The sequence below is a fragment of the Rhinolophus ferrumequinum genome, chromosome 13 (genome assembly GCF_004115265.2).
Source record: "Rhinolophus ferrumequinum isolate MPI-CBG mRhiFer1 chromosome 13, mRhiFer1_v1.p, whole genome shotgun sequence".
NCBI classification, from domain to species: Eukaryota; Metazoa; Chordata; class Mammalia; order Chiroptera; family Rhinolophidae; genus Rhinolophus; species Rhinolophus ferrumequinum.
Genome location: NC_046296.1, coordinates 7,728,951 through 7,849,374, shown reverse-complemented (window position 1 = coordinate 7,849,374; position 120,424 = coordinate 7,728,951). Strand labels below are relative to the sequence as shown.

The 120,424-nt window shown below is 41.0% G+C and overlaps 2 protein-coding genes and 1 pseudogene across 8 annotated transcripts; 1 reads left to right on the top strand and 2 right to left on the bottom strand.

Annotated features, from left to right (window-relative positions):
• Positions 1 to 5,787: 5,787 nt before the first annotated feature.
• RMND5A (required for meiotic nuclear division 5 homolog A) lies at positions 5,788 to 66,158 on the top strand. Of its 4 annotated transcripts, none has more exons than XM_033124569.1 (10): positions 5,788 to 6,245; positions 28,275 to 28,417; positions 41,050 to 41,184; positions 42,599 to 42,699; positions 53,376 to 53,542; positions 54,273 to 54,438; positions 56,697 to 56,799; positions 58,750 to 58,904; positions 60,054 to 60,141; positions 60,688 to 66,158. In XM_033124569.1, the coding sequence occupies exons 1-9, from the start codon at positions 6,104 to 6,106 to the stop codon at positions 60,115 to 60,117; spliced, it is 1,176 nt and encodes a 391-aa protein (XP_032980460.1). In that variant the 5' UTR covers positions 5,788 to 6,103; the 3' UTR covers positions 60,118 to 60,141; positions 60,688 to 66,158. The 4 variants fall into 4 exon arrangements, with proteins under 4 accessions (XP_032980460.1, XP_032980461.1, XP_032980459.1 ...); XM_033124570.1 differs by having other exon boundaries at positions 60,739 to 66,157; XM_033124568.1 differs by having other exon boundaries at positions 5,789 to 6,245; positions 60,684 to 66,157.
• Positions 17,151 to 22,478, bottom strand: LOC117032884 (transcription factor BTF3-like; annotated as a pseudogene).
• Positions 66,159 to 73,290: 7,132 nt separating the features above from the next.
• On the bottom strand, positions 73,291 to 79,208 carry CD8A (CD8 subunit alpha). Of its 4 annotated transcripts, none has more exons than XM_033124179.1 (6): positions 78,171 to 79,208; positions 77,841 to 78,071; positions 76,990 to 77,100; positions 76,662 to 76,766; positions 75,985 to 76,015; positions 73,291 to 73,849 (listed from the first exon to the last, which is right to left on the bottom strand). In XM_033124179.1, the coding sequence occupies exons 1-6, from the start codon at positions 78,217 to 78,219 to the stop codon at positions 73,798 to 73,800; spliced, it is 579 nt and encodes a 192-aa protein (XP_032980070.1). In that variant the 5' UTR covers positions 78,220 to 79,208; the 3' UTR covers positions 73,291 to 73,797. The 4 variants fall into 4 exon arrangements, with proteins under 4 accessions (XP_032980070.1, XP_032980071.1, XP_032980068.1 ...); XM_033124180.1 differs by having other exon boundaries at positions 76,662 to 76,763; positions 78,171 to 79,206; XM_033124177.1 differs by having other exon boundaries at positions 77,706 to 78,071; positions 78,171 to 79,196.
• Between the last annotated feature and the right edge of the window lie 41,216 nt (positions 79,209 to 120,424).

The following is a 120,424-nucleotide window of genomic DNA, read 5'->3' as shown; positions in this document are numbered from 1 at the left end:
GCACCAGATCACACTGCACTGTCTGTGAGGGAGTTTTTAGCCAGTAAACAAATAACTGTATTGGAACACCCTCCCGACTCACCTGATGTGGCCCTCAATGACTTCTTTCTTTACCTGAAGATGAAAGAAATATTGAAAGGAAGCCATTTTGATGACAGTAAGGACATAAAGGGTAATATGACAACAGCTCTGATGGCCATCCCAGAAAAAGAGTTCCAAAATTGCTTTGAAGGGTGGACTAGGCTCTGGTGTAGGTGCATAGCTTCCCAAGTGCATACTTTGAAGGTGACCATAGTGATATTCAGCAATGAAGTATGGAGCACTTTTTCTAGGATGAGTTCATGAACTTAATTGTCCGACCGCATACAGGGCAATGCCCGCATACTATCCTTAGAGAGGTATATAAGGGGGTAGCTCAACTGGTAGGCAACCAATTAGAAGTGTCGTGGCCTCCAGAAGTGGTGAAGGCTACATTGGGAGGGCTTTGTGGGTGAGAGAGGCTGTCTTCAACAAACATGAGTGGGGCTGAAGGAAGGGGGTAGTGGATATAGAAGAAAAGTCATCATTGCCAACACTGTCTATACAATTCCTAACAGTGGGTCATAATGGTGGGAAAGTGTCATCCCGCCAGCCAGCAAACAGGCATTTAAGCCTCTATGTGCCCAAAACTATACTGGAGATATACTAAAAGTAGAAAATATTCAGATTAATATCTTTTGGTGTTTGTGGTGCTTTAATCCATTTCTTAAACTGGTCTTAACAGCAATTTCCAGAAATGTCTCATGTGGATATTTTTTTTTTTGCTTGAAAATAATGAAAATTAGATTTTTAAAAACTGATGACAAGGAATGATTATTTTCCATAACTCAGTATTTCATAACACATTTTGTCATTTAACCCTTACTTTTTTATATTGGCCATCAGCTGGAATAGTCAGTAAATTAGCAAAATCTTTTCTATGAGATCTTTTTTTACAATTATAATTATAAACATAGTCTTTCTTACCCTTTTCGGAAAGTATATTTTGCATAAAAGTACATTTCTAAAGCAATTTTTAACAGATTGTCAAATCTGAAAGATGAAGTTTTGATGTTCTATCTTGCCTCTAAAAATAAATCAAAGTGAAAAGCATACATGAGATATGTTGAATAAGGATGAGTGCTAAGCTATAGTTATGTGTAATAGCTATTAAACGTTTCAAAAACACGTCAAAAGCAGCCCTATAAACTTTTTTTTTCTTGGTTAGAGAAATGTTTAAGTGGACAACAAAAGCAGTTTACAAACTAGTTATATATAACGACAACTATCTTTTATAAAAATGCACGTATAGATGTACGTGTATGTGTACACACAGAAAAAACTCTGGAAATTCACCCCAAATGTTAAAACTGATTTTTTTCTGGGTCTTGAGATTTCATGGGATTATTTTTGTTTACTTATTTGCATTTTCTAATTTTCTTACAATGAATGTGTATATTGGACAGAAGACAAAGGGTTTCGTTTTTCCTTTTTTAAGTGTTTACTTAAGTGTTACAGAGAATCGAATTTGGAGTGGAAGTTTCTCCAGACTGAACAGAATATGGGGCAGGAGTCCATTTGATACTGGAGTGGTGTTTGTTTGTGTGTGTTAATTCTTTTTTGTTGTGTGAAATACAATCATAGAAAAATAATTTGTAGTTGTTCTGAAAATTGAATTTCCCCCCTCTTGCTTCTAGAGCCCTTCTTCTGAGAAATCAAGGTTTAGGCTTAAAGCAGTTATGCACTGGGTAGGAAAGGCCAATTCAAAGTAAAGAAAGAACATAAAGCTCTCTGCCCATACAAGTACTGTTTTCTCTCCTTGTTTGAATTTGAGGCCTCTTCTCCTCCTGTTTGTTAATTCTCTTTCCTTTAACAAATACCTAGAGCACTTTTTCTATGCTCCTTAAATCATGGGAGAGAAAAAGAAGTCAGCCCTGACCTAAGAGCTAACAATCTGAGCAAATAAGGCAAATATTTAAAAAAGTTAACCAAAAATAGAGGGGCAGTGTATACCTAGGCATTAAGTGATTAGACTTACACAGAGAAGTCCTAGAGAAGTTCAAGGAGTGGCTGGTAATTTACTGTATAGTTATGGTCTAGATTAGCAGTGTTTAATAGAACTTTCTACAGAGATGGAAATATTCCTTTTGTGCTCATTAGCACAGTAGCCACTAGCCACATGTTATTACTGAATACTTGAAATGTAGTTAGTATGATTGAGGAATTGAATTTTTAGTTTTATTTAATTTCAATGGCTATCTATAATTGGTATTACCACATTGAAGAAGATAGGCAAAGCTCTAGAAGGTATCAATAGTTAAAACAGGACTTGGCATGGTACTTGAAGAAAAGGGAGGATTTGAATAGCTAACAATAAAGAAAAGCATTCCAGGAGAATAAAAAGCATGAATAAGTTGTGCTCAACTAACACTGAAAGTATGAAAGTGTTTGAATGGGGAATTATGATCGGTTGCTACACTGGGCAGACTATGTATCTGAGAGTTAGGATTTGAAGCCGTAGGTAATAGGTAGTCATTGTTTTTTGTTTTTTTAATTGAGGTATAATGTCAATTGATATATAACATTGCACTAGTTTCAGGTATATAACATGATTTGATATTTGTATAATTATTTCTCATCAGTGGATAATAGCTCTTGCCATGTGCCAGGCATTATGTTGAGTGTCTTACATGTATCATCTCATTTAATTATTATAACAACCTTTTGAGGGGAAAGAAGATTCATTTGGTGGCTTTGTAAGGGTAAGAGATCAAAGGCAGGTAAGTGAAGCAATTAGAATCTTGGAAACATGTCAAAGATACTCATGAAGGTGAGGAGGCAGAAATTAAAAAGTCTCGCTTAAGACATTAGGAAGTTACACTTAACAGAACTTGATGTCTGACTACATGTAGAGGGTGAATGAAAAAGGGAGCGAGACAATCTTTATCCCTAGGGATACTGAAGAGGACAAAATCCTGGGGAACGCTAATGATTCTGGGGTGAATCAAGGCAGTTGACTTCTCAAAGGAAAGGGATCTTGAGAGGGATGTAAATGGGTGGCAATGGAAATAATTTAGTGGGAGTCGAGGAATCTGATAGAAAAGTTTTTCAAGAATTCTACAGGTAAGTTAAAGACGAGGATGGAGAAGTGACAGAGGAACCTGGGAGAGTTAAGGAAATGTTGACAAAAATTGAGCAAAGGGAGGAAAGTTGGTTTTGGAAGGAAAATATAAGTTCTGGTTTTGGCATGTTGATTAGAGATAAGGAGTCCTCTGGATTATAATGTCTCATTGGTTGGAGGGAACGTGGAACTAGAGTTTCTTAGGCAGATCAGGGCTGGAGAGGGGCAATTGTAATGTGTTTTCCCAGGACAGCAGGTAAAAGGAAAAGAGGTTGAGGATAGAACCTGGGGTGAATGCCCATCCACATAAGAAAGCTAACTGAGAAAGAAGAGCGAGCAAGGGAGAAGGGGTGACTGAACCATACCAGAGCGATACCCTGGTGAAGGTGAGCCAGAATGTTCATGTGTTGCAGTGAGGTCAAGGAACACAAAAGAGTGAGAAAAAGGTGACTGAGTTTATCAAGGAGATCTCTGGAGAAAAGGGAGGAACAAGTGTAGAGGATTTGTCTTCAGCAGAAGAACTGGGAGGAAATTGGGTAAAGCTTGAGGAGGATTAAATGAAGATTCTTCCCCCACCCCACCCTTTAGGTAGCTCAGACCCATTCACCCTGAAAGGAGAAAGTAAGAACCTAGTGCAAAGGAGGGAAGGAAGATCTGGATAGAGGTGAGATGTAGACAGCAGGCCCCAGTGTTGGCAGCTTTGGAAGGGACAAGGGACTCCTGTTCCTTTGGGTTCTTGACAATAGTTCACAAAGTGGATGGCATGGACAGAAAGGAGTGGCAGAGGGTGCTGGAGCTGGATGTTTTTTATCTTCTCAGTGAAGCAGGAATCGGGGCCATTGGCCAAGAGAGAGGAGAGAAAGGAAAGTGGATTAGATGCAGAGGACAAAGGAGATATGTAACAGAACAGCTGGGACTGCCCTTGAGAATTACCAAGAAACGAATGAAAGGATTAGGGACTAGATCAATGTGACTTCATGACTAAATTGTCAATCCAGATACACTTCCGGGAACTGACAACAGTAATAACCTGGACCACCACCATTTATCATGTGACTATCATGTGCTTATTATGGGCATTTACATATATTATCTCATTTAATTTTCCTAAGAATCTAATGAAGTACTATTAATTCCAATTATAAAGAAGGAAATTGGGGCTCAAAAAGGTTTTGCCTTATTATTAAAAAAAAAAAAAAAGTTGCCTACTATGTTCTGTTCTGGGCACAGAACCAGAGGCCAGGGGCCTGCTTTCGTGGAGCTTTTATTGATGATGTACAGACAGAAAAGTACACGAATCAGATTTAATAAGTGGTGAGAAAATAATAAAACTAGTGCTATAATTGATAACATAATAAAGCTAATACAGCAATGGAGGAAGGAGTGCTGGAACGTAGAGGCTACATTAGTGCAGTCAGGGGAGGACCCTCTGATGTGACAAGTGAGCTGAGAACTTAGGATGAGAAAGGTGGAAGAGTTTTCCAGGCCAACGGAAAAGGTAAGTGTAAAGGCCCTCAGGCAACATTGGCTTGGCTACTGAAGCAACACTAAGGTTACTGTAGCTGAATGAAACTTAGTGAGGAAGGGTATACAGGTCAAGGTTGGAGGCGCCAACAGCAAGTCGGGAAGGATTTATGCAAACTCAATCCGAATCAATGGAATAAGGCGCCTAAGAGGCAGGGACCACGCTATCCGGCTCTGCAACGGGTTTCCATTCCGCGAAACTGCCAGCACGTGGCACCTGGGTGAAGCAACCGGTCAAGAAAGGTTCCAGGACCAGGCGCCAAAGTGCAGAGGCCCGCGAGGTGTGATGGGGGTGAGGCGGCGCGGACTGTGACCTGCTACTGGTATTGCAGGCGTCTAGGTAGCACTGACGGCCGCGCCGGGCTCTTCCTGACACGGGCCCAGTTCGACTAGCAAGTAGCTCAACCCGCCTTTAATTCTCGTTAGTGACCCCCGCCCGGCCTGCCTTGGTTTTTCCACCGCGGCGACGAGTCCGTGTTCCAAAACTTAGGAATGACAGTACCCCCGAGTGACAGGGAGATAAGATAATTTATGGCTAGGGCGAAGTCCTATGGAAGGTAGACCTTTTCCTTCCTGTCTCGTTTTTCCGCACGGTTTTCCAGAAATAACTTGCTTCCCAGTTTGCTCTCCAAGTCACCCCCTCCAACAGCGAGACTATTGGTTTGGCCCCTAGACTCGGATTGGCTGAAGGTTTACGCCTAGGCCAGGGATTGGAGGACGTTGGTCCCTTACGTATGCACCGCGCCCATTGGTTCGTTTTCCCGGTTTCTGGGAGGAGTGGTTAGGGACGGTTTCCACCCTCTTGTTTACGGAGCGCGTAGTTGTAGCGCTCTCTGAGACCTGGGGCTGCCTCCAAAGTTCCCTGTTTAGCTCCTCGGACCAATTGGGTCTCTGCTCCACCCTCCACCTCTCCCTTACACGCCTCTCGCGTGGTACGGCCCTCACCTTTAGAGCGGCGGCGCGAACGCACGCCCGCAGCGTTCCTCCGCCCGCGCTTGCTGGGCTGCTTCCCCTTGCGGGTGCGCTTGGTACGGCCCGCGCCGCCTCCTTCCTTCGCTGGGGTGGCTCCTCCCCTCTCGGGTCCGCGGCTCTTGGTGCCGCCCTGGAGAACCAGGTCATCGGCCGGTTCCCGTGAAAACAAAAACAATCGGCCGCGCGGCCGCTGGCTCCCGAACGCGGCAAGCGGGGAACAGGGACGCGGGGCCCGGTGGGGCGAGCAACCCAGAGCGTACGCAACGCGCGGGGCGCCGGGCGCCATGGGGCAGGCGGGCACAGGCTGCACGGGGCTCCGCCGGCGCCGGGGCTAGCTTGCCCGCCGCTTCAGCAGCCCGCGCCGCCCGCCTGGGGGACGAGGAGCAGGACGCGGCCTCGGCCGGGCCCGGGACGAACGGTTGCGGACACCCGGGCGCCGAGGAGCCGAGCGCCGCCGCCGCCTCCGAGATGGATCAGTGCGTGACCGTGGAGCGCGAGCTAGAGAAGGTGCTGCACAAGTTCTCGGGCTACGGGCAGCTGTGCGAGCGCGGCCTGGAGGAGCTCATCGACTACACGGGCGGCCTCAAGCACGAGATCCTGCAGAGCCACGGTAAGGCGGCCGGGTTGGGCGCGCGGGGCCGGGCCCACCCGTCCGCGTCCCTGAAGCCATGGCTGGCCGGGAGGGGTGCCCTCGGAGGGCCGTTTCCCGCCTCCACGAGGCGCGGAGATCCTCAGACCCCCGTGACTTTTCCTTCTCTTCTGGATTTGACTCGAACCTGTCCGACCTGGTTGTTAATTAAGAGTGAGCGCGATCCCACCCGGAAACCTATCCCGGAGCCGCGTGCTCCAGCCATGTTAAACCTGCGTGGGGGGTCGGTCCGCCGCACCTGCAAATCGCCGCCCTCCGGGGTGGGTGCCCCTTGCCCCGACCGACCGGGAGGGTCTAGGTGAAGAGGATAACTGCGGGAGGCCCTTTCCTCCTCCCCTGCTTCAAATCCTTTTTCGGGGGACTGACTTTCCTTTTTTTTTTTTTTTTTTTTTTTTTAAATTAGAAAGTCGAGTGTTATTCTTAGCTGTGGGTTAACAGAACAGTCGCTTCTGCAACTTCAGAATTTGCTGTGTGGAAGCAGCTCTTCAACTCCGCAACAGCGCTGACATGATTGCAAGGGAATTAGCTGAACCAAACTGGTCAGCTCTCCTAGTGTAGCCTATGATGAGACTGAGGAACAATTGGAAATTCTTCCTGAAGCAAATTGTGGCGCAAGTTGTTAGTTACTTGCCTCAATTGGTCAAGTGTTTACTTGTTTTCCTTTTAGAAACCATGTTTCCTTTAGAAGGTATTTTACCTCGGTTATTTCATTCTTGCCCTAGAGCCTGGAGCAGACACTTTGCCAAAGTTAACTTGTGGAAGCTGGTTGGGAAGGTTTTTTGTTTTTTTTAAGTGACATTAAAGGTCTGGTATCCTTACATTAAAATATTCATTGTGATGATTCCTTTTGATCAAGAAGTAGGGGACTTTTTATTTAATAGGTTCATTCAGAAGGTTGATAGAGGGTCTTTTCAAACTTGTAGGCTGAACAGAAATTTATGTAAAGGAAGATTTGGTAGCTGGGGTGAAATGCTGATACTTGTGACAGGTGAGATGAAGGCAGTGGAGCTGAGCTTCGCTCTTCTCTCCATTCTTCCACACCTACCTTTCCCAGATGGCTTTCAGTTGAGAGTAAGTGCTAGTCCATGGTAAAGGAGCCTTATAACATCATCTCATTCTGGACTTCACAGTCATTTTTGAACTCCGGGGAAGAAGCAAACTTGCAACCATAGTGGAGGTAGAAGTTGAAATATTAATATGGAAAAATTAGCAGACCTAGGTGGTTGCCTGTGAAGGGGAATGGAGGTGGAGTGGTCTGGGAATCCTGGGAAGGCTCTGGTGAATTTGGTTTTGGACATGTGAGATAAAGGGAAGGGTCAACGAGGATATAGAGTCAAGTGATTAATGTTTACTGGTGGCCGGAGATGATGCATAGATGGTGTTGGTCTGGGAAAGAAATACCATTTTTTAGCTTAATTTGCCAGAAGTTCAAGGATTGTACTGAGCTCTGATTCTTATCCTTAATCATTTTGATTAAACTTTAGATTCACTTAATTTCCCCAACTTGAGGGAAGAGAAGACACTGCTGTCATTTAGTTGTAACAGGCTTTCAATGAGAGTTTCCCTGTAAGTATGAAAATTGGTCTAATTTAAAATTCAGTATGGTTGATGCTGTTTCATTCCCAGTGTGCCCTTGACCTAATTTGGATAATGCACTGCTGTTTCTCAAACTTCACTCATACATGTGCACTGTTATTTTTCAGATGGATTTATGATTTTACTTAAGTAGATTTGTCCTCATTCTAAACAACGATATTTGTGAAGTCATAGGTTTGGTGTGATAGTATAAGTTACATGTTAAAAATAAATTCATAACCACTAAAGTATTATTTCACATACAGGTAAAATCACCATTCACATCAGTGGTTATGGGAACCACATTTTGGACAACCCTTGATTAAGATAAATAGTATGGATAAATTTTGGTGATTTGACTTGTGATTATATGCCTTTTAGCATGTTTTTTTTTTTTTTCCTACTGGCAAATATATTTATATATTTCCTTTTGTGGTGGAAGGGATAACAGAAAAGAACTATATCGTACTGCTGCTATTCTAAATATCAGCAATATTGGTGAAAGAAGAGTAGAATGAAACAATTGGATAACAGTTTTATGACATGTTTGAAGTGTACTTGGGAAAATTACAATTTTTGTAAGAGTAAAGTGTGTACAGTATTTTTTATTATTTTCTAGAGGAGTTCTAATGTGGTTTGTGAAAGTAATTCTCAAGGAATTTTCTAAATTTAAATTTTATTTATTTTGAGTAGATAATACAGTCAAGTGGTGTGAATTCAAATGATAAAAAGGATAACCAGTAAAAAAAATCTTTCTCCCACTCTTTCTTATTCTTGGACAACTTAACTGCCCACCTCCCAGACAAAGACGCTGATTTCCAGGAAAACTTTAAGGGAATTCAGGAAAACAATAATAATAATTTGTCATTATTCATTTTTACTTTGAAACACTGGACATGTAATTCTACTTGCTGTGATTTAGGCTTAGTATCATCTCAATTTGGAAGTTGGTAAAGACAGCTTCAGTTGTGGGAAGCTTCTAAAACTCCTTTTTTGTGTGTACTCCTGGTAGTTAAACTCATTTAAACCATGATCCTCAACCTTTATTTATCTCTTTGGTGAATCAAAGAGAATTGTTGCAGAACTGTTTTCTTTTTTAAAAATTTGTGAGTGATAGGGACTTCTGGCCAAGATGGTAGAGAAAGTCAAGGCTGTAATTTCCCTCCTCTCACGACCACATCAAAATCACAACTAAACTACGGAACAACCATCATCGATAATTGCTTAAAGTCTAGTTGAACAGAAGTCCTGTATCTAAGGATATACAGAAGCCATTTCGAGACTGGTAGGAGGGGCAGAGATCTAGAACAAGTTGGTCCCACACTGGTGTGTGGTAGTTAAGAATCAAGAGGTGTATCTCAGCTGGAGAGGCGCCCTCCAATCCCCGCAGGAGTGAGGGGTTCCAACCCCACTTCAGGCTTTCCAGCCCAGGGCTCCAGTGCCAGGAAAAGAGGTCTCCATAACTTCTGGCTGTGAAAACTAGCAGACATTGTGGTGACTGGAATCCCAGGTGTTTCTCTTCAGGGGCCCACACACGGACTTACTCTCTGACCTACTCACCGACCGACTCACTTGGTCTGAGCTCCAGCACTGGGGCAGCAGCTCGAAAAGCAGCAGGGACTTACCGGAAGGAACTGAATTGTTTGGCTTCAGGACAAGTGCTGGAGGGGCAGCTTTCTCCCAGACAGAAATACTAGCAGAAGCCATTGTTCCTTTGTTGAGCCCTCCCCCACCCAGCCTGCACGCACAGGTGGCCTCCATATCTGAGTCTCTACCAACCTGACACGGTTCTCCCAGCCCTTGGTGATTCCCACCCGACCTGTGGGCCCGTCCAACTTGTGGGCCCACCCACGCTTCTTCCAGTGGCTTTTTCATACAAACAGCCTGTCTTGACTCATGCTGCCGATTTTGCTAAAATCTCTCAAAGGTTCGCAGGCCCCAAGCCAGCAGCATTTGGCCTTGGCATCCCCGGTACCACTTGCTGAGCAGCCCTGATCCCGGCACTAATGGCAGCTGGCCTAGCTTTGCAGCTTGGGCCCTCCAGGACACCTACTACATAAGGCCACTCTGCTGACACCGGGAGACTTAGCAGCTCTACCTAATACATAGAAACAAACACAAAGAGTCAGCCAAAATAGGGAGACAAACATGTGCCAAATGAAAGAACAGAACAAAGCTCCAGAAAAACAACTAAACTAAAATGGAGACAATCTATCAGACGCAGAGTTTAAAACTCTGGTTATAAGGATGTTCAGTGATCTCAGTGAGAATTTCAATAGAGATAAGAGATACAAAAATGGAGGTAGAAAACAAAAAAGTCAGAAATGAAGAATTCACTAACTGAAATGAAGAATACATTGGAGGAAATCAACAGTAGATTAGATGAAGCAGAGAATCAAATCAGCGATTTGGAAGATAAGGAAGCAGAAAATACCCAATCAGAACAGCAAAAAAAGAAAAGAATGAGGATAGTTTAAGGGGCTCTGGGACAACATCAAGCATACCAACCTTCACATCATTAGGATACCAGAAGGAGAAGAGAGAGAGCAAGGAATAGAAAACCTATTTGAAGAAATAATGATGGAAAACTTCACTAACCTGGTGAAGGAAATAGACATACAAGCCCAGGAAGTGCAGAGTCCCAAACAAGATGAACCCAAAGAGGCCGACACCAAGACACATCACAATTAAAATGCCAAAGGTTAAAGACAGAGAAAATCTGAAAAGCAGCAAGAGAAAAGCAAGGGAGCTCCTATAAGACTGTCAGATGATTTCTCAACAGAAACTGCAGGCCAGAAGGGATTGGCAGGAAATATTCAGAGTCAGGAAAAGCAAGGACCTACAACCAAGAACCTACAACCAAGATTACTCTACTCAGCAAAACTATCATTTAGATCAGACAGATAAAGAGCTTCCCAGACAGCAACAAAAACTAAAGGAGTTTATCACTACCAAACCAGTATTACAAGAAATGTTAAAGGGACTTCCTTAAGAACAAGAAGGAAAAAAAAAAACATGTAAAATATAAATAATAAAATGGCAATAACTACATATCAACATTTAAATGTAAATGGATTAAATGCTACACTCAAAAGACATAGGAGGGCTGAATGGATAAGAAAACAAGACCCATACATATGCTGCCTACAAGAGACTCACTTCAGATCGAAAAGACCACAGACAGAAAGTAAAGGGATGGAAAAAGATATATTATGGAAATGGAAACAAACGAAAAAGCTGAGGTAGCAATACTTACATGAGACAAAATAGACTTTAAAACAAGGGCTATAACAAGAGACAAAGGAGGGCCCAATAATCCCACTTCCGGGTGTTTATTTGAAGAATCCCAAACATTACTTTGAAGGGATACGTGCATCCATATGTTCATTGCAGCATTATTTACAGTAGCCAAGATATGGAGGCAACCTGGGTGTCCACCAATGTATGAATGGATAAAGAAGAGGTGGTATATATATACAATGAATATTACTCGATTATAATAAAGAATGAATTCTTGCCATCTGCAACAACATGGATGGACCTAGAGAGTATTGTGCTGAGTGGAGTAAGTCAGACAGAGAAAGACAAATGTCATGATTTCACTTATATGTGGATTCTAGAGAACAAAGGATAAATGAACAAGCAAAACAGAAACAAGCTCATAGAGCATTTTGATGGTTGCCAGACTGGGGGGTCGGTTTGGGAGGATGGAAGAAGGGAGGAAGGGAATAAGTGGTACAAATTGATAGTTACAAAATAGTCATGGGGATGTAGACTGTAGCATGGGGAATATAGTCAGTAGTATTGTAATAGCTATGCTGTCAGATGGGTACAGGAGTTATTGGGGTGATCACTTTGTAAGTTACATAAATGTCTAGTCACGATGTTGTACATCTGAAGCTAATACAATACTGTGTGTCAGCTATAATTAAAAAAAATATTTAAAAAAATTGGAGGGTGACAAATGAGAAGGTAAGTAGGCAGTTAAGCATGAAAGGAAAAAACAAATTATGGTGGTCACATTTTAAATTTCTGTGATATGGGCTTGTATTATCAGCAGACAGAAAGCAAAGGTCCAGGGTCACATGTTAGGTGTAACTTTTCATTCTAGAATTTGGGTTGTATATATTATACATACGTATTGAAAAGTATGCTTATATATAAATTCTTTGTGCTTTCCAGAGCCTACCAGTGTTGAATGAATGTAAAAGGATCAGGGTTTGGTGGACTAGTGGTTTGTTTACTTACTCAGGTTTATTCTTTGATGTACTTGGGGTAGGGTACATAGTGTGGTCTCCTGTTTGTTAAGGTTTTGCTAAATACTTTTTGCTAAATACTAACAAGACACTGTTGCAAGAATAATGACTAAGTTTTGAATTGAATACAAATTGATATCTACATTTAACGTCTAGTCTGGAAAGTAGCAGATAAATAGGTCAGAAAAGTTTGCATGGGTAACAGAAGCCGTTGTTCAAATACTCCTTTAAGAGGAGAATAGACTAGTAACCAAATTAGAGTTATTTTAGATGGTGAGAATAATAGGCCATTGTTGGTGTTTCCAGTTGGGTTTAGAAGTAGATATAACTTTTCAGCCATTCCTTTCCACACTCATTTAAGTGATATTTCTTTGTTATTTGGCATCTTATTCAGACTAGTATGGTACTTGGGATTCTTGTTGGTTGAAAATGGCAGAATAGTTTTAATTAAAATGGAATTTGTTGACTCATAACTACATAGGCTGAGGTTAGGCCAGGCTGGCTCCAGGGATGTGATGAGGACTGGTCTTCTTCTCTTCTTCTCACCATGGTTGGCTCATTCTCAAAGGAGCTTTCTCCATATGGACGTGAAGATGGCCAGTTGAGTTCATGTCATCCTTACTGTTAGGGATCTCAAAGACAGGAACATGCCTTTCGTCTGCATTTCCAACAAAAGTACCAGGGACTACCCTTATTGTCTTGGTTTGAGTGATGTAAGCCTCTCCCTGAATCAGTAATTGGGGCAAGAGCATGGCGTTCATTGGCCATCTTGGTCTATGCTTACCCTGTGTCAGTAGATGTATGGTCCTGTGATCTACTATTGATCAGATAGAGAAGAGAGTTCTAGAGAAAGGAAAACTTGTACCTAGGATAAAAGTCTACTTTTTATATATATGTATTATATATATATACATATATATATAATACATATATATATAAAATATGTCGTATATATAATTAATATATATAATATATTATAATTGAGATACATTAATAATAGCATTGTTCTTTGAGATGTTTTCTTGACTAGTCTAACCTTTATTTCTCAGTTTTTGTCTTGCCTCCTAATTGTAATGTTTGTATAATTCAAATACTGAATTGTTAGCATGACTTAATCTGTATAATAGAGAAAACGATTTGATTCATGTTACCTTTGAGAACTTGTTTGAAATTGCTTTAATGCTTGACGTAATAAAATCATTGTCCTAAGGTTATTTTATCTTTTAAGTAATTTCTAATTGTAGATAATAGGGAGAAACTTGCCAGCACTTTCGTGATACTATCATACTAGGGCTTAGAGAGAAATGTCCATTGTTTTTGTGTCTTAATCTATTATTAGGATGGTGAAAATGGTATTTAAGTAAACTATTCACTTGGGGTATTAAAACTTTTTATTTAGGGCCCTGCTTCTTCATCTTTGAAAATAACCCCAAAATGCAGTTTAGGGGAGAATTGTGGAAGGTCCTGGCTTGACGTACGTACTTGGAGCCCCATGGTCCTCTGTGTGACCCAGAAGTTGATACGTACTAGGGAAGTGATGATCTCTAACTGAGCATTTCTTTGAAAGCTCCACGAATTTGTTGAAGAGTGATGGAAACTTCTGGCCTTCCTCTTAGATTAGGTGCTAGTCTAAAGCCTTAAAGAACTGGGATTAGAATTTCCAGTAGGACTTGAGTCTTTTAGAATTATACTTTCATCTTATTTGGATTTGGTGATTGTATGGCTGAGCTCAAAATGGTTCTTTGGGAACACCGGGGAGTCCATAATAAGGCTCATATTGCCAAGTCTTTCTCCATTTAAGATTGAGGCCTGAGTAGTAAGTTCTTCTTGTACTGGGGTACAATCTGGTGTGTTATCTTTGATGAGTTTGCTGTGTCTGTGGAATCCATATGGATTTAATATCTTATCATTGGTATATGAAGACATTTGGGACGAGATAGGAGAGACTTCTTTTAAAAGAAATTAGGACCTTAGAGAACTTGGAGGCTAATTGAGGAGATAAGGTGAGTTTGCACTTGTGGAATAAAATACAATTTTGTCCTTGAGCTTAGGAGATCTGGGTTTGAGTCCTTGCTCTGCCGTTTACTGGTTCTACAATCTTGCTTAGTCTGTTTCCTTTTCAGTAAACAGATAACTTAAAACACAGTTATGGGAATTAAGTGGGTAATAGATGGGAACTGGCTTTGAAATCTAAAACAAGTGTATTTGTTATTTTTAAGGTCTGTGCCTTTAATCAGTGTTAAGCATTGTTTTAATTGAAACACTTTGACTCTTCAGGTATACTTATTACTGGAGTATGTTAAATACCATTCTGTGCCCAGGGAATGTACCTGCTTAACATTGTAAGGAATACTCAAAATGTATAAGAAACAGAATCTTCAAGAAACTTTAGTGGGATAATGAGACCAGACTTACATTTGAGAGGGGGAAAAACCCAAGGCCATGGCACAGCATATATAACAGTGCTTTTGTTTGGCATAAATACTAGCAGTTCAGAGAAATGGGAAGAAAAGGAGCCCTTAGGAAGAACTACATGGGGCACCTGGTCAATAGTAGTTAATCACCAGTTATAGGTGAAGTCTTTTGAGAGTTATTAGGTTGGTACAAAAGTAATTGTGGTTATTGCAATTTTTAACCTTTTAAACCGCAGTGATTTTTGCACCAACCTAATAAAAAGGACAAGCAATTTTTCTCATGCTTTAAGAGCTTTCTATCTAGTTAGGGATATGAGACCGGTATGTTTTTAACAAACACAGACAAACAATGCCCTGTAATGCAAGGTCATATACAGATAGTCCCCGACTTACGATGGTTCAGCTTAGGATTTTTTTGACTTTACAATGGTGCGAAAGCGATACACATTCAGTAGCAACCATACTTCAAGTTTTGAGTTTTGAAGTTTGATCTTTCCCTGGGTTGGTGATACGTGTTAAGATACAAGATGCTGGATAGCAGCAGCAAGCCGCAGTCCCCGGTCAGCCATGCGATCACGAGGGTCAACAATTGATACTCTACAGTGTATTCCCTGTGTTAGATAATTTGACCCACCTGTACACTAATATAAGTGTTCTGAGTATGTTTAAGGTAGGCTAGGTGAAGCTATGGTTTTCGGTCGGTTAGGTGTATTACATACATTTTCGACTTACGATATTTTCAACTTACGATGGGGGTTATCTGGAAATAACCCCATCATAAGTTGAGGAGCTTCTGTATATAAGCCCAATGCTCATTGAGTGGTACAGACTAGGCAGGGTAGGAGTTGAGACGGAGAGACTTCCAAACTGTGGGAAGTTTCAATAACAGATTGAATGTGACTAGCAGGAAGATAGGACGGGGTGGCAGGAGAGGAGATTGGTAAGAACAAAGGTGCGGGGGAGTGGGAGTACAAGAGACGTTCAGGGAACAGTGGAAGACCAGGGTGGGGAGAAATGGGGTAAGAGAATTAAAATTAAATTGGAGTCAGGTTTTATATAGTTATGGCTACCAGAGAAAGTTAGGCTGGGAAGATACTGAATGACTGAGGTTGGGGGAGTGCTTTTTGATTAGAGACCAGTTGTCAGCAGCATTTAAGCTGGTTGGAGTTGGGAGTGAGGTTTGGCAAGAAGACTAGTTAAGGTAAGGTTAAGTGTCAGTGTAGATCTGGTAAGATAGGGACCCGTCTTTGGGTAGTCGCGATAGAGCTGTAAAGGGAACCCGAGCATAGACTTCCCGAGGGAGGTAATACCAGGACTTGGTGCCTGGAATGGATGGAGTCTGGCGCAGTGGTAAAGAAAGGCTTGAAAAATCAAAGGTTAATAATCTAATGTTTAACATGAGTAGACAATTATGGAACCAGGAAGGAAATAGGAAGTTTAGGAGAGGGGAAGGTAGAAATTTGAGTTTGATTTTTAAATACGAAATCCACATTTCAGTGCTAAAACTTTATGCAGTTCAGCCATTCATTTCAAAGATAAAGAGATAGATACCTAGAGATAATTCTCTACATTTTGAATTTGAAGGGAGTGAATAGGTTGTCTAAAGTGGACTAACTAGCAGACATTTAAAAACTTTGCACCTACATCTTTTTCTTCTCTCTCTCCAGTTCTTGCCTCATAGCCGGCTTTTTTGAAGCCTTCCAGTGCCAGTAACGTTGGTCTTGCTCTCTGCTCCAGGAGCACTGTTAATCTGTACCTTGTAATTTAGCTCTTAAATACAAACTTTTCTTTCGTGCTTGGGTTTGCAGCACACTAGGCTGTGATTTGGTGCAGTAGATCAGAATACTCATCTCAATCCCCTGTTCTGTTGTCAGGAGTTGACCGACAAATGCTATACTTTGCAGATTTACTAGCTATTGACATACTGAAAAAAGTTTGTTTTCAGTGTGTATTGCCTGTAGAAAAATGAGTATGTTCTATTTGTGCCTTTTCCCTCCTCTGAATAAATCTCAGTTGAGCAGCTGCTGTGTCCTAGGTACTGAGGTAGCTCATAAGAAGCATAAAACTAATAGGCCAGTTTAGTTTGCTACTCACAGTATGAAATAGTCCTTGTATTTTTTTTAAAATGCTAACCTTACCTTTTCAAGTTTCAAGTTTTTCTCTTTTAATATTTTACAAGCATATCCATGTCCAACTACTTCTTTAGAATCAGTCTTAGACCCTTTTATCGTTTTTACTCCTATCCTAAATTGCTTCATCTGTCTAGAATACAATCTGTACCCTGAACACAGGCATTTATGCTCAATTCAGTGTCAATTGAATCTTAAGTGTCATGGTTCTCCTTTCCTTTCTTTTTTTCCCCTTAACTAGGCAAAGAACTTTATTAACCTTTGTTCCAAACTTTATTCCCAAGTTTCTTCACCTCAATTAGCTGCAAAGAATGATTTGTGTATAAGCAAAAACTGAAAAGAGCTGCAGTGTCCAAGGGGCTTGGGCTTAAAAATATTAGAGATCAAGATTTTATCAGATCCATGAACAAAATTTTAAAAAGCAGTCATAATATAAAATAGCAGCTCCCCGTAACTTCTTCAAGTTTTATCTTCTTCAGAAGTTGACTCAGTTCAGTTTGCTTCTTTCTTGGAAGCCTCACCAAAATTCTCCACAAGGTCTGGAACTTCACCATCGTCATCCTCTCCGGGAGCAAGTGGTGCTTTTTCATCCCCAGATGGTTTGGGCAGAGCTTCGGCCAGTCTTAAACTGGTTAGACCGTCTGCACCAAGCTAGTTTAAGATGCTGGGTAGCATTTCTGTCAGGTGCTTGGTCTCAGCGTGGCCTGCGACGGTCAAAGTGTTCGCTGCCAGAGGCTTGAACTTCAGGCTTGTGAAAGTGGATCACTGTTCCTTGGTTTGTGAACATAGTCACATCTTCAATACGAGAGATATTGTTGACCCCCAACTTCTTTAAGGAGAACTGAAGTTTATTTATTGTCTGCTGTAGCTGTTCTGTGAACCAACATCTTTCTGCGAGCAGTTCCTTTCCCACCAATGTGCACTTGTGCCTGCAGTTTGGCAAGTTTCTCCTGGTTCATGATAGTTGCTTTCATCTTGTTGGAAAGGAAACGGGGCCACGCAGGGGACTAGGGTTGGCACTCGGTCCTGAGCAGACCAGCTGAGAATAAAGGCACACATGCAGGGACACAGGATGGCAGCTAGAGCTCTCCCTTCCTTTTTGACTTTAGGTTTTTTTTCCTCCCTGTTTTGTCTCTGTCTTCTATTTTGTTTATTTTAAGGTATTAAGACTTTTTTTTATAGGAGTGGGATAAGGTAGATGTTTTTTTCCCCTTAGTGATGCCTAATCGTTTGGCTTTTTCTATTTTTATTTTTTTTTTTTAAGGGATTAACTAGAATGGACTCTGGATTATAGCTCTATGAGATCTGAGTTTTCTTAGGTACAGTTAGGATTATCTTTACTAAATGGATTTCTTTGTATTTATCTACATCAAAGCTGTGTGCCATTTTGCTTTCCACTTAACTCCAAATTTAAGTTCTCTGTCCATTTTCTCAAAATGGAGTTAACTTTTAATAACTCAAAAGAGCTAAAATGCAATATGTGTAGTATTTATAAACTAGTATATTTATAATTTTCTCTGCCTCCGGAATATTCATAATAATGTTAAGTCAGGTCTCTTTGATTTCTGGAGACTCCTGCTATTTATTTCTACCAAAATTCTCTAGTCTTAGAGAGTGAGGTTTTCAGCCCTTTTGGAAATCGGAGTAATTATCATCATAGCAATATGTTTCTGTATTGTGCCTCACTATTTTCTTATAGAGTGCTCTTAATTATAGTGTGGCTCATCTCTCATGTGTTTGACGCTTAGGCAGCATGTACTTCATGGTGTAATTCACACCTTTAAATTGCCTTTTATAGACAAATTAGAATTTAGGATTATCTGCCAATGAGCAGACGTATCAGAGTTGTAGCTGAACTGTATCAGCTGCCTATCAAACAACTGTTTAGTTTTAGCAGTGTTATCTTTCTTTAACAGTGTGTTCACAATCATTTGAGGGTTCCCTTCCATTGCTTATTTAATCCATAAAAATAAGCATTAAAATTAAAAACGCAAATACTGAGTAAGGACGAGAAAGAGTTTTTAATCTTAGTGATGTCTTTGTCTTACTTGTATTAGATGGCCCAAAATAAAGAGTAAATCTTGTCACATATTTGGACATGTGATTATCTTAAGTCAATGTGATCAGTAATATAGGAAAATAATTGAACAGCTATATGTACAAAATGCTAAACTGTTATTTGAAGGTTATTTATAAAACCAGTGTATAACTAGGAAGTTCATGATTTTTCACATTATGAGAACCAGACACCCCTTTTAACGTGTAAGTTTGTTTTACCTTCCTACCTTCTGGCTTGGGGTACATTTTTACAGGAACACACTGTGTATTAAAGTTGAGATGTATTTCATTTCTTTGACAAACCTTGGGATAATCTTTTACAAACAATGAAACTGGCTCAAAACACAAGCCCGTGAATTTTTATTCCAAATCTTTACCTATGTGTTTAAAGTTGTTCTTTTCTTTTTGCGGGGGGTTGTTATTTGGAAAAGAAAAGGAACTTATAACTGGGGTAGCTTTATTTTGTGAGTATGTTTTATTTGAAAATTGGTGTGTGTGTATGTTGACTTATGTATTTGTTTGCTTTTGGGAAAATTTAGGCTGCAGTGCTGTTGTGTAATGCGCAGTAAACATCCTGTAAGAGTGGAGGCTCAGGGAACTGCTGAGTGTAAAACTGTTGGCAGTTTCAGAGGGTGTTGGTTGAGAGTGCGTCGGTAGTGGCAGTCTCCAGTGCTGGCCTTGAAATTGAAAATGTGTCATACACAATTTATTACTTTTTTATTCATTCAGTTAGTAGTTACCGAAAGCCTAATATGTGCTAGTTACCATGTTAAACACTGGGGATTAAAAATCGTATTTCCTATCTTTAATTAATATGTGGGAGGTGATAGACAAATAAATATTTACAATGAAATGTGAAGCCCTGTTAAGGAAATATTTATAATGAAATGGGAAGCCCTGACAGAGAGGTGTAGGATGCTATGGAAACAGATAATTTTTCTAACTTGTTGTTTCATTGAAACTTATGGATATAAATGCTGAAATGGCTTTGCAGAGAAGCCCAAGGGCAGAGCTTGAAGTCTTAGCTAAACTCTGTAAGAACAGTTTGGGATTTAACTCAGATATGTTTTTTTTTTTCTTATTATTTATTATTTATTTATTTATTTATTTATTTTTTTAATTTTATTTTTTAAATGTATTGGGGTGACAATTGTTAGTAAAATCACATAGATTTCAGGTGTGCAATTCTGTATCACATCATCCATAAATTACACTGTGTGTTCACCACCCAGAGTCAGTTCCCCTTCCATCACCATATATTTGATCCCCCTTACCCTCATCTCCCACCCCCCAACCCCCTTACCCTCTGGTAACCACTAAATTACGTTCCCCAGATTAATTTTCAAACCCGTGGCCATCCTGTGGTCACCGACTGCCCTCCAATCCCCTCACCCTCCCCCCCAACTCCCACCCCTCCCGCCCATCTAGCAAACCTCAGTTTTTCCTCTTTGTCTCCAAAACTGTTTCTGATTAGTTCATTCACTTATTCTTTTCTTTAGATTCCGCAAATAAGTGAGATCATATGGTACTTATCTTTCTCTGTCTGACTTATTTCACTTAACATAATGTTCTCTAGGTCCATCCATGTTGTTGCAAATGGTAAGATTTCTTTCTTCTTTATGGCTGCGTAATACTCCATTGTATAAATGTACCAGTTTCTTAATCCAGTCATCTACCGATGGGCATTTTGGTTGTTTCCATGTCTTAGCTATTGTGTATAGCGCTGCAATAAACATAGGAGTGCATAAAGATTTTTGAATTGAAGTTTTGGATTTCTCCGGATAGATACCTAGGAGTGGAATTACTGGATCATAGGGTAGTTCCATTTTCAGATTTTTGAGATACCTCCATACTGTTTTCCATAGTGGCTGCACCAATCTGCAATCCCACCAACAGTGCACAAGCGTTCCCTTTTCTCCACATCCGCACCAGCACTTGTTGTTTGTTGATTTATTGATGATACCCATTTTGACTGGGGTGAGGTGGTATCTCATTGTGGTTTTTATTTGCATTTCTCTGATGGTTAGTGAGGTTGAGCATTTCTTCATATGTCTGTTTGCCATCTGTATGTCCTTTTTAGAAAAATGTCTCTTCAAGTCCTCTGCCCATTTTTTAATTGGGTCGTTTATTTTTTTGGAGTTGAGTTGAGTGAGTTTTTCATAGATTTGTGATATTAATCCCTTATCAGATATATCATTGGCAAATATCTTTTCCCATTCAGTAGGATCCCTTCTTGTTTTATTGATGGTTTCCTTTGCTGTGAAAAAACTTTTTAGTTTGATATAATCCCACATGTTTATTTTTTCTCTTACTTCCCTCGAGCGAGGGTATAACTCAGATATGTTTAATTCAGTTTGTCAAATGTCTGATTTTGGAGGGAGCCATGACTATTCCAGTATCTGAGAATATCACCCTTAAAACCTGTTTATAAAATAAAAGTTCCTATTCTATTGTTTTGGAAGGAACTTAACTTAGACCAACCATGTGTGTTGGTTTTTTGCTTGGAATTAAAATCTTTTATTGACGTGGTAATTGTTTTACCTGTTGAATCAAGTCATAATAAAAGGAACCTTACTTGTGTGGTACAGCCACTTTGAAAAACAGTTTGGTGGTTTCTTACAGAACTGATCCTCCTCTTAGCATAATATGTAGTGATCAAACTTCTTGGTATTTACCCTAAGGAGTTGAAAGCTTATGTCCACACAGAAAGCTGCACATGGGCATTTGTAACAGCTTTAATCATAATTGCCAAAGCTTGGAAACAACCAAGATGTCCTTTAGTAGGTGACTGTAGTACATCCAGACAATGGAATTCAGCATTATGAAGAAATGAGCTATCAAGGCATGCAAAGACGTGGAGGAAGCTTGAATGCGTATTAGTGAGAGAAACCAATCTGAAAAGGCTGGATGATTCCAGCCATGTGACATTCTGAGAAAGGCAGAACTGTGGAGACAATAAAAAGACCAGTGGTTGCCAGGGGTAGGGTGGAGGAGAGAGAGATGAATAGGCAGAGCACAGAGGGTTTTTAGGGCAGTGAAAATGCTTTGCGTGATATTATACGGATGGATATGTATCATACATTTGTCAAAACCCACAGAATGTGCGACAGCAAGAGTGAACCCTAGTGGAAACTAGGGCTTTGGGTGAGTGTGATGTGGCCATGTAGGTTCGTCCTTAGCAAGAAAATAACACCCCCCCCCAACTTTACAATGGTGTTGAGTGATGTTGATATGGGGGGGGGCTGTGCAGGTGTGGGGGCAAGGGGAATATGGGAAACCTCTGTACCTCCCTCTCCGTTTTGTTCCAAACCTAAAACTGCTCTGAAAAAAATAAAGTACTAAAAAAAAATGTACTTAATGATGACTATAAATGATGAGCATTGCCTCAGAACCGTTTCATTCAGTATTGTGTATAGGGCCCGAGTCCAGGGAGGTTTATTGCATTGAAAGACACAGTGGGCACAGGACTTCACCCTGGGAAAAGTGACCACCACAGTGGCCATCATCCTGGAGTCAGGCATTCACCGTCAGATCGTGTGTCGTTACGGGAAAGATGACTGTCATGGGAATTCCTCCCAGCTTTACTTCTAGCAATTGAATCCAGTTAGATTTCTTTCACAGAAAGTTTCCCCTAGAAGCAGGTTTTGTTTTCAGACAGAGAAGACAAAAGAACATTGGAACTCTCCCTTTAGGACTTAGAAGTTTGGTTTTACTCAGTTTGGTTATTACAATGATTTTCAAACCTGGTTTTACCTTTGGCTGTTTTCCACTGAATCCATTTGAAAATGCATTAGTGGAATCTTTCTCTCTGAACAGGGCTTTCCCAGGGTTCTCTTTCAGGTTATTCCATTATACTTTCCTTGCGCTTCCAAATACTTTGTAAAATTATTTTTCTTTGGGGCATACTGAGAACTCTCAAAGTTAATTAATTGACCTTATACTACTAATATCCATCATTTATAAGCTTGAAAACCAAAAAGTATAGTGACTTGTAGATAGTAAAGGAAGAAGCATCACACTCCAGATATATACGTTGCTAAGATTTGAAAATATCTATGGATTTCAAGGTCAGGACATAGAAGTTCAGTTGGTAAATTCCAAATAACCTCTCTTCTCGAGTTTGGGCTCTGCTTTTTTGTTCTCAAAGCTGTTTGTTGTCTGTTGACTGTAGAAACAAACATGTCTGGATGGATAGGAGTTATGGCTTGCTTTTTAAAGTTTCTTGTTTAAGTTGAGCTATAGTTCACATACCATAGAATTCACCCTTTTAAAGTACACATTAACCAGCTTTTAGTATATTCAGAGTTGTTTAGCTATAACCAGAATATTTTCATTACTCCCCAAAGAAACCTCATCCTGACGGTCACTCCATTTCTCCCATCCCCTCAGCCCCTGGCAACCATGAATCTACTTCTGTCTGTAGATTTGCCTATACTGGACATTTCATATATAGGATCACATAATATGTTGCCTTTTGTGTCTGGCTTACTTCACTTAACATAATGTTTTCAAAGTTCATCCATGTTGTAGCGTGTATCAGTGCTTCATTTCTTTTGAATGGTTGAAATTATATTCCATTGTGTGGATATACCTCGTTTTGTTTATCCATTCATCATTTAGATTGTTTGTACTTTTGGCTAGAATGAATAATGCTTCACATACAAGTTTGTGTGTGGACATGTTTTCAGTTATCTTGGTTATATACCTACCTAGGAGTGGCATTCCTGGGTCATACGGTAACTCTGTTTAACTTTCTGAGGAACTGTCAAAGTGTTTTCTACAGCAGCTGCACCATTTTACATTACACCGGCAGTGTATGAGGGGTCTAAATTCTCCACATCCTTGCCAGCACTTCTTGTTGTCATCCATCTTTTTCATTATAGCTATCCCAGTGGGTCTGAAGTAACTTACGGTAGTTCTTTTTTTTTAATAAAAATTTATTGGGGTGACAATGGTTAGTAAAATTACATAGGTTTCAAGTGTGTAATTCTGTAATACATCATCTGTATATCTCATTGTTATCAGCACCCAGTCAGTTCTCCTTCCATCACCATGTATTTGACCCCATTTTTACCCCCCTTTCTCCCTCTTATTGTAGTTTTGATTTGCATTTCCCAATTGACTAATGATGTGGAACATCTTCCCCGTGCTTATTGTTTACTTGTATAACTTCTTTGGAAAAAAATGTTTATTCAAATCCTTTGTTCATTTGTTGAGTTATTTCTCCTGTTGTTGAGTTGTAAGAGTTACTTATATGTTCTGGATATTAGACCCTTGTCTGGTAAATGATTTGCAAATATTTTCTCCCATTCTGTAGGTTGTCTTTTCACTTTCTTGATAATGTTTGAAGTTCAAAAGTTTTGTTTTGATGAAGTCCAATTTAATTATTTTTTTCTTTGCTTGCTTGTGCTTGTGGTTTCATATCTGTGTAATCCAAAGTCACGAATACACCCATTTTCTTCTAATTTGATTTCAGCTTTTAAATTTGGTTCCTTATTCCATTTTGGGTTAATTTTCATGTATGCTGTGAGTCTTTGTATGTGGATATCTAGTTAGTTATCCCAGCAGTATTTGTTGAATATGGCTTTCTTTTTAACTTTTTTCCCTTTATTCACCATCAGCCCAAATACTTATGGTAACAGTGCTTGCAAATGTGCAAGACATATGATAAGAGTGTGGAGTATACAGTTTCAATAAGAACCTTGTCTTCCCTTCAGGACTTACATCTAGTTGAGGCTGATAATAGGATAGATACGTGAGGGTGTTAAATGGCATACAGTTCAGTGCCAGAAGAGTGGTGGGGAGAGCAGAATTCGTTAGGAATTGAGAAGACTGAGTAAGGCTATGGGCAGAGAGTTTCATAGTGGAGATGAAGCCATTAGGTTAGGTAAGGTGGTAAACCGAAAGACCACAAATGGTCAGAGCAGAGCTACTGGAGCACTTAGATTTTTTTTTTTTTTTTGGCCCAAAGTATCTATGGAATACCTTTTAGACAGATTTTGAGATTTTCCTAAATTATCAAGTCTTCACATAGCCTAAATTATGTTGTTAGAAGTTGGAAGCACCTGATACATAGTTTGTGCAATTATACTTAGAGATAAGGGCAGTTTCTATTTTGGTTGCCCCGTATTGGATTGGTTACCTGCTGGTCCTGTCTTGTGTTTGCTTATTTTGTTACTTTCTGCAGTGTTTGTCTCTGAGCCAGAGTTTCTATATTCTGTCTTCACAGGCCCTGCAACCTTCTAGGATTTCTTTTCTTGAAACCCTAGAAAACCTGTTCTTGACGTGGTCGCTGATAATTCCACCTTGTAAATCCAGTGGTCAGTTCTCAGTCCAACTCTTACTGACATAGCAGCATGTTTAACACAGTTGGTAACTCCCTCCTCCTTGACACATTTTCGTCACTTGCCTTCCACAAACCCTGCTTCCTTGATTTTGCTTTTATGTCACAGTATTTCCGTAGTCTTTGTTAGGCTCCTTTTCCAGTTCTCCTTCCTCTTGGTCTCGTAAACTTGGAGTTCCCAGGACTCTCCTTTCATCACTTTGTGTCTACACTGGCTCTCGAGGTAATTTCATTTAGTCTCATGGCTTCAACTATCACCTGTATGCCGCGGCTCACCAGTTTGTACATCCCGCCCTGCCCTTCCTCTTGAACTCCAGGTTTGTGTACCTAGCTGACTCCTCCACGGATGCACTGGGTGACTGTCACTCAACATCTCACATGTAACAAGCCACACACTGAACTCTTTATCTTTCCGTTCCCCTCATACCTGCTCAGCCTAGAGTCCTTTTCATCTTACTTAAAGACAATGGGATCTTTCTAGCTGACTCAGGCTAAAAACCTTGGAGTCATCGGTGAGTCCTTCTGTTCCCTCACATCCAGTAGGGCTGCCTGCTGGCTTTACTGTCAGAATGTATCCAGAACCCACCACTTCTCCCCACCTTCCCATCTAACACCCTGGGCTGAGCCCCTGTCATCTCATCTGGATTGCTACCACCACCTCCTGACTTTCCTTCCTGCTTCTGTTCTTACACTCCTGTCACCAGCCAGCATGACCATATTAAGTGTTAGATCAGTGTATGTGCCTGCTGTGCTCAGAAGCTGGCAGTGGATAGCCCTTTCACTCAAAGTAAAAGCCAAAGTCTTTACAGTGCCCAAAGGCCCTCCAAGATCAGGACTCCATTGTCTCTTGGGCTTCTGTCCTCCTATTTTCCTTTGCAGGAGATCAACTTGAGCCGCAGTGGCCTCCTCAGTAGTCCATGAATAGTCTGGTGTATTTCTGCAGTAGGGCTTTTGTCCCCTCAGGTTGGAATGCGTTCTCCTGTAGGGGAGGAAAATAGTTTTCCCTCTACCCTTGTGAGTTTTTGGCTGCAACCCCTGTAATAAAAGATAGATTAACGAGAGAAAAACAGATTTATGAACCTGTATACGTCATGTATACAGGGAGATACCTAGGGAAAAATGAGTGACTCAGAGAAGTGGCTTAAAATTGAGGCTTCAATACCATCTTCAGCTAAACACAAAAGAAAGAAAGGGTGTGGGAGTGCAGCTAAGGGTAGGTTACCAGGAAACGCATGGTAAACAAAAGTATGGTTTGTTATACAGATAAGTCGCCTTCTCCATTGATAAAAGTTTCTTGTGATTTAGAGCCATCCTTCTCTTCCTGGTGCAGAGAGGGAGACACCTTACAAATGGAGATTTCTTTTATAGACGTAAATTTCACTTAAAAAGAATAACGTCTTTGTTTTCAGAGTTTTTCCTCTGTCTGCTGTTTCTCAAAGTAAACCTTATGCTAAAGAAGCATATTTTGGGGTGGCATATTCTGCTACCCTTCACCCTTAAGGTGGCCACATGGCTAATTCCCTTCTTTCAAGCCTTTGCTCATGTCATTTTCTCAGTGAAGCCTACCATGTCTACCCATTTTCAGATTGCAATTACTTAAACCCACATATGCTGCCGTCTCTTTTACTCTCCTTCCCCACCCCCAGCATGTGTCATCTTTTGTCGTACTATATAATTGACTTATTTTGTGTGTTGTTCATCTTGTTGGCCAGCAGGTGTTAGGGCATGGATTTTTGGTGGTTTGTTTCAGTGTTACACGTATCATGTAATGAGTGCTCAAGAGATACTTGTTGAATGAATGAACATACTAGGGCTACTGTAGTTCTGGGCTTGTTCAAATTCTTGGGCCCTGTCCTGAAACAGGAGGCCAAACCAGTCGAGGGCTCGTGCTCCCTGTGCCGCTCAGCCAGTAGACCCACACAGGAGTTGGGTCATAGAATAAGCGTTTATGATCAGAGCATCGGTGGTCTGAGAAGGCAGGGGTTAAAATCTCCAAAAACTGCCTTACTATTCTCAGACCAGCCTGGGATATCTAAGGCACACTGGGCGGTGTGATGGTTCCAGGGGTCTGCACGGAGCCTTCCCTCTGGCATTGTGGCTCCAACATGCTCATCACCCCAGGAGCAGTGATGACAGTAACCTGGAAAGAATGCTAGGCCATAGAGATTGTAACAGGGGGCATTGTAACTACCTGTTTCCCTGAAAATAAGACCTAACCAGAAAATAAGCCCCAGCATGATTTTTCAGGATGACATCCCCTGAACATAAGCCCTAATGCGTCTTTTGGAGCAAAAATTAATATAAGACCCGGTTTTATTTTCAGGGAAACACGGTAATAACTTTCAGTTGATTTTATCATGTGAGTCTAGGAGTCCTCTCCCAGTGGAGTCCATAGGACACGTTTAATTCCTTCTGCATCAAATTATAACATGAACGAAGTGTCTTCTACCTGGAAAGCTCATTATAGACATTGAACTCAGGGTGTTTTACTGGGTACTGGGCATATGGGCACCCTCTGCCTAACATGTACCAAGATTCCAGACTCAAAGAAGGAAAGCAGGAGTTCAGCATAAACCGCACTGGGCGAACTGTTTAGGCACAGTGAACCATGCTTTTCAGGTAGGGTGGTGGGAACCCTCCTGAAATCCACGTTCCCAGATAACTAGCCAAAGGGTCAGCCTTGCAAGCAGGCCTTTCTCAAGATGAGCTCAGACCCGTTATGTTACTCATTTTTGTACATCATGATATCCAAAGAAGTTATTTTTTTTTCCTTCTACTTCTTTATATAGGATATAAAATATTTAGACTACATACTCTCTTTAGGAAATTTAGTAATAATCAAAATGTTTTGAGAATGACTTGAACAGTTTATAAGTGGATTGAGTAAGTGAGTTTATTTGCTGAGACATTTTCTGAAAGATGCGTTGGCAGTATTATTCAGTCTATGCTGATTTTAGTAATTACAAAAGTGGGTTTTTTTCTTAGTAAAATTTTCTTATTTCTTCCCCCCCAATAAAAAAATATATTAGGATAACTTTCTTAGTTTTCACTTGAAAAATATTATCACGAATGTGACCATCTGCTTCAAAGCAGATGCTGATTTTTCTTCACTTTTCTTCCATCTTTCATATTCCAAAGAGCCTATTTGAAACTTGCCATCTTTGGGATTGCTTTTGTAAGTAACCAATCTTTTTTTTCCTTTCCTTTTTTTGTAGGCCAAGATACTGAATTATCAGGGACGCTTTCACTTGTTTTGACCCAGTGCTGTAAAAGAATAAAGGACACTGTTCAGAAATTGGCCTCTGACCACAAAGACATCCACAGCAGCGTTTCTCGGGTTGGAAAAGCCATCGACAAGGTATGGTGTCGCAGGAAGTGTTCGGTTATTGTTAAGCAGCGTCCTTCATCTCCTGTCACTGCTTTGATAACATTCGCTTTCTCAACTTATTTTATGCTGTTCCTTTCATTCCTGCTTTTAATAACTTTTGCAGATCTGGTTTTACTGTGTTATTCTTAACGTTTCCTATTGCTATTATTTAAAAAATTAAAAACAAACCAAAACAACTTTTTTACAGCCTTGTTATTTATCCATTTGCTTATATGAGTACAGCTCCCACTGTCATGATGAGTAAATTTCCCAAGAAATTTTAACCTGCCGTGAAGGAGTTGGCTTACAGAAGTAACTTTTCCTGCTTCCTGAGTAATTCCCTGGCTGTGCCTCTGTCTGTTACGGAACAATTAAGAAAACACCCTTGTATCCGTCTGCCCTGTGTTATCCTAGCTCTGTCTTCCCGTCAGCAGGCTAGTAGCTTTTCTCCAGTGCTGTTTTATGTGTGAGGGGGTTAGTTGCTAGTCAGCAAGGCCAGTCAGTTGTGGTGGGTGATTTTTCTTAAAACATCTCTTTAAAGCTTTGACTTGGTGGCTTACATAGAAGAGCTATTGTTTTTAGCGCTGGGCCAGTTTTGCCCTTGGAGTTCATAGCCCTACTGGGGCCTAAGAGAAGTGGCCTAAGGTTACTTCTGACCGCTTCAGCCACTGGGGAGTTTGTGACTGGTTATGGACATTTTTGTTCGCACACTGTAAAATTCTGGGTGTGGCAAAGGCATCCCCTAATCAGTCCTATGAGTTGTCTAGTCTGTACACACAAGAGCGATAACTGTAATGTAGATAGAAACTCATGGAATCTAGAGAGTGGCTCTAACTCATGGATAAAAGCCTGTTAGAGATTATCCTATGGAACAGCAGTATTGAAAGGCTACAGTGGAGGCGGCCTAAGCCAGAACTATCTGCTTCTAAGGAGGTATCATTAACTGGTAGCTGTGGTATGTCAGGTCCGTGAGTGGCCGGGGCTCTGGGGACTGGGTGGCTGTGGCTTACAGAAGTGTAAGTCACCTTTCAGAGAGCTCTGAGCACTCCCGTAGTGCTGAGGGCTTCAACTCAGCAAGAGGCCAGAGAAGCGGTGTTGGCAGCAGCAGCCCCAGTTTTGGATCAGTGATGGCCATTGCCAGCAAAGGCTGGGAAGGCAGTAAATATTCTCTGGAATAGCTTTGAGGTTGTGACACCTGTTTGGTAACACCCAGGGAATGAACACAGCTTTGGAAGAGGCTTTGGCATCAAACCTTTTGCAGCCATAGCATTGGAAGTCTTCATTTGGTAGCTGAAGTGATTGTTGGTGTGGACTAGCTTAAGGACTGAGTGGAATGGTAGGGGGGCACTTGAGAGTTGATCTTAAATTACTGTGAGCGAGAAACCCTCAGTTTCTTTAGGGTGGTGTAACTACTGGTGATGTTTAGGAAGCTTCAGAGTTTGGCGGCAGCTAGTGTCCAAGGCACTAGTGCTTCTGGTGGTTCCAACCCCAGAAGGTTCCTGGAGGCATTTGATTGACTACGAGGCTGCTTGCAGTTATGGCAGAGGGTGGGAAATTAGGACCAGAAGATGCCATGACAATGAGAAGAGCTGAAGCTTCCAAAGCAGCCAATCAGAAAATATCTGAGAAGAAACCCCAGATGGGAATAGGTGGGCACGGCCTCAGCAACCATACCTTAAGTGTGTGGGCTACTGGCCACCAGGATCAGCAGCATTTGGGCAAATACCCCCCCCGCTTTGCACTTATCACTGGTCTCCCCATTTCCTGGTTCATGTATGTTGTCCTGTTGTATTTATCATGAGGACCCTCTTTTACCTCGTCTCTCTAGCTACTGGTAACTTGGTGAGTGTGTCTTCCACCTGATCTAGCAAGTCTTTACAAATATTTGTTGAGGGTTGTCAGTTATCTTGGCTGATCTTTGAGACAAAGCATTTAAATGTATTTGGTGCTAGAAATGGCAATATCCCTGAGAAAGGAAACACGTAGTCGTGAGTAATTAAATTCTGACTCTTTAGGTGGGGACGTGTTTGAGGCGAATGTTCCTAATTACATATTTTAATTTACTCATTTTTCTTTTGAGAACATTTTTTATGTACTTGGAAGTTATAAGGGTTTTTTCAAGTAATTTTTTAAATAGTTTTATATTCTTGTGAAAGTAGTTTAGGTTCCAGGTGCCTTAGATTCTTCTGATCTATCATACGAAATTATGTTACTGAGTTGATACAGCTAAGTATTCGTTGAATTATAGTCCTGGGTCACACACACACACACAAAGCCTGAATCTTTTAGCCCAGTTCTCTAACATCTTTCAGTGCGTTCCCTCCCAATTTTATTTGGCATCTACTTGGCCTCAGCTGTAGAGAAAGCTGCCAACCCCACTACAACTACCTAGACACTGCACAGGCTTCTCACGTGTATGAGGACTTCTGTGTAGGCTGTTGTCACATGAGGCTCCATTGACTTGTAAAGTCCTTTTTTTTTTTTTTAAATAGTTTGGATCTGGTACATTTGTACAAGCTTCCAGGGCCACCTGTTGTATTCGCTTGGTGGACTCATGGATTGGTGGTGAACAAACAGGATGAACCTGAAGCTGCTGTGGCACAAGTCTTTAAGACCACAGCAAATAGACTTGAGTAATAAACTGGAATGCTGTCCCACAGCCTGTGAGCACCATTTTATGGCCACTTGGCCACTTGTTCCCAGCCCTCCCCCCGAGGGCAGGACAGTCAGAGAAGCTGGTGACTCCTTTATGAGTAGGCTGGTTTTGCGTGAGGAACTTCGTACATTTTTGACATGCTAAGTGATCTTTTTCCTTTAGTGTTTTAATGCTTCGTGGGTTTTAAAGTTCTCTAGTCATACTTCTCCGAAAATGTAAGCAGAAAAGTTTGTGGTATTAGCTAAGGTATTTTGTGGCTTTTAATTATTGTAAACATAAAATGTTGTTGAAGATTTCTGCTTTAATGTGTTGACTGTTTTCAGATGTCCATAGTATTATGATCGCTATTTAAAATATATAATACCAAACTTTGGGTTCTGTGGCTTTTTTTTTTTAAAACAAATAATTTGTTAGTCTATTTTTGTGTGTGTGTGTTGGCCTATTTTTAACTTCCCCATTTTAAGAAAATCTAGAATTCTCTCCTGTTTAGGGTGTTTTATTCAGTCTTTTACTTGACTTTTTTTTTTTTCAGTTTACTTCCTAAGTAAGAAAAGTCAATGAAATGATTACTGCTTTAGACTTGTGTATATTTAAATAAATAGTGCTAAGATTTTAAGGTGTTTAAAATTTGCTGTGGGACAGTTGAAAATGAAACACATAGTACATATTCTTTAGAAGATTCTGGTCTAGTTTGGTGGTGATGTAAGAGTGCTTCTTGTAAATATAGAAGAACTGAAAAAAATTCTGAGGCAACATAAAATAAAGTTTGCATGGGATGGACTCTGCTTACTATAAAGTAAAGGAAAAATCATAGTGCTCTTGATTAATCTAAGGTTTGTGGAGTTGGTATCTTAATTTTGACTTGGAAGAATGGGTAAGATTTAGCGTAGAGCAGTGAGGTCTGGTTGTCTGTGGGGCCAGGAAAGGTGCTGAACAACAACTGAGAATATGCTTGACTCCTGTTAAACACTCAGGGACTGACTTGATTGGAGTGGCTGACCCTGTTGGGAAGAGGGCGAGATCGGGTGGGGGACGGCAGATGGAAGGAAGGCTGAAGGATTTGATCCGGGAGCCGGGGGGAAAGGGAGTGAATGATGAAGCAGTTGAGGCTTTGCGGGCCTCTTTAAACAGGGTGGTATTAGACTACGGACAAGTCAGGAGTCGGAAGGTAATAGCTGTCACTTACTGACTGTTGACCATGTTCCAGACACAGCCACACGCTCCGTGTATTTTTTCTGTCATGCTGCCGTGCATTGTTCCATTTTTACACATGAGGAAACCAAGACTCACAGATACTAAGTAACACACTCCAGGTGTACAGCTTGGAAGTGATGGATCAAGATATGGGAAAAAATTTCAACAGCCTGTTTTTAAACACTGTGTTTTAATAGGAAATGAGGCCATTGCAGGGCTGGTAATGTTTTGAGGAGGAGAATAATGGTTACAGACATTTTTTAAACCACATTGCCTGAATTGATCTGCCACTAGATGGCACATCTACATTGGTGAGGCAAATGCTGACTATATTTTAAAAACAATGGAGTAATTAATGCTATAAAAAGTGAAATATAGAATATTTTAAGACAGTTTTGGTGAGCATTCTGGAACTGCCTTTTATGTAGGTATGACTGGGGTATGAGAGGAAAAAAGATGCCAGTGGGAGATAATGTCTTGGGTTTAGCCTAAAAATAGCAGTTTAGATAGAGTACGTGGGTAAATCAGATGTGTGCTAGCTCTAAAGTTCTGTTATGTAATGGATAAATCCTTATGTAGTAGAGAGAAGTTACTGTTAATGAAGAAAAAAATTAAAAAGACAAAGTTCACTCTGCTTAAGAAGAAATAGAGCTGTTGAATTCTGAAATATAGACAGATAATTTGATACATATTTTGGGTGGAATTTTAAGAATTACTAAAAAGGAATAGTTAACAAAGTTATAAAGAGACAACAGTGATGTAAAAAGCCAAGAACATGCTCCCTAAATATAAAATGAAACATATCAAGCTAACTCCTCTCCCCCAAGAATTACTAGCAAGTAATGTAAGAAAATATAGTAGATGACGTGTCTAAATTTTTGCAAAGCATTTTATAAAAATCTCGTATCTTTGTGGTCAAGATGGAAGATGTTCCTTTTTAAATTACGGGGTTTAAATAGGAGCAGTTATATTCTGCACACTCTGTTCACTTTGCGTGGTCTGAGGATGGGCCTGATCTGCCCAGGCTTGGCCGCAGCTGTTTGCTGCAGGGTGGTGGGTACCTCAAGTCCTTCCCTAGGATTTCTTCTCATTAGAGCATACTGAAAGAAGGGCTGGGAATGTGAGCCTAGGACTGATTACAAGTAGCCCCCAAGAGAATCTGAGAGACCCTGGTTACCTGAGCCTTTCTCTAAATGCAGCTTGTTTGGGCAAAAGAGATTTCTGTTCGTGGGAACCAAGACTCCTGACTCCTTCAAGCAGCTGGATGCTCTCTGGGTCTATTCACTTGCAGTGGGCTTCAATTTCTGTGAAACAATACTGGTTTTGCCCTTTTTAGTCTGAAGAGCATTCTCAGAAGATGAATTTTGGTTTCTCTGCCATCTGTTACATTACATTATTAGCTCTAAGCTATGGGCCTATATTGTTCTTACTTCTTCTGCTCTGAGCAGAATGCTAATGGTAATTATTTGTTGAATTGTAGTCCAATCCTCAGAGGAAAGCCTGGACCTTTGCTATCAGATCTTATGTTAGGATGCAGGATCAGAGGACTCCACTAGACATGAAGGTGGTGCAGACCCACTTTTGCCTGAGGCTACAAAATGAAATAACTTGCTTTGGGCTGGCATCAAAAGTCAGGTTGGGTTGAGAGAGGAAAAGGACGTTATACCCTATTAAGCTGTGCCAATTAATCCAGTCTGTAATTGTACTCAGTGATTTTAAATTAATGAATCATTAATGCCTCTGTTAATGTGCTTTCATATTTTTGTTTTATTTGTGTTTTCTCAAATGATTCTTTTAAATGCAGAATGGAAGATTTGGTAGCAAGGCCTGGCTCTCAGATTCAGATACTGTCGCGGGCTTACTGTGGGATAGGTCCTGTAGATATTTTCATGTACATTATTTAATTTAGTCTTTACCAACGCTTTGTAAGGTAGGGATGGTTGTCCACAGATACAGATGTTTTCACATCTAAGACTTTAATTAAGTAACCTGCCTGAGATTACAGAACTAGAAAGCCAATGGAAAAGCTGGGATAAAAACCCCGATTTTAAGAGTTTGAAGACTTTTTCTCAACTGGACTTCCTTGAGGGACTCCATCCCTAGTGCCCTAAGGCTCGCACTGTATGCATGAGTTTCTCCGCTGTGCATCTAGAATGGTAAGTATGTGCCATCTTTGGGAGAATTGGTAAAATACCATGTTTCCCCGAAAGTAAGACCTAGCTGGACAATGAGCTCTACTCTGTCTTTTGGAGCAAAAATTAATATAAGACCCTGTATTATATTTTATTTTATTTTACCCGGTCTTATAGTAAAATAAGACCAGGTCTTATATTAATTTTTGCTCCAAAAGGCACATTAGAGCTGATTGTGCCATTAGGTCTTATTTTCGGGTAAACACGGTAGTCACTCAGATTTCTGTAGTCTTTTCAGATAAGGAGACAGTCAGAAGAGCCTGTTGCCCGGAGCCTAAAGGTATATAAAATAATATGCAAAATACTGTGAGGGGATATGGACGCAAATGTGACTGGAGGATTTTAAGAATCTTTAAAGCCCAGCAGAGTAATTTGGTGTATCTCTGACCGTGCCACATTACTCCCCTTTGTTTATAAAGTAAAAACTTAATCAGTGTGGCTTTCTCTGCCCTCCCTCGCCCCCCTGCCCCCCCATCTGGCACTACCTGATCTGACACCTACCTTTCTCTTGCTTTGAAAACTAGACGTATGAATGTCGTACAATGGAGAGAATGGAATTCTTAAAAGGTAGCGTCTACATCTAAAAATGCATCTGTAAACGCTGATTATGACACACTACGTGATTTATTTTCTGGTCCATAGTTTGCAAAGCATTGCTGTCTGGTATATGCCTAAATATGGATTGTTACATCACAGGGCCTGGCCTGTGCCTCATCAACTTGACTAGGCTTGCTAAATTTTTCCCTAAAGGGTTTATACCAATTTGCAGTCCTACTAATCGTGTATAACAGTTTCTGTTTCTTCCGTTATTGTGTACACTTGGTGTGATCAGCTTTTCTAAAATTTTAAATTAATCACATGGATATGAAATAGTATCTAGTTGTATTAATTTGCATTCCCTTCATCTTTGAGGTTGAGCTTCTTTTCGTATGTTTATTAGAATTTCCCCCTTTTGTGAGTTTCTTTCTTATTTTTGGAACTTTATTTTTCTATTATGTTTGTCTTTATTTTTGATTGGTAGGATTTAAAAAAAACACACACAAAAACTTGTATGCTAATCTTCTGTGGATGCTACATGAAGTAGATATCATTTCCCAGACTGAGTGGAACTAGAATCCAGGTCTTATTATTGTATGTTAAGTACCTTTGCAGTATACCTCTCACTCCTAAACCAGATTAACTGGATGCTTAGAAGGGAAATTGATTCCTGGTAGGTGCAACAGTAGCCCATTGTTACACTTACACAACAATTTTTCTTCAAAAGTAGATGGGGAAGGTTAAAAAAAATTAACAGTATTAAAGAATCGCCACTTAGGAATTAAAATAAATACTGGGTTTTATCATGTACTGTTACCACTGGCTCAATAATTATAATTTCAAAAATGGATTGGAAAATGTATTTCAGAAATGGATTGGTTTTGGATGGTGAACAGTGAAAGCCAGTCCTAAGGTCTAACCAGTTTGTAAGCATGTTCTTGTGGTAAAAGTGATAGGGTGATCTGTTTAGAGTTCATAGTTTCATAAATTTACTCTTCCTCTGCCTCAGCTTCCAGATTTTAAAACTTACAGTAATTAAAAAGGTGGATAACATTAAAAGTACAGAGATGGCGTGTGAATTAGTGTGTCCTGGATTTCTTTCCAAACCATAACATCTCCTCCAGGCAGAGAGACCCTTGAATGCGTGTTTTGCTTTTGATTCTTCTCTGTAAAAGAATCCTGCTTTTACATTTAAGAACACTTTTCCTTTTTTTAAAAGGAAAAGGTATAGTCAAAGAAGTACTAATAATAGGTATTTCTCTTCATTAGCCAATTCTTGGCTGGTTTGCAGTGCTGCTGATTTCCTGGGTAGCAATGCAAACGAGTTTGGTCGCCTAGCAACAGCTGGAACTGATCCTAGCTCTCTCTGATGCAATAGTAAGAATGGGCAGTTACAACAAAAGGAGTTCTGACACTATATTACATTTTCTCAACCTCTTTTTATAATTTTTGCTTTAATTTTTATACAAGTGAGCAGAAAATAAGCTATGAAAGAAGTTTACTTATCTACCTCAGTGGTTTAAACGGGAAAATCAGAATGGTAGAACGGAGCGCAGAAATTTTCGTCGAATGCATTACTTATTCATATTTAGTTGTACGAATATTTTCCAAGGCTAGCAAGTAAGTTATATTATTTGAATGTAGTAGAGATATCCTGAGTGTTAAGGGTACCCGAGTTTTCTTACCTGTTATAGTAGTGGCCATGGTATGTACACCTTATGGAAATAAAGGTACATGAAAAGCATCATTGTAAATGGTTTAAATTTGTTGAAATATTAAACTCTTATATTTTAAAGTTTCCTAGATGGTCAAAATTTCCTTTTGGTATGTATGTTAAGGCAATCTTTGAAAGAATTTTTCTGTTCGATATGAGCAGTTTCTCTCTGGTTGTGTAGCCATTACAATTCTGAGTATGTACACTTAATACCTACTGCCAAATAAAATTGTCTGTTTTAACGTGGTCTGTGCTTTGAGCTGAGCAGTGTGTCTTACAAAGTTGTTTTATTTCTTTCCTGCAGCACAGATACCTGATCAATTTGTTCGGGATTGATGGGGTTGAAGAATAATCATTAAATGAACAAGTAGAAACCTGAAGGTTGTATTTGGATTGAATATGGTTGATAGGTCGATGAGGAATCTTTCTTAGTCTCAGTGATTCTTGCTTATGGGGTGCACTTAGTTAGACATTAGGGTTGGCAGATTCCTGAGTTTGTATTAAATTCTGTCATCTTCACATGCCCATTCTTTTATTCCCTGGAGTGATCATTTGTCTCTGGGGGAGTAAATATGAGAACATCTGTGAAGAGGAAAATAGTAGCCACATCTCCATTTCGTGTTCTAGTTGTCATAGATAGCATAAAGATAAAATAATTTGCTTAAAAGCACTAATGAACCATTATGAAATCATCTCTCAGCAGGCAGAATCTGGTGGGCAGAGGCTAACTTAGAGAACCGTACCCAGGCAATTGCGTCTCTTATTTTCAGGGCTGGGGATGGCCTGTTCAGTATGTGCATGGAAGCGGTGGCTTTAGCATCTAGGTACTGTGGATTATTTCTTATTTCCATTCTTTAAGTATGTACTAGACCAAGGAAGATGTCTATAAAAAGAAAATGAATAAAAATTAAGACCCCGACAGTAATTTTGCTTTTTGGGTTTTTTGTCTGAGTATTTCCAAATCTTAATGTACATGTTTAGTTTTAGGCTACTGACTTGATATCTAAGAACAGGGTGCATCCTCTTTAAAGAAAAATGTGCTTAAGTTTGGAGAAGAGAACTCTCCTGTATTGTGGTGATGTAAATGGTGTGTGGTTTGCAGTTTCTACTGCAGGTTACCTTCTACCAGTTCTTGTAAGTACTATAAAACATTCCTGTGTTACTTGGACTGTATTTAAGCAGTGATTGATTGACTAGGACTGTAATTTCAGCAAATCTGAAAAAAAAAAAATGCAAGAGGTTTATTAGGCGGTAATGCCTATGAAAGATAAAGGGGCCGAAAGTAAAATTGGACAGGAAAAGCTTTCAGACTACAAAGAAGACTCGTTCTTCCTTCACTCTTGATATTTCAGGTTGCCCTCTGGTATCATTTCACTTCTATCTGAAGAACATACTTTAACAGTTCTTTTAGAGCAGATCTTCTGGCAGCAAATTCATCTTCCCTTCATCTGAGAATGTCTTTATTTCATCTTCATTCCCAGATGATATTTTCACTTATAAAATTCTGGGATGACAGTTCTTTTAGTACCTGAAAAATGTTATGCCACTTCTTATGGTCTCCATGGTTTCTGTTAGAAATCTGCGTCATATTTCCCCTATAAGAATGCATCCCTTTTCTCTAGCTTTTTTGAAGATAATTTTCTTTGTCTTTAGTTATCAGCAGTTGCATGTTTTTGAGTTGATCCTTTTAGGAGCCTGCTGAACTTCTTGAATCTGTAGGTTTATGTCTTTTACCAAGGTTGGGAAATATTTTTCAAGTATTTTTTCCTATACTACAATCCTCTCTGTTTCTGGTACTCCTATGATATGAATATTAGATCTTTTGTTATTGTCCCACAGGTCCCTGAAGCTCTGTTCATGTTTTTCAAACTTTTTTCTGTTATTCAAATTAGATAATTTCTGTTGATCTTCACTGACTTTCTGCATTGTCACCTGCATCTGCTGTTATATTAAGTCCATCCAATGAGTTTTTACTTTGAACACTGTTATCTTCTGTTTCTTTTCTAAGACTTTGTTTTTGTCTTTCAAGATGTTTGCCCTTTGTTCTTGGAGCATTTTATAACTACTTTAAAGTCTAATGATTCCAACGTTTCTGTCATCTTGGCATTAGTGTCTGCTGAACATCTTTTCCAACGCAAGTTTAGGTTTTCCTGGCTCTTTGTATGCTGAATACAACTTTGTGGGACCTGGAGCAGAGAAATCACCTGAGCCTATTGACTTCTGAGCTATAGAGACCTGAGATAATAAAATTGTGTTGTTGTAAGTGGCAGTAGAAAACTTATATACTTACAGAATGCCTTATCCTAGAGGTGCAAGAAAATGGAGGGGGGAAAGAGATTTTTTTCCTAATCTCTGAGTAGTGGGAGAACCCATTCCTGTTCTTCGTGGCAGAATTAAAGAGCTTCTTCTGGAGCTCTCTTCATATCCTCAGTGCCTGTTCTGGGTTTTGGCTGCATTGCATCCAGGCTGACAGATACTAGAGAAAGAAAAATAGTAAACATACCAATTCTGTGACCTTCTTCCTCAATCCACTTACTACTTTTTGCTTTTTAGTGTCCCCAAGTAGCTGCTCCATTTATCCTGTCCTGATTTTATAACTGCATTCAGTGGGGGCGTGTGCTTACTTGATCTTACCCAGAACTGGGTAAGTTTATTAGTTTATTACAAAAGTCATTTGTATGGAACATGCTAATCTCCAGTGATAACTTCTGCTAATACTTTAGTGTACATTCTTTCAGATTTTTTTCTCCTAAGCATTTGTAGGCATTCTTTTTTAAAAACCACAACCAAAAAATGGGGTCATAATTTTATAGAAGTTTTTTTACCTAAGGTGTTTACCTAAGGTGTTATTTTTTTTACCTAAGGTGTTAGGGACATTTTTCCATGGTAGTAGATTCAGAGTAATGAACCTCACTTTCTACTTGTGAGAAGTAATAATACTGGAATAATAGCAACTACCATTTTATTGAACCAATTAGGGAGTGTATTAATTTGCTAGGGCTGCTATAACAAAGTACCACAGACTACGAGGCATTAACAGACATTTATTTTCACACGATTCTGGAGACTGGAAGTTCGAGATCCAGGTGTTGGTAGAGATGCTTTCTTCTGAGGCCTCTCCTTGGCTGGTAGATCACCGTCTTCTCCCTGTGTCTTCATGTGGTATCTGAGCTTCGGCTACCATTACAAAATATCATAAAGTGGTTGGCTTAAACAACAAAATTTGTTCTTACAGTTCTGGAGACTGGGAAGCCCAAGACCAAGGTCCTGGCCAATTCATTTCCTGTAGAGGGTGGACATCCTCTTTCCTGGCATCTTGATGACTGCCTTCTCACTGTGTCCTCACATGGCGGAAACAGAGGGAGAGCTCTGGTGTTTCTCTTTTATCTTACAAGAGCACCAGCCCTACTGGATTAGGGCCCCGCCCTTATGACTTTATTTAATTTCTATCACCTCCTTACAGACTTTATTTTCAAACATAGTCATATTGGTGGTTAGGCCTTCAATGTAGGAATTGGGGAGGGGGGACACAGGCATTCAGTCCATTACACGTGTCTCCCCTCTCTACCTGTTTGTGTCCTAATTTCCTCTTTTTATAAGGATACCAGTCCTATTGGATTAGGACCCACCCTAAACACCTTATTTTAACTTAATAAGATGTACTGGGAGTTAGGACTTCAGAATAGGAATTTTGAGAGCTTTCAATTCAGCCCATAATAGGAAGGTACTGTTACTTTCTCTTCTTCAGATAAGGAAGCTGAAGCTCAAAGATCTTAAGTAATTTGGCCAAAATCACCCAGCTAGTAAGAGATAGAACCAGGACTCAAACCTAGGTGGATTGGCCCCAGAGCTGCTCTCTTAAGCACCTGGCCATTCTCCCACCCTGCCTTGGCACTGCAGTTGTTGGGATGTGCCATGATAATTGAACTAATCCTATGTGGAACATAGGGGTTTCGCTCTTTTTTTCCTATTGGATAGTGCTGCATTGAACACGCTTTTACTGGTATCACTGCACACCTCTGAAAATAATTGTTGTTGTATAATGCCTAGAAATCAATTTATTCACAGAAATCATTATTAAATTTACATATTTTTACAAAATGCCCTTGAAAAAAACTACCTATTTACTCTTCCAACAATAATCAGTGAGAGTGATATGTTTTGGAAAGGAGCAATGGAAAAACTACTTCCTGTCATAAACTACCAATAAGTTTGAATTGGGTCTTACTGGGGGTATCTCAGTGAAATGAAGGCCTTTCTTTCTGTTACATGGAGTAAAAATCATATAAAGTCACGTACCTTAATTCATGAGTTCCTTTTTTTTTTCCAGAATTTTGATTCTGACATTAGCAGCGTGGGAATAGATGGCTGCTGGCAGGCAGACAGCCAGAGGCTTCTGAATGAGGTGATGGTGGAACACTTCTTTCGACAAGGAATGCTGGATGTGGCTGAGGAGCTCTGCCAGGTAACAGTGTCAATGGCGAGACGATGAAAAAGAAACAAAGGAACTCCTTAGAGGTTTTGAGTCTTTTTTTAGCCATAGATAGATTTTTAATATTTAAGTGATCAGAGCTGACCTCATTTTACTAGAAAGTCTTTTTTTTGGTGAAAATTATAATCCTAGAACTTTTTATTTGAATTATTTCCTTATTCCTATCCCATAACGTTGGTTTCAGGTCCTCAACCACGGTGTCAGAAGTGATACCACTTTGTCCATTTCTTCTTTTGATAGAGAAGGTTAGTATAGTAGAGAAGGACTAAGAGGTTTATGTTTGTTCTTCTGTTCTGGCCCAATTTTAGAATTGTGTTTGTCAAATGAATTTCAAGCTAAAATTTACTTCAGGTGAGCATCATTTGTCTTTTATGTCTGTTAGATGTAAGCGTAGGGATCTCAGAACAGTTGACCAAATACCACCTACATAAGTATTTATCCCAGCCAAGCCCTGCCGTTATTCCTCACTGCAATCCTGGGATGTGGAAATTACCACTCTCATTCTACAAATGAGGAATCTGAGGTCTGGGGCAGTAACTTGCTCAAGGCCATACAGATTCTTAATAAAGGAACTAGGATTCAGGCCCAAAGTCTTGCGTCTTCAAATTCAGCTACCATGTACCATGCTATCATATTGCATTTTCTGTTTAAGGACTATAGGGATTAAATGATTTAAAGTTAGTCTACGAACAAAACCTCTAAGCCTTTTCTATTTTAAACAGATATAACTCAGGTCTTTATCTGTACCACATGGTAATTGTATAGGTGTCCATATAAATTTCCTAAAGTAAATTGTGTCATTTAGGGTTAAGTTTGTTTACAAGTATCAAAGACCCAAAATATCAGTGGCTTAAACAAAAATGAAGTTTATTTCTCTTGCGCAGAAATAGGAGGTAGTAAGTCATCCACAGCATGTGTAGTAGCTGTGCTTCATGGAGCTCTTAGGGACCTAGGCACCTTGTAGCTCTGCTATTTCTAAGGTGTCCCCTGTTCCCATGGTCTAGGATACCAGGGAGAACTCTTAACTATACCTTCTGGTATTCCAGGAAGGGACAAAGAGTAGATGCTTATATTTCACTGGCCAGAACTTAACACTGCAGTCATACCCAGCTTTATTCTATATGGTTATAGACCCAGCAAAAATTGAGGGGTTCTACTACTATGGAAGAGGAGAAAGAATGAGGAGGATGCAGCTCACAGTGGCCCACGTGGGGATCGAACGAACAACCTTGGTGCTGTTAGCACCATGATCTAACCAGCTGAGCTAACCGGCCACCCCAAGAAGAAATTATTTTTAATGGACTGTCCCATATTTAATTTTGAATATGCTTTTACTATATCTCTTTACCCTGATTACTGCTAATTGAAGTTCTTTCTATTTTTTCAGGAATCTGGTCTTTCTGTAGACCCCAGTCAGAAAGAACCATTTGTGGAGTTGAATCGAATATTAGAAGCATTAAAAGTCAGAGTTCTGAGACCTGCTCTGGAGTAAGTTACTGAGTTTATTTTCTTTTGAATACTTTGAGAGAATTCTCTGTAAGGAAATTTAATTAGAAAACACATTAGAGATTTTGATATATATATATATCTCACCAGGGGTAGACTTCAGAGAAATTAAAGAATTATTATTTTATTTTTTTAGCTAAGTGAATATGGGGGGTGTGTAACATGGGAAATGGATAGAGCTTGCTTCACTTATCGTAATAATTGGTCTGAATTCCCATGAGAGAAAGGGTTTCCTGTATTGAGGCTGTACCATCACTTTAAACTAGCATTATAACTGAAGTTCTGTTGTTTAGGAAGGCAGAGTTTGGTATTTGGAGTTTCCTAATGTGCCGGGTTCTGTGCTAGTCAAAAAACAACAACAATTTAATTGATCGTTGGAACTAAGTGGTATGTATGAGGAGATCAAATATTGTTATGGTGGAGTTTTATTCTAATTACCACTGTAAAATTTAATGATTCATTGTGAACTTGTCATTGATACTATGAATTATCTGAAATTACTGAGTAAGCTATGATAAAGATCATCCTAGAGCAGAGTCAGCAAAGTATTTGTAAAGGGCCAGATTGTAAATATTTTAGGCATTGCAAGCCACAAGGTCTTCATTGCATATTCTTCTTTGCTTTATTTTACAACAGATGGTGAAAAAACCATCTTGGCCATCTGGCATACAAAACAGGCAGCAAGCCATATATTTTGCCCTTGGCCATAGTTTGCTGACCCCTATCCTAGTATTTTTTAATGTGGAGATTACTGGGTTATTTGAGAGAGAGAAAGAGAAGGAGAAGAAGGAGAAGCTCATAAAATAAAGGGGAAAATTTGTGTGATAGAAACAGGGATATTGTTGTGAACCTTAGAATCTTGGTCTTTTAAAACTGGCAGAATTTGAGATCATTGTTATCAGAAAAAAATATTTTTGGGAAGATCCTTGTTGATTTTTATAAAATGCCCATTGTTTTCTTCCACTAACCTATTTAATTCTTATAGCTTAGTTTTCTGTTTCTGATCATTTCTCAGTTCTAAGAGAATTTCGTAGAGTTCTAAAAAAACAGCCCATGTGAACAGGTAGAGGTAGATTCCTGTGTAAATTTATAAATTATAAATTCCTGTAGAAATTATGAGGTAGGGAGGTACTATATTTTTAAGGATAGATGTCACTTAAACAGTACCATTGTATGTGATGCATAGTACCTTTATAATTTTCTTTTCAATTTTTATTTATTTATTTTAGCAGATTTTAGATTGTGACATACCTGGAAGATTAAATTCAATGCAATATCTCTAACACCTCTTAAACAAAGCATGGCAACCACTCTTCTATTTTTATATTCCATAAAGATTAAACATTTATAAAACAGAGTGCGGTAGCCTAAGTAAAAATGTAATGGGTTTCCCAGTTGAGTTATAATGCTTTGGAAATAATATTTGAGTTATTCAAGGTAGTATCCATTAATTTCTCAGGTTTTTCATCAAACTTCTACTTCCTGAGTGCTTACTGTGTGCCAGAGACTGGGTTGAGTTTTTGGACTGCCTCAGCACTTGAAGTATTCAAGGCTTTTTCCTTTTGGAATGAAGGAAATTCCTAACACCCTTATAACTTAGTTCTTTTTCTTTAAGATGTATATTTCTTAATGGTAACTATATCATACATATCAATTATTTCTGTAAATGTTTTCTGTTATTTGTAGCCTCAAGCACTGCCCTTCAGGCAAAGGGAGGACGTGATCCATGCACTAGGTAGTAACAGTGGAAATTACGTACACAGTAAAAAATTTTCTCTTCACTTTTCTGGGAATATTGCCATATTAAATATCAGCATAGGAGAATGTAGTGGTAATTATATTTTGAGTATTTATTGTTCTAGCATTGTTCTAAGCATTTTGCATGTATTAACATATTTTAACATAATTTTAACACGTATTTTACGTGTATTTTATAATGCTTATAATAATCTTATGAAGTAAGTATTCATTTTGCAGAGGAGGAATTGAGGTCTGGAAGATGCTCCGTGGAAAAAAAAAGGATATGGAGTCAAAAGGTTATATGAGAAACACTTCACATATTTCTTTAATACTCTCTTCCACGAGATTTACCTTAGCATGTTAGATGGACCATCAGCAATCCTACAATAAAGAAACTCATTTACCTTTGTAAAGCCTAGTGTTTCCCATGCACATTTGATCAAAGAATCCTTGTTCACCCTCTAACTCCCCATAACACCTATTAAAACCCACAAAACTGGAGTTCTATAGAGATGTTTGGGAAGTGATAATTTAATAGATATTTCTATTACAACGACTCATACTTTTCCAGTTCTTGCCTATTACTGGTGGATGCAAGCACATATTTACTCAGTATCTTTTATGGGCAAGGTACAGAAAATTCACTACTCAACTTACAGCAAAAGTTGAAAACTGTAGGACATCAGTTTGGGGATTTGGGTTCAGATACAAGGGGGAAAATATCTTTCAGTTGTGTGGCGTCTTCTGTTTGTAAATGCTGTGAGGAAGCATGGAACCACCCAGGAGGGGAAAGAGAAAGGTGAGGGGCTACACCAGTGTCTCCAGGCAGCCTAGGCAGTTGAGACAGAGGCTAACCAAAAAAATTAATATGGACAGAAGCAATGGAGGGACTAGATGAGAAGGAAGTCTGGAGAGTGTTAGCTAGTAATTGCAAATAATAGACAATGGAAAGAAGGCAGAAAAGAATGGTGCCAGGGCAGAGAGAAGTGGCAGAAGAATAGCTAATTACAAATACAGATCTAGTCAGGACCCTGCCTACTCTTTGTTCCTTCCTGCCCTTATATTTTTGAGTTTCTGTACACGTTTTTCTCTTCATCCAGATTATCTGTTTTTTTAAATTCCTTTTGGCACCTAGCATAGTGCTTATTTCATAGTAGGCATTCAGTAAATGATGGAATAGTTTGAAGGAGAACTTGGAACAAACAGGACCTCCTCCTTCATATGGCAGATAGAAGCAAAGCCAAAAATAGCTGCGGATGCTCCTCACCTTTAATGGGGTTATATCCCAATAAACCCATCATAAGTTGAAAATATCGTTAAGTTGAAAATGCCTTTAATACACCTAACCTATGGAACATCATAGCTTAGCCCTAGCCTACCTTAAACGTGCTCAGAACACTTACGTTAGCCTACAGTTGGGCCAAATCATCTCGTCGCTGCTGCTCAGCTTCATGAGAGAGTATGAAACTGCGTGAGGGCGACAGTGATTAAGCAATTTCTGTTGTCTTCTTGTCTAGTTCTTAGTTTTGGTTTCCTGTAGGTGGACAGTCTTGCTGACTCAGACATTTTTTAATAGCTGCATAGAATCACAGAAGACAGACGGCTCTGAGAGATGTACCATTGGATAAAAGGAATCAAGGTTTGAATAAGTTGGATTTTGTCCCCGAGTTTGAGTTTTTGTTTGTTGTTGTTTTATTAGGGTTCTTTATTCTGAAAAGGCGGAAGAAATGAGACGAGGGATACATTTTTTAACTCTTAGCCCCTGCACTAAGTCTGGTATAGAAAGAGCTTCTCTATTAAAGAGAAACTTTAATTGAAAATGAAAAAAGGTATCCAATGGAATGGATACAGAGGAGAAGATAACAGAATGGAATATATTAAAGGACAAAAGGGAAAAACTATTTGGGGTGATAATATCATTTTCTGTTGTCTGTTTCATGTTTGTTGCTGGTAAAGTTTATATGAAGTTCCAAGACAGTAGGTATTCCTCAGGAAGAATAGATATGGCAATCTCTTATCTGGATACATCCTCAGCAAAGAATTGAGTGGGCAAAACATAACTGTAGGTAAATTGAGAATCTTCATAAACTATCCATGAGATTATGTTCAACAGGAGGAACTAGATTGGAGGAGGGGAGGAACTAAGAGGAAAGATTCTGGAGTTTGTGCTAGTAAAATGCTGATCTTTTATTAATTTAGGTTTATAAAATTCTTGGGTTTGTGGTAGGAAACTAGCAGTAAATAAGTCAATGGCATATTTAAGGACTCTATTAAAAATCACCACTCCGTAGAATTGTGCTGCCCACCGTGGTGGCCACTGCCACACATAGCTATTGAGCACTCTTACCAGACTGCATTACCGAGAACCTCATGGAAAGCTGGAAATGTGTGTGTTGTGTTTTTAAGTAGATTCAGATGTGTAACACTACAGTTTGTATGATTTCTTAAATACCATGCTCAGAAGGACAAAGATGCATACCAGTTCTGAGATGAGTAAAATGTTAGTAGTTCCATTGATAGACTCAACCCATATCTGAGAAATTGACAATATCTCAAATGAAACGTTGGCTGTCCTTTCCAGTCTCTAAAGCAAAGGTACAGGGTTCTTAATTAACTTTTTTGGCTGAACTTTGATTTTTGTTATTTTTGCCATTCTTTGAATTTTTTAAGTACTTGATTCGGTCACCAATAACGCTCAGCCAAGTCCACACCTGTGGAGTAAATAAAAGTCACTCACGTCCCTGATCTTCAGTTTTTACCCTCAAGAATATAGATCAGCCCTAAAGGAGACTAGAAAAAGATATTTGTAAGCCTTTAAAAATATGAAAGGTTGTAGTGGATGGAGTGTGCTGTGGGCATTGGCAAGAGGCATTTTTATTTCAGTATTATCAGAAATAGACAGGCACTAATGCAGATTGGCACGATTTTGAGAGGAGAGAGAGAGACTTATTTAGTCAGGTTCCTGGGGGAGAACAGCTAACTATGAAGGTGGAATCTTGTTTGAATTATTTTTGGAATAATATGGATATTCTAAATATGGAACTAACAATGTACCAAGTCTTTTCAGAGGCCTGACAATTAGGATAATTAATGGTTAATGTTTCTGTGGGATAATTGTGTAGATGTGGGCTGTTTCTGAGTAAGTAGTATTGTTTTGTAGGGCTAGAAGAGGCAGTGGCAGTGAACAGAGATAATTGTGACACTGGTGACTTTACTGTGTTATTTTGTTTGTGTGGGTGTACAGTGTTTCTGGAAACAAGGAATGGTTCCAAAGCTGACAGTGTTCTCATAGCCTACACTGGAGATTTGGGAGCAGAATTTCTTCTAAAAAAATCACAGTAAAGTTATAATTTAACTGAATGTTTAGTTAGCTTGCTAGTTGTATAGCAGTGGTTGGTTTTTTTAAAAATTAAAAATTAAAAGTTTTCTGCTAGAAATGTCATTATCCAGAATACAGCATCTAATACCCTAGTATCTCTGACTAGTTTTTCTTTTTCTGGTCACGTGTCTTCTAGTGCTTTGGAGTCAGTGGATTAAGGTTTTGGTGCTGATTCTAGTTTTGTGCTTTTGTAGTTTCATGTGCTTTGTATGTTTTGGGTTTGGTTGTTATCAGGTTAATTAAGGCTGTGACTATCTTCGTACTCCTATCCCTGCTCCGAATCAAATACCCAAATATTCAGTGTGAACTTCTAGCTAAGAAAACTTAAAATTTTTTTGAAGAGGATTAATCGATATAGGCATGCTGTCATATTCTCACCCAGTTGCTTCTGTAAAAATAAGTGGCACTGAGTATTACATGGAAGTGACCAAGTAAGTCTTCTTTTAAGTATAATTTTCTTATTGAAAATATGACTTTGAAGAGCAGTCACAGTTCATCCATTCAGTAAACACATCTTAAGTAGCTTATTATTGAATGTCTGTGCCAGTCTCTGTGTGCAGTACTTTAACTAGTAATATCCACAACCTTTGAGGTGCCCCCATTTTACAGTAAGGAGACAGATTTTTAGTGAATTAAGTAACAGACTGCCCAAATTCGCACTGCAGAGCTGGATTTAAGTCCATGCATAGTTAACGCTGCTAACCGGTACTTATCTGTATATCCCAAAGTAGGGGGCATGCCAAGATGAGCAAGACACAGCCCCCACCTTAGGAGACCAGAAACTATCTTACCAGATAGATTGTGCGGTTGGCCTTGTGAGAGGTTCAAATAAAGAACATCTAAAGTACAGTGGATGGAGAGGTTATTAGGAAAATTGTAGACAGTAGTAGCCCAGTTGAGCCTGAGCCTTGAATTTTTCAGCTCTCTTCTCACGTACTCAATTTGTGTTTGTACTTTTGCAAAAGTTAACTATTAATAGCACCTACTTTGGGAGAAAGGCTTTTAATTTCATGGAGGGAACAAGTCTTCTGTCTGGACTAGCTTTAGTTAACCTGGACCCATCACTGTTGATAGTAATGTGAGTTGCCAGATCAGATTATCTGAATATGTTTGCATGATTTTCTTGGCCTGTACCTTTTTCTACCTCCACTCTATTCTCAGTGAGCCTGTTTTCCTCCTTTAATTCCTTATACCACATGACAAATGCCTTTCATTTAACCTATTGGCCAGCTACTGCTTTCTTCACCCAGTGGTTGTATAACTTCCCCTCCTGGCATAAATCCCTTGATTTTCCAGCCCAGCCTTCCCTCATCTTAAAAAAGAAGAGTAGAAGGGCAGAGGTTTTGGTGAAAAATAGAAAGCTAAAATTATTTTCTTTCTAATTCTTTAAGATTTGTGTTAATAGATTATAGACACACTGACTTGCTCAGTTCCTCAAATTTACATTCTTTCTTTGTTGTACTACTGTGAGCCTTCCATGTCTTTATAAAGTAACCTCCTGCCTCTAAGAGCCCTGTGTTCTTTTTCTCCTATTCAGTTTTTATTGAACCTGTTGGCAGTCTTCTGCACAATTCTAACATGCCCAAATTTCATTTACCTCAGTTTAAATAATACCCCAACAACATGGTTCAAATTTCACCTACCACAATATATTAACTGTGAATAATTGCATAAAATACAAAATTCTCTGCCAGTTCTTCAATCCACAAATCACTACATTAATAACAGGTGTGCATCGTGATCATAACCAATCACATCATTTCTTTCCAAGCCTGACAGTGATTGGTCATTGTGCGTCTGTTACTTGGGCAGCAAGTGTGTGGTTGTGTTGGCCCCTCATCTCCCAGTGATAAACACACGTGACATATGACAGAAATGGATAATTGAAAGAGAGGGACTTGGTCAACAAAGATGAATTGCTAGAAATGGAATTGAATGTGATTTAAGAAGATTTGAAAATGATGACAGCAAAGTGAAACTAGGATGAGACCTAGACCTACTAAAGCTATGATACAAAGCATACTGAAAAAGTTTTATGAATATGAAAACCAAGGTAAAGCTGCTTCAACATCTTTTAATTTAAATTGCACTGGGAATAGAAAGCTCCTTATGGTTTAAGTGATGGAACATTTACTTCTACTTTGGATTGAAGACTGTTAAAAAAAAAAGAAAGACTCCATTAGTTTGGCTAACATTCAGGCCAAAGTATTGATGAAGTTAGTTGCCTCATTGATAGAAAACAGTATTTACAAGGAGATGGAAGAACTTTAATGCCAATCGATAAAAGATGGTTTCACCATTTCAGAAGTCATCATGAATTGACTGGTTGGAGGTTGTTAGTGTGGGTAAGAATTATCTGTTGGAGGTTGTTAGTGTGGGTAAGAATTCTGCTGTGAAATTTATACCCAGATTCCAAAGATTAGTTAAGGTTGATGTTAGGATAATTGTCAAGGAAGGCAACCCCATCAAGAACTTACACAACAGAAGATGTAGGATCAGGAAATGGTCATAAGAGAGATAAAGAGATAAATGAACTTTCTTATTAGGAGGCAACAGAGTGACTTTAAAACCTGTGCTTATCTGGGCAGTTAATGGTGACCAAGGAATTGAGGTCAAGAAAATATAAATGTGGTTGTCTGGGTACAATCCTGGGGGATATAATGGAGAAGTCCTATCAGGCAAGGGTTTCACCTTAATGCTTAAATGTGCTTACATGTTTGGGGGTTAAAAATGGGATATATCCTTAGTTTAGAAAATGAAATTTTGCCAGAGAGGGAGAAGCTTAGAAATAGTTACTCTAATCCCTTGCCTTGTGAGATTTATTTAGGCTTGCTATAATTCTCAGAAGTTAAATGAATATGTAGTACATTGTTTCAGAATAGAATGGTAAGAAATACAACTTTAAGAAACATGTGAAAACTTGTATTCTATGAATTTGGGTTTTGCGTTCTCCCTCGACTCCCTCAGATCCTTTTTGTAGTGGGGATCCACTTTTCCAAAAATTTCTTGGTGTTGCGGGGGGGGCGTGGGAATTAGAAATGCTAACTTTGAGGTTGCTTTTTTTTCTGATTCTTTTGTAGCCTTGTTTGTAACAGAATTTGAAAATGTGTAAAAATAAATTCAAATAGTAAATTAAGGAATTGTCTAAATAAACGCCTCTCCAAGTTAAAAAAAAAATGGGGCACACATATTTATAGTTGAAAAGCTTGAATTCACAATTCATAGCTTGAATTACTTTTAGGAAATGTAATTTGCAATTACTCTGTTAGCTTTTTGATGAAAAGGGGAAGACATTTTGCTTACTTTTGCATGAGCTTAAAAATTTATTACCTTTTTAAGTTATAAAAGTAATATGTGTTTATTATTAGAAAACTTGGGAAACATAGGACACATACTGCTATAAAAATCACCGTCATCTGGACCGCTGTTAGCTGCTGTTCATTGGTGTGTCCCCTGGTGCTGGTCTAACAATTGTTCTGTTCTGAGTAGTCATAGCCCATGCTGTTGTGGCTGATGCATAATGCGTGAAATCCAACTTTCTGGGAGTCATTACTATTAAAAATGCTGGTGATTGGAAGTTACTTTTTCCTGTATGCCACACCCTTTTTAACATTATACCATGAACATTTGCCTATGAAAATAAAATGGATTGTTTTCTTTTGTGATTTCCCACTGTGGACTTTGCCCTTTCTCTGTTGGCTTTCATCATTTATTAAAATTAGGAGTTACTTTCTATTAACTCTTTTCTTTGACCCTAGAAGCTTTTGCATATCTACCTCATATCAGAAACAAAAAAACGAACAAGCTTCCTGTCTTTTACTTGGTAGTAGGAAAACATACTCATGCTTTTATGAGAGAGAGGAGGAGGCAGGATAAGCTTTAAGTAAGTGACCTGATTGAAATGCATGCCTTTGACCGGGAAGTCAAGAAGGTGCCTGAAAGAGTAGAGACTGCGGAAAGCACAGTACTTTTGATGTTGATGATCCCTGTCGGGCAGTCACAACAGATAGCTACTGTGTTTCCCCAAAAATAAGACCTTCCCCGAAAATAAGACCTACCCCAAAAATAAGCCCCAGTTAAGCTCTTCAGCCACATGGATGCATTTAGTAGGTTATGACGATGTTCCAGAAGATGACATGACTGTATTTGAATAAATGTAGATTGTTGTACATGAAAAAATAAGACATCCCCTGAAAATACGCCCTAATGGAGCAAAAATTAATGTAAGACCCAGTATTATTTTCTGGGAAACACGGTAGCTGCTGGAAGTACCTTCTTGGTGTCAGCGGATTTATCAGAGTTGGTGTTGCAACTCAGCTGCATTCATCTGAGTGCCAGGCAAGGATCCAAGGCTTACTTAAATTTAAGTAAATATTTCTAAGACCCAGGAAATTAATATTTTTAAAAATCACTTTGATTTTGAGGTCAGAGAAGCTTCATGATTTGACCCAAAGATGTGGGTGCATCAACAAGCTGACGAATATTCATATGCACATGCACCCTTTTTGGGAAGGAGAGGATCCAGTGAAATGGAGTAAAGTCTGATCTCTGACAGCTCATTCACTATGAATAACTTGAAGCGTTTTACTCTTGTGGTTGTAGAGTGACTCAGTTTGTACCCATACCCAGTTCAGATTCCAGTGGTCCTTGGTGAATTGGGTTGGGGGGGAATAGTTGTCCCACTAAAGGTCAGATTAAAGAAGAATATGATACTAACAGCTTCTATATGGTAATATGTTTAGAGAAATAAAGTAATGCTTCTTACCACTTGGTTGCAAAATTGAACTTAACAGCTGGCCGGTATTTTCTGCTTTAGTGCTCACCTGAACTGGGGGTCCCAGCTCAAGAGTGGGTATTCCAAATGTATTGGAGAGGCCTGAGTCACTGTGGTCCGGGTCATTCAGAACTGAGTATTGTTCTTTCTTTCATGAACACTATGTTTGTACAGATCTTTTTGGCCCAGTGTGATGTTTATGTAGCTTTATTTGCCTGATTAGACCGAACACACCTTGAGGGTAAAGACCATTGTTTACTGTTTTTAATTCCAAAGTGAGTAGCGCAAAATCTTGCACCTAATAAAAGTTTAAAGATAGATAATTCCTCTTCAGAATGTTGTGCTGCAGAATCTTGTGGTTCATTTATAAACATGCCAGTTTAACAGAAGAGTAGTGGCTCTAGGCATTGAGTAGTGAATATCATGGCTGACGCCCGCTTCAAAGTAGTGCCTTGCGCAATTCCAAATCTATCGTGCGCTCATCGGTCAGTCTTGCCTTAGTGTAAAACCTTACTAAATATGTAATTGTCATCTAACAGAGTTTTTTTCTTCTTCTCACTGGCTGGAAAGTCTCTTTAGGTGTAGTGGTTTTTAGATTTACTTTCTTTACAAGTCTCTGGGCCTAGGGAGTGATGTTACTACTGGCTTCCACAAGATGGCAGAGCAAAGCTTTTTTTCCCCCATATTATGAAGTTTCAAACAATTTTTAACACACCTTGCCTATGCTCTTAATTATTGTTAAAATCTTTTTTGCTTTTTCTTTAGATGGGCGGTATCAAACCGAGAAATGCTTATAGCCCAAAACAGCTCCTTGGAATTTAAGCTACACAGACTGTACTTTATTAGCTTGTTAATGGGTGGAACTACAAATCAGCGAGAAGCATTGCAATATGCTAAAAATTTTCAACCATTTGCCCTAAATCATCAAAAAGGTGAGTCCAGAGTCAGATATTTTTAATGTTTGGAATAGGCCTATAGCCACCCCTGGAATTTAAGTTTATCTTAACTAGATCTAATACATATTTGCTAATAAACTAAAACAATTATAGATGATAATCACCTAACAGAAAAGGCTTTGACTGGACCAAGAACAAAAATAAAATATTAAAGACACATAAGTGAAAAGTCAGAGATATTGCATTTTGGGGGATTCCATATTAAACTAAGAGGAGACATGAGAAAGAGTGGAGTATGCCCTTGCTTACCCGAGTCCCCCACCCTGCCCCATGCTGCTGTTATTGCCACAGCAAAGTGTTTCAGGGTGCACCAGGGTGGTAGCAGTTAGCCCCAAGTATCAGTGTGGGAGTAGTGGTTAGTTCTACAGCCAAAGATATGTGATGGCCCCATTTATAACATAATCATTACTCCTCAAGATACTGGTAATTATACTGTGCTGTGCATAAGAAGAAAATAACTGCAAGTTCAATATTTAGCGCTTTCCTTTTCTTCTCCCTTTTCTCTATGCTGTTTCTTTAATTTAGGGTGAAAGGAGAAACCAAACTTGAGGACCAGAATTTTAAAAGAATTGTTAATTATTTTAGGCTGTGTCAGTTGGTGGGGGTGGGGGGGGCGATTCTTGCTTTTCTCAGCCTGTTGTCTGCAAGCCAGCTCTGTTTCAGGTATAGTCATTCACACCTCCAAGTTGCTGCTGCTTTTGTTTAGACATTCAAGTTTTGATGGGAAGCCTCGTATACCTGAGACAAGGGATTGAGAACTCACCATATGTTCACCTGCTTGATGCAAACCAGTGGGCTGACATCTGTGACATCTTTACACGGGATGCCTGTGCCCTCCTGGGGCTCTCTGTGGAGTCCCCTCTCAGTGTCAGGTATGGAAATTGGTCCTGTATATTACTGAAATATGCCCCACATTGGTGGGTTCTTCTTAATTTATCTAGTTCTTGATGTTTAAAGCCCAGAGAAGGTTTACCTTTCTGAAGAAGAACGCAGTTGGTATTTCAAAAGATTGTCACAATTGACAGTGACACCATTTTAGAGCAGTGGTTCTCAAAGTGTAGTCTGTGGTCTCCGAGAGCCTTTTCCACTAGGGTGACATTTGCACAGATGGTGCAGAAACAATGGTGGGTTAAACTGCTTGAGCCTTAGCACAAATCAGGGCAGTGGTCTCAAAATCCACTGTATTCCTGACCACCACACTTGTAGTTTAAGGCATGCTAAGTTTTAGTCAAGAATGTTCTTGACAAAACATTAAAAATGAGTAGTTTTATTAAATTTTGACCTTGCAGTACACATCTTTTTAACATTCTATGGCACAGAATAGGAAGTTCCTATAAAACACTTCAGCTTCATGCCAAAGTATTATGATTGTCTCAAGAAAAAGCTAATAAGCTGGTTGATGTTTTTCATGGAACATAGTTTATACTTGAAAGAATCACTAAAAGACAAACTACAGTTATTCATACTCAGGTCTTTGGCAAACATTTTTTCAAATGAACAGAGTGAGCCTATCATATCTAGAAAGCAACTGACATTATCTTTTGCTATAATGTTAAAATTCAAGATTTTAAGCTAAAATAGAAATTTTGGAAAACTTGTATGGCCACTGTGAGCTTGACAGCTTCCTAAAACTTAAGACTTTTCTGATGGGATTTGTGGTTATAATTAATGAATTTGATATTTTTGGTATTGTATAATGAGTTGTGTTAACACTTTGAAGATCCTAATTCAATATGATTTTTAAAAATCATGCATAAGTAAAAGGTTCATTCAAAGTACTAGACAGATCATTGGGTTTTAATGTATCGGTACAAAAAATTCAATGGTGAAGATTCAGATTTCACTGTGCAACTAACCTTAAAGAAACCCTACTTGTTGAGTTTTGATGTGGCATTAAATATCCACAGTTATCTGAAAAGTCAATTAAATTACTATGCATCTTTGTGAGGTTAGAGCATTCACTTCAACCAAAAGAATACATTGCAACAGGTTGAATGCAAAGGAATATTTAAGAATTCAGCTGTCTTCTGTTAAGTCAGGGATTAAAGAGATTTGTAAAAATGTAAAGCGTTGCCACTCTTCTCACATAATTACGTTTGGTGGAAAATAAGGGGTTTTTGGTAAGAATGTTATTTATGGTAATGTAATATTTTCTTATTTTTAAATGAATCAATGTATTAAAATTTTTATGATTTTAATATCTAATACAATAAATGATGATAAACATAACCCACAAAAACAAATGCTCTTTGATATCCTTTATATTTAAACATGTTAAAGGGGTCCTGAAACCAACAAGTTTAGGAAAATAACTTTTTTAGCTCTTTTCATTTAATTCCTTAAGTGTTTCAGAATCCCTGCTGTGTGCCAGGCAACATGTGGGATCCAAAGATAAATGAAGTACAATCTGCATTCCATTCGAGCTTAGGACTCATGCAGTTAACTAGAATGCATGGCCAGGCTGCAGATCAGGTTCCCTGGGGAACAGACTCTGAAATGGATGGAGATTGACAGGAAGACATTTATTGGAATGAGTCCCTGTGGTGGGATGAAAGCAGCAGGATTAGGCTGAGGGCAAAACTAGAATGTGATGCAGTCTCGCCAAAGGCCTCAGCCCATCCCCTAGGAGCTCTGGAGCTACGGGTATGATGGGGAGTATGATGGGCGTGTGGAGTTGTCCCCACCTGGGACCTCAGGGCTGGGCTTCTGTATCCATGTGGAGCATCAGTCAGATGTGACCCTGGTCAGGTGGCATTCTGCAGCTGAGAGTTCACTGCCAGCACTTCTAGATCTGAGTATTTGTGCCCTGGATGGGTGAATCCAGGTCTAGCAGGAACCGTGCAAGAAAATGCTACCGAATACATTAATGTTAGTGTCATTAATGACTGATATGCAGAGCCCATGAAATCTGGTGGTTTTATCAAATTTAAGACCTATTTGTTTGTGTGTATGTGTGTGTGTGTGTGTGTGTGTGTGCGTGCGCGCGCGCGTGTGTGTGTGCGTGCACGTGCTGATGTAGCAGAGCAGAGGGCTCTGCGCCCTGCCCAGTGTCCAGGGCCCTCTGCACACGGAGTCTGGAGGAATGGATATTTCTAGGACCATGCTGACATTTCCTCTTCTGTTCTCCCAGTTTCTCAGCAGGTTGTGTGGCGTTGCCAGCTTTAATTAACATTAAAGCTGTGATTGAACAGAGGCAGTGCACTGGAGTTTGGAACCAGAAAGATGAATTACCCGTGAGTTCCGTTTTCTATGGGTTATTTACCTTTCCTGCCATTAGCAGAACACGGATGTTAAGGGTTTACAGTGTCAGTCTTGCCTTTTAACTGGGAAGCATTATCATAGCTGTTTGACAGGGCTTCTTTTATGTATATGGTGACGTGGTTAAGTAATAGAAGTGGGGAGCGAGTACATTTTGAAGGCACTGCAGGAGTTTTCTGAAAATTTTGACTTAGCGTGGCAGCGAAAGCTAATGAAGGAAAACAGAAGTGGGGAAGGAGTGTACTGCAGCATGCAGTGGGTTCTCAGTGCAGTCAACAGACCACTCACACTGAGTTGTTGAAGGTGTAAAAGCAGTGAGTTAGGATGATTGGATCGGGTTTTATCTTAAGCATTGATATTTGTGAGATCATGCGTTTCCACTGGTTACAATTGTCTAACACCAATTAAAATAAGTGCATAGCTATTAGAGGTCACCCTTGTGACGCCTACAGTCATCAGTGGCCCTCCAGGGCCGTGTGTCTCTTGCTGTTGTGGAATTGGCCATGTGTTTAAACATCAGCTCCAGTCACTTGCCAGTCGCTTGTCATCTCTAAAATGGAGGACATCTTTCTCTTTTGGGACTATTAAAGGCTGGAAATAACATAGGAATGCTTGAATAATATGGGACACATAGTAGGTACTCAAGTTTCGCTGTCATGTTAGTGACAGTCCTTGTAGGTGTGTTTGTTTCCACCAGGCCTCTGACAACAGGCACTACAGCTTTGACTGGAATTACTCCTGCACTATTTTATCACAGACCGTAAAGACCCAGGGGCTTTCTGCTTTTGACTTTTGGCTTTTGGCTTCTTTTCTGCAACCCCTGTGCACAAGTTTATCTGTAGTTACATTGTTCTTCCAGCTGGTAACTGTCTGTTGGTAGCCCCCAGCTTCTCCTCAGAGATCTGGTTTGACTCAAAGTGCAGGTGCATCCCCAGTCAGAGTGTGGTCAGCACACAGGCATGTGGCCCCCCTGCTTGGCGGCTGCTTATTTGAGCAAGTGAAGAGAACTGGAGCCTTCACGGGCTTTGCTGGGGCAGGTGCCTGCAAGAGTCTGGCAGCTCCCGGTTGTGTTGTAAGCATCTCTGACACTTGTGCACTAGAGCAGAGCACACGGAAATCTGAATTCACCTAAAGCTTGTATGTCAGGGTAATAAAGCAATTGGAAGTGACGATCTGGCCATTACTTCTCAGAATTATTCTGTTACACTTTGCCAACGTTCTTGAAAGAATCTGGGTAAGAGACTTTTATATTGATAGTCATTTTAGATTTAGAAGGAAAGAAAACAGAATTGGCATTTGTGGAGCCTCTTGTCATGTGCCAACTGCTGTGCTAGGTGATTTCATAGCTTTTGCTTGTTTCGTTCCCTGCAGAGAGAAATAATTGATTTAAGTGCCATGAGCTCTGATGTACAACTTGTGAAAGCTCCTGCTGAACTTGAGCTTAAAACCCTTGTTTTAGGTGGTTTCTCTGGACCATTACACACGAAACATGGGAAACTCAGATCTGAAGCTCACACGGAAGCAAACCATGTATGGCTTGCTTTAAAGGGATTAATAATTACAGTGAATTTTATCACCTAGCTAAGTGCTACAGAACAGTCAGCATTTCTGATGGGTTTTGCTGTTGGTATATCCTGATGAATTTTCAAGAGTGTTTGACTTTTAGAGTGTTGCTTTTGCCTTTGACTCTTAACTCTCAGACATCAGAATTTGGTTTGAAAGGAGCATTATAAATAATTTTGAAGGTTGATTTAGAATTATGAAGTAATACTTGAATCCCTAAGATTGTCCCTTTTGAGCCAGAAGAATACTGTAAAAAGGTATGTTCAGATGAGCAGATTTAATAAATGTCCTTTGCTGCATGATGCACACGAACGTGATGGTGTTCCGAGATAGAACTTGAGCCTTTTTACTTTTTTTAACAGATTGAAGTGGACCTTGGTAAAAAGTGCTGGTATCACTCTATATTTGCCTGTCCCATTCTTCGTCAGCAAACAACAGATAACAATCCACCCATGAAATTGGTCTGTGGTCATATTATATCAAGAGATGCCCTGAATAAAATGTTTAATGGTAGCAAGTAAGTGTCTGATTTTTTAAATGTTAGTAAAAATTTTCTTTTGTAACTTAGTGGGAGGATAAGAAGTAATGAGGATAAGTAAATATTGCTAGAATTTAGAAATAGATTTCATAACTATTCATCTGGCATGGTGGTTTCTGATTATTTGTCAGCCTTTTTAATTTGTTCGTGGATTTGGTGATTAGGTTTATAAGCATGATTTTTAACTGTCGGGTAGGCGATACGATGTCACCCCCCTGCCTTTTTTATACAAGTGGTAGCGTGTAGCATGCTATATACTGTTCTGTCAGTGATATGTCTTAGAGGTCTTAATATATGCTACAGAAAGAGCCCTCATTCTCTTTTTAAAGCTGCAGAGAATTCTACTATATGGAAATAATGATCATTTAGCCAGTTTCTTATTGATGAGCATTTCACTTTTGTTATTATAAAAGTGAATTACTTTATATGTGATATATAAGCTCATAGACTTGAAATCACTAATTCAAAGGGTATGTACATTTATAATTTTTACACATTATGAGTCTAACTTAAAAAAAACAAAAGTCCCAAAAGCCTATTTCTAGCTTGGGTAGCTAGCTAGACAGCTTTTCGCTGGAGTTCCTTTCAGACCTAATGGTAAAGGCTTTTGTTTAAGAGGAGGCCTTGGCACGTAACGAAGATATTTGTACCAGTCAGGCTGGTTTCGTGTGCCCACTAGAGGGCATATCGGCTGCTCTTGGTAAGTTGTGTGTCTCGTAGGCTCAGCAGCTGGTATCTGATTTGCTGTTCATGAGTGAATTTTGTGACCCATTGATTTGAAACTCATTTGGAGACAGGTGCAGCTTAAACCTTGGAGAAGAAAAACTGAATTTACTTCCGAAACCCCCAAAAGCAGTTTTCAGAACAGTTGTCTTTGTTTTGTTTACAAAACAATTTTTACTGATTTCCACTGCAGAGGGGCCTTTCCGTTTGGGGGCTGGCTTACGTGGCATTTATTTGGGACCCTTCAGAGCTTGCCTGTTATGTTGAGGGAAAGCACAGCTAACCCTCAAAATTACAGGCATAAGTGTTTGTGTATAAGTCTGTGTGTGTATAATTGTTAGGTGAAGTCGAATACTCAAGTACTGATCCTGTTCCTTGATTCATTTGTTTTTTCCTCGTCTTTAGATTAAAATGTCCATATTGTCCAATGGAACAAAGTCCTGGAGATGCCAAACAGATATTTTTCTGAAGAAATGATTTTAGTTTGCAGTTTGTAAGTGAAACTGAATTGTGGGTGCATTTCAGAAGAGAACGTTCCATTTAATGCAGCTAATCAAGGACTCCCGTGTTTATATAAGCTAACGCTCCAGAACCTTGGCGAACATTTTAGTGCACACACACCGAGGGAGTGCTCCAGATGAATATTATCATAGGGCTTTATTATATTCTTGGTCTGCATTTCTGATCAAGTAAATAAAATACACCAGCAGTTGTCATTCAATGCAGGTTTTTGTACTTAATTCTATGGTGATTTTTTTTTTTTAACTTTTTAAGAGCAGAAACGGAAAATGACCTGTCTGCCATGTGTTTAGTATTTCTTCTGCTTTTACTGTTGTCATTTACTTGATAATTGTAAGCTTTGAGAATGTTTGTGAAAAAGTTTTATTTCCTGTTATATATATATATATACATACATATATATATATATATATATATATATATATATACATAATTTACTGAAAATTCTTCAGAAAAAGTTTGAAAAACTGAATTGTGGTTATAAAACTAATTTGCATTTTTTTTTTTTTGCTTAAGGAAGAAAGCTGTGATAGATTCCAAATTTGCTTTTTGATGTTTTTCTCTGCTCCAGCTCTCACTGAGAAGTCAGCAGACCTGCATTTGAGCTCTGCTGGTAGCCTGGCTGCCTCTTTAAAATTCCACCATGAACTTAGCAGGTTGGTGTGAGAAGTCTTCCGCCAGAACAGAGTAGAAGGAGTACTAGTGTTTCTTTGCTTTTATTGCCAAGAGGTGCTTGTTTTAACAGTGTGTTCAATAAAATGAAATTCTGAAGTTAGAAGTGTTCATAAGTTGATATTTGCTCTCTTGGTCTTGGGAGCCCTATTCTCTGAAATTTGCCTTCAGGAGTTGGCTGTCTATTGCATTTGTAATCATTGCAGACACGGTGTTTTGTGTGTGTGTGTGTGTGGGTGTGTGGGTGTGTGTGTGTGGGTGTGTACGTGTGTACACCAGCATCAGACATTGTGCATTTGGAAGGGAAGAAGCATGTTCTAGTCCTAAAATGCAGTTACCAGATTCATTGTTTTAAATCCTTACGGTTAGGACCCTAGCAAATTTTCTGTAGTGCAGAATATGTTTATTGCTGTTTTTGTATTTGAATAGTAGCCTGTTCCATGCCTCTCCTGCAGTGCGTGTCATCTCATTGACTGTGAATCTGCATATTATTCTAATGGATACACATAATGAGTGATCTTTTCTCTTGTGAGGTATCTTCGTTTAATGCACTATCCAGAAATAGCCATGTGTAAGAGTCTTTCTCTGTATGATGAACTACATGGAAAAGACTTCTGTGGACGTTATTCTGACTTAATTCCATTAAGTTACCTTCATTATGAGAAGAATGTTACGGAAAGCACCAAATATTTTGCAACTTTATTTCATCTGACTTGGAACTGAACATCACTATCCTGAGAAAATGAAAAAAGAAGAAAACGCAGAATCAAAGAGAACCATGACACTTCACATTTTAAACTACAGAGTGACTTATTATGGGGGGCAGGGAGAGGACAGGTTTGGTGCTAATTGGAAAGTGGCAGCCTTTGCAGTAGTGGGCCTGCCTGGATGGCTTATCCTGAAATGCTCACCTGGGAGAGCTGGGTTTGTTCCTAAGTAGAGCAGGACTGCAGAGAGCCCTGCTTGACTCTTGTGATCGGGCGTATGTTGAGGGCCGCTGTGTGCTGTGGGGATTCACCAGGGATCAGGATTAGCCTGCTCAGAGGGCTCGCTTTGTCCGACCTCAGGCAGCCTCGCAGCTACCTTTGCCCTGTTTCTGCTTTCCTGTTGGAACCCTCTCTAAGGTTCCCCTTCTCTCCACTAAAGCAGTGAAGGAAGAAAGCAGAGAGGAGCTCCTTGGACGCCAAAAGAGAAGGTAGAGAATTCAAGACAGTACTCTCTCTGGTCTAGGATGTAAAACTGGTTTATTACGTATTTTTCCTTTGAATTAAAACCTAGAGTGTTGTTTTTCTTTTTAATCTTTTTTCTCACTAGGCCAGATTTAGCTTTATTTACAACTTATTCTCACCTTTTCACGTCAGACACCTACACGGCATTTAGGCTCCACACAAGGTTTGAACAACATAGACATTGCTCTAGAGGCTGATAGAAAATATTTTTGGTGGCCAGCAGCTCACATAGTTTTGTCTCAGGCCACATTCAAGGATAAAAGCCAGAGCTCTGCTCTGTCCCTGCCCCAGTGTTGGGAATCCTGTTGACAGTTTTCTGTGCAGCTCATCAAACTTTAAAAGGAACATACTTTAACTGAAGCATTTGATTTTACAGTTTCCTGTACAAGGTCCTTGTAGTACTGCTGGGCAGGGTTAGGGCCACAAATGTGAAACTTGATCGGACAATTTAACATGAAAATTATGTGTTATGACCTTTACCTAAATGCATGGACCTAAAATTCATTGGTGACTAAATGTGAAGGAGAGGTAGGTTTGAAGAGGCCAGACCTTAACCAAAGATGCTGAAATATAACAGTGCTCGAGAAACACCTTCACTGATCATGTCAGGACCACATTGTCACTGCGGCTGTGGATGGCAGCAGTGCGGGGGCGTGTTCGTCATCGTCCTCTGCCCAGAGCCAGGGTTTTTGCCGTCAGACTAATTATAATAATGTACGTTGAAAGCAATTTCAGAGTGGCCTCTTAAACTTGTTTAGGACATTTCCATTGATCGGTCTTGGGCTCTGCTGAACCAGTAAAACCTTACTTGACCCTTTGGTCCTGATTTAGTGACAGAATCTGTACTGGTAAGTACCATGTGAAATACAGTGGCTAAGGTTTGTCTTTTCAACTTTTCCTCCTTTGTGTGATGATCAGAGATGCCATTTCTGTTGTTTTAGTGGTGATTATATGAGACTTCTAATGCATAAATGAACGGGTATTGGTGCCTCTTGATTTTAAAGTTTTTGAAAAAAAGAGCCATCTCACATTCATAGGGTGTGTTGGTATTTTGTGAGTGCACAAGCATTTAATTGAAAATAAGAAAGTTAAATCTTCTGTTTTCGATTTTTCTGTAGCAGCTGATGTATACAGCGACACTGAAACCCGCGCCACATTATGTGGGGAATGAGGATACTTTCTTTCTCTCCAGGTAGTGCCACAGGTTATACAGTTTACGTTCAGTCTCCTTTATGCTGTGAGTAATTTCCACCTCAGTGATTTCAGCCTTTGGGATAGTAGATACTGTAAAAACCACGAACTCTCGGTTATCCGCACAAGACGAGCTGCTGGTAGACATTAGCCCTCTGGTTTCCAGCTCAACCTCTGATTAAGTGGACTGCCAGTCAGGCTGGTCAGTGTGCTTAGTCAGAAGACTCAGGTTATTTTCAGGGAAGGAATGGAGGCTTGGTTGGTTAGTTTCATCACTAGGATGTGTAAGGTGAAGACAAACCAAATACCTTTCATAACTACGTACATCATCTTTGGTAACACTAGAATTCTGTGCTCTTAAGGGTATGTTAGCAAGAAACACACACCCGTGGTACTTCAGAAGCCCATCCAGCTGTGCTGGGTTTTCTGTGGTACAATAGTGTTTACCATACGCAGGTACAAACTTCATGGACTGTTTATTAAACTATAATTGAATAGATAAACCAAAAATCAAATGACAAGTGTATTTTAGTAGCAGATGAGGCAACTAGTTGTAGGGCAAGTTTGCCACTGTTGATTTTACTTCAAGACATAGGGAGAGAAAACAAAGTTTTGTTTTCAAGACATTTCCCTCTACAGTTTTAAACTGTAGTAAGCATATGCTTCATTTACTTCCAAAGAGGCAACAGAAGCTGGAATCGACTTATAGCACATGCTTTGTTTCATGTTATGGGTGAGGACCTTCACTCATTTTAGCAGTCACTTCACATTCTCCAACAAAGCAGATGTGACAGTCATGAGGATTTAGTGCCTGATCTTTTCCTTTGGGGAGGGGTAGGATTGAATGTTTTTTGGTGATGGGAGGGAAGCAGGAGAAAAACATGGGAGTGTGAGTGAGCGTGCATGTCTCTGAAATTCACCATCACCCCCACCTGTGTCTAGCAAGGAACAGGTACTTAATGTATTTTGCTCATGACTGCAGTGTGCATGTGCATTTCTTTTTCCTCCTCCGCGTTCTCTAGACTTACACTAAAAGGATTCATCAAATCATCTTGTTCAGATGGCTCAGGATTGTGTTTCTTTTGCTTACCCTGTGCTCTTGGGTTCTATAGTATTTCTATAATTATGTAACAAGAATAGTGTTGCACTGTAATCTATTATATAGAGCTATATGTATGGAAAATTTTGATCAGTTTTTTAAGAAATGTATCCTGTTTGCAAAGGCACAATAAAGTTGCATATTATAGACTATAGGCAATAAAGCTAACAATAAACCTTATTTAACACACACCATATTCATATTCTCTGTTCATTTGATTTTGGAAAAAGTCTAGACTATTCAGTAGTTTCGGGGATTTAATTTTAATTTTAAAAGTTTTGATATATTAGAGTTTGGGGAAACTAAGAAATGCTTTGTTAATATGTGTGTTCCTATGTCAAACACATGGCTTCTGTGTATATTTTTAAAAATTAAAGAAATGCACATTTTACAAGTTTTGTGGAAGCAGTCTGTATAAATGTGACAGAGGTAGGAGGGAGGGAGTTTGGAGGTGCCAATTGTGAGAACATTGCTGAATGCATTTGCCTAAGGGCCTGCATGTACACAATTTAAGAAAATATCTTTGTCACCATCTTTTCCTGTTTCTGTGCCGCTAGCAGTGTGAGAAGAGAAAGTGGCTGGGCACAGTCCCGTTTCTAAGTAGGTGGTTGCCTTAGTGTTTCCAGTAACACCCATCCTATGATGGCCAGGATCTTGTCCTGCATTCTGACCAGTGTGATAGTGTCTGACTGGAAAGAGACCCCCCCAGAACAGCTTTGCCCAGGCTGCCAGTGGAGGGGCTGACACCCGGCATTGCCAGGAAGGAAGAGAGGCTGGAGAGTCTCCTACTCAGTGACAAGCTAAGGTAACAGAGACTAAGAATCTATTTGTGCTTTTGTATATATTTTTTAGAGAAATCCATCCGATTTTAGGTTTCCGACCTATGGGAACCATTGCGGGTACCACTCAGGCACGTTTGGAGCTTGTGGTCGAGATGGCAGAGACAAGGCCTGGCAGGTCGGGCCAAAGGTACCACCTAGCCCAGCAGCATTTGGGGCTCTCTGGGTCCATAGCAGATTGGCACCCCCTGAGAGCTTGTGAGAAATGCCGAAGCTTGGGCCTCAGCGCAGATCTGCTGAGTCAGAATTTGCATGTTCATGAGGAAACTGGCTTTCCTTACAAGGAGCCTCCTGGGTGCTCCCTATTTTATGAAGTATCCTTCCTCTTAAATGTGGCAGAAAAGGATTTCGTGTGCTGAACATGAGGAGAGCAATTTCCCTTTTCTTGATGACTGAGTTCTGAGTCATCAAAAAAGTTAAATTTAGTGTGCTTTGAACTCTGTTTTAGTGCAGTTATTTTAAAAATCAGTGGATTTCTTTAAGCATCTAGATACTTGAAAGAGTGTTAGATTTGCAGCATGATAAAGTGTATTTACCACCCCCACCCCACCAAAATGGGGAAGGACAAGCACCAGCAGTGTAAAATAATGGAATTTCATAAGGGCAAAATACTGAAAATGCACCTAAGACAAAATAGTAAGCTGGATGCCCCTCACCCTCCCAGTAGAGAAGCTTGATAAACATCCCAGCAAACAAATGTCACTTCCCAGAGCACATGCTTTCCTGACATTTTTCTGGCACCCAGTAAGAAATGAATATCATAACTGTATACACATAAAGTTATATTTCAGAAACAAGTTTTACAAAACTGTAATCCTTACAATGTGTGATGCACTGTTGTATTTTCCATCTTTTTTATTTGTTTAATGCTCATCAAGACTGAATTGATTTCATGACTAATGGGTCTAGATCCACCATTTAAAAAACCTTGCATTAAGGGACAATAAAACAATCCATTCATAAAGCTACTTGGAAATCTCTGTCAATATATGTATAATGGAAAGTATTTTCTCTTTTTCCAAAAAAATTCCAAAACAGCTTTTCTTGCAGTGGGGTGTTATACTCCTGTGAGTCTTCTCTGCTAATAAATATATGTAAACGTTAGAAGTATTGTCTGTGTAAGCTCCTATCTGTCAGGTTCTTTTGAGCTTGCTTAGCTATGCTTCCAGCTTAGAAAAACGCAAAGTGCTTCATGCTAAATATTGGCTTGGCAGTACAATCGTTTAGTAACATGTGTCAAGTGCAGAAAATAACATCGTATAATAGTACCTTTAGTGATTTAATGGGATTTTTAAAGTGCCAGGTACTGAGAAAAACAGTGTCCCTGGCCTCCTGGGGCTTATGGATTTTTGAGAGATACATAAGAGCAGAGTGCCAAGACCCTGTAGTGTGGTTAATTCCGCCAGAGACCTAATTACTGGGAATGATGGGAGGGAAGAGAAGAGAGAGATGCAATAAGCTGTTTTTTTTTTTTTTTTTTTTAAGGCCCACTCTGGCTATAGTGGGGTGAAAGGTGGTTGGGGACGGGGCGGGCGAGATTAGAGCCAGGGAGGAAATTAAGGTGAGTGCTAGTGTTTGGTGAGCAGTGTAGGTCCTGGGATACAGTGGTGAACAATACAGACTTAGTCTCTACTCTCAAGTGAAGATCAAGATAATCCGAGAGTAAGAAATGTAATGAAAAGAACAGCATATTAATGGTTTTGTCACAGCCAGTGCTCTGAACCCTTTGTAATTTAGAGAAGCATTAGGTGTTCTCTCTCAAGTGATGGGCTTTCTTGCTCTAGTCTTCTAAAGTATTTTCCTGTTTTTATTATCTAGGAGGGTGGGTGTCTTAACTTCACAATACTCTCCTTGCTCATATTGGTCTCCTGCACTGTGCATTGTGTGATGTTTTGCCAGATTTCAGTCGGGATTGGTATTTTTACTCCATTTAAACACTGCATTCAGCGACTGCGCAAGTACTGTCATCCAAATAAAGAACTTGGGTGTCATTTCCCCTGTAGAGCAAAAATGCAGCAGTCAAATCGAATCATTTCGAGAGCTTTCCCCATCTAAACAGATTAGAAATGCATTTTAGGTTCTCTTTCATTCTTAAGCACAAGACCTTGTTGCTTTTAGTTATTTTAGGTAAGTAAGCTAATCAGCGCTAAAGAGGAATTTCACGGAAATTATTAAATCGTGAAAGCTTTGAGAGGTGGTTCAGGAAATTTGGGCTGAGAGCCTCTGTCTTTGCTAGCGTATACCAGTTAGTAGCGTGTGTGTGTGTGTGTGTGTGTGTGTGTGTGTGGAGTAGGCAGTCTAGGGGTGTATGGTGGCTTTATGCCATCAGGGACCCATGTTCCCATCTTTCTGCTCCACAGCCTTAATATGTAGCCTCAATTTCATCTCCTAATTATAATTGTGTTCCAAGCATGAAGGAGAACGGGGCAGGAAAAGAGTAAGATTTCAGTTGAGGTAGTCCTTTTAAAGAGTCTTTCCTGGAAGCTCCACCCAGTGATTTAATAGCCACACTTGACCGCAAGGAAGTCTGGGAAATGTAGTCTTACTGGGCACACTGCCAGCTATAATAAAAGAAGGATTTTGTTAGTAAGGAAGAAGAGGTGAATGATGGTTAGGAAAGCAACTTGCATTCTCTGCCATGCTTAACTGCATCTCAGCCAGGAAACTGATGAAATTGCATTCTCTTAATGATGGAATTAAGCCGTCAGCAGCAGCAATCGGGGCAGCTTTTCACCTGCCTTGAGATATTAAACAGCTCGCTGATAAATCCCCAGTTACATCTCTGAGACCCTGGTGGTATTCCTGTTAGAAGCCGGAGCCTTGGCCTAACTTGACACAAGACCCCTGCTCTCCTCTGGCTCTAGAACCTTCTCTTTCCCATTTATTTCATTTCACAGCAGGTGGTGACCTTTGTTTTCTATCTTGGGCTGCATAGGTAAAAAGTGTCTTTGGCTTAGAGATGCTTACAGATTTTTTAGAGAATTTTAAAATGTTTTATTCACCTAATTTTAAAAATTAAAATTAAAAAATTAAAATAATATAGCAAAGCTGTATTGAAAAACAATATAGAGTTTGGGCGATGGGATTATGGATGAAAAAAAACACATACTTACCCTGATGAGCTCAGGGGAGACCTGCATGACGGGCCTTTCAAATCCAGAGACCAAAAGTAACCACACACAGTGGTTTTAACAAAGTTTCTAACTAAAAGCAGCTCATGGTGGGTACTCATATCGTAGGCCTGTAGCTTCCTTGACAAAAGTCAATCTTTACCTTTGAAATTGTCTATTGTCTTTGTGCATCAAAGATAACACTCCTTTGAAATGTCAGAGTAACTTTCTCTCCCAGACACCTCAAAGGCACAACCATGGGCACCAGGGCACAAGGCCACATCGTTGCCCACATTCCATCTGTATGTACTGTAAATGTTAACTATCCTGTACTCACACATGTAAAAGAAGTGTGTGTTTCTGCATTTTGCTTTTTATCCAATCCCAGAGATTGCTCTGCTTTGCTTTCTCCCATCTTCCTAATGTACCACCAATGTGTTTCATGGAACCCTCCTTACAGCTCCTCCCTTGAGTCTAATGTATAGAATAAGCTGCAAAACTGCCATTCCCCAGAGTATTTCCAGAGTCCATTGAGATTTTGTTTCCTGGCAATTGTCATAAGTTTGGCTCAAATAGACTCTTACAAGACTTATTTTTAGGCTGGATGTTCTTTTGCCAACAGGATTGTACCTGTACAAATCCTGATCCCACTACAATTCTAGTTGTGTGATCTTGGGCAAGTGATGGAAACTTCTTATGTCTTAGTTTCTTCATCTGTAAAGTAGAGTGATAATAGTTCCTACCTCATAATTTTGACGAGGCTGAAATGAGATACCTGGCCCATGGTGAGTGCTTAATACCTGTTAACTATTATTTTATTAAGTCAATAAAACATAAGACATCGCATATGAAGATCAGGACCAACTAAGGGAGACCAGGAAAGGGGAATTAGTAACTGGCATGCAAAGGTGAGAGATGTCCAGAGGGATGGGGACTGAGGCAGCAAATGATAGAGCACGTGTTTCCTGCTCTGCCAAGATGCCTCCAACTGCTCTGAAGACAGCCAAGTTCTTTTGGGCTGTGGATAGGCATAGCCAGCAACAGTACAGCGGGGTTGTGGCACTCAGGACACAAGGCTGAGTGGAGCTTCAGATGACAGTGCAGAGGCTGCATCGATCTAGGACTGAACTCTTGTGAGATGTGGAGGAAGGGTCGTCCTCCCACACACTGGGGCACAGGTCTCTGGGTATACGAGCTCTTACAAGTTCGTGAACTCATCCTAGGAAAAGTGCTACATATCTCATTGCTGAATATCACTACGGTCACCTTCAAAGTACTCCCCTTGGGAAGCTATGCACCGACGCCAGCACCTAGTCCACCCTTCAAAGCAATTTTGGAACTCTTTTTCCGGAATGGCCATCAGAGCTGTCGTTCTATTTACCCTTGATGTCCTGAATGTCATCCAAATGTCTTCCTTTCAATATTTCCTTTATCTTCAGGTAAAGAAAGAAGTCATTGGGAGCCAGATCAGGTGAGTAGGGAGGGTGTTCCAACAGTTATTTGTTTACTGGCTAAAACCTCCCTTACAGACAGTGACCTGTGAGCTGGTGCATTGTCATGCAAAAGCCATGAAAATTGTTGGTGAAAAATTCAGGTCGTTTTCATCCAACTTTTTCACGCAGCCTTTTCAGCACTTCCAAATAGTAAATTTGGTTGTCCACTTGGTACAAGTTCATAATGTATAATCCCTCTGATATCAAAAAAGGTTAGCAACATCATTGCAACAAGTTCACGAACTTAATTGTCTGACCTCGTACATAGTAACACTTGTATCCATTGTGACTGGTTACCATGTACCCCTTTTTGAGACTAAAAATAGGGAGAATCAGACACAGATGCTGCCTTCAGAGTGTAATTGGTAGGACACTGGTTTTGAAAAATTCCGTACAAATTCATTTATTCAGCATTATTTGTTACTGTGTTCCAGAAGCTGTTCTAAGTACTTAAAAGAATATATATAAAACATATATTCTTCCCACCAACCTTTGAGGTAGGGACTATTATTACCCCCATTTTACAAGTGGGGAAACTGAGGTATCAAGACATTAGGTCACTTGCCAGAGAACACAGTTAATAGAGACTGGAAGCTGGTTTCAGAGCCTCTGCGTTTAACCTAATCTAAGACAACCATAGCCTCCTTTAGTTCCCTTTGGTGGAGAAACATTGCTCACACCTGCTTTTTGGAGAAGGTTTAGTTGGTCATAAAATTGTGTGCAGGGAAGGATTTGCACACAGGCGTAGGGCAGGAGGGCGTTGCAGCTACTTGCTGGGAGAAAAGGGAGACCTATTCTTGACCCACTGGTTGAAGAGTCGCAGGAGATTTCCAAGCATAAGTTGGGCCCTCTTAAAAACAGTTTAACGGCTGCAGAAAAAAAATGACAAATTTATGTTTTATTTCTTCCACAAATAGGATATGTTTCTGTTAAATGAATGACTGTTCAATGAACCACACTGAGGCTGGATTTTATCCAGCTGATACTAAGTTTACCACATAATAGAAAAGTTACTTCTCTACTTCCTGTTTTTCAGCGTCCAAAAATGTGTTGTGGGCATCTTCCACATAGCAACGTTTGTATAACCAATGCTTGAGGCTAGAGATTGGCAAGTGAAATATTACTGTTGGACCTGAGGCTACCAGCTTGGAAAGGCTGGGTACCCCTTCTGCATGTGTCGAACAAATGTGTTGAATATCTGTGGTCACCAGCCCACGTTCACAGCCCATATTTAGCGTGCTTTACACCTCACGGCCTGCAGATTGGTTTTCAATCCCCTGGTCCTGAAGGCCAATCTGATGAACACTTTTTCCTGTGTTGATATATCTAATCTCCACGTTATTGTTTACCACTTTATTTGTGGTAAGTGAAATCCTTTTTTAGGGGCTATGAAAACAAATCAGTAAGTCTTTCTCTCTGAAGCCTCCCCAGTGTGGCTCCCTAGCTGTAGGTGAAAGAGGAAATGCTGCATGTGATGGGAATTCCCTTTTCTGGTCTTCGCCCCGGCCCAGGTTCTCTGACATTGGTGCCCAACAGGAGGGGAGTGCCTGTTGCAGGATACTCCTCCTCACCCTTTGCAGGGAACCCGGAGACAGCCCAGAGCTCAGGTCCTGCTTCCACGTGAGGCCTCAGAACCTGGCGCCTGCTCCAAGCCGAGCCTCCGTTCCAGAGGGTGTGCCCTGGTTCTGGTCAGCTGGATAGATTGGGGGAGGAGGGGACAAGAGCAAGATTTTGTCTCATAGGAAGTATTAAAAACGTGCGCAGCTGAAAGCTTTTCTGAAAGGAAGGGTTTCTTGAGTCCCATGCCAGCCAGAAAAGGGAGCAGGACTTGCGGCATGCAGTCTGAACCACCAGCACCTGGAGGAGACATGTCTGCTGTCCTGCAGTGGATGGCTTTTTTGTTTTGGGGAAGAAATACGGAAGTCATTTTGTAAGAATTTACATTGGCTATAGGTAAAGGAAAAGGTGGAGTGAGCACACTGCTAGGATAGGTGCACAGGCTGTAAGGAAGAAAGATTTACTACTGATTGGTTGTGGGCAGCAGTCCAAAAAGTTCACGTGTAAGCAGGATGCAGTGGCATCTGGTGACCTGATACTTCTTTTTAGACAGCCATCTAGAAGTTGATTCTAAGCTGTAACATACATTCAGGAATGTGAGCAGTCTTTTGTGGGGTGGCCCACAGCTATTCACTGGGTAATTTACTCGTCTCTCTCACTCTTCTGCCTGTGCCATTTAGGACCTCTCAGAATTTTTCTCTTATCAGAAGTTTTCCAGCTCTCACTTCTGCTTTTTCACACTTGGGATACTTTTTCCTCTTGCTTTCTGGGTTTTTTAAATTAAGGTTGTGAAAGGCAGTTTCTGGAGGGCAGGAAAAGTTCTGTGTTTGACCTGGTGCTAGCTGAGTGTGTTCATTTAATGGTGTCTTGGAGCTGTACATTTATGATTTGTGCCATTTTACCCCAACAACAAGAATAAAGACTGTGAATTAGTGTTCTGTTAGCAGAAAGAACAAAAGAAAGGAAGGTGATGCAAGAAGAGGCTAATTTGTTTTAATTGATGTGAAAATGGGGAGTCCAAGGTGAAAGGGGACTGAACCAGTAATTTTACTTTTGGGTATTTATTTTAAAGAAATAAAGATGTGTGCTAAATTTTAGCAGTATTATAGTAGTGAAAAATTGGAAACAATTAAATGCTGAGTAATAGTTAAATAAATGATGGCACAACCAAAAATGGAATGTTATTTTACCATTAAAAAGCATATGTCACAAATGTTTGTTTATTAAAGCCATTTATAAAAGGCATCGTGCAATCCCATGTTTTTTTTTAAAGCACACTATATATTTTACATATATGCATAGAAAATAATCAAGAAGAATGTACACCATATTAGTAACAATGGATTATACCTAAAGAATTATGGGTGATTCTTATTTCCTTATCTATTTAAGCTTTTCCTTCCAGTGAGCACACATTTCTTGGACGACACCATAAGAGAGGAAATGCATGTGCAGGGCAGCAGTTTAGGCAATTAGCTTCCTTGCCAAAAGAGTCTGTTCTGCCACATCGTCAAAACTGCAGGTCGAAGGGAGACCGGAAGGTGCTGGCAGCTCTCTAACAATTCTGCCTTTACAAACTAAAGAGTCTTCAATGATCCCAGGGGCATGTTCAAATATGGCATCTCAAGTTTAGAAATTCAAGAGGACCTCCATTCAACTTTGCTGATACTCAGATCGTATTTGTAAAGGGGTGGCTTCTCCTCTTTCATGGGTCTCTCTGCAATGAAGGGTTGGGACAGTAGTTTCGCCTCCACTTAGAGATTTTTTTTAGAGATCAAGTTATTCATTTTCTAGGATTCAGTTCACCCCATCCACTTTATTTGAGGAATTCCTACTGTCTGTACAATTTCATGCTTGCTTATAGAAAAGTCTGATACTGTTCAACTACATTGTGCGAAAGGCAGAAGTTCTCTGATTACCTTCTCCGGGTGCTCAAGAAATTACTTGTTCCCTTGCGCTTTGAGACACAGAACCCCACGCTGAGAAAGAGGCCTCCAGAAGAAAGACCTGAGTGGTGTAGAGGAAGAGCCCCAGCCTTGCTGGGACTCTGATCAAGCTTCTCCCCATCTCTGGACTTCAGCCTCCTCCTCTGTAAAATGGGTGGAAGAGAGGTTTGGACCGAATGGTTGTAAGGCCCCCACCAGCTCTAACGGCCTGGTGTGAGAACACAGCCTGTCCTTTCCCCCAATACGTGTGCACAGTGGTATTGTAACCTTTACAGTATACCTTAGACATTATCTAGTTTTGTTTTGTGTCAATTTAAGTAAAGACATAAAGAAAGAGTAACACTTCCGCCACCAACCAATGAAGATAATAATAATGAGAATGAACACATAAGGAAGGCTGAAAAAAACAAAAAGGAAGGACGGTTGCTCTCCTTGTAAGGCGAGTTCTCAGTATGCAGTCTTGTAGTGGCTGTCGCGCAGGGCCGGTTGCCATGTTAGACATATCTCTCCGAAGGGCTGGGCTTGCCTCCCGGCCTGACCAGGGGCCTAAAAGAGAGGAACCATCATTGTAGCAAGAGAACTTGCAATGTAATACCGTATTCATTTAAGTCTCCCCAGCCTCCCCAGCCTCCAAGCCTTTTAAGGGTCTGAGGACTTGTCCCCGGGCACCAGCATGGGATTGGCTGAATGACATCAGCAACCTGCTTGTGCCATCTTGTTGAATCCTCACAGCAACCTAAGGGACAGGCACTGGTAACGAGAGGTTAGACAACGTGCCCAAGGCCACATAACTAGGAGGTGGCTGAGCCGGGATCTGAACCCAGTTAGACTATTTCTTGGAGCCTTTGTCAAGGTCCCCATGGAGTTGAGAGAAGGAGGCTGATAACCAAAGTCATCAGCTGACCTGATTCTCAGCCCCCAGGAAGGTCACAGAGATAGGGGAGGATGTGAGCAAACCACCACCATCAGCCAAGTAGAGCCACTTTATCTAAGTGACAACCCAAATTTGATGTCACACTAAAAATGTGTGTTAATTCAGTACTGGGCTAGCACCTCCTAAGTGGGCTAATTTGTCATGAGTGTCCAAACCCTTTCTGTTGAAGGTGAGCTGCCCTCGAATATCACTGAGCGTGTTAACTCAGGTTTGTAGATCCCTAGGGTATGTTTAGTCTGCATAGCTTTGTATTTCAGGGCAGAGTTCTATTCGCAGTTATTCATTTCAAAATGAGAATATTCAGAAAAGATGAGATAAGGGATAATTCTTCTCCAAAAGCTCCCAACTGCACCCCAAGTATTGAAATAGTTAAAAATCCTTTTCTGTTTTTAGAGTCTTTATCCCTTTGGTATATCACCTATATAGTACACACATTGGAAACTCATTACATTTCCGTTGTTAAAAATAGTGATGTTTAAATGTTGAATTTGGATCCCTGTAGAGAAATATCAAGAAATGTGAAATGCAAACTCCTGGTATAAAATTTGAAATGTTTTCATCTACTGAAAGGAACTGGTGAATATAATTGGTTATTGTTAATCTCCTCCCTTAGCCGCCAACCACAGGAAGGAGCCCGAGCTTTGGGTAGAAGTTGCAGCTCTGCTACTTGTTGGCATTGTGGCCTTGAACTCATTACTCCATGTCCTAAGCATCAGTTTCCCTGTCTGTAAAACAGTGGTCACAGTAACGATTTTAAAGATTGTTATGAAATGTGAAATTTGAAAAATACATATATATCTTCTTAAAATACATATATATATATATATATATATATATATATATAAAGCAAGTAACGGGTACACTGTAGGCTTTCATCAAATGGTGGTCATTATTATGGATGATCTGAGTGTGATCATGTCTCTGCCTTCTGGGGTAGGTTTCCTGATCTCTGAGCTGCTGATCTATGAGGGGGATGGGACCATGGTGTCTACCACATGGGGTTGCTGTGAGGATAAGAGAGATCCTGAGAGGAACCCCCATCACAGCGCAGGGCAACAGTGGGCACTTGTTGGATGCTAGCCCAGGGCCGCCTCAGCCTCAGCGAGGAGAGAGGAGACTTCAGGGCCTGGTTTTTGTTTTTGTTTTTGTTTTCGTGGTCAGTTCAGAATGGTCCTGGGCTGGAACTGGATGGGGCAGTCACTGGAGCTGCCAGATAGCTAACTGTCCCTGCCTCTGGTCCCCCCTTTCTTCCACTCCAGTCCTTGGCAGGAAATCAAGGCCCTGCACCGGCACAAGGAAATTAGGAACCAAGGCCATTACTTATTTAGTTCCGGTGATAAAAGATCAACTCTCTCTCAAAAAACTTAGATCAAGTTAGTAGAAAATTATTTTTTCTTAAGAAAACAGCAAAACCCAGATGGAATCATCCAGATAAAGAGACCTAAGGTCTTTTGAGAAGCTAAGGTTGATTAGGGGAAACCTTCAGATGGGTGTTTTGGGGCTCTGCCAAATAAGATGCAGATTTGCTTAAGTCACACTGCTCCCCCATCAGCCCTACCTGGGCCTCCATTTTCCCCAGTTGCCAGCCTTCTGCCTCAGTGTGCCGTCACTATGCTGACTCCCTGTCCCCAGGACTCCACAGCCATGGCCTCTCTGGGAAAGGTTCCCACCACCGGTTGCTTGGGAAGCTAGGACCTGAGCCCAGGACTGCCCCGGGGGTTAGCCCAGGCGGTTATAGGAGACTCACCTGGGACATTTGCAAACGCGTCTTCGGTTTCCTGGGTAAGGAAAAAGAAGGGGTAAAGTGATTGCCCCCTCCCCCACTCCCCCCACCCCCGCCAATAGTCGCCAAATATGGTTTCTCCTTCCCTTTTCCTGTTTCTTTAGGATTATGACTATTGAGAGCCCAAGTGAGGGCTTTTTTTTTTTTAACGTCCCTTTATACATCAATTTCAAAAATACTGCAAATACAGACGTGGGTGAACATGTGTTGGTACAATCACCTGCGCGGGACCCAAAGCCCGATAGGGGTTTCGCAGGGAGGGTGCCAAGGATAAACCTCAACCCGTGGTCGCTTTGACCCAGCCCTCGTGGGTCCCAGGGTCCCAGAGGTCCCCCCCCCCCCCGCCTTCTGTAACAAGCCCGGACTTGTGCCCTCACTATCCGCTGCGTGGATGGAACACACCCGCGGCTGTCGCTTAGGGATCGATAGGGCTCTATCTTCCAAAAAAAACTTCCGAGAATGGAAGAGGGGCGGGGAGGGGTTTTCCCGCGTCCTGGCTCCAGGAAGAAATAGGCTGTGTTGGGCGCTGCGGTGCAGCTCCGAGTCCCAGAAATCTCAACTCCATCGCGCCCATAAGGGCTGCCTGGAGCAAGCAGCGCAACGCGAGGGAACGCTCCCCGCCGCGATTCCCTAGGACTTACTGCGGTTACAGATGACCGCGATGAGCAGAGACAGGAGAAGGACCGCGCAGGTCCCAGCCAGAGGCGCCCAGATGTAGGTAACACAGTGCAGCCGCGTCGTGTCTACTGACGACACCGAAGACACCGACATTTAGGAGGGCCCGGATCCTTCCCCGCGACCCCCACCCCGGACAGCCCGGCATGTCTCCCGGCTCCGGGTCTGGTTTACCCACTATTCGGACAGCCTTCGGCGCTACCTCCAGGATCAGAATTGGCCCTAGCAGGGTTCTCCACGCGGTCTGCACCGCCCCTGGCCTGTCACCGCCTCCGGACCCTGCATCTGCCTCACCTGCGCTCCCTGCCGCTGGCCCGCACGCCTTCGGGCTCAGGGACACCGGCTGAGACGCGTTGGTGGGCGCCGGCGTGGGTGGCGGCCGCTTGGGCGTCGGGGTGGGCTTCGCTGCAGGAGCAACAGAGCGTGGTTGGGAGCCGGGCTGGGGATATGGACCTTAACCCTCCCCACCGCTCCGCGCCTCTGCGCTGGGGGCCTCCTCCTCCGGGTGTTCCACCGGAGGATAGACTGTCGCCCGCACTTCATTCTGCTCTCAAGACGGGGGAGATAGGGTGAGGATCTCCTGCTCTGCGATGACCCCTGTGTGGCGGGCGCGTACCGCACGCGGCGCCAACGACTGGAACGCAGGAGCTAGCTCTCCTCCATCAGCCCCTCTCCAGGGCTCAACCCGGGTGCGGTCGCTCCCTTGTGGGCTTGTGTTGATATCCGCACCTTACTGAGGAGCAAACAGGCTCAGAGAATTTAAATACGGTACCCAGGACCACACAAGCACTGAACTCAAGCCCAGAGGGGCCGGACCTAAAAAGCCATCTTTAGTCCCTATCTAGCTGTACCTTAGCCTCAGTTTCCTCGTCTGTGAAATGGGAACAGTATCTAAGTAGCCCCCAAAGGCGCTAAGAGGCTCGAAAGGGGGGCGTCTATATGAAAAAATGGGTTCAAAGATGAGTCCCAAACCCCACACCGAGAGGAGCCGCGCCCTCTGCCGCCCGGACCTGGCAGGAAGACCGGGATCAAGGGACTGAAGTGCCATACGAAGTTGCTAAAGACCGCGCAGAAATAGTAGCCTTCGTCGTCTTTTCGCAAGCTGTTCAGGGTGAGGCGGTAGTCCTTCTCCTTGGTCCTCTCACCCGAGATCCACTTGCTGTCCAGCCCCTCCGCCATCCTGACCCGGCTTTGGGAGAGGTACATTAGGAAGCGGGGGCTGGTGTCGGGTGCCGGCGGCAGATAGAGCCACGAGCAGCCCTGCGTCGCGCTGGATAGCAGCACCTCACATTCCAGCTTCACTGTCTGACCCAGGCTTATCCGCTGTTTCGGCAGCTTTGTCCGGAACGCGGACAACCCGAGGGCCACGGCAGCATCTGCGGGAGACAGGCGGAGAGGCTGAGCCGGGAGCCCCCCGCCCCCCACCAACTCCGCCCCCACCCCACTCCCGCTTTCCATGAGGGTCGCAAACTCACAGAGCAGCAGGGCCAGCGGCAGGAACAGGGGGGTCACCCGCAGGACCATGGTTCCCGCTGCGCTGCTCAGCTGGAGCCTCAGACCTAGTGCAGGCGCAGGAGACAGTGGCCCAGCAGGAAAGTTGCGCCCTTCCGACGGCCGCCGAGCCCGATTTCGAGTTGGGAGGATGTGATGTCATCCGAAGCCCAGGGGAAGAGGGTCGCCCTCCTTCTCGCGGTTGTCACCTTCCAGCCCAGGGAGGGACGTGGGGCCCGCGAATGGGAGCCGTCGAGGCAGCCTTGCCAGCGGCTGGGGGTATTTGAGAACTGCAGCTTTGAGGACCAAAGAAAAGGCTTGGAAATAGCAGTTGGAAATGGCGCTCTTGTGGGGGTGACAGAGGATGCAGAGAGATTAGAGATTCAAGACCTGAGGGTGAGAGTGAGCAGGAAAGCAGAGAGGAGTGTCCACTTTCTTTGCCCTGGCTCAAAAAGTGTCTCTAGCATTGTTACCTTGGGGCTTTATCGGCAAAATGTGTATTGAGGGCTGAGAAGATAGAGGAGTTTAGTGACTTGCCCACTTCTCGAAACTCGGCCGGGGGAGTCCCGTGTTGACGCAGGGAGGACCTTCGCCCTTCCTCTTCGGAGACTTCAGCGAGGCAGTCACAGTTCAGCCTTGTGTGGGGCTGGTGGTCCTCTGCTGATCACACCCTCGGGGCTTTCTCTCAGTGGCTAAACCTTTGCCACACAGCCTCGTTCCTTCTTAGGGTCATTGTAACAGCCTCCACACCAGTCTCTCTCCTGGACAGTCCTCCAACCACCGGCTGCAAACATTAGTCTCATAAAAGGATCTAATAGTGTCACTCCTGCTGCCTCCCAGGATCTGCAGGACTGGATGGATGCTTAACCCCAGCTTGGCTCAGAGCCTTTGTTTGGGTGCTGGCTTCTCCCAGCCTCTGCTCATCCTCACAGGGCTTGAGGTTGTCTAACTCGGGACTCCTCTTGCCTTTGCTGTTCCCTTTGCTTCGAAGGCTTTCTTCTTATGCCCTGGGGCCAGCTCCGGTGCTGTGGGACTTGGACCTCATTTCCTGTACCCCCAGCTCTGGCTGCTAGGCAGGTGTGTGTGTAGCCCTGGGGAGTGCGTGGGTGAAGGCAGTTTTCCCTGTCTGGTCCTGGCACACACATGGCCCCTTCCTTTTTGTCTATTGCTATCCTGAAACCTTCCTGATCCAGTGAGTGCTCTCCTCCCATTTCTTCAGAGTTTCCGGGCCTTCCCACTTTGAATCCTATATTGGATGCACTTTACACTGCTGCTTGATTCTACAGTCAAGCCACCTGGCATTACCTGTTCCATGTGTCTGCCCTACCTGTGAGTTCTGCCCTGTGGGGACTGTGTCCCAGACACCCTCTGGATGTCACATCACAGCTTGGGCTGAGCTGTATTTTCGGACTACACTCCCTTTGTGAGGTCCGAACTTACGTGTTGAATGGGCTTTTAAAAAAATTACTTTGATTTCAATGTTCCCCACCCCTCCTCGAAGCATCCAAGGAGCTTACTCTAACATGGAATGTTTAACATTTTATATCTAAGATTGTTTTTTTAAGTGTCTTTTAACTTACAAGAATTGCGTATTCTTTTAAAACTTCAGACAATACAAAAAAGAATACAGGGAAAGTTCTCTGTCTCAACTTTCCTCATAGTCATCCATTCTCCAGAGAAAATCACTGTTACAGTTGAATGTGTCCCTCGCATATTACTTGTGCAAAACAGATGTTTATACACCATTTGAGACACACGTGGTTGTACTATGTATATATTTTTTGCAACTACCTTCCTTATCTAACAGGAGAAGGAAAGCTTTTCATGTCAGCACTTGTGGAGCTACCCCATGCTTCTAAGTGGGTGCATTTTCATTTGAGTAGTTTCTCCATTTTTGTAATTACTAGCAAGGCTGTAGTAGATATAATACATCTGTATCATTGGGGACTTGCACCCGTATATGTAACACTTTCAAATGAAAGACGAGAGAGAGAGAGGAAAGAAACCCTTTGTAATGATGGTTATGAATGGGACACACAGCAGTGGATCCCCTGGCATATTGGTGTGTGTGTGTGTGTGTGTGTGTGTGTGTGTGTGTGTGTATTCCTGGTTGTGTAGACACAGTGCTGTGCCTTAACTCACATAAATGAAGGTAACAGCCAAGCCCAAAAGGGCCACCAACATGGCGATCCTCATATTAAACAGCAGCTTCCCATTTTGCTTCCTCTCTGTTCCCCTTGCAAAGAGTGTCAAATGACATTGCTGGTCAAAGGATGCGATCAGGCAGGTGGTAAAGAGGATGGTCAGCTATGAAAGTATACCTTGCCTTGCGGAGGCCGCATGGACGGGAGCCAGAGTCAACCTGTAGATATTTCGATCTTGGGAACTATGCCTCTGAGTATGATGATGATCAGATTTGGGGGTCCAATGTTTGAAAATAGAGTAGTCTCATTTCAGTCCCCTGGAAGTGAGCTGCTGTTGCCTTGCAGTCCTTCCAGCCTTGTGGCTGAGAAAATATCAGCCATGGGCGTGGCAGTCCCTTTGTACAGAGCACGACCAAAGGTGAGGGGGATGCCAAGGCAACATGTCTAACCCACCAAGGAGGCTTTGTGACCCCAAAGATATTTTTCACAGAATGTGGTGGATTCTCAATGTAACCACAATGACATCCGCTCTCTAGCAGGCAGGAGCAGATGCAATTACGAAAGTTCTGGGGATGATTGCTTGCTCTAGGGCCAGGTGTGCAGAAGGCTAGATGGCGCCTGCCCCTCACCTCCAGGTAAGCTCCCAACTCCCACACTACAACACTCACACGGGATGATGTGAAGAAATGAGAACAACTGCACTCTGCCGAGCAAGCCCCTTATTTTTAAAGACATCCAGAGAGATACAGGGTAAGAGAATAATTGATTTCTGTGCTGATTTTAAACATGTCTTTGTTTTTGTTTCAAGGTGTTTGTCCTTAAAACATGGAAATAAAATAATTTTAGTTTACACAAATTAAAGACATATTCAGAATGCCAGGGCCATAGTAGGAAATTAATCAGGGCTCTGTGCCACAGTTCTTAAGATGATGACTCAGGGAAAACCTGGAACCATGGCTGTGGAAGTTGCCTGCTGTCTTCCCTTGACTAAGGAGTTAACTTATCTTGGCCTGGAATTATCAGGCCTTGCTTTATCTCAATCACAAATATGTACCCGTCAGTTCTACCTCACATCTGCCACTCCCACTTTCCTCCATTCTGGGACCTCCAAGTTCGTCTAGGCTGCTGTCATCTCTTGGCTGGATTTTTGCAATGGTCTCCTAACTGGCCCTACTTCTACTCTGGTCCTTTCCATTGCTTCTGGTCCCTTCCAGTGAAAACCTTGTCCTGCCAGCCCTGTGCTTCAATTCACAAGGGCTTTGCACGGTTCCTAGGAGAACATTGGGGAGGCCCAAATGTTGCCTGAGGCTCTGCAGCCCCATCTCCACCCTTTCCTGCTTGCCTTCACATGTCCTAGGTGTGGTGTCTCTCTATTTTTGAGAGGATCCTTGCTCCTTTCCACCTCAGTGCCATTGAGCATGCTATTCCCTCCACCTGGGGTGTCCTTAGCTCTGCTTGGTTAACTCCTCTTTCTCAAAATCCAACTCAAGGATTTCCTCCTTATGGGGCCCAGCGTCTTGGCCCCTCCCACTCCTGTGCAGTATAGACTGTCTTGGTGTAGAATTAACTCCTGGTTGTTTGCAGAATGTAAAAGAATTTATGAGACTCTACAAGAATAAACAAAGATTTATTGAAAAGTCAGAGAGAGAGAGAGAGAGAGAGAGAGTTCTGTTTGGAACTGGCAGAAGTTTTGCGGGCAGTCTGAGAGGGAGAGCTGTGGAGACAGAGGGGTAAGAGAGACATACTGGCAAATGGAGTTTAGCCAGGGTAAAGTCCGATGGGGGACAGCTGCACTGATGAGAAGGAGTGCTGGGGTTTTGTATTTTTCCAGGCAGGATGTAGGGTGCTTGTCAGCTTGCAGGGGGACTCTATTACAATTGCCTTCTACTGGGAATTGTCCTGTTCTCATCTGTAATGAATGTCAGCTTGCAGGGGGTTGCTGTTGCGATTGGGAACTGTTCTGTTCCTACCTATGATGGATGTCAGGTGCTTGTGAGCTTGCAGTTGAAGTGCTAGCCAGGGGAGTTAGAGCCAAGCAGTTAATGTTTAAGCTCGTTCCTGTTAGCCTACAAGCTCACTCCTGTTAGCTCTTTGCCTGTCCCATCCTGCCAGCTCACAAGCCTGCTCCCATTAACTCTTTATTTGTCTCATCGTAGACCACATCCTTCTCAGTGTCACATGAATCTTGGGCCTCCCTGGACTGGAGCACTTACTCTGCGCAGCACTGGTTTATTTGCTCTTTCAGACCCTTGGTTCCTTGAGGAAGAAACCTTGACTTTCTCATGTTTATACTGTAGTGCTTAATAGTGGATGTGGCAGATACTTGGTCTTCAAGAAACAGTTGTTTGGTAAATTCTAAATGAAGGCAAAAACAGGGTGGAAACAAACAGAGGAGGTAGAGATAGTTCATACCAGGTAAGAGTGGTCAAGAGAGGCTTTACAAAGTGGCTGGTTTGGAGACGAGGTTAGAATTAGGAGAGAGCTTGATTAGAATGAGGCATTGGACTTGTGGTCAAGATGGTGCTGACACCATGCTTTAACACATAGTCACGATATGGATGAAAGAAAATGAAGAAGCAAGGGGAGAACGTAGATGCATTCAAAGTATATATAAGAACATTTAACTCAAATTGGGATGTGAATTCACTCCAGAAGTGATACAAATCATGTAACAGTCTGAAGAGAGTTTAAAATAAAGAGAACAAGAACTTGTAGAAAATGCAGGAATTAAACAAGAACAATTGAATAGTGATAAATACTGAGCATACTGGAAATGAAAACTTTAGATATAAACTAGGATACATTCTAGATTGGACATAGTTGAAGGGATAATTAGTAAAATGGAAGCTACAATTGAGGAATTCACAGACGGTGTAAAGCAGAGAGATAAACACAGAAGCAGTAAGGACAGAAGCAGTTTGAAAAGCTGTTGAGATGTGGAATGTGAAATGTTTAGCACTGTGAAATATTCAACGGGATTTCAGAAAGAGGAAAATAAAGGGAATGTGGATAAGGAATATTGGAGGAGATCATGACTGAGAATTTCCATAATTAAATACACAAGTGCTCTCAGAGTGCCAAATAAGATAAGTAAAAGTACGAGGTCTGACAATTAAGTTTGTGAACTCATCCTTGAAAAAGTGCTTCATACCTCATTGTTGAATATCACTACGGTCACCTTTGAAGTACTCCCCTTCGGAAATTATGCACTTATGCCAGTGCCTAGTCCACCCTTCAAAGCAATTTTGGAACTCTTTCTGGAATGGCCATAAGAGCTGTCGTCATATGACATTTTATGTCCTGAATGTCATCAAAATGTCTTCCTTTTAATATTTATTTTATCTTCAGGTAAAGAAAGCAGTCATTGGGGGCCAGATCAGGTGAGTAGGGAGGGTGTTCCAATACACTTATTTGTTTACTGTCTAAAAACTCCCTCACAGACAGTGCCGTGTGAGCTGGTGCGTTGTCGTGATCGAAGAGCCATGAATTGGTGGCGAAAAGTTCAGGTTGTCTAACTTTTTTATGCAGCCTGTCAGCACTTCCAAATAGTAAACTTGGTTACCTGTTTGTCCAGTTGGTACAAATTCTTAATGAATAATCCCTCTGATATCAAAAAAGGTTAGCAACAGCGTTGTAACAAGTTCACGAACTTAATTGTCAGATCTCTGAGCATACCAAAGTGAATCACAAGACATCAAAAGCAAAGAGAGGAAGGCATCCCAAGATGCCAGAGGAAGCTGGGACAATGTTTGAATTATGTTCCAGTGATCCTTAGTCAAAACTTGGATGGAGTAGAGAAAATAAGAGGTTGTCTCATTCAAGCAATAAGTAACATTATCCTATGGCTTCATTAACTAATCGGACCTATTCAACTCTAAGAGCTGAATTTCTCCTTAAAGTTACTTTTTAATGAAACTTCTTAGTTTGATATAATTGTAGATTGACATTGCTGTTATAAAAATTGTACAGAAAGATCCTGAATTCCCTTCACCCGGTTTCTCCCAATATTAACTATAGTACAATATTTCCAAGGGTTACTTTTTATATTTAAAAATTAGTTTTCAAGATTCATAATTTATTTATGTTATTTTTGAACCATTGTGCACTACTAATAATTGTAATGATGGTGTAATCTAAATACATTTTTAATTCTTAGAAATTTATGGTTACAGAAAATTAAAATTTCAACATATACTTTTTTTGGCAGAAAAGAATGATCAATAAAACGTCTTTAAGCATAAGAATCCATTACATTAGAATAAACTTCTATGGAGGAAATGGTTTAGAATTCATAAGTTCGAGGAGAAAGAGGAATGATAAAATATTTCCAAAACTTAAAGAAGAACTTGTTCTTATATTTTTAAAATGGGTGATAGTTGAAATGAAATAAAATTGATATATTATTTATTTATAGCCTATTAGGAACAATTAGAAAGAGTGATGTAAATGTTTAATTTTAAAATATCAATATTTACAACACATTGGAAATTATGTGCTTTACAACTATTTATGATGAAAAGTGTTTAATGTCAAACTAAAACTGAATGAAGGAGCATAGCCACATTCATAGCAGCACTTATTCACAACAGCTAAAACGTGGGAGCTACCCAGGTGCTCATGGATGGATAAATGAATGAATAATCAAAATGTGGTATCTTCATAAAATGGAATATTATGCAGCCTTAAAACAGAAGGAAATTTTGACATATACTACAAAATGAATGAAACTTGAGGACATTATGCTAAGTGAAATAAGCCAGTCACAAAAAAAGACAAATAATGTGTGATTCTACTTATATGAGGTACGTAGAATAGTCAAAATCAGAGACAGAAAGTAGATTGTTGGTTGCCAGGGGCTGGGGGTTGGAGATGTGGGGAGTTATTGTCTAATGGATATTGAGTTTCAGTTTTACTAGATAAGAGTTCTGAAGATAGATTGCACAATAATGAGAATATATTTACTATCACCGAAGTGTACCTTTAAAAATGGTTCAGATAGTAAATATGTGTATTTTACTACAATAAAATTTTGTTTTAGTGAATATAGGAGTACATCATAGTATTTCATGTCTTGGAGGAGAAGATTTCATCACAACTGCCACTGTTAATTGATCCATTCCTCTGTTGATGCACCTTTAGGCTGTTTCAGTTTTTGTTGTTATAAACAGATGCTACAGTGAACATCCTTATACATATTCCTTAGAGTCCATGTGCAAGATCTTCTCTAGGGTGTCGGTCTGGAAGAGGAATGACTTAAGGAAGATGTTGACCTTGTGAGGAATGACTGACTGAAAACATATGCTTCTCTTCAACCCCGTAGCTATTTTGCAACTTTTTCACCAAAGTGGTGGTACCAGTTCATACTTACATCAGCTGTGGATGTGTTTCTATATACCCACATGGTTTTGTCAGTCTTTTCAATTCTGCCAATCTGATAGCTGTGAGTTGGTATCTCGTTGTTTAAACCTGCATTTCCCTAAGTAGGTTGAGAAGGAACATCTTGTCACGTGTTGGCCATTCAGCTTGCCTCTTCTGCAAAGTGCCTGCTTGCATTCTTAGCCCACTGCTCTGTTGGGCGTCAACAATGTAACTTCCACACACCAAGTACCGTCCCTGCTTTCCAGAACTCCCATCACTTAAAATACAAATTTTGGTGGTGCTAAGAGAACCCGATTTCTTTCCAAAAATTGTGCACTTCTAATTTCAGCAACCAAATGAGCCTTCAGCTCTTTTTATTCATGGGCCATGCTGAGTCCTGTTGTATTGACAGTTAAGACTGACAAAAAAACATTGTGAGACAAAATAAAATAAGCCTGTCAAAAGGCTCCTTTCTTTTGTCTTCTTTGTGTGTGGGGGGGAGAGGAGAGGGGAGCGGTGGGGAGAGAGAGTTGTCTTGAAACAGTTTACCCCAAACAGACATTTTAAAAAGTCAGTGGAAATTTTTTTTACAAAATGGTTCATTCTTTAGTAGGCCGTGGCTGAGGATCCATGAAGTCACCTCAACTCAACCATGCTTTTCACTCTCACGTTTTATTAACTGTGACCTTGCCAGTAGGAAGCCCCACCTCCCCACCCCCACGCAACTTTCCGATGGGATCTGAGCGGTTCTCTGGTTCTCTTCGGGTGCCTGTGGGGTGAACTGTGGAAGCTGGGGGATGCAGCAATGGAAACACTGCAAGAGGGGAGGCCAGTTGTTTCCACCAGCTAACCACCGGAGCCTGGGGGTGGCTGAAAAAGCTTCAGCTCATTCTGTAGCATAGTGACCCACTTAGAAGAATCGTCTTCTCTGGGAAGAGGAGGAGGGCAGGTGTGGCCCCAAAGACAGACGGGAAGGCAGAAAAGGCATAGCTTGGGAAGGAAAGAAGACAGAGAAACCAAGGGCTTTCCCCTCGCTTCCTCCTCCGCTAGTCCTCCAGCTCCTCTTCCCTCTGTCTTTGGGTGGGGGTGGAGTGAAGGGGATTAAAGGGGTTCTCAGGATTGTTTTCACCTCTTCCATTTAGCAAAGGAGAGAAGTGAGCTGCTTCCGCCATACCTCAGACGCTGAGGTATCCTGTTCATCGGGAATGTTCCTACATGTGTCCAGAGGCAGAGACATGAAATAGGTTCTCCCCTAGCCCCATAGTCAGCTTCTTACTTGGACTGTAGAAAGTGTGTTTCCATACCTCTCGCGCGGTTGTGTAGTTGAGAGGAACTACATGGAGCTGGGGTGCCAGTGGGGTTTTCAGTCGGTGCTCTACTTCATGGCCTGCTGCTGCCCGGGGCACCGATTCCAGTTCTGCAGGTGCCAGCAGTGGGGACAGACAATGATACTACCCTCTATGGGGTGCTAGGACGTGGTGGGTGCAGTGAGGAGCCAAACCCAGGTCGACACCCTCAGCAAAGGGAGGCGAGGGTGGTTGGGGCGGGCAACCAGGACGACTAGGGCCACTGAGCCGGAACTCAGTCTTGAAGGAGGCGGAAAAGCAAGCCTGGTGGAGGGGGCGGCGGCGGGGTGGAGGGGAGCCAGGCTGCAGGCGGGCATTGCTGCAAGGGCAGGATGGTCAGCTGCAGCGCAGTGTGTTTGGAGAAGGAGCCCCAACAACTATTGGTTGAAGCTGAGTTGATACTGGAAGGGAGGTGGGGGCCAGCTCACAGCCGCTGGTGCAAGGCGCTTACATTCCTTCTCCTGTTCAGTTGCTCATTCTGTACAATTCTCTGGGCCAGCCTTGGCAGAGGTCTGAAATATCCAGCTTGGTTGATGCAAGGCCTGGGTCCCTCCCAACATGTCTCAGTGGGAGTTATTTTTCTGTGCGTTGCAAGCCCCCAACAAGCACCAGCACATTTCCTCTCTTACCCCAGGAAACAGTGGCCCGGTCCAGGTCTTTAGCAGCTGCACCCGTAGGCCACAGAGCTCAGCCTGCAGCACTGAGGCAGAAACTGGGGTCCCATAGCGCCGTGGGAAGGGCCATGGGGTGGGGGGAAGAGGAAGAAGCACCTGAGGGCGCCTGGCGGGAGTGGGGGGGATGGAATGAGATGGGGATGGGGTGGTGGAGTGATGTGGGGGGCTGGGAGTGGGGGAGGGGGGATGGGAGGTGAGAAGAGAGGAGAGATCTTGAATCCAGACATGGAAGTAAACTCAGAGAAGGTCCTGTTCAACACATTCATTTTATAGAGGAAGAAAAACGGAGGCCCAGGTAGGAGGAGCATTTCACAAATAATTCAGGAGGCCCTGACTGAGCTGGGACTAGCTATCCAGGACACTGCCTACCACGTCCCGCGGGGCCCGCCCTGAATAAAATGAAAGCGCGCGTTCAATCCAGCAGGTGGCAGCGTAGCTCTAGTTCGGGCTTAATTGGGCTGCGGGAGAGAATCGGAATTCAGTAGGCGCCGGACCACAAGCAAAACTGAAGCACGTGCGCGTTCCTATCCAGCCACCCGGCGCCAGCCCTGTTCACGTCCCCACCTAGCCCCAGTCTCCCCACGGCTGCGGCTCGGGCCCCTTCCTTTCTCAGGCTCCCGATTCCCAAGAGTTACTTGGCCCTTCGAGTCCTACTTTTCTTTGGCAACTAAAGTTACTATTTGGGGTGTGGGGTAGAGGATGGAGGGCGGGATTTGCATTTTGACAGAGGATCAAACGACTTTAATAAAAAATGCAATTTCTGGCCTAAGATAGGGCCGGGGATATTTCGGGTAGACTCCTAACCTCCTCTACCCGCCTCAGAATCTGCCGATTAGTCCTAAACCACCTGCGCAATGCACCGTCCGTAGAAATAGCTAAAATGTCAGCGCTTTAATGGTGGACAGGAGTCCCCAGTTTGAGAACTTCTCTTCTTTGGGCCAGGCTGAGAGTTCTCCCAACTTCCCTTTCCTCACTTGTCAGAGAATGAAATGGGACCGACTGCAGCTCCTGGGGGACCAGGCTGGAGATCCGGGTGGTACAGACTCGAGATGCGGGGTGGGGAGGAGGACCGGACCTCTCGGAGGCCTGGAGCCCCGCCCGGGGCTGACCTGGTCGCTGCCGGCTGGTTGCCTGGAGGAGACGGCTCGGCTGAGGCGCTGAACGGCCGCGGACCGGGAGGAGGGGGGTCTCTCGCTTGTCAATTCTGACCTGCTGCACCAAGAGGGGACTCTGGGCCCGGCGAGGAGGAGGGAAGCATCTGGCAGGAAAAGGAAGAGGTCAGGGGGCTCGGGGATATTCTAGGGCAGATGGAGGGTCTGCTGGTCTCCTGTGCAGGACGCAGAGGTCGCTGTGAAGAGAAAGGTTTGGGCCGCGGGTCCAGCTTCGCGCGCTTTGGGCTCTGGCGGGCCTGGCAGGGGGGAAAGCCTCGGAGCATTAAGGGGGTAGGTTACAGGAACCAGGGCTTCTCTGAGGTTCCTTTGGTCTAGTCACAGATTTCGCTCCGCTCTTGTGCTCGCCTTGATGGTCCTTGGAACCAAAGCCCCTTGGTCAAAACGTGTTCTGCTGTCAGCCACTCACCAAAAAGTCATTAGGCCCAGGCTTTTTCTTCTTCTGATGTGAATCATGGATTTTGGTTGTTCAACCAAGTCCTGAGCTGATTAGACACAACAATGGGAGGGGGGTGCAGGGGGTGCAGTGGGTGAGTGGACCCTGCGCTGAATTTGTGATTTTAGCAAATCCCTAAATCCCTCACTGCTTCAGATGTGTACTATCAATATTTAATCTAGAAACGTTTGCCTTCTTGTTTTGGTTAAAAATATTTTGGAAAATAGAAAATAGAAAAGCAAAAATAATCGCTCATAGTGCGAATATGGAACTATAATCACTATTAATTAACATTTTCGTGTATTTATTTTGTTTTGTTTTTTGTCTTTTTCGTTCCAATCCTATACTTAATGTATTTTTATTATTTATTTATTTATTTATTTATTTTTTGGTGTAGCATATCCGTTTCTTTTTTTTTCTTTTTCTTTTTTTTTAAAGTTTATTGGGGTGACAATTGTTAGTAAAATTACATAGATTTCAGGTGTACAAGTCTGTATTACATCATCTATAAATCCTATTGTGTGTTCACCACCCAAAGTCAGTTCTCCTTCCATCACCATATATTTGATCCCCCTTACCCTCATCTCCCACCCCCCACCTCCCTTACCCTCTGGAAGTATTTTTTAATTTTTTCCCATCATTGTCATCATATTTCCTATTCAGGTTTGCAGCCTGCTTTTAAAATTTCTTACATCATACACACATTTCTCTTACAGGTAACATCTTCTTCATGAATCTCACCTGATATCTGCATACCTTTCTGTTCATATTTTACCCATTTATTCCCCAATTAGTTAGGCATTTAGGTCATGTTTACAAATTTTTTCATTGTGATACAGTGATTCCTAAATACAATGTAATTTTAATTTTTATTCCTTAACTACCCTAAGAGTTCTTAAAATGTATTACAGTTTTGTAAGTGGATAGATTTTCTCCATTTGCTTTTAATTTTATTACCCTGTGGTCTGAGAATGTGGATTGTATTTATGTTTTTTGGAATGCATTGAGTTTTGGATTGATGGTTGATTTTATAAATAACTTTAAGCATAGTTTTGAATGAATGATTGAGTATAAAATTCTATATATTAGATCAAACTTAGTAAAATATATTATCCATGCCTGCTATGTTCTTTATTTTTATCTACTTGATCTGATAATTTCTGAAAGAACTGTAAGTTTTCAGAATATGTTTGTGGGTTTACCATTTTCTTTTTATATTTCTAACAGTTTGTGCTTTACATATTTTATGTATTTATTAAAAATTTCCAGCTCTATTGAGATGTAATTAGCATGTAACATTGTGAGTTTAAGAGGTGTACAGTGTGATGATTTGCTATATGTATATATTGCAAAATGATTACAATAATAACGTTAGTTAACATGTCCATCACCTCACAAAATTATATTTTTTTCTGTTTGTGTGAGTTGAGAACATTTAAGATCTACTCTCTTAGCAACTTTCAAAAAGTGACTATAGTCACTATGCTGTACATTACATCCCCAAAACTTATTCATCTTACAACTAGAAGTTTGTACCCTTTGACCATTTTATTTCAATATTTTAAAGTGATATTAGGAAGTGTAAAAACCACATGGCTGTTAAGATGATAAGCAAACACATTGGCATATACATCTTTTTATGCAATTTTGAATTATTTTCTTGGACTGGATTTTCAGAAGGAAATGGCCTTGAAAGTCAAATTGGCCTTTTAAAGATTTGACAAATGTACACTGTTGGTTGCCACATGAGAGTTCTTGCTTTATTGAACCCTGGTCATCAGCAGGTATAAAACAAAAACAAAAACAAAAAGAAGGCAGTGTTATTTTGAGAGAGGTAAGACATAGGGATACTTTTAAGAAATTTGTCTTTGATGTTTATTGAAGTTGACTTTTTTTCTCCTGTAGGTCTGATAATCAGTTGAATTCTCTTTTTTTGTATCTAGATTGTCTGTTCTTGTCCTTTTGTGCTTCTGTTTTCTAACTTTTAATTTGAGGAGGTTAATCTCTTCCAGTTCTTACGTTACAGGAATTATGTTTATGTTTCTTCTAACAAAAACACCTTATTGAAAAAGAAAAAAAAATTAGCCCGTCAAACCAGACACCTCAGATTCTCCCTGACTACCTGCCTGCCCATTGTCTCTGGACCAGAGCAGACCTTTCAGTGTGGCACGCAAAGCAGGTAGGGGTCTTGTGGGACCTAAAGCTTATACAGTTGGGAAGGGAGGATTTCTTTAACTCTTCTTTTAGAGTGTCGAGAATTTAAGATGATTCATATTACCCCAAGCAATCTACAGACTCAATGCAATCCCTATCAGAATTTCAATGACATTTTTCACAGAACTAGAACAAATAATTCTGAAATTTGTATGGAACTACAAAAGACCCTGAAGAGCCACAGTGATCTTCAGAAAGAAGAACAAATGCTACCTGATATCAAATTATACTACAAACCTAGTGTAATAAAAACAGTATGATATTGGCATGAAAACAGATTAAATAATGGGCAGAGGATATGAACAGACATAGATCATTGGAACAGAATAGAGAGCCCAGAAATACCCACACATATATGAACAATTAATTTACAACAAAAAGCCAAGAACATACAACAGGGAAAGGACAGCCACCTGCAAAAGAGTGAAACTAGATCACTATCTTATACTATACACAAAAATCAACTCAAATGGATTAAAGACTTGAACATAAGACCCGAATACATAAAATTACTAGAAGAAAACATAAGTGGTAATCTCCTTGACATCAGTCTTACTGGTGTTTGTTTTTGGATATGACTCCAAAGTCAAGGTAAGCAAAAGCAAAAATAAATAAATGGGACTACAGCAAACTAAAAATCTTCTGCACAGTGAAGGAAATCATCAACAAAACGAAAAGGCAACATATAAATGACAGATGATATTTGCAAATCATGTTTCTGATAAGTGGTAAATATCCAAAACATATAAAGAACTCAGACAACTCAACAACATAAAAACAAAAAACCTGATTAAATAACGGGCAGAGGATATAAACAGACATTTTTCCGAAGGAGATATACAGATAGACATTAGACATATGAAAAGATGTTCAACCTCAGTAATTATCAGGGAAATGCAAATCAGAACCACAATGAGCTATCACCTCACACCTGTTAGAATGGCTATTATCAAAAAGACAAGAAATAACAAGTGTTGGCATGGATGTGGAGAAAAGGGAACCTTCATACACTGTTGTTGGGCATGTAAACTGGTGCAGGCACTATGGAAAACTGCATGGAGGTTCCTCAAAAAATTAAGAATAGAGCTCCCATACGATCCAGCAATTCCATTTCTGGGTATTTATTTGAAGAAACCCAAAACACTAATTAAAAAAGATAGGTTGGGAGCAGGGGGTGGTAGATGAGGGTAAAGAGGATCAAATATATGGTGAAGGAACCCACAATGGGATTTATAGAAGATGTAATACAGAATCTATACACCTGAAATCTATGTAACTTTACTAACAATTGTCACCCCAATAAACTTTAATTTTTAAAAAAAGATAGATTGGTGCAAAAGTAATTGCACTTTTGCAATTATTTTTAATCTTCTAAACCACAAATACTTTTGCATCCACCTAAATATGTACCCCTATGTTCACTGCAGTGTTATTGACAATTGTGAAGATATGGAAGCAACTTAAGTGTTCATCAACAGACGATTGGATAAAGACAAAGTGGCACATGTATACTCGTACAATGGAATACTACTCAGTCATGAAAAAGAAGGAAATCTTGCTGTTTGTGACAACACTGATGGACCTTGGGGGTTATACTAAGTGAAATAAGTCAGATAGAGAAAGACACATACCATATGTTTTCAGAGATATGTGGACTCTAAAAAAATAAAGATTGAACAACAACAAAAACAAACTCGGAGATACAGAAAACAGATTGGCGGTAACCAGTAGGGAAGGGGGGCTGGGGCAGGGCCGGGCAAAATGGGGGAAGAGGATCAACAGTATGGTGATGGCTGGTAACTAGATTTACAGTGGTGAACACTGTGATGTATGCAAATATCAAATTATAATGTTGTATACCTGAAATATTTATAATCTTATATGCCAATTTTACCACAATAAAGAAATCAGATATTAGAAAAATAAAGTGATTATTGATGTAGTTGGATTAATATCTATGAGGTTTGTAACTGTTTTTTATTGCTGCACTTATTATTTTTGCTTCCGCCCTCCCCATTCATATAAATAATTATTTATCAATGTTTTTGCAACACTTGCTTGAGTAACATCGTGTGTAGATCTGTGCGCACCTGTCCACAATGAGGCAGGTACAGAAATGTTCATGCAACACTGCCTATAAAGCAAATTTTGGGAGAAAACCCAATATTCATCAATAGGGCATTGGGAATTTAAATTACGGTCACTGACCTAAAGGAATACCACGCAGCAGTTAAAAGTAAGCCAATACATTCTTATGTCCTGGAATAAAATGAACTCTAACATATGTTGTTAAGGGAAACATAAGGTGAGAACAATATATACATTATGATTCTTTTATGTAAAAATTGTGTGTGTGTGTGTGTGTGTAAATTCGCAGAAAAAGCTCTGGTTTGGGAAAGCAAAGAATTATTAGTTACATTATTTCCCCAACAAAATTGTATTCAGATTTTTATTAAGATTTTTTAAAAAATGAAAGGAACTTGGGGTTGGCCCGGTGGCTCAGGCGGTTGGAGCTCCATGCTCCTAACTCCAAAGGCTGCCGGTTCGATTCCCACATGGGCCAGTGGGCTCTCAATCACCAGGTTGCTGGTTTAATTCCTCGAGTCCCGCAAGGGATGGTGGTCTGTGCCCCCTGCAACTAGCAACGGCAACTGAACCTGAAGCTGAGCTGCGCCCTCCACAACTAAGATTGAAAGGACAACAACTTGACTTGGAAAGAAGTCCTGGAAGTACACACTGTTCCCCAATAAAGTCCTGTTCCCCTTCCCCAATGAAATCTTTAAAAAAAAAAAAATGAAAGAAACTTAAAAGTACTTTTCATCAAAAGGAGAAGTTCACCTGACATAAGTAAACTTTTCTTTTTTTTTTCCCCACTCATGCTGGCTGCCAACCTCAGCGTCAGGAGCACGGTGCTCCAACTACTCGAGTCACCGTTCCGGCCCCCAAGTAAGCTTTCTAACTTCAGTGTTTACACTGCTTATCTGAAATGAGTGCACCATACTTGTGGAGATTAAATGCCAGAGATGCAGGCAGCAAAGATGTGCCCAAATGCTTGCCAATCACAACACCATCCGTTTCCCCATTTTCTAAAACTTTGGGCAAATTTATTCAAGGTGGATACTCTAGCTCACAAAGATGGGGGCACGGCTCACCAGGGCAGAGTGAGAGCCTCCTAGGATTTGGGGTGGTGATGGCAGGCAATGCTCTGGGGGTGGGGTGCTGGAGGACCCCTGATGGGAGAGAAAGGGAATTTGGTCAAAGCATGAAAGATCCACTCATGGACCTGCGCTTCTTGCCCCTGTTTCTCAGGGACTCAGGGGCCAAGGCGCTTTGGTGAGGTCACAGCATGGCTATAATTTCCAGGCAGGCATCAAGAGATAGGAATTATTGAAATATCTTCCCCTTGGGGCACTGTGAAAGACAAGAGGGCTTCGATATATACACCAAGTCGGCAACAATCTGTTGGTTACTTGCTAAGGAATGACAGATGATTTTCTCTGTGACTCAGTTGACCAGTCAGAGGTTGTGTCAACTTACACATAGAAAGAGCCAGGATTATAGCACTCAATAGGCCTAGGATTACAATGGGATCCAGCTCATTTAATTCAGGACCTTGAAGCCAGAAAACTCTGTTTCTGTTTCTTTTTCTGAATTTTCCCCAGAAAGAGGAAATCGCACACACCGAATCATTTATTGTCAGTATGCCCTCAAAGTAAGCACGTTAATCTCACTTAGGGGAGTGAAGTGAGGGTTTTACCCTCCTTCTTGGGCATCACTCTGGATTTTATTGCTGAGTTAATCAAGGTGAATTTCGTAATGTGTGACCTGCAAATTAGTTCCCTGATGTTTGGAATCAAGGATGGAAGGGTCTATAGCTGCAGGCCACATCGTCATGCATTTAAAATTTCTCCCAGCAGAGTTGTGAGGTGGGTTGATATTGTCATCTCTGGTTGGGAGACAAGCCAGTCTGTCCCAAATGTCACTGAGTTATGTCCATTGGGAACTTCCTCTCAGAGGTACATTATATTGGACATGAAGACTCAGCTTCAAGATTTTAGTTTCCCCAGGTAACATATAGATTCACTGTACTCTAAATGTCAACAATATATTCTTGACAAGCTGATTATAAAACTTATATAGAAGTAAAGGACCAAAAATACCTAAGATAATTTTGCTGAAGAGTAAGGGGGCACCTACTTTTCCAAATATTATGATTTATAAACTGCAGTAATTTAAACAATAATAGACCAATAGAAGAGAGCAGAGAGCCCAGAAGATACATATGAAAATGTCGGAGGTAGCTGTCCACATCAGTGGGTAAAGGATTTGGTCCGTGGTACTGTAACCATTAGCTTTTCATGTGGGTTAAATGTAAAACTTGACTTCTAGCTCAAACCATTTACAAAGGTGTATTCCAGGGAGAATAGAGACTGAATGTGAAAAGCAAAGCTTTAAAATTTTATGAAAAAAATTTAATGACACAGTATAAGGGCAGAATTTTTTGATCACGACATAAAAATACAAACCATAAAGGTCTGATAATATGTTACCATATCAAAATTAAAAAAAAAAAAGAATGTGGGGGAGACTTCCAATCAAGATAGTAGAGTAGGGAAAACACTATGCTTGTATCCTCCCATGACCGCATGAAAATCACAACTAAATTATAGAACAACCATTCTTGAGAACCACCTGAAGACTAGCTGAACAGAACTCATAACTAAGGATATAAAGGAGAAGCCACATCGAGACTTGATGTCAGCTGCATGTGAGTGGAGACCTCTGCCTGCTTCACCCACAGATGTGCCCTGGTGTCTAGCACTGGCTGGCATGCAGTAACACCTCAGTACATGGGTACTGGAAACCACAGAACAGGCTCCTGCTTACAGTTCTCTCTGCTCTCTCTGCCTCTTGACCAATGCTGGTAGCACCATGTGGTCCTGTGTAGTGTGGCATGGCATCTCCTCTGGGAGCTAGGTGTTGCCCTCATCCACAGGGGCCAGGATGAAGTTCCAGCCTTAGAGGCCACCTTTCCAGCAGCAGGACAGAAGACTGAGTAGTATTCCCTTGTACGAGTATATATGTACCACTTCTTCTTTATCTAGTCGCCTATTAATGGACACTTAGGTTGCTTCCAGATCTTGACAATTGTCAATAACACTGCAGTGAACATAGAGGTGCATACATCTTTTTGACTTAGTGTTTTGGGTTTCTTTGAATAAATACCCAGAAATGGAATTGCTGGATCGTATGGGAGCTTTATTCTTAGTTTTTTGAGGAACCTCCGTACAGTTTTCCATAGTCACTACACCAATCTACACCAGCCCAACAACAGTGTATGAGGGTTCCCTTTTCTCCACATCCATGCCAACACTTGTTATTTCTTGTCTTTTTGATAATAGCCATTCTAACAGGTGTGAGGTGATATCTCATTGTGGTTCTGATTTGCATTTCCCTGATAATTAGTGAGGTTGAACATATTTTCATATGTGTAATGGCTATCTGTATATCTCCTGTGGCTTCTCATAAGCAGACATGGCTACAAGGTCATGTTACATGGTGAATGCTAACCACACTAACTGACAACACTAACAATGCTAACTATGCTTACTAACTCTGCTAACAAAGAATATCAACTATCCTGTGCAAACCAATACTAACAATGCTAACAATGATTACTAATTATGCTAATAAATAATACAAACTATACTAACTATGCTAAATACACTATACCAACAAAACTAACAATACTAACTGTACTAACAATGCTAACAATACTTAAAAAATTTAAAGAATAAATGAGAAAAGAAAACAAAATAAAGAAAAAAGAAAAAAATGAGAAAAGAAAAATTGAGAAAAAGAAAATTTAAAACGTGAGAAAAAAGACAAAAAGAATAAATAAAGAAAGGTGAGGGGCCGACCCAGTGGCTCTGGTGGTTGGAGCCCTGTACTCCTAACTCCGAGGTTGCCGGTTTGATTCCCACATGGTTTAGTAAGCTGCGCCTTCTACAGCTAAGATTGTGAACAATGGCTCTCCCTGGAGCTGGGCTGCCATGAGCAGCTGGAGGTTGGTGTGGGCTGCTGAGGGCTGCTGCAGGCTGCTCAGTGCTGCCGTAGGCTACCGTGTGCCGCCAAGTGTGGCCAGTGGCCCACATGAGTGGCCTGCAGCCAGTGTGGACTGCGGTGAGTGGCCGGCAGCCATTGTGAGCGGCTGGCATCCAGTGAGAGCTGCTGTGAGCTGCCATGAGCTGCTGTGAGCTGCCGTGAGCAGAAGACCGACGACTGGCCACCGACTGCCTCAGCCTGGGGGGGAGCGCAAGGCTTATAATACCAGCATGGGCCAGAGAGCTGTGTCCTACACAACTAGACTGAGAAACAATGGCTTGAACCAGAGTGGAGGGGGGGGGATGCAGAAGAAAGGGGAAAACAATAAAGACGAGAAAAGAGATCAAAGAATAATAAAGAAAGAAGACCCTAAAGAGTTTTTTGTTTATGTGAGATATTAAAGATTGATATTTACTTTGTTAGAAATTAAAATCTGTAGGATGCTTCAGTGGCCTTTTCATTTATAATTTGAAAATCTGTAAAAAATTTTTGTCTTTTAATAAAAGACCTCATAGTGTCTACACTTAGAATATTAATTTCATTTCCTTAAACACTGATTGTTCTCAAAATGATGCTACAACTTAACTGACATCAGGATACTACAGGAAAATGCTCTGCTGCATAAGACAGGATAAGATACATCTGTATAATTAACATCTATAAGGCTGAAAGGAAGATAACTTTCATCATATTTTCACCAATAAGATCATGAGCATATTTCTCTAAGGTACATTTCTATTATCAACATCTATAATGCTGAGAGGAAGATATCTTTTATCATATTTTCACCAATAAGATCATGAACATATTTCTCATCAGAAACCTTGGAGACTAGTGGGCAGTGTGTTGATGTATTCAAAGTATCGAAGGAAAAAAGCTGTCAACCAAGAATTCTATATCTGACAAAACTGTCCTTCAAAAATGAGGGAGATATTAAGACATTCCCAGATAAACCAAAGCTGAGAGAGTTCTTTACCACTACATCTGCCCTGTATGAAGGGAATCTTTCAAGTTGAAATGATGAAACACTGGACAACAGCTTACAGCCTTATGAAGAAAGAAAGATCTCTAGTATAAGTCAATACATGGGTGATTATAAAAGCTAGTACTATGGTAACTTTGGTTTAAAGCTCCACTTTTTTTTTCCTACTTGATTTAAGAGACTAATGCATTTTTTAAAAAACAACTATTAGTCTATTTTTAAAAAACACAATGCACAAAGATGTAATTTTGTGACATCAATAACTGAAAAAGCGTGGGGTCAGAGCTATATAGAAGCAGAAATTTTATATGTTCTTGAAGTTGAGTTGGTATAAATTCACATAAGAGTGTTATAACTTTAGGATCTTAAATCATTCAGATGACCAAAATATATTTGTCATACATATTTTGTCTTCATCTTGGGTTCCTGGCTCACAGCAACTCAAACCCTTGGAATTTCCTGAGTGATAAGAGCAATGGGAGCATGTTTTGTTACAATATTTGGTTTCTTGTCCTCAGTCCCTGAAAACCCTTCATAGCCATAAAGGTGAGATGGGTGTCTTATTATTCATAACAATTCCCTTTCACCACAACTGGGTTTATGTTAATGAGGTGACTATCTGAAAGCACCTAGGGATGGAAGATGGTTGCCAGGGGAACCAACCATGAATAGAGGGTTGGAACTTCCAGTCCCAGCAATTGATTTCCAAGAAAAGGAGAGGACGGATGGAGGTTGAATCAATTACCAATGGCCAATGAGTAAATCAATTGTGTCTATGCAATGAAGCTTTAAAGAAACCCAAAAGAAGAAGGCTCGAGGAGCTTCCACATTGGAAAACCAGAACACTTCCATGTGCCATCATGTCTGGCCCCAAACTCCATAAAGACAGAAGGCCCTCTGTTCCAAACCTCACCCTATGTATCTCTTCCTCTGGCTGTTTATTTGTACCCCTAATATCCTTTATAATATACGGTACTCTAGTTAAAAAAAAAAAAGACTGTGGGACAAAAACCAGTAAGTACAAAATTGAAGACCAACTCTCAGATTAGGAAATGATATTTGCCATGCATAGAAACAACAAAATGTCATTATCCATAATACATAAGACCATTACAAATTAATAAGATAAAGACAAATAACTCAAGTAAAAATGAGCAAACTATACAAACCAGCCAATATCCATATAAAAAGACACTAAACCTTATTTGGGTAAGGGAAATGCAAATTAAAACAATTGCTATTACTTCATACCAAGATTAGCAAAAATTAATAAGACTAATAATATCAAGCTTAAGTGAGAAATGGCCAAAGAACTTGTATGTAATGTTAATGTGAATTTAAACTGTTACAACCACGTTAGAGACAACTTGGCAATATCTAGTAAAAATGAAGATGCTCACTGTTTCTCTAACCCCCACCAACACCAGAATTTTCACTTTCAGGTTCATTACTCAGAGAAACTTTGACACATGAGAATGTTCAAAGAGGTACAAAGAACAGAAACTGGAAATTTGTAATAATAAATATTGGAAAAAACCTAAATATTGAATAATAGAAGGATGGATAGATAAATGGTGATAAGTTAAATAACACAATGAATGAGCTAGATCCATAGTTATCAACAGATAAATTTCGAAAGTGTGATGGTCAATGAAATAAGCAAATTTCTTTTTTAAATAATTTGTGATTTTTTAATAACAGTTGACATACAATGTTATACTAGTTTCAGGTGTACAACATAGCGATTAGACATTTATATAACTTGCGAAGGGATCACCCTGATAAATTTAGTACCCATCTGACTCCATACATAATTATTACAATATTATTGACTATATTCCTTATGCTATTCTTTACACCCCCATTTTTGTTACTATTTTATAACTACCAATTTGTACTTTTAACCCTCCTCCCATCTGGCATCCATCAGTTTGTTCTCTGTATCTATGAGTTTGTTTCTGGGTTTTTTGTTCATTTATTTTGTTTTTTTTAGATTCCACATATAAGTGAAATCATATGGTATTTATCTTTCTCTGTCTGACTTATTTCACTTAGCATAATACCTTCTAGGTTCATCCATGTTGTTGCAGATGGCAAGATTTCATTTTTTTCATGGCCGAGTAATATTCCATTGTATATATGTACCACTTCTTTTGTATCTATTCATCTATTGATAAACACTTAGGTTGCTTCCAAACCTTGGCTATTGTAAATAATGCTGAAATGAGCAAATGTCTTTTTGAATTAGTGTTTTGGGTTTGTCTGGATAAGTACCCAGACTTGGAATTACTGGATCCTTTCTTGTCTCTTGATGTAACCTTTGTTTTAAAGTCCATCCCTTTTGGCCTTTGTTTTAAAGTCTATTTTATCTGGTATAAGTACTGTTACTTCAGCTTTTGTTTTATTTTGTTTTGTTTCCATTTTCATGAAATACCTTTTTCCACCCCTTTACTTTCAGAGTGTGTGTGTCTTTCGATCTGAAGTGAAACTCTTGTAGGCAGCATATGTGAGGGTCATGTTTTCTTATCCATTTACCCACCCTATCTTTCAACTGGAGCATTTAATCCATTTACATTTAAAGCAATTGTTGATAGATATGTAGCTGCTGTCATTTTATTGTTCATATTTCTGATCTTTTATTCTACTTAAAGAAGTCCTAGCATTCCTTGTAATATTGGTTTGGTGGTGATGAATTTTAGTTTCTTCTACTTTGGAAAGCTCTTTATCTGTCCTTTGATTCTAAATGATAGCTTTGCTGGGAAGGGTAATCCTAGTTGTAGGTCCTTGCTTTTTTCTCCTGCTGCATTTAATATTCTCTCTTTGTCTTTAACCTTTGGCATTTTAATTATGATGTGTCTTGGTGTGCACCTCTTTGGGTTCATCTTGTTTGGGACTTTCTAAACTTCCTGGACTTGAATGTCTATTTTTTTCACTAGGTTAGGGAAATTTTCAGTCATTATTTCTTCAATTAGGTTTTCCATTCCTTGCTCTCTCTCTCCTCCTTCTGGTACTGTTATGGTGCAAATGTTGGAACTCTTGATGTTGTCCCAGAGACCCCTTAAACTATCCTTCTTTTTTTTTTTTTTTTTTTTGGATTCTTTCGGGTTTTTTTGCTGTTCTGATTGGGTGTTTTCTGCTACCTTGTGTTCTAGATCACTGATTCGATCCTCTGCTTCATCTAACCTACTGTTGATTCTCTCTAATTTTTTTTTTAAATTTTTTTATTTTAGAAAAAGGGACCTCATATACTGTTGGTGGGAATGCAGATGGGTGCAGCCAATATGGAAGGTGGAGGTTCCTCAAAAAATTAAGAATAGAATTACCATATGACCCAGCAATCCCTCTCCTGGGTATCTACCCAAAAAATCTGAAAACATTTACCCATAAAGATATATGTGTTCTGATGTTAATTGCAGCTTTATTTATGGTGGCCAAGACATGTAAACAACCAAAGTGTCCTTTGATAGATGATTGACTAAAGAAGATGTGGTATATATACACAATGGAATACTGCTCTGCCATAAGAAAATATGAAATAATGCCATTTGCGACAAAATGGATGGATCTTGAGATTATTATGCTAAGCAAAATAAGTCACAGAAAAAATCAAGAACCATATGATTTCATTGATACGTGGGATATAAAACTGAAAGCAACAAAGGAACAAGACAAACAAATAAACAAAATTCTCTAATGTATTCTTCATTTTAGTTATTGTATTCTTCATTTTCAGTTGACTCTTTTTTATGTTTCTTATCTCCATTTTTATGTTTCCTATCGCTTTGCTGAAGTTCTCACTGAGATCACTGAGCATCCTTATAGCCAGTGTTTGGAACTCTGTGTCTGGTAGATTGCTTGTCTCCATTTTGTTTAGTTCTTTTTCTGGAGCTTTGTTCTGTTCTTTCATTTGGGACATGTTTCTTTGTCTACCCATTTGGCTGCTTCCCTGTGTTTGTTTCTATGCATTAGGTAGAGCTTCCTTATGTAGAGTGTCCTAGTAGAGTGTCTTAGTAGAGTGTCCTTATGTAGTAGGTGTCACGTGGGTCTTAGTGGCTCAGTCTTCCTGGCCCCCTGAGTTGGGTGCTCCAGCTGGTTCCCTTGTGTGGGCTGTGTGTGGTCTCCTATTGTAGTTGAGCCTTGATTGCTGTTGGCATAACAATGGGAGGGATTGACTCTGAGACTGATTCGTTGTGAGGATTGGCCATGACAGCAGTGGAGGTGTTGTTGCGTGGGGGCTAATTCTATAGAGCAGAATTCACTTTAGCCTGTTGAGTCTTTGCTTTGGGTGTGTCATTTGTGGAGGTGGTTGGGTGCTGCTCTGGTGTGGTCTGAAGCTGGTCACCACATGTGTTGGTTTCTGGGGACTCTTGGCAGGGGTTATGATGCAGGTCAAGGTCAGCTACTGACTGTGCCTTGCCCAGGCTCACTTGGTATGAGCTACAAAATTATCTACAGATGTTTGCCACTTGTGCTGGGCTTAGGGGTGCCTTGGAGAGCCTAAGCTGTAAACTGAGGCTGCTGCCACTAGTGCAGGGCTTGGGGTTGCTTAGGAAGAGGTAGAGGGCACACCAAGGCCAGATGCTGCTTGCTTGGAGTTTGTGAACCTTAGGGAGATTTTAGAAAACTCTTTAGCATGAGCCAAGGCAGGCCATTTATATGGAAAAGCCACCAGAAGTGGCTTGGGTGGGCCCACAAGTTGGCGGGGCAGGTTCTCAGGGAATCACCAAGGTGGGGTGAATGCTATTATTTAAGTTGATGGAAACTCAGATATGGTACTCACTTGTGCATCCTGGCTGGGTGGGGCAGGGCTCAACAAACGAACAATGGCTTCTGCTCTTCTATCTGGGAGAAAGCTGCCCCTCCAGCCCTTGTCCTGAAGCCAGACAATGCAGTTCCTCTCCACAAGTCCTGGTGCCTTTTGAACTGCTGCCCCAGTACTGGAGCTCAGAACAAGTGAATCTGTCAGTGAGTAAATTCATGCAGGCCCTTTAAAAGGAATACCTGGGACTACACCAGCTCTCTGTCTCACTCTGCCACAATCTCTGCTGGTTTTCACAGCTATAAGTTATGGAGACTTCTCTTCCTGGGACTGGAACCCTGGGCTTGGAAGCCTCGTGTGGGGCTGGGACCCTTCGCTCCTCAGGGGGGATCTCTGCAGCCGAGATATCCATCCCGATTTTTTACCACCACACATGGGTGTGACCAGCCTGTTCTGTGTCTCCTTCCCTTTAACTAGTCTTGGCATGGCTTCTTTTGTATGTCCTTAGTTATAGGACTTCTGTTTGGCTAGATTTCAGGTGATTCTCAGTGATGGTTTTTCTGTAGTTTAGTTGTAATTTAATGTAGTCATGGGTGGAGGCTAGCATAGCATTGACCACCATCTTGACCTGTAGCCAGCAAATTTCTTAAGTATACATGCAATCTGACATTACTTATGAAAAATAAAATGACATACAAAATAATGCTGTATATTATTTATTATTATATCATTGTTTATAATATGAGATCTGACAATTAGGTTCATGAACTTACCACTGTGCGCTTACGTTGGCCGCATTGTACAAACAGCTCGGTAGGGTTTCATAGCCTTAGTATATCAGTGTCTCACAGCTGTGTTCATGTCGACGTGTTGCAGTGTGTTGCTGAGTGGCGTTCATTATTGTTATCACATGTTTTTGTGTACCACTGGGAGAATGTCTGAGCTTGAATTAGAGCAATAAATAAACATTAAATTTCCTATTAAACTTGGCAAGAGTGGAAGTGAATTCAGGGACATGTTAGTCCAAGCTGATGTGAATAATGCCATGAAGAAAATGGCAGTGTACAAATGGATTAAACAGTTTTCTGAGTGGAGAGAACGTGTCACTGATGAAGAAAGGTCAGGGTGGTCAGTAATGAACAGAAATAATGAAAACATTGCCAAAATTTGTTGAATTGTGCATCAAAATCGCCAGCTGACTTTGAGAAGCACAACAGACCAAGTAAACATCACTAGAGAAACAGGAAAATCTTAACTGAAAATCTTGGCATGAGAAAGGTGTATGCAAAAATGGTCTTGAAGGAGCTCTTGCATCACGACAATGCACCAGCTCACTCAGCACTGTGTGTGAGGGAGTTTTTAGCTAGTAAACAAATAACTGTATTGGAACACCCTCCCTACTCACCTGATCTGGCCCCCAATGACTTTTTGCTTTACCCAAAGATAAAGGAAATAGTGAAAGGAAGACGTTTTGATTACATTCAGGACATCAAGGGTAATATGAGCTCTGATGGCCATTTCAAAAAAAGAGTTCCAAAATTGCTTTGAAAGGTGGACTAGGTGCTGGTGTTGGTGCATAGCTTCCTAAGGGGAGTACTTCGAAGGTGATCATAGTGATATTCAGCATGAAGTATGTAGCACTGTTTCTAAGATGAGTTCGCAAACTTAATTGTCACATCTCGTACATACTTATTTAATAAAAGTTTTACAAGTAAAAAAGTATAAAAGCCTGAATATGTGTAATCCACAAACTTTAAGATAGGAGTCACCTTGGTGGTGAGTGGTAGTGGAAGACGGAATGGGGGTGAAATAAGTACTAACATTTTATTTTGTTATGAAATAAAAATAAATAACTCAAAAAATTTTGACAAAATGTTAACATTTGTAAATCTGACAGGGCATATCTGGACATCTATTACATAACTTTCAGTACTTTCTTTATATTTGACATATTTCATAATTTAAAACAAAAATTTTGAAACTGTCCTCTTTAGAAGGTTAATAAAATAATTACATGTAATGAATACCTCTGTGTACCTGGCATGGTAAAGTTTAGTTATACTTGGATTTTCAACTCTATGGGAAGTTGATGTCCCTATTCCCTTCCTTGTTCAAGGGTCAACAGTATTTGAATTTATAAGGTTAATGAAATATCCTTTTGCTGGCCTTGATTGAGTGTGAGATTTAGGCTGTTCAAAAATAGTCAAGCAAATCATATATCGGATAAAGAGGTTAGTATCAAAAAAATATTTAAAAAACTCATACAACTCAATAGGAAAACCCAAACAGTCCTATTAAAAAACGGGCAGAGAACTGAATAGACATTTTCCCAAAGAAGATATACAAATGACCAACACATATGAGAAAAGGTGTTCAACATCACAAATCATGAGAAAAATGCAAATCAAAACCCCAATGAGATATCACCTCAGCAGTGTTAGAATGGCTGTTATCAAAAAGACAAGAGATAAATGCTGATGAGGATGTGGAGAAAAGGAAACCTTTGTGGTGGGGGTGTAAATGGGTACAACTACTACGCAAAACAGTATAATGGTTCCTCAAAAAATTAAAAGTGGAACTATCATATGATTCATCAATTCCACTTAGGATATCCTGACATTTGCAACAATATAGGTAGATCTTGAGGGCATTATGCTAAGTGAAATAAGTCAAACAGAGAAAGACAAATTCTGCATGATCTCACTTATTTGTGGAATGTAAAAATAACTGAATTCATAGAAGCAGGGAACAGATTTGGGGTTGCCAGAGGTGAGGGTTGGGGATGAGGAAAATAGGTGAAGGGGTTAAAAGGTACAAACTTCTAGTTATAAAATAAATGTCAAGGGGATGTAATGTACGTATAGTGATTATAGTTAACAATACTATATTGCATATTTGAAAGTTGCTAAGCGAGTAGATCTTAAAAATTCTCATCATAAGAAAAAAAATTGTAACTATATGTGGTGATGGATGTTAACTAGTTTTATTGTGGTAATCATTTAGCAATATACACATATATCAAATTATTATGTTGTGCACCTTAAAGTAATACAATCTTACATGTCAACTATATCTCAATAAAGCTGGAGAAAAAATTGGCAGGATCACTTGCCCAGAGCCACAGGTGCCCAGGTCTGCCAGATGCCAGCCTCTGCCCTAATTACCGAGCTATCCTGTCTGTCCCACTTACTCCCACCCACCTCCCCTCCAGCCTCACCTCTTCTCCCGAACCACTCTGTGTAGCTGAGTTTCCTTGGTTTGAAAGGACCAACTTTCTTATTTGTTTTTTCCCTCAACTAATCCAATAACCTAGACTTTTTATCAGGTTACACAGGTCTTCTCCTACGTTTTTCTCTAAACTCATAGCCTTGTTGCTCCTCAAAGTCTCAAGGAACAGCTGGGCTGTTTCTGGCATGTGTGTGAGAGTAGGTAAGGCATTGGAGTCAGGCTACCTGGGATTGAATCCTAGCTCTCCAATTTATTAAATGGTGTGTGATTTCCATTATACTGCAGGGCCTCTCTGAGCCTCAGCTGCCTCATCTGTTAAAGGGGTCACTAATGTCTGCCTTATTAGGATGTTAAGAAAGTAGAATAAACAAAAAAAGAAACACAGAGCTGCCAGCGTGGTACTGGCACCTGGGAAGCACTCGACAGATGGAAGCTTTATTACTCTTCTGTCTTGTGGTGAGGAAGCAGATGGGTCTCCAGGCCTGTCAGGCACACTCAAGTTAAGATGCAGCAGGGCTCCTTCGTGCTCTGGCCCAGGCTGGGACGCAGGGCGAGTTGGGGCCCACTGCAGCAGGGCCCGAAAGTAGGTGGAGAGATTGTTTTTAAGTTATTATGGACCCCCAAGTGGAACATCTTCCCTCCCAAGGCAAACCCCTTCAAAACCCTTGAAAAAAAATCACAGTTTCACTTTTAGCAAGCCCCTGCCACAGTGAGGGAAAACCCCCACAGCAACCAACCCTCTCCAAAGGGCGAGTCCTCTTGCTGAGTCTGTGCCTATTCATGCCCCCTGCTTTCTGCACCCTCCCCTTCCCACTGCTTAGTTCCTTAGTTCCCTCCTCTCCTGCCTCCTTTATTCTTTTGCCTTCTGCGGCCCCACACCTCTCTTATGTGGCCACCTTGGGCACCGCTTTCAGGTTCTGGGTTGTCCATCTGCCTGCAGCAGATGGGTGAGGAGCTTCAGTGTAGTCCATCTTGCTGTCTCCCTGAGCAGCTCCATGCAACTCTGTATTTAGATGAGGACTGCCAAATAAGCCTTTCCTGCTATGCCCTCAGGCACATGGTAGAGACGAAGCAGACACCCTATCTAGGATTTGAGTTCCTGCCATGTTTATAGCATAAGCTGTATGCTTTATCTCTATAAACATAGGAGGCAGGTCTGTGCACTACAAAGAAAGATGATCCCCAGGAAGACAGAGTTTGAAAATGCTGCATCTTCTAAGAAATGATCCATGAAAAATAATATTGATAATCTGGACTTCATAAAAAGTAAAGGCCTCTTCTCTGCTAAATCAATGTCAGAAGAGTGATAGGACAAGCCACAAACTTGAAGAAAATATTTGCAAAAGACACATCTGATAAAGGGCTGTTATCCAAAACACATAAAGAACTCTTAAAACTCATCAATAAAAAAACAAACAACCCAATTAAAAAATGGGCCAAAAATCTTACAGACACCTTACCAAAGAAGATATACAGATGTCAAATAAACATAAGAAAAGATGCTCCACATCATATGTCATTAGGGAAATGCAAATTAAAACAATGAGCTACAACTCCATACTTATTGGAATGGTCAAAATCCAAAACACTGACAATCGCAAATACTGACAAAGATGTGGAACAGCAGGAACTCTTACGTGGCTGGTGGGGATGTAAATGGTGCAGCCGCTTTGGAAGGCAGTTTGCTGTTTTTTTACAAAACTAAACATACTCTTACCATACGATCCAGCGATCAAATGCTCCTTGGTATTTACCCAAAGGTGTTGAAAACGTATGTCCACATAAAAACCTGCATACAGATGTTTATAGCAGCTTTATGCATAATTGTCAAATTGGAAGCAACTCGGATGTCCCTCAGTAGGTAAATGTGTAAATAAACTGTGGAATATCCAGGCAACGGAATATTATTCAGTGTTTAAAAAAATGAGTTATCAAGCCATGGAAAGACATGCGAGAACCTCAAATGCATATTACTGTGTGATCAAAGCCAATTTGAAAAGACGGCAGACTGTAAGTTTACAACTACATGACATTCTGAAAAAGACAAAACTATGCACACAGTAAAAAGATCAATGGTTGCCAGGGCTTAAGGAGGAGAGAGAGGCATGAACATGTGGAGCACAGAGGATTTTTAGGGCAGTGAAACTGCTCTGTATAATATTATAACGATACATGTCATTATGCATTTGTCCCAAACCATAGCATGTACCACACCAAGAGTGAATCCTCACGTAAACTCTGCACTTTGAGTGATAGTGACATGTCAATGTAGGTTCACGTAGTGTAACAAACGTGTTCCTCTGGTGGGACGTGCTGATAACGAGGAGGCTATGCAAGTGGGGGGGGCAGAGGGTACACGGGAAATCTCTGTACCTTCCCCTCAATTTTGCTGTGAACCTAACATGGCTCTAAAAACATTAAGTCTTTTTTTAAAAATGTGGCTATCTTCTAATACAAAATCATATCAATGCTTATAAAATATTTCCTACCTATAACCCAGCAGGGGGGAAAAAGTGATACCTATTGTGGGGAAAAGTGGGGTAAGACTGGGTACATGCTGGTGGCCTGGAATGCAATTTGATACCAAGTATTGAAAGCTATAAAATTGTTTATACCTGTATGGTCAGTAATTCTAATCTGAAAAATTTCTCCGGTAGATATAATCTTAGACTTGGCACAAGATGGTATGAACAGAGATTTTAAATGTTGGAAGCAACTGTAATGTTCAGAAAGGAATAAAGGATTGTTTAAGTAAACTGTGATAATCTATTCAGTACAATTTTAAGCGTTAAAAGTATGAAGTGTTGTAATTATGAAAACTATGTGGGGACAAGAAAAATGCTGATGGTATGTTTATAAAAACATACATTCAGCATGATTATAACATGTAAAAAAGAGTTTTAAAAATGTTAGAAGAAAATGCATCAAGATGCTTTTCCTTCACTCTTTTTTTCTAGTTTTTGAATTTCTTCAATCTATTTTACTGCAATTATATTGCTTTCACAAATGGAAGACTTAAAAGTAACTCACTTTCCTTTTGTGGGGGAGAACTGCCCAGTGCAAAGCTGCACTCCACCGCAGAGACAGCATCTTCCCTCCCAAGGCAAACCCCTTCAAAACCTTTGAAAAAAAACCCTTGAAAAAAAAATCAAAAGTCAGAACTGGACTTTTTCCTTTTGGGGCCGAATCAAGCAGTGTGTGTATCACTTTTCGCCCCATATTGTCTATGCCAATTATTCATATGTTGTCTTACAATTCTCCAGTTTAGTATGTTTATATCTTTCTCCACTACTATTAAGAATTTTCTAAAAATTGTGGTAAAATACATATAATGTAAAATTTACCGTTTTAACCATTTTTAAGGCTACAGCTCAATGGCATTAAGTTCATTCACATTGCTGTTGCCACCATCACCACCAGGACTTTTTCATCTTCCCAAACTGGAACTCTGTACCCACTACACACCAACCAAGTCCCCATTTCCTCTCCCAACCACCATTCTGCTTTCTGTCTCCATGAATTTGGCTAGTTTCGGTACCTCGTGTAAGTAGAGTCATGCATTTGTCTTTTTTCCACAACCATTTTTAAAGCTCTCTGAGGATAGGATTTGTTTTCATTTTAAATGTAACGTCTATTTGCTCATTAACGTAATATTTACTGTGTTAGGCAGAGGCTTAATGCTCAAGAAGTACACGTGGTCTCCGTGGCTGACAGACTAGTGGCACAGAGGTAACAAGGACAGACAGAGAAGAAAGGACAGAGCGGGATAAGTGCATCAGTGTGGTGCCAGACAACCCCTGGGACCTTCTGGAAGATCTGAGTGTTTGTAGGATGAATTGGGAAGTGGTCCCTGAGGAGGGTGAGGAGGGGCCCTGGGGGGTCCAGGCAGAGGGAGGTGGGCACAGGGCTTGAGGAAGCAGGGGCCTTCATGCCGTGTGTGCATATGTGTGAGTGAATGTGGGAGTGTGTGTAGAGGTCCCGGGGGAGATGGCAAGCCTGAGGGGAGGGAAAGAGGGCCCTGGGCTGGGCTGAGTGCACAGCCAAGATGAGGAAACAATGCTAGGACTTCATGCTGGATATTGAGGCCACCACGCTCTGTACCCACATGACCTCCTGGGCCAGGTACTCAGCAGCCTGGTTTCTCAGACGCAGAGGCTGAGGCACACATCAATGCAGTTACTCTCACAGCTAGAGATAGCTGAACAGGCAGGGTCCATGCCTGGGACACCACTTTGTTCTGCGTCTTTGTGCACCGCTGGGCGGCTGTGTGTATAGTGTCTGGTGTTCAGCAGGGAGGTGATTATTATCTCCAATTTATAGGAGTGGAAACTGAGGCTTAGGGACAAGAAGCCAGCTGCCCAAGGTGGAGGAGCAAGTAAGTGAGTAAAGAGTGAATATGTGATTGGATGAATGAGCAAATGAAAGAAGAACAAAGTCTGACCCCATGTCCCCCCACCATTGCCACCCAAGGTCCTGAGGGAGGGGGATTTTCTTGGCTCCACTGGCCTGGAGAGGAGAAGGAGAGAGGAAGGCAGAGCAGGGCCCACCACAGAAGAGGAAAAAAGATTCTAGTCTCTCCAGAGCACACTCAAGCGTGCTTTCTTGTGCTTCTTTCCTAAAGCCTCGCCTTGACCTAACTTACTATAAATGCAATGTCATGTCCTATTTTTCCTTTAGTTATTTGCATAAATAGTCTGATTCTCTAACAAAATCTTTATGACCACAGTTGCTGAACTTTGAATAACTGTCTACCAAGTAAATAGACCACACTTATTAAAATTCCCTCTTATATCGATCATTTAGGTTGTTTTTGATATTTCTAAAATACATAAACAATGTTATTAAAGAATGCTAGTAATACTGAGAGTGGTATTTCCTGAAGACTCATCTTCAGATCGGGGTTTCAAAGGTCTGAGCAGTTTCTTTGGGCCCTGTGTGTTTTGACCCCCTCAGTGCCTTAGGCAGCTTAGAAGACTAGCGGCAAACGCCGCCCATAACACTGCATCTGCCTTTGTAAGTGAGCTTGATACTCCGGTCCCAACAGGTGGGTAGGGGCCAGGGGTACTGCTGGAGGGGGAGGGGCTGCCCTACATTACATCCCCACATAAAAGCGGCAGGTGTGCAGGCGGGATCCAGGGTGGCAGCAGCTCTGCCTGACACCCCCTGTTTGTGGGGAGCAATCACCTGCCTCAAGTGTCCCCCCAACCCTTCCTTGGGCCATTCCCTTTAACGTTCTTGGGAAAGTCCAGGGTATAGAGATTCTTACACATTTTCATCTGACTCTGAAGTGCAGCCCCAGAGTCTGTAACTGTTGCAGCAAACCCCAAGCACGCAGGCAGAGGTTTGTGGCTGGCTTTTGTTGGCTGTGATCACTCTGGAATCAGAGAATGGCTGCTCTGGCAGGCGCTCCCCAGCATGTCCCAGGTGGGAAAAGCCCTGAGCTAGCTGAGGCTCTGGGAAGGAACCCAGCCCTGGGAGTCTGGGCTCCAGCCAGTTCAGCCTCCTATTGGCTGAAGCCTATTGGCCAGACACCTCCGGGAAGAAACCAACAGAAAACATATGCAGAAGCAACAAAGGAGAAGAAAAGTGCTGTGAAGGTTCTTGGCTGCCACCTCCAAGTCTGAATGGTCAGCAGACCATAACCAGAGGTGCGGGAGCTTCCCAGAGAGGGCCACTCCCTTCTCATACTGTTCACCTCCTGCCCATCCACCCCTGCCCTTTATTGCCATGACCTGACTGTACCAGGCTGCATGACTCAGCACGTGTCTGTCAGCCACCCTCAAAGACACACCGTGGAGAGCAGCTACAGACACTGTCCTCAGGAAGGGGACACAAGGCACATTCAGTTATGAACGGGAACACGTACCTGAATATGTGGACATCGACAGCTGGAGCTCTTGGAGGAAAAGATCCAAGACGGCTTTGATAAATTTGTAGACCAAGCAGGCCGAGGCACCTGTGTTTTTAGGTGGTTTTTAGAAAGTCTCATTTATATTATTTTGATGTGCCCTTGAAAACCTGGAAGGAAATGTGGTCTTGTGGGGGAGCGCAGTGCAAGCCACACCAGGGCCTGTGTTGTCTTCTTAGCTCTTCCCTTGTCATCAGAGGGGTCCATCTGGGCCACTGGAGTGAAGAGGTGGTCACACCTGGCCCCTGTTTAGCCAGGGACACCTCCCCAGTGGTGTGGCAGAGTGACGGACTTATAAAGCCAACGTACTTTCCCCAATAAACAAAACAAAGAGCGACTCTAAGAGGTGCATGACTTGCAAACAATGGAATATTCTGAGAATCTGTGACATGGGCTTGTAAATGAAGGGGAAACAGGAACCACTGATCAATTCCTAATGATAGCGTTGAAAGCTGCAGTTAGTCTGGGCCCGGGGGCACCGACAGACTGCTGGAACTGCTTGCACTGCCTGAGCTCTGTCACGTGGAATGAACTCCAACGCACCTTCCTAAGTGTCTCTGGAAGGACGTTACTGTGTCACTGCTGGGTGTGAAGTGTGGCAATGAATACCCACTTCTTTTATCAAAAGGAGAGTAGGTTCAAGGTTGTACCTATAAAATATAGTGGCACTGGCTGCGTTGCAGGAGGCTTCCTTGAGGGGGCTAGGCAAGGGGGAGTGACAGCTGGCACACTGAGAACTGGCCACGGAAATGGTCACACATAAACACCACTGAATTTTATGGCATCCCAAAGGTCATCTTGGTGCATCAGTGATTCACAACTGCAGTCAAGCGTAAGCGATTGAGTACACTTGCTTTAGAGCGGTTCTTAGAAGCTTGCAGGGACTTCCTTTAAGAGAAACACTTTCTAGTTAAATGTGAAGTGGGTTGCCCAGAGCATGAGTTCCATGTCACAGAAGGTGTTTAAATGTGGGGTGGACAAGCACTTGACAGAGCTGCCATACATGATGCTCAAATATTATCTTGGAAGCTGAATTAGGTAGACTTACAAGCTCCTTTCCCAACATAAAGGTCTATAACTCTAAAGGACCAAATTGAATCAGTCACCAGGGTGTTTGAATTTTCGTCACACTTTGCTGCTGCTTCAGTCATGACTAGAGTAGATAAAGAGCCCGCACGATGGCTGACGTGCAGGGATCAGGAGCATAGGGCTTCGTTGGTGACAAGATTAGTAAACTTGTGCAGGACCTAAGATTAAACTGCTCTTGCTCTTGTCCCCATGGGTTGTGGGGGGACAGGACACCGCATCAGGTATCACTGGGTGGTGGTATCTGGGTAAAGTTCCATCTCTGCCTTTTGCTTTCCAGCTCCTTGATTTGATGGAGCTTAGGCTTACTGTCCTGCTCGTAAAATGGTAAGAGTGCCTGTGTGCATAAGGGGTTAACTGAGAGAATTAAGGTTAAACAGTACAGTACCAAGCAAATGGAGATGATGACTGGCAAGTGAGGGTAAATGTGAATAAACAATGTGTGAAGAGATAGGTCATCTGGTCACCTTACACTGATAGTGAGATTGGAGGCGAGTAACCGTTCTTTGAAAACAAGTAGAAATGTGTGTTTCTGTGTGCGTGTGTGTGGTCAGACCCACAGATAACTTTTTAAAATAGATGTATAAAGTAGATAATCTCATTTATATTTTGGAGATTTTAAATTTATTTTTATTGTTTGGTTTTTGATAATTATTTCCTTCCTGTCCAAGGAAATTTGCAGCTGCAGGAGATGCTGTAGCTGAACTCACTTCTGAAGGTAAGATGTCTTTTGAACAGCCCCGGACACAGAGAAATGAAACCCTCAGGGCAGTAGTGAGTCTGTGATATTTGGAGCCAAAATGTAAAAGTAAAGTTCTATTCAAGTATGTTTTAAAAAGTTACAGCCTTAAAAACATTATTTTCTTATTATCAAAATCATGCGTGTTTTTAGAGAAAATCTAGAATATAGAAAAGCAAAGAGGAAAATAAAATATTCGTATAGTCCTACCCCCAAAGATGCAACTAGGCAACTTCTGCTCTATTACTGTCCAGATACTCTCTCTTAAAAATGGGTCTATACTCTAGTTGCTGTAATAATATTTTATAGTTTTTTAAACAGTTACTTTTCTTGTCATGAAACATTCTCCTCGTATGTATATGTTTTTCAAAATTGAAATTGCTTTATTGTTTTTCCTGGCCATAAATGTAATGTAAATGGAAGAAATACACATACACAAACAAGAAGGTAAAAATGACCTGTAGTCTGCCACCACCCCCAACCCCTGTAACAGAGTTAACATTTTGGCACATACTCTTTCTGACTATTTTTTTCTAACACGTGTTTCTTCCACACACGTAATTCCCTTCTCCTCCTAGATTGAGTTCATATAACATCTAATGGTTTATAACCTGTTTTTTAAATTTAAAACTATACTGCGAATATTTTTTTTCAGTTACTAGTAAGCATTCTTGCACAGCACTATTTTAATGGCTCTCGTTACATTGTATGGATGTATTACCATTTATTTCACTGGTAATTTTTAACACGTTCTCAACATGCTCACAATAGCTGATGCATATCTTTGCTGTTAATCCTTGTGCATAACCGTAATAACCTTTTCATGATAAGTTTGTAGAAGTCGAATTGCTGGATCAATATATATATACAACTTTAAGTTTCTTGCTTATATATTACCATATATATATATATATATATATATATATACCATATATGGTAATACCACTGGTAATACCAATATATTACCATATATTATAATGGTGGTACTAATCTGTGCTCCCAGCATATGAATGGGCTCATTTATCAGCACTCTCATCTACCTGAAATATTATATTCTAGTATAATCTGGTAAAATGCATTTTTAAAATGCATTGCTTATTTTGTTTGTTGTTTAAACAACTCATATATATATGTATGTATATTTGAAAATGAAAGCTTATTTAAGCAACTCATACATATATATATATATGAAAGCTTTGTATTTGCATTTAATTTTTATTAGTGTTTATTAACCTTTAAATTACTGATCTTCTGGTTTCTTTCTTTCAGTATATATATTTTTAAAACATTCATTTATTTAAAGCACCTGGGGTTTCTTTTGGTGTAAGACATGAAGGGCTAAAGCTTAATTTTTTCCAAAGAGTTAACCAATTGTTCCAGCACCTTCTATTTATATAATCCATTCTTTCCCCATGTATGTGAATGCCACTTGTACCATGTATTCCATATATGCTAATGGGGTCTATTCTTGTATCACTTTATTTTTAAAATTATTTTCATTGTTTATTTATTTATTTTTTATATAAGTTTCGGGTGTACAAAGCAAAATAATGATTAAACATTTACACCCCTCACAAAGTGATACCCCTCCCAGTCTACTACCCCTCCGACATCATATATAGCTGTTACAAAACCATTAACTAGTACATTCCCTATGTTGTATTTTACATCCCATGATTACCTATATAAATTTAATTATAGTTGATATTCTATATTATCTGACATCAGCTTCAGGTGTACAGTGTAGTGGTCAGGCATTTAGACAATCTATGAAGTGATCCCCTCACCCCAATAAGTCCAGTTGTATCCCCTTATTTTAATCATTGGAACTAATAACTGTAAATTGACCAGTATGTATCTATATAGTAGCCCACAATCTGATTGGGAGGGAGAGGCTCTTGCCTTTGAGAAAAAAACTTTTCTGATTTTAAAAGGATAGGTGCATCACGTTCGTCATCTCTGCAATTTTTCTCTCAGCTAGGACTTAAGGGTGGGAAAAGTAGAACATCACGGTGAGGAAGCAGAACTCCAGAATGCAGAACATGGCGAACCAGTAATGAAGCTTGTGGGCAAACTTTTGTTCCCTGAGTCCCCCTTCAGTTTCTTCACAGTAGAAACTGAAGATCAGCCTAAGCGATTCTGATTCTGAGACTTTGAGAAGTCAGCCAAGTTCTGGGACCCTGATAAGAAATTGAAAATGAGAAGTTTGGGGAGGTGAAGGAGGTATTGTTTGTTCTCAAGCTTTTAGAAAACGAAACAGACAAAAATGATCCACAGAGTCATGTGCCATTAAGTAAATAATTTCGTTGTACCAGTGCTTGAAATACCACCTTTTTAAATGTAGAAACGAATAATATGTTTAGCTACTATAGTAACAAATTAGACTTCTGTGAAAAAAAAGTTTAAATGAATGAAAATTGTGCCTTCTCATCTAATCGTACTTATGAATAACCTGGGTGTTCGCACCACGAATCCACAGCCAGAGCAGCACAGTGTATCTGCAATGATGAATTGTAATTTGAGGCAAATATAGAGGAGAAAATAAATTATCTTGGACAATCAAAACCTAAAAACAAAGTATGAGGAGATATATAAAATAAGATGAAGGGCACAATAACATCAAGTTTGTACGTAGTACCGAATGAACTGACGGGCGTGGGAAATGAACGTGGAACACTAATAAGGGGTGTGCCATTATGCAACCACCATTTCTGCCCCACCCTCCATGCCATTGTGAGTTTGCCCTTATTCACGGCTCCCTTCGTGTATAAGTTTGGTGAGCTGCCCTAAATCCTATTTGGAATTAGGCAGCACAGGAATAAATAAAAATATTGATTCTTAGGCGCTTTCTGATATATTGTAAAATTGAATTTTAACAGTCAACTTAATCAAAATAGAAGGAGGAATACATTTGTCTTAATCTCCCATTACTAAAGTGAAACTAGTTCCTTTTCCAGGGGAACTTGTGTTTTTTGACCCTCGTGCCCAATGTTTGCAGTCAGACGAGTGTCTACAGTGGCATTTGCCTATTCACGCAGTCATATATGCTCAGCTATAGATGTGTATAGGGTTTTCTGCAGGTAATTCTTTGCTTTACAAAAATAGGATCATATTTCAAACACTTTCTCCCTAAGGATTCCTGGCACTCTCACCAAATCATTCTTTTAAGTCATTCTTTTGATGGCTGCATGATATGTTAGGCTGTGGATAGATCACAATTTATTTAGTGACTCCCTATTGATGAACTTTCCAGTTTTTATTTTGCCCTAACAAATAAAATGGAAACAATCATTTTCGTGTATTTATTCTTATGTAACGATGGTTTTGCTGTATAGGGAACATATTCCCAGGAGTGCTGAGTTAGAGATGTGATTTATATTGGGCGTTACTAAATACTGCCAGGCTGTTTTCCAAAAGGCTATATAATGCTTCGTAATACCATCAGCAACCCCCGTGAATGCCCTTGTCCACATTCTCTCCAGCAGCGAGTGGGATCGCTCTTTTATATTTTCATCCACCCAGTGACATTTGTATGCAAATGACAGATTTCTATTTTTCTGGAAAATGTATTCTTAACCTTGACTGAGTCACAAGTCATTCTATGAAGACGAAATTTTGGTGTAGAGGTCATGGTAAGAGATTGAGAACATGTGAATCAAACTTCCTCTCTTAAACATGCAGATACACTCAAAGGTTTTAATTTAGTTTGGATACTAAACGCAGCGTAGAGGGTGGGGAGATTTTGAGTTAACATCAGTAGGGTCTGATCAGGCTGAACGAGGGGACAGCTGTTGGTTGAAAGGCCCGGTACATCACAATAACCAGGAGTAGTTTTCAAGGCAAACATCCCTGCCCCCATCTCACCTTCCATACACAGGAGCACACTCACTCTGAAATGACGTCGACAAAATCCCAGTAGAATTATTCTTTCTTCCATTGATAAGTTCCCTGTGTGCTGGGTAGGCTGGCAGAGTCCTGACAGAGGAAGATGTAAAGAACCGTTAGAGCAAGGACTGTTCTCATCTGAGTCCCAGCACGTGTTTCTTCTTACCTCCTTCAACCCCACCCTTACCCCCATACCACAGGATGGGCTGCCAGAGATGGGATTCTTAGCCTCTGGGGAGGCAGGCTTTGAGCGGGTGCTCAGGAAAGGACTTCCACGCAAGCCTGCTTCTCTTGTGGAATTCACCCTTCCTCCCCTTTCCGAAACCAAAGCATCAGTGTGGCTGTATGGAAGGCAATGGGATGGAAGGGACAGCTCACACTCTACCTCCTGCCTTGCCCACCCAGAAGCTCGATGATCTCCAGCCAGTCCCATTTTTGTGCTGGCTAAGTCTCCCATTGCTCTTTGCTCCCCAGGCCCGTCAGGCTTGGCTGAGGCCTGGAGTTGGGTGCTGGTAGAGGGACAGGAGTCATGGCCTCTTGCTTGGCCTGGTCTTACCCAGCCAGCAGGTCTAGCCAAGCAGCCAGCTTTTGGCCCACAGGATGCTGAAGGGGAATGGGAGGGGTGTGTTGGGGGAGGTGGGCCCCCACCTCTCCGCCAACACTTCAAACCTTCCCCTCTTAACTTTGCTCCCACCCAACCGCAGAGACCTCCACAAAATCTACTGTGAGAGGCTACACACTCTTTTATCAGCAGAACAAAATTTTTTTGAGGAGGCAATTATGTCCTTTGCCTCTGAACATAATCTGGCTGTTTACCTATTCTCTTGTTTATCGTCTGTCTGAGGCTGGCACTGGGGTGTGGCAAATGAGGTGCTGAGGGCATGCACTGTCAGTCACACAAGGGCTAGTCTTGTGTCTGTGTCCCTGAGATGGTGTAAACCCATGACATTAGGGACAGTATCTGTCCATGTGTTACACGTTAGTGCCAAGAACACGATAGGTGCTCGATTAATATCTAATTTGTTGAGCTCGTATTCTCCAAGGTGTTTGTCGACTGTACGTGGTAGAGTGAACATTCAGAAGTGGGGGCAATTCAAGTTCTCACAGCCTGGAGGTGCCCAGGAAAGCTGGGTCAGGATGCCAGCAGGAGAGACGCTGACGGGGGCACCGAGGGAGGGCAGTGCTCCCAGCTCACCAACATTGGGAGCAGAACCTGCTTCCCGGAGCCTGAGGACCTGCTAGATGAGCCTTCTGCTTCCTTTATTCATTCATTTAGATTCTGGCTTCAAGGCTTGGGAATGCTGACCATTTGTACAGGGGGCGAGACAGATCCAGAGGGCTCCCACAGGCCTTGGTCCCACCAGGAGATGAGGGACAGGCTAGTAAGGAGGGACCTGAGGCCTAGACGCTAAGTATGATGAGCAAGATGTGCCATGGAGGCTGTGTCTGTTCTGGTCAATGCCCGCCCCCTCCCCCTTCCAGCATTGGGCAGGCTGGGCACACAGAAAGTGCCCCAAATAACTGTATTTTTACTGCCAGCCAGATAGCTAAATATGAGCACCGACTGCAGAGGGACAGGATGAGTTAGTTCACTTATAAAGGAGGTATAGAACGGGAAATGGTCCGAAATTAAAAAATATATGAAAAGAAATGTCGATGGTTTCCGTTCAAATTCAGAAGCCTTAAGCTGAGCTCTTGAAATGGGTACTGGCATGTAAAAGGCAGTAATTGAATGGAAAAAATCCTCAATCCTGGATAGCCAATGATACTGTGCAGGAATCGAAGGGCCCTTTCAGCACTTCTGTGTTCAGCTTGATAAGAATCACATGTGTCATGCATATGTCTGTGAATCCCCAACTTATGCGGTATTGGGGAGCAGGGTTTCCTTCTGTGTGAGTCGATGCACTGAGTTATGTAGCCAGGAGGATTCTAGAAACCAGTGACTCAAGGTCCCCGAGGAGTGACGGGAGTGACGCATCTGAGGAGGTTTCCCAAGAAATGAGAGGAAATCTCTTTCATCCTCCACACCTGGAAAGGCCTCTGAAGACGGGGCTCTTTCTCTCTTTCTTTTTGACTGAGTGATAGATTCGGATCAGCTTCACAGCCTACACAGGGCCGGGGATCACGTTCCGATAACAAGTTGCCCACTTCCTACAGGTATAGACACAAGCTGCTGGGGTGGGGGTGGGGATGAATAAGGATGAA

Bases quoted from the DNA above. Each gene is read 5' to 3' on its own strand.
- RMND5A (XM_033124569.1), top strand. From the start codon at position 6,104: ATGGATCAGTGCGTGACCGTGGAGCGCGAGCTAGAGAAGGTGCTGCAC. The intron at 28,418-41,049 runs GTATGGTGTCGC...TTTTTTTTCCAG, and splicing joins TTGGAAAAGCCATCGACAAG to AATTTTGATTCTGACATTAG. The intron at 58,905-60,053 runs GTAAGTGTCTGA...CCTCGTCTTTAG, and splicing joins AAAATGTTTAATGGTAGCAA to ATTAAAATGTCCATATTGTC.
- CD8A (XM_033124177.1), bottom strand. From the start codon at position 78,219: ATGGTCCTGCGGGTGACCCCCCTGTTCCTGCCGCTGGCCCTGCTGCTC. The intron at 78,072-78,170 runs GTGAGTTTGCGA...TGTCTCCCGCAG, and splicing joins GCCGCTGGCCCTGCTGCTCT to ATGCTGCCGTGGCCCTCGGG. The intron at 76,016-76,661 runs GTAAGTCCTAGG...TTCCTTACCCAG, and splicing joins CGCGGTCATCTGTAACCGCA to GAAACCGAAGACGCGTTTGC.